The 103,662-nt window shown below is 32.6% G+C and overlaps 1 protein-coding gene across 1 annotated transcript; it reads left to right on the top strand.

Annotated features, from left to right (window-relative positions):
• Positions 1-19,672: 19,672 nt before the first annotated feature.
• On the top strand, positions 19,673-85,432 carry LOC126881242 (uncharacterized). The gene is made up of 2 exons (XM_050645394.1): positions 19,673-19,913; positions 85,073-85,432. The coding sequence occupies exons 1-2, from the start codon at positions 19,770-19,772 to the stop codon at positions 85,265-85,267; spliced, it is 339 nt and encodes a 112-aa protein (XP_050501351.1). The 5' UTR covers positions 19,673-19,769; the 3' UTR covers positions 85,268-85,432.
• Positions 85,433-103,662: the final 18,230 nt, after the last annotated feature.

Raw genomic sequence — 103,662 nt, 5'->3', positions numbered from 1 at the left:
ATTCTTCAAAAATAAGGCTATAACAAACTAAAAGAATCACTCAAATCGGATCAGTGGTTTAGAAAACTCGAGACATCAAACATGTCCCATTTTTAAAGCGTTCGGCTAATTTTGCCGGTGTGTGTATTTTTGCGAATTTGTTTAAAATCATTGTTTATCGCCAAACATCACTAAAATCATTCATTATTGTACTCATTTGCCCTCATTTTCGGCAGTAAAGTAACACTTTGTTGTATTGAAAGAAGAATGTTACTTTACCTGCCGCGATAATTAATCAAATTAACCGAGATTGAATGTAAGTGGTCAATGGCAGCAATCGATTATTTATTTGAGTGAAATTAAAATTTATTTACTTTAATTATTAAAAATATTGTACAAAATTTATCTTATTATTAATAAAATTTATGTCAAAAAGTAAAATTCTGTAGTGTTTCGCAATTATATTCATACAAAATAAATCAAAACTTTACAGATTTAGTAATTAGGTAGGTATACAATATTGATAACTATCGATTAAACATCAAATTCGGCCATCATGCAAAAGTCATTTGTGATTACTGTCATTACTGTCATACGAATTTTTTATTTCGTCTAAACTTAAAAAAATTTCCTCAAAGATGTAAGTAAGTGTTAATGTTTTTTAAGATTGAGGATACAATTTTGTACGCACCACCTCAATACTCTTTATCGAACGCGTCTGTTCCTCTGCTCGTAATATCAGACTCGTTCGATAAAGAGTCACTTTACTGACTGACTTTATTGAAATTGGTTAAACAATTTTTCGATTGCGGTACCGCGTGACACCCTGCGTATTTGTTATAAGGATTGTTATACGGATGTATTTCTTTAAGTAAGTTTGTGCAAAAAATCGAATCAGAATAATTTACCTAACGGGGGCGACGTTACAGACTATACTAATAAGTAGTTGAAACGGTCAAAACAAAGAAACGCAAAAGTAACTAGTTGGAGTCAACTTTAACTGAGAATCAACTTGAACTGTAACATATATACCTGGCCAAGCTGGGCCAAGATAATTGTGAAATTTGCTTAGCTGAATTTTTCCAAACTGAAAAATATAAGTTACGCTGCCATGGAGATTGTAAACGGTATTTTTGCATCAAATGTTCTAGTCTCAAGAAAACAACGGCAAAAGCTCTACTGGACCCAAAAAATTGTCATTTAAGATTCTTCTGTAAATTATGTGATTCGCCTAGCCTCAGATATTTAAATGAAAAAATAAACGATTTATCAAAAAATCAAATATCACAAGAGAATTTTGACGCCTTAATTAAAGTTACAAAAAAAGTCACTGATAATTTGCCAATTTTCATCGAGACATATGATTTATTAACCAAAAATGACGACAAATTAGACTATCTGACAAAAAAAATTGACGAGATCCATAACTTAAATAACCTGCTAAATCCCGAATATCTTTTAAAATCGATGAGGCAAATGGAACAAGATATCTTCAATATATCGTCAGTTTTTTTCGGCTGTTCTAATGACACAATTAAAGTCCAAGTCCAAGTTTCAAATTCATCTGAGATAAAATTGGGATTAGACAGGCTCTCCTCAGACATAAGTGAAATATCTAATCAAATGAGTAATCTTTCACACAACGAAGGAAGAGGTAGTGAAGAGAAACATAGTATATGCCACCTCAAGTACCCAAACTGAAGACACTCATTTCGAAGCTAGTCCAGTCAAAAAATCAAAAATTGCAGAAGATAAATGTCACTTTGTCATTATTAGCAACTTAACCCCAATTTACACCCCTATTCAAGTAGTTCACTACATTAAAGAGAAGCTAGGTATTAAGGAATATATTCGATGTTACGCCCTACTTCAAGACGCCAACACATCAACTGGTTCCTCATTCAAAATAGGCATAAAATCTAAAACGTCTATCGACTTATTATTTAATAAGGAAATTTGGCCACCTGGTGTCAACATTAAATGGTCCACAGAATCATCATACTCTGAACCAAAGACTTCATCTGAACAAAATATGAATCCGAAATACATCAGAAACCCGGTTAGCTTGGAAAATCCAATTACAATTCCAAGCAACAATAAAAATTAAGTTGAAAACACAAATATATTTACAGACCAGCAGGCCATCACAGTTTGCAAATCAAAAGAGCCTTTCCGTTCCCATATCAATTTTATTAAGAAAGATACTCTGGAACCATCCATAAATTTTGATCTTTTAACACCACCAAGAGTTAGGCTAACTAATAACTCGAACAGTCGATATCTTCTTGCAAGATTAAGGGAACCGGATATCTTAAAAGAAATTAAACTACATCTTGCTTTTCTACACGACAAGCCTTCTTCTGTATTTTATGATGGATACACCAACACCGATTTAACCATTTAAATCGGACTTACCCATATGCCTGAAAAGGAAAATCTTTGACCAGTGTGTATTGCCTGTACTCACTTATGGAGCGGAAACATTAACACTCACAAAAAAGGTCGTGAACAAGATTCGCATTACTCAAAGGGCTATGGAGCGCCAGATGTTGGGTGTCTCCCTGAGGGACCGAATCCCAAACGAAGAAATACGTCGTAGAACAAAAACAGCGGACGCCGTCGAAAGAATCGCGTCGCTTAAGTGGAATTGGGCAGGACACGTCGCCAGATTGTCAGACAACCGATGGACAAAACGTATTGTCGAGTGGAGGCCACGAGAAGAAGCACTACGGAGCAGAGGACGACCACCAACCAGATGGGCTGACGATCTGAAACGTATTGTCGGCAACTGGATGCAAGACGCACAAAACAGAGAAAGATGGAAAGAGCTGAGGGAGACCTATGTCCAGCAGTGGACGCGTACGGGTTGATGATGATGATGATGACACCAACACCAGCGTGAAACTCTTTTTGGCTTCCGAAGGAATACCTACTAATACCGAAGAAGTACGAAAATTTCTTCTAGAATTTAACCATGCCTACAGAATTGGTCCAGCTGAAGTGGAAGCTGATCTTGCCGCTTATAGGTCCTATCTCAGTTCGGAAAGAATTATACACCTACAAAAGTCAAGGGAATGTCACCGAAGTTATTATTCCACTGGCTCTTCAAAGCGAAATTTTTAAACAGCACGACGTGTTCTGAGGGACTAGAAACCTCAAATTATTTTAGTGATGACAACTTTGGCATGGTTCTGATTAATATTCGTTCTATAAGAAATAAAACTGATGAATTATTTTTGTTTCTGGAGGAATTAGGATTTCCCCCGATAGTTGCGGTTACAGAGCACTGGCTTGAAGTCAACGAGCCTTTTTTGTAGAAAAATATACCACAATTACCAGGTATGATCGTCCAAGTTCGGCTCATGGAGGCACCCTAATTCTCTCTAGAAATAATGATTTTTCTCTGGTAACAAAATATGACTTTTTGTTAAGTGAATCCGCCTTTGAGTTTTCCTTAGTTTATAATAAATATCTTAATGTTTACATTATTTGCATTTATAGATCACCTGACTCTACCGTGGAACTATTTTTTCAGAACCTGCTAAATTTAATTTAATTACTAAATGAGTAAGATTAAATAAATTATTAGAAGAATTTTTTTGCTTAGCAACAACACTTTTATTTATTTTAGTAATATTTTGTATTTTGACAACGGCACCCGATTTGGGCGTCGAAACGTTAATAAAATTATTTTTTCGTTTTAATTGTGGCTTATTTCCCATATAAATAATTAATCCTGCTAAATTTGTTAGATGACCTGCCTCATAAAAGCAGAAAAATTCTATGCGGTGACTTTAACATTAACTATGCTGCTGCTTGTGCTACCCAAATGTCCCTGGTCAATATATTTGAATCGTATGGTCTCTCAATGCATGTTAATTCTCCTACAAGGATTACAAAAACTACATCTACCATAATCGATTATATTGTCTCAGATTTCTTATCCCTTGATGTCTGCTCTACAGATATTAATGCGGGACTATCTGATCATGAAGCAGTGTATACGAAGTTTAACATCTTCAGCAAACCCTCCTCAAAAACCCGACGTTTAGGTAGGATTTCTTCCGCCCAGAATTTTCGTAAATTCCAACATTTATGCTTAACTTCTGAGTGGCAGTTTCCTTCTATAGATGATAGATGTGGACTATAATTTCAGTGTTTTTCTAGATAAGCTTCTCCGCATCTTCAATAAGGCATTTCCTTTAATTTCTATTAAGCCAAAACATCGGAAACCTTGGGTTACGAATGGTATCCGCATATCAGCCAAGAATATGCGTTCACTTCTATACATCAAGAAATTTACTACCAATGTTTCTGTCACTGAATATATCACGAAGTACTGGACAACATATCTAAAACTTGTCAAATTTGCTAAAAAAGCCTATTATCAAAATCGTCTGGGAAGTGTTGCAAAAGAAACCTGGTCTATAATAAACGATCTTCGAAATAAAACTCACACAGCTCAATCATTTTCCCTTCCAAATCCTGAAAGTCTAAACGATTACTTCGTTAATGTAAGTAAAAATATAACATCAACTATTTTGCCGCAACAAGATCCCATTTCCTATCTCCCTAATTCAAGAAAGGTCTCGAATTCATTATTTTTAAAACCAATCGATAACTCTGAACTGACCCAAACAATCAATAGTATTAAAAGCAAATCATCCTGTAGTACTGATGGACTATCTATAAAAATTTTCTATAATCTCACAGAAAATGTGTTGAAAATCCTCGTCTCACTAATTAATGATTACTTCGAAAAAGGTAAATTTCCAGAGTGCCTAAAGACAGCCATTATTATTCCTCTTCATAAGGGCGTTGAAAAATCTAATGCCTGCAACTATAGACCTATTGCCTTACTACCGGTACTCTCCAAAATTATTGAGAGACTCATTAAAACTCGACTTATGTCCTTTATAGTATAGAGGTTTATCAAGCACTAAACAATAATATTTATACTGCCACTGTTTTCTGTGACTATGCCAAAGCTTTTGATTGTGTAAATCACGACATCTTGATTAAAAAACTAAATTTCTATGGGATTAGAGGTATTTGTTTGAATTGGTTCCAATCCTACTTGAATAATAGGAAACAACTAGTTAGAGCAAATGATACTGACTCTAGTCTCAAAAACATTGTATGTGGACTACCGCAAGGTTCAGTATTGGGTCCTCTTCTCTTCCTTATCTTTATAAATGACATCACTAATTTAAAAATCGATGGGAAAATTTTTCTTTTTGCTGATGATACCAGTCACTTGGAGCAACTCAACTATTGCATCTCTTTATGAAATATAACTTCGGATCTACTGACGATAAAGACCTGGTCTGACTCTAATTTACTCTCTTTTAATATAGATAAAACAGTAGCATTATCCTATAAAGGAGCTCTTCAACATTTGCCTCTTAATAACAGCCAGATCAGTACCGTTGATTCTGTAAAATTTCTTGGTATTTTTTTAGACAGCAACCTCAAATGGTCCGTTCATATCGATTCGTTAAGTAAGAAACTTGCCTCAGCTTGCTATGTAATAAGATCTATCTCAAGGGAACTCAATTTAACATCTTCTAAAGTAACATATTTTTCGTTGTTCGAGTCTCATCTTCGATATGGTCTTCCTTTTTGGGGTTCTAGTACAGCCGCCCAATTTGATGTTATTTTTAAATTGCAAAAACGAGCAATAAGATATCTGTTTGGTCTCAGAAGATCTACACATTGCAGAAGTTACTTCAGAAATCACGGAATTTTAACACTTCCATCTTTATATATTCTAGAAACGGTTTGTTTAATTCGTAAACACCTTCATGTCTTTCCAGCAAGGCCCAATCATATTTACTTAACAAAAATTCAATCTTTGATATTTATTTACCGATCCCATCCATTGAGTTAGTAAAGAAATCTATATTATATTCCGCAAAAAAACTTTAAAACCATCTACCTTTACAACTTAAATCAGCAACATATTTCCCAAAGTTCCGTAAAATAACAAAAGCCTATCTATCTAAAAGACCATAATATTATTCAATAGAAGAATTTCTTAATGAATAACTAAGAAAATTGGGTTTCATACGCAGTAGCTTAAACTGTCAATTCCTAATGTTGTATTTTATTTGTTGTAAGTATGTTTAATTTGCAATTTATATAAATTTTGCAATTAATTGTTTTTGTCTTTGGTTTTATATCATATTTACTGTATATTGACGATTTATCTAATTTTAGTAAATTGTAGTTGTTATCTGTTATTTGTTGTTGATATTATTTTTCTTTTGACTGTAAATGTAAGCTTTGTCCATAAAATTGTAAAAATTTTCAGTGACAATAAAGCATATTTCTATTCTATCTATTCTAAGCCACAGATCTCGGGTGTAAAAACCCTTTACAATTAATAAAATCACATCTAAATTCCTTTTTATTTTTAAAAGACAATATGGCTGCGCTATACCATTGTGAAAGTGAACAGCTTGCTGTGGACTGTCATTAATTAAAATAGTATGAAATAAGCAAGATTAAAATCTTGTTGATGAGGCAAGTTATCGGAGGGGCCTTAAAATCAATATCTCAAAGTCAAAAAAGATGGCAATTGGAAAGATTGATATAAACTTACGTGCATAGAAATCGGCCCACTTAAAAAATTGGTCATTTTTGATGTCTCATATTTTCTAAACCTGTGGGCCGATTTAAGTGATCTTTTGAACATGTTATAGCCTGATTCTTTAACAATACCACTGTAATAATATTGTTGCTAAACAGGTAAATTTTCATTGTATACCTATAACGGGTGTACTAATCAAACTGTGATTTTTTTCTGAACGTTCGCATCACCCTGTGAATTATTCTAGTATTTATAAAATACTGAAATTAAAACCCAACTATAGCCTCAGGTTTTCTTAACATTCTGTTTTTTGATTCATTCATTTATGTTAGATAATAAAAAAGTCAGGTACTTTAACAACTAGACATGCTCTTCATCAATACACGGTATTTCTAAATAAGTGCGACAAACTTTAAGGGGTAATTCTGCATGAAAAAATAATGACAGTTGGCTTTATAAACGTATGTCCGCAAATGTTTCGTTTTAGAGATACGGGATGTTAAATTTTTTCTTAAAAACTGACGATTTATTTATTGCTTTAAAACCAGTTGAGATATGCAAATGAAATTTGGTAGGCTTTAAGAGATAGTTATTGCGGATTATTTGACTTAAAATTAAGAATTTAATATTCACCATGGGCCCACATGCGGGTAACATGATCGGTCATATTATCCGTAAGCGCGCCAATGGTGAATATTAAATTCTTAATTTTATGTCAAAAAATCCGCAATAACTCTCTTAAAACCTACCAAATTTTATTTGCATATCTCAACTGGAAAACATTCAACATCCCGTATCTCGGAAACGAAACATTTATGGGCAAACGTATATCAAGCCAACTATCATTATTTAAGCATGCAGAATTACCCCTTAAAGTTTGTCGCACTCATTTAGAAACACCGTGTATTGATGAAGAACATGTCTAGTTGTTAAAGTACCTAACTTTTTTATTATCCAACATAAATGAATGAATTAAAAAACAGAATGTTAAGAAAATCTTAGGCTATAGTTGGGTTTTAATTTCAGTATTTTATATATGCTAAAATATTCCACAGGGTGATGCGAACTTTGAGAAAAATACACAGTTTGATTGGTACCCCCAGTATACAATGAAAATTTACCTGTTTTCCAACACTATTATTACAGTGGTATTGTTATATAATCAGGCTATAACATATTCGAGAAATCACTAGAATCCGCCAACAGGTTTAGGAAATACGATTCATCAAAAATGACCAAATTTTTAATTGGGCCGATTTCTATGCACGTCAGTTTAGATCAAGGTCTGCTTTTTTCTTTATGGATAAGAGATAGAACGGGCAAACCATTTTAAATACCTTGGCAGCTGGTAAAATGTAAATTCTGACTCTGATGAGATAATAACCAAAATCGAAATATCACGTAAGGCTTTTATGACCTGGAAACCAGTTCTATGTAACAGCAAGTAAAATCACTTCTATGTAAATATTCGCAAAAAGGTTCTGAAATGTTATATGTTGTTTATCTTATTGTATGGTTGTGAGATATTGACGTTAAAAACTATAATGCGAAACAAATTATTCGAAGCATTCTAATTGTGGTGCTATCGACGAATCCAAAAGATAGCATGAGTTTTGCACACTTCCAATGAAGATGTTCTTCAATTGATGAATTCAGCACGTCTGCTCATTAAACATCATAAAGAGGAGAAAAACGAAATTCTTTGGCCTTATAATAATTAGAGGACCTAAATACCATCTACTTCGCCTTGTAATACAAGGAACTAACCTACATCAATCCGTTACGCTCATGCTGGAATCCCCAATCGCGATTTTCTTGAATCGAGCTACTAGCAGTTGACACATTTTTTAATCGGATCAGTAATGCGTAATGCGGAGCAAGCCGTGGCAAATGTAACTCGGCCGACTAGAGGCTATTTCGACCTCACTAATCCCTTAATTTTTATTATATCTTCAATGTTTTCTATATATATATATATATATATATATATATATATCTTTTTTTATAGGTAGGTACATCAACACAAAACATCAAGTAGCGTCAAATCTGGAGACTAAGGTGGTCAAACAATTTTAGAAACCTAATGTATAACTCTTCTATTAAAATGGTTTTCAAGGTATTTACTTACATCTAATTTACTACTATTACATAGTTAATATTTAAATGCATCGCATAGTTACAATGCAGACATTAACACATCGAAATGTTATTTAATGCTACTTAGATTTTTAACGATTTTTGTTTTGTGGAAACTTGCTTATCAGTTTTTATCGAAACGGAAGAGTTATCATATTTATAATAAATACAAATAAAGTTTGGTTTGGTATCGGCAATTTGAGAAAAGTTTGTAGATTTTTTTCAAATTAAAAGGATGTAACATAGTAAAACATAGTTTTTAATTCCAAACAACTTTTCATAATAACAATATTCGATATTGTGAAATGTAAAGGTACCTGCTTTACTCTTCAGCGAATCTCATATTCTAGAATATTTTTTTCGTAAAATTAAGAATACAAATTTTTCCCATATGGTTCCAACTTATGTGGACACACTGTATATAGATCCAAAATCTTTATCTCAAAAACAATTTAATAAGATCATAATATGTGTGCAGTATACAGTGATGAGCGCGATAATGACCGGCAAAATAACGGAAAAGATGGATAACACATTAAGTCATTAAGTTGTGAGATAAGAAAAAATGAAACTAGTGTAGGTGGGAGACTTAGCGATAAAAACCTATAAATTTACATTCTACTTATTGTTTCCCACCTTTAGACGTATCGGACGAGTTTGGCAACTGCCACTTTGACAGTGACAATTTTAGTTGACATATTCCTCTGATACGTCTAAAGGTAGTAAACAATAAATATAATGTAAGTTTATAGGTTTTTGTCACTAAATCTCCCACCTCTACTAGTTTCATTTCTTTTTATCTCACAACTTAATATGTTTTCCATCTTTTGCGTTATTTTGCCGGTTATTAGCGCGCTCATCACTGTATATCAAGTATCTAACGTAACAATCTAGTTTCCCCGAAATAAATTTTGTTTATTTCACATAATGCTCTTACTATTAGTATTTTTTTTCGGTAATATTATTCCATATTATATTACCAACCTTAATATCACAAGAGAGTGAAAATAAATTAACAATAATGCGACAATTTTTCGAAAACTTGTTGCCTGTTAATAAATAGACACGAGAGCCCGGAGTGCCCGAAGTGACTATTGCCAAATGGAAAAAAATTTGAGAAAAAAATTGGAGCATTATTTTCTTATTATTCACACTATCGTGTAATATTCGACAGGCTATTTTTAAATACTTACATACGAAATTCAAGTGTTTGTATAAAAACTTTGAGTGACATTTATCCCAATTAACGCGACACATATATACTTGTTAAAGTGAACAGCACAGTTTAGCAAATAGTCAGACAAAGATAATAATCAAATATTAGTTAAAATTATTTATAAATACCTACAGTTTTATTCATGAAATAATCTTACCGATGTACACTCGAGCGCTTAAAATTGCCGACTTGTCTTATCCTCGTGGCAATTAGACATTAGATGCAGAAATAAAAGTTTATTGTGCTTCATTTTCTTAAATGTGACAGTTGTTAAGACTAGGAAACTGCAATTAAACAGAAACAATCTACTTAAAATTACTCCCACTGTAAGGGAGCGTTCAAGTATTACGTAACGCGATTTTTGAAGATTTTTAACCCCCCTTCCCCAACTTGCGTTACGTAATACTTGAACGGTCCCTAATAATGAACAGTAGAATATTACCCCTGTAATAATAATCTGATTGGACAGAATTAAACACATGATGAACAAGCTGAAATTGCGAGCATTATCATAACGAAAACTTTGTATATTTACGTATTTTAATTCATAATATGGAAAATTTCTATTATGAAAAGTAGTTAAGTAATAAAGTAATAATTATGTTTTAATGTGCAATTATATCATTCTAATTTAAATGTTATGAACTATAAAGGTAGTTTACTCTTGATCGAAATTCATATTTTTTATATACCTCGTATAAAATTAATAAAATTTTATATATGATGGTTGCATCATAAATCTTAGAACATGAAGAGCTTTTTATGAAGAATAATTTTCTTCGTCAAATTAAAAAAAAAGAGTTATAAATGAAAATGTTGTTGGTATCCATAATTTGAGAAAAATCTTCAAATATTTTTTTCCATTAGAAGGATGTAATTGCACATATCAGACCATAATTTTTTATACCAAACAATATTATTTCATATACTGTCGGTTCGCTAAACTCAGACACAACTGGCTAGTGATTTTAGTCAATAATTTTGCCAATTCGACAAAAAAATTATTTCTAAATAGTTAATAATTACTAAATAATTAGTAATTTCATAGTTATAATTAGTAAATTCTCAAAAAACAAAAAATTACCTACTAAAATCACTAGCCAGTTGTGTCGAGTTTAGCGAACCGACTAGGTACATTTTAATTTCATAGCAAATGGAACAGTCCATTTATCATAAAGGGGAGGCCGTATACTGGTATAAACCTTTTTAAAACTGTTAATAAATTATTGCTTTTAAAATATTATACTCAAATTGTATTTTTGAACATCTTATTTATTTTATATAATAATTACATTCCCTATCAAATGTCATTGATGTTTTATTAATACTTAATTTAAAATTTAGTTTGACATTCACGAAGTGTCAAACTCAAATGTAAATAACCTATGCTTTGCTTAACAAATCGAGATTTAAAAAACTAGCCTACTTAATATACTACATTCGCTATCGCGATATTTTTTTTGACACATTCAGAATAGGATACATACAACACAAAAATTCCTACCTCACACTATTAACTGCTAAAATCAACTCAAATCAACTTAATCTTTCATTAAAAAAAGAAGAATTATTAGAAATAGTGGGAGTGTCTACTAATTTCATAAAATTTTGTGAAGTTTATTTCTACAAAATATTTTTATTTTGTACAATAAATATCTTTCTCATTTGTTATCAATACATTATAATGGTGTAAATAAATAATTATTGATTGGCGTAAGGTTTATGTTATTTTTATGTCTGTTTACTATTAATAATATTGGATATGAGTAGGTGCATTGGTTTTGTAGTAATTTTCAGTCATTTCTGACAACTGAACTTTTCAAAAAAGAAATTAATAATGTCAGTGTCAAACATGCCCCGCGCACTCTAATAAAAAAAATGTAATCGTATTTATTTTCCTTCCAATTTGTCAGAGGCGCTGATGTCGGCATCGTGATTGGTGGAACATGACTTTTGACAAATCTTGCGCTATCTGATTGGCTATCTGTGTTCAGTCATTATATGGCATATGGTCATGGTCGGTTATGTTTCATGTTTCATGTGTTTGTGTCACCATAAAAAGCTGATATTCAGTCGTGTTTTTTGATAGTTTCTGATTGTAGGTACTGTTTATCCAACAGTTTTAAAATACACATTTTATTTCGCGTTTTGTTGTTAGGTCTAATGGCTCCGATCAGGTGTTGTGTGCAGACGGTGGAAAAATTCAACAAGTAAACATATATTTAATCCAAATTAAATACTCATATTTCTATGTAAAATGTCCCATTATTGTATAAATAAATAATTAAGAAACAAAGTTGTTTGTGTTGTACCTTTATTATCCACTTGAATAAAATATTAAATATTGGAAGTACCGTATGGAGGCTATGATGTACCTAGCATGGAGGCTAGATTACGCCACTTTTCCTATCCAATCAACAACAAGAACCTTTAAAATTTCACACCTATCATGTCGGAGCTACAGACCACTTATGTGGAGGCCAGATTTGTAGTATCCTTCCAATTAACCAGGTGCTGAAATACGTGACATAGTTTTTGAAGAGTAAAGATCGCATTCTACCCAATCACACAATACTTTTTTCTATGGTGTCAAAGTGAATCTCGATAGAGCGAATTCAGTATAGCAACGATTTCAGCTGGACGTGTAGTGTGTCGGTAGAAAATAAACGGATTGTGACGTCACATTTAAGACTTTGAGGTCGATTATCTCGAAGACAGTTAGAAATATCGAAATGCCGTTTTCAGATTTGGATTCAGAAGAAAAAACTACATAACAATCCATCGATAAATCTGATCTGAATATTGCAGGAGCGGCAACGCAATAACACACACTTTTGCGAATTTATAAACGAAATGTATTCGTTGAAAATATTACTGTACGATTGGAAGTTAAAATCATTATAATCGTATATAATATCACCAGAGAGAAAATTTTGCCCGCAATATTTTCGACTGGTATGAAAGTTTGTTGCCTGGCAATTTTCGCGAATTAAATTTTGACTTAATTACCAAAAGGCAACGAACTTGAATGAAACCAGGAGAAAATTTTGCCGGAAATAATTTTCTCTCGAATGATATTCGACAAGACTATTTCACGAGACAATTAATGCACCATATCAACTAAATATAATCTTTATTTCTTTATTTATTTATTTATCTTTATTTATTATCTGTCATAATTTTGTCGCTGAGATTTCACGTCGTTAAGGAGTTTTGTCAGTAGGAAAAGAAGCGTTGCTATGCTAGGCCAGGGTAATAAGACAAAAATATACCCTGTTCGTGACACTCGAGCAGCCAGGGTACTGAAGCGTTTTTTCGACAAGTAATACCTATAGGAACAAATTGTAACTATTTCCTGCGTAGGATCTGGCGGCCATTTCTATTTATAAACAATTAACTGTCAAAAAATGGCATTTTTCCTTTTTTTTTTCAAATCAATGGAAAACAGTGAAACTTATGATTTTTTTAGTACAAATATCTTTGAGATTATGGAAAAAGCTTTAAAGTGTCATATTACAAAGTTTGATATACTCATTTATTGTTAATATAATTGCGAAAAAAGGTCGGAATTGCAAAAAAAATTATTTTCGCAATAACTGCTGTAAAAATTAGTGTACAGGTTAGAAATTTTTGTCAAATGAGGGTTCTTTGGTGCTTAATATATGATAAAAATTTCAAAGCGATTCATTCAATTGTTCAAATTTTATTCCAATTGTTTATCTCAGTGAGCATTTTTTTTGCACTAACATAAATCAGAAAAAAATGACGTTAGAACCATTCCACAGGTGTCAAATGGAAGAGCATGAACTATATTTTCAACTTGGTTTAAAAAAAGCGAATAAAAAATGCATTTATTAGTAATAAATAATTGTGCAAAAGTATCGTAAATCTTTCCTTATAAACTTTTTGAATAACTTTTTCCAAAAAAAATAACTTTTTTTACCCTGTTTTAAGTGCACAACTACCAAGTAATGTTATTTATAACATAATTGATAAAAAATTGTAATAAATATATATAATTTCTTATATAACAAAATAAAAAGTTTATAAGGAAAGATTTACGATACTTTTGCATAATTATTTATTACTAATAAATGCATTTTTTATTAGATTTTTTTAAACCAAGTTGAAAATATAGCTCATGCTCTTTCATTTGACACATGTGGAATGGTTCTAACGTCACTTTTTTCTGACTTATGTTCAGGGCCGTCTTAACCCGGGGTGCAAGGGGTGCGAGGCACCCGGGCGCCAAGTCCAAGGGGCGCAAGCCGAACATTTGCTAGGCTCAAACTTACGCTTTTTGTCCTTTTAAAATTCCCAAAAAAAAAACTACAAATAACAAAAATATACAAGTGCACTTTCGGCATTTTTTACAAAGGCTACCAATGCTTACTACACCTACGATATGCAAATGAAATATGAAACCTATTTAGATTATTCCTAAAATAATTTCAAGAAGGTGACGCGTAATTTTGACCAATGTTGAATGTCGAATTTCACACAAGAAACAACTTATATAACTATTGTTGTTAGATTCGTGTAACAAAGCTTGTCGAAGTTAGAGATAATTTTCTAGGTTTTTTACCTGTTACTGATACTACCGGACAAGGATTAGCAAATTATTTATTAGAAATATTTTTAAAATTAATAAATATTGATTTAGATCCTTTACGAGGCCAAGGGTATGATAATGGGGTAAGTATGAGAGCCAAAAATATTGGACTTCCAAAAAAATTTTAGACATGAATCCTAGTGCGTTTTATGTTCCTTGTGCGGCTCACAATCTTAATTTAGTGCTAAATGATGCTGCTAAATGCTCATTGGAAATAACCATTTTTTTTTCAATTGTTTAAGTTTATGTTTTTTGTTCGCATCAACATTACGGTGGAATGTCATAATGAATGAGATAACTTACCCACCTTTACATTAAAACTGCTTTCAAATACTCGATGGGAGAGTAGAATTGACCCATTAAAAATATACTTCTCTTTAATATGGGGAAAATTTACGATGCATTATACTCAATTTTTGACAACAAGTACGACAATGACACAAGAAACATCGCAAGCTCATTGATAACAAAATTAAAGAACTTAAGTTTATCTGCTCTGTCGTGGCTGGTAAAATATTTTAGCAAAGGTTAATATTGTCAGTAAAACTTTGCAAACGCGGGATATTATTATTTTAGCAGCTGTTAAGATGCTTGATCAAGTTAGTAAAGATGTAGCCAACAACCGCACTGACACTGCGTTTGTGCAGATATGAATTGACTCAGTACCAATTGTTAAAGAACTAGATTGCGAAACTAAATTTTCTAAAAAATTGTTCGTCCTCGTCCCCGAAAAACACATTTCAATTACGAGGCTGCAGGCGAGCCTCTGTTAGACCCAAAACAAAATTTAAAGTTAACCTCTATTATTATTTATTGGACATTGACATTAATTGAAAAATTGGCAAAATTAAGTAAAAGATTGGAAATGTTGAGGGAACATAATCATAATTTTTCGTTCTTGGAAAATATATTGAGTTGGAGAAACTCCGAAGAAAACTAAAAAACACACAATGTTTGAATGTACAAAAAGACTAGCGCATGGAAATAGATCTGATATAGGTAGATGATGAAGATCTATTCGGTGAGTTAGAATTGTTACCAATATTTTTTATAAATAAATGCACAACTCCACTCGATGTGAACTTAATAAAAACCATACGAAAGCACTAATTGCTAGACTTCAGGAGCGGAATGTAAGTTTACCGCTGAATATTTCACATCTACTAAGCTTCAATACCAAAACTATTAATGATATTATCATACAATTTCTTAAAGATTCTAAAATAAAAATTTAATATGACATCTTCAATCTTCAACTTTCAAATATCTGTGGCAAAAAGTTTATCTAATGCCATCCCCTCTTTGTGAACACACACACACCACTCGATGTTTTAAGTTATACAGGGTGTTTGGTAAAGAATGGGCCACAGGTTAACCTTAGATTCCTGAGCTTAAAATAGATCGATTTAAGCTAACGTACCTTAGTAGGTACGAAAGTTGATAATATCCAAAATACAGGGTGCAAACGGTTAAACTTTTATTTTATTTATTCTTGAATATTTCCTGACAAGCATGAGCTAACAAAACGAAATTTGGTAGGGCGGGGGTTTTTTGGGACGAAAAATCTAAATCCGCTACCAAAAATGATGTATTACCCAGAGGGCGCTACATACAGCTTTCAGCGCTCATTTAATATGTTTAATTTTTCTTATCCCCCACTCTATATACTTTTTGAATCAAATTTTTTATTCTCTTAATATTTTTACTTAAAAGGGTTATAATACATTTATCTCGCTATACTTAACCGTTTTCGAAATAAACACATTTTAAATCTGCAATGCAACATAATTCTTTCCATAATATTCATTGTAGTTACACCCGAAAAATAAACTTAAATACAGAATAATTTCCAAAAATATATCTCAAATTTTTTCTAATGGAATTTGCGATACAATAACATAAATATGAAAACTTGCACAATTATTATGGTTTTAAGTTTATTTTTCGGGTGTAACTATACAATGATAGTATGAAAAAAATTAAGTTGCATCGCAGATTTAAAATGTGTTTATTTCGAAAACGTTTAAGTTTAGCGAGATGAATGTAGGATATCGTTTTTAAGTACAAATATTAAGAGAATAAAAATTTTGATTCATAATGTAAGTAGAGTGGGGAATAAAAAAACTGAACGTATTTAATGAGCGCTGAAAGAATTATGTGGTGCCCTCTGGGTAATACATCATTTTTGGTGGCGAATTTAGATTTCTCGTCCCAAAAAACCACCGCTTACCAAATTTTGGGTTGTTATCTCATGCCTGTCAAGAAATATTCAAGAATAAATAAAATAAAAGTTTAACTTTGACACCCTGTATATCAACTTTCGTACTAAGGTAAGTTAGCTTACATCGACCTTTTTAAGTTCAGAAATCTAAAGTTAAGCTCAGTATTCTTTACCAAACACCCTGTATATATATAATGTTCTTGAACTCCTAAGTGGAGCATAGAGCTTCAGTGAAAACGCGCCATCGGGTTCTATTTTGCGCTAGGGCCTTCACCTCATTCCAAGACTTTCCTTGACTTCTTATCTCGTCCATGATGGATCTTCTCCAAGTTTGTGCTGGGCGACCTCTTTTTCTCTTTCCTTGGGGATTCCACTCTAGGGCATTTTTTGCAATACTGGAACTATCTTTTCGGAGTGTGTGACCTATCCACCCCCACTTTCTGTATTTTATTTCATTTTCTACCCTCTTTTGTTGGGTCAGGTGTAGCAGATCTTCGTTTCTGATGGTGTTTGGCCAGAAAATACGAACAATTCTTCGTAGACATTTGTTAACAAAGACCTGCAATTTGTCTGTAAGGTATTTTGTCACTTTCCAGGTTTCACATCCATAGAGTAGAACAGACATAACATTTGACTGGAATATTCGGATCTTTGTCCTTGTAGTATATTCTCCAGACCTCCAAACAGGGTTAAGAATGCTGAAAGCTTGTTGAGCTTTTCGTATCCTCATACGAATATCGTCTTCTGTACCTCCGCTTTCTGTTATGACACTTCCAAGGTACGTGAAGTTCTCCACATTTTCAATCTGCTTGTTGTCGATATTAAATAGCGTGTTGTTCCTTGCATTTATTCTCATCGACTTGGTTTTACCAATATTGATTTTTAAACCTATTTTATTGGCCTCAGTGGATAGTGTTTCCAATTGGTCGGCCACATCCTGGAACCTTTCTCCTAACAGGCAGATATCGTCGGCGTATTCCAGATCACTTAGGCGTGTGGTTAACGTCCATTGTATCCCTTTTGTGTCGAAGTCTAGTTTGGAGAGAACATAGTCCAGAGCTATGTTAAACAGAAACGGAGAAAGCACACATCCCTGTCTGACTCCAGTAAGTACGTCAAATTCGTCACTGTTGACCCCATTGTGTGTCACGCTGCACGTCGCCTCAGTGTACAGTGACTTTATAATGGAAATTATTTTATGAGGAATGTTTCTTAGCTCTAAAATTTTCCATATAGCAGCATGAGACAGGCTGTCAAAGGCACGTTCGAAATCGACAAAGACCATGTATAGAGGTGTGTTCCATTCAACCGATTGTTCCATTATTACCCTCACTGTATTAATGTGATCTATGCAGGAAGATTCTGGTCTAAAACCTGCTTGATTCGCTCGAAATTCAACCTTGTTTGTTAATCTTTTATGTATGATGATCGTAACCAAACACCCTGTACAATCTATTAATTTACTCTCAGTTTTCCCAAATATTTCTAGATCCAGTAGTAAAGATCTACTTCCAGCAACAGTAGCTGAAGGAGTAAGGTCTTTTTCTAAATTTAAATTAATCAAAAATTATCTGCGCTCAACAATGGACCAAGACAGATAAACAAACCTGGCTTTAATAAGTATAGAAAAGCAAGTAAAAATAGATATCACCGAAGAAATAAAAACTTTTGCCAACTTAAAAGCTAGAAAATTTGACTTTGCTATAGTATAGTGTTATAAGATTGATCTTTTTTGAATACTCAAACCATGTTTTTTAAAATATAAATAAAGAAAGCAAACATAATTATTTTTAATTTTTGAGTACCTATAACCTATATAATCTTCTGACAAGACAAAAGGGGGCGCAAAGATGAGTCTCGCACCCCGGCGCCGTGTATGCTTAAGACGGCCCTGCTTATGTTATTGCAAAAAATGCTCTCTGGGATAAACAATTTGAATAAAATTTAAACAATTGAATGAATCGCTTTGAAATTTTTATCACTTATTAAGCACCAAAGAACCCTTATATGACAAAAATTTCAAAGCTGTACACTAATTTTTACAATAGATATTGCGAAATTAATTTTTTTTGCAATTCCGACCTTTTTTCGCAATTATATTAACAATAAATGAGTATATCAAACTTTGTAGTACGTCATTTTAAAGCTTTTTCCATAATCTCAAAGATATTTGTACTAAAAAAACCATAAGTTTCACTGTTTTCCATTGATTTGAAAAAAAAGGGAAAAATTTTTTGACACTTAATTGTTTATAAATAAAAATGACCGCCAGATCCTACGTAGGAAATAGTTACAATTTGCTCTTATAGGTATTACCTGTCGAATAAACGCTTCAGTACGCTGGCTGCTCGAGTGTCATGGAAAAAACCTTATTACCCTGGACTATGCTGTTTTATCAGTTAAAATAGTCTACTGAAATAGTCGCTGTAATTTTTATTTCTGTAGCTTTATATTGGTCAGGATCTCTATGAATGAAATAATCAGTATAATAATGTAGGTAGATTATTCCCAGTATTATAATAATAATCTGATTGAACAGAATTAAAAACTTGATGAAAAATCTTACTACACGATTGGAATTAAAATCATTAAAAATACTTGGCACAGATCTGTAAATTATTATTATTTTTTTTGCAAAAATTCACCTGCAATAAAACTGATAACAAAATAAATATTATAACTGCATACAAATCTCCTGATTGTAATATACTAAATATTTTTACGATATAATTAAAAAGTTCATATATTAAATAAACCAAATCCCGCATAGTATTATTATCTACTGTAAACCAAACTGATATGAAAGTGTATCCCTAACCTACACCAATCCGTTACGCCCATGCCGGAATCCCCAATCGCGATTTTCTTGAATCGAGCTACTAGCAGTTGACTCATTTTTTAGTCGGATGTCGGATCAGTAATGCGGAGCAAGCCGTGGCAAATGTAACTCGGCCGACTCGAGGCTATTTCGACCTCACTCATTCCTTAATTTCAATGCTTTCTAGATTTTTCAATGAAAACTTGGTTTCAGTTGGTGTGTAGTGAACGGAAACTGAAAAATTTTGAAATGCGCCGAAATGTCAAAGTGCTCGTCGTTTTATCCGCGGCTTGGATGTTTGTTGTTGTTTTTTATCTACAAAATAATAGAGAATTAAAGGTGAGTTTAATCCGTTTTATTTTAATAATGAATAAATTCATTAGTCAGGCAAAGGATTTTGTTATGCAAAAAATAGTAGGTACCTATATAATTGAGGGTGTGTTTGTCTCAACAGCTGATTTTCGTCAGGGGGCGTCAGAGTTGTAGCGAAGGGATAATTGCAAGGGCAGAGTTTATGCAAGGGTTATTTGTATTAAGAATTTTTAACGTGTTTTACACACGTATTTAGCAATAGAATTAATTTCCTATTTTAGTTGGGAATAAGCCACAATTTTAGTTTGAAATTAAGTTAATTTGACGTTTCGATTTCTACTTAGGAAATTGTAATATAAAATACAAAACATTAATAAAACACGTAAATTTGTTTTTTTTGCTTGGTAAAAATTCTTCTAATACCTAATTTAATTTTATTTGACTTATTCATATTGAAAATTCGGACAAATAGATATTATATATTTTAAAGTAGATGCGCGTTTAAAAGTTTAAAACAATATAGCCAATATTTATGAATTGCGTTCCTGGGACGATTTTATTAAATGCTGGTTCATTCGATTACATGAAATCAACTTTAAATTAAAAATATCCGTCAGGAAAATCAGTGTAGTGATTTGTTTTTAAAAGACACCTACATTCAATATGACAGTAAAATTCTCGTGTTAGTGATCCCACAGTAAATCACGATACTATCCCCACATACCTAGGTATAGGTAAGTATTTGGTCTTACAATTAGTTTACTCTCAAAATTAACACCGAAGTCTGATTTTATATGTATGTTATTTTAAAAAATAAATGACGTAGGTATCCTCGAGATGCAGTTGACTTACTAATGCTAGGGCCGGCAGACTAAAGCACATAAGTCCAAAAAACCGATTTTTCTTTTTGTACATGCACATGTTCATATATTTTTTCTCCACCGACTGACTCAAGCACATAAGTCATACACGTTTATTTCACATTGATTTTAAGTAGCGTACTTTTTCAACCTTTCAATTCCTATAAATCTATAGACGTTATAAAGAATATAAGTTGACATGTGAAAAAGTACAACTGATATACTCAGTTTTGCTGATTTATAAGTATGACTTAAGTTGTTAGGTACCTCAAGTACTTGACGTTATGGGCTTACTTGTTTAAGAATATAGAGATATTTAACTTTAGGTACCTACTTAAAACATGGCTAAGAGAGAAGCGATATTCAATGAATATTGGCTAATGGGTACATATAAAAAATGGTCTGCTTACATGCCATCATTAATAGAGATTGAAGAAAAAGCTTTTCAAAGACAACGCGAAATAGACCCTCAAAAACAGAAATTTCATATGAAGACGTATACATATTTTGTTGTAATAGATGGACTACGTTAAGCTATTTGTAGAGGGTGGCAATGAAGAAACAGTATTCAGTAGGTGGTACAAAAATTTAATGATATGCGTGGAACAACTTACTGCACCTAAAAATAAAATATCCAATGACAAAAGGAAGGAAATAAAAAACCATATTTTGTCTCTTCCGTCGTAAGAAAGTCACTACACCAAAAAGAGTACATCAAAGAAGTATTTGCCTTCCCTTCTAACAATTACCAAAATATATCAACTATTTGTCTATCAAACCCCCTTCAATAAAAACTTACAGCCAAGAAATTAGGATAGTGTTTCAAAAACCCCACGTTGATACATGCTACATTGTGATAACGTAGACTTAGGCAAATATGCAAATAAAAAGGTATGAAATATGCGCATAAATATGCAGTATTTAAGCCAATAAAATGCAAGTTTATATAGAAAATATGCATGTAATAAAAATATATTTACATTTTTTTATTTACAAAAACATTTAAAATATCTTCACATGTTGTATTAATTAACAGGTGTATGTATTTTATAAACTAAGCTTATGTAATTAAATATTTAAGTATTTAAACAAATAAATGTATTATTTTGAATTGTGGTAACAACAAAATGATCAAATGCTGTTTTTTTTTCTAACAGAAACATATGGCTTCTATCTGAATACATAGAAAAACTTCTTTCGACATCAACTGATGTAACTGGGACATTTTTCAAATTCACCATAATAGTTGGCTCTAAATTAAGTGGTTCGGAAAATTTCCAAGCTACTACTTGAACCACTTCAGAAAGAACCTGGTAACCACTGTTTTTTTCCATGGTTGTTGGAAAATGGTTTCTTTCCAATATACAGGGTGTCCCAAAAGTAGGGGAACGGTCGAATATTTCGCGAACTAAACATCGGATCGAAAAATTGAAAAATATGTGTTCAATCATTTTCAAAAATCTATCCAATGACATCAAACATCAATCCCCACTACACCCCCTGGAGGTGGGGTGGAGGGTAACTTTAAAATATCAAATGGAAACCCCTAGTTTTTCTTGCAGATTTGGATTCGTTACGGAAAAGTAAGCAACTTTTATTTAAGACATTTTTTCGAACTGTGGATAGATGGCGCTATAATTGAGAAAAACCATTTATGCTGATACCATAGGTAAATTATAGAAACGGTCTAATATCTCGAGAAATACACTTCCAAATGAGAAACCAAAAAAAAAGTTTTTAATACCTTTCGAGAACCTATCGAATAACACTAAACATGACCCTCCAACCCACCCTCTGGAGGTGGGGTGGGGGGTAACTTTAAAATCTTAAATAGCAACCCCCACTTTTTATTACAGATTCGGATTCGTCATGAAAAATTAAGCAACATTTATTTGAAACATTTTTTAGAATTGTTGATAGATGGCGCTTTAATTGGAAAAATACGATTTATTAGCGCCATCTATCAACAATTTTAAAAAATATTTCGAATAAATGTTGCTTAATTTTTCATGACGAATTCGAATCTGGAATAGAAAGTGGGGGTTGCTATTTAAGATTTTAAATTTACTCCCCACCCCGTCTCCAGGGGGTGGGTTGGAGGGTCATTTTTTGTGTTTATCGATAGGTTTTCGAAAAATATTAAAAACCTGTTTTTTGGTTTCTCATTTGGAAGTGTATTTCTCGAGATATTAGACCGTTTCTATAATTTACCTATGCTATCAGGATAAATCGTTTTTCCCAATTATACCGCCATCTATCCACAGTTCGAAAAAATGTCTTGAATAAAAGTTGCTTACTTTTACGTAACGAATCCAAATCTGCAAGAAAAACTAGGGGTTTCCATTTGAGATTTTAAAGTTACCCCCCACCCCACCTCCAGGGGGTGTAGTGGGGGTTGGTGTTTGAAGTCATTGGATAGATTTTTGAAAATGAACACGTATTTTTCAGTTTTTCGATCCGATGTTTAGTTCGCGAAATATTCGACCGTTCCACTACTTTTGAGACACCCTATATATTACTTTTAACCTTTTGACACAATAATTCAAATTCTTTTATTAAAAATGTACTGTCTAACAATGATAATTTGGAGGAATCCAATTGGGTAATAGTTTTCTGAACGAAACTAGTTTGATTTTATGAATGATACTGAACACAGGTGTTCACGGCTTATTTTACAACAAAAGTGAAAAGGACCGTCAAACTAAAAATTTTTACCTAAATAAACTGGCCGATTTTGGAACCCTTGTATCAAGGACAAAACGTGACAAAATTATGTATAAGCCGCTATCTTTTATTAGTTCCGTTACCAAAAATTTGAATACCAAGAGATTATAAAACAAAATTAAACATTGAGATTTCCAAGCTATGTATTACATTGATATAAAAATATATATACAACCAAAATTTCAAATTATATGCACTTTATGCACATTTATATAAAAATATGCTAAATTGAATATTTTTGCATCTTTTATGCATAATATGCAAATTATGCAATTTGCATATTTGCCTAAGTCTAGATAAGTTTAAAATACAAACTCAACTTTGTCAAGATGAGCAAACCAAAACTGAAGTAACTTCGCAACATGATAATCATAAATTGACAGCAGATCAAGCTTACGAATCTAAAAAAAAACGACACACAGATGTATCAAAATGATAGTACCGTACAAGTGTATACATGTGATTTACAACAGTGTTTACCGACTCCATCATTGACTTCTTATGTAGCTTTTTATAAACGTCAGTTGTGGACGTTCAATTTGACCATACATGACAATAAGACTGGAAAAGCTGTATGATATGTGTGGTATGAATCTACTTTTGCTAGAGGAGCGAATCTGATTGCATGTTGTCTCTTTAAACATCTTCAAACAAACCTAACTAATAACACAAGAAGTGTAATATTTTACTCTGATACCTGTGGAAGTCAGAATAGAAATTCTCACGTGGGTTCTATGTTTACGTGGGCTGTACATAACTTACAGTTAGAAAGAATCGACCATCAATTTATGGTTCCTGGACATAGCCATTTAGAAATTGTACAGTTCATGGGATAATAGAAAAGAAGAAAAAGAAAACAGAAATCCAAATATATTATCCTCATGACTGGAGTCAACTTATTAGGCCAGCAGTAACAAATTTTAAGTTGTGGAAATACTGACTTTTTGGACTTTTGACTTTAATATTAAGAAATAAAGATGTAGATGGAAAGCAGTTTAAATGGTTGGACAAAATGTGGCTTCACTATGATACGGAATTTGGAATGGTATCCTACAAATGCACCTTACACATGGAATCAGAATTTCACACACGCGCAACTTTTATACATGTATGTATACACCGTTCTTAGGCGTCAACGCCCTTCGGTAGGGATCTATGGAGGAGTATCACCAAGCCGGAAGCCCTTATCCCTTCCCGTACCGCTCCTCCATAGGCCGATCAGACGCCAGTTTATTCCAGACCAAGCCGTAGACTCTATTGAGTTTTATACTACGGCGTTGGCCTTTTATAAATTTCATGACCTAGCTGAGGCTCGAACCAGCGACCGCAAATCGCAAATCCACTAAACTTGTCGATCGACTGAGCCCCAGCTAACTGGACCGTCAAGACCGACACTTTTATACATCATTGATTCAATTTCTATAATATTCTAAATATTTATTTTTCTTAATATTATGTATCCGAGTTGCTGTGAATATGATAGGTCTTATCCAACTTGGTGCCTATATCAAAGTTGAGCCTGAAGTTAGGCGTATTGATGACAGTTGATATTTTGGGCTGTACCCATCCTTTATACCTAGTAACATTCCAGTTGTATCACTATTGCCTTTACCTATATAAAAAGAAAAACATATGACTTAGTTTCTCTACTAACATTAATACCAAATTAATTGTTTCCATAAATTTTATATAGATTTGTCTAGTAAGGAAAATGTAGCTAATATGGATTGATAGAAGAAAATATTGTGTTGTAACAAACTAAAATACCTAGTTATGCTGTTAGACATAAGTCATATATGCTTGTGTACTTTTTAACATAAGTCAGGAAAAACAATTTTCCATACTTTTTTATACTGTCATACTTAGCTACTAGTAAATATGTTATACACACTCTCATAAAAGGCAACAAATGTTTTTAAGAAATATTGATTTATTTTTTTATACAGTTTTATTCGATTTCTGAAAATCTATAGCTTTTAACTTACGTGCTTTAGTCTACCGACCCTACAATTAATTTCCTATTTTAGTTGGGAATAAGCCACAATTTTAGTTTGAAATTAAGTTAATTTGACGTTTCGATTTCTACGTAGGAAATTGTAATATAAAATACAAAACATTAATAAAATACTCAAAATTTGTTTTTTTTGCTTGGTAAAAATTCTTCTAATACCTAATTTAATTTTATTTGACTTATTCATATTGATAATTCGGACATATAGATATTATATATTTTAAAGTAGATGCACGTTTAAAACAATATAGCCAATATTTATGAATTGCGTTCCTGGGACTACTTCATTGGATGATGGTTCATTCGATTACATGAAATTAACTTTAAATTAAAAATATCCGTCAGGAAAATCAGTGTAGTGATTTGTTTTTAAAAGACACCTACATTCAATATGACAGTAAAATTCTCGTGTTAGTGATCCCACAGTAAATCACGATACTATCTCCACATACCTAGGTATAGGTAAGTATTTGGTCTTACAATTAGTTTACTCTCAAAATTAACACCAAAATCTGATTTTATATGTATGTTATTTTAAAAAATAAATGACGTAGGTATCCTCGAGATGCAGTTGACTTACTAATCATGGTATTTTCTTTCTATTGATTTCCTCTTTTAATATGTGTAACTATATGAAGAGAAATTTGGAACACAATCAGTTTCATTTAACATAATTAAAGAGTCACTTCTTTGATTTTTCTCTTTTTAGTCTTTGATTCTTTCAGGGCTTTACTTGAGTCTTTGCACTGAAATCTATGTTCATTGGCCCATGCCTGTCATTTATTATAACGTTAAGATTGATGTTCAGTTAGTCAAAGCGGGCTCCACACTCTCGGCGAAGTTACTTCGCCAAAGTTGACCGAAGTACCTCTCTACACACTCGTTCTACTTCGCGAGGAATACATTCAAGCGGTGCGATACCGACAAAGATCCCTTTGACTCGGACGCGCCAGACCGACAGAGAACGGAAGTAGAACGAAGCGAGGCAAAGTTGCACAAGGTGGCCGTCTACACTCTCGTACTTGTTGAACCTCGATCGACTTCGGCGAGAGTGTGGAGCTCACATAACGTTTTAGTCCAGAGAAATAAGGTTTTTGTCGGGACACTTCAGCAGCCAGGTTGCAAATGGATTTTTAGGGTACTACATACCTAATATATTATAAATACAAAAATGCCCGTCACAGTTCGGACGAGAAACTTAGTTATTAACAAATAAGGGTCAAAATGGCAGTTTTTTTCGTTTAAATCTCCACAGGTACAAATAGGATATTTATATATATTATTTAGAGCAGCGTTTTTCAATCTGTGGCACATGTACCACTGGTGGTACATATCATCATTTGCGGTGGTACACAAAACACACAAAAATCAATATAGTAGTACATAGTGAGTCTTGCTAATACAATCTAAAAATATAGGTGGTACCAAAAATTTTAAAAAGAACTGTAGGTGGTACATGATTCAAAAAGTTTGAAAACCGCTGATTTAGAGTATTCGTATTTTAGTAGATCAGCCAATGTTTAAAATGGCACTTTTTGATTTTTGGTCCGATCATTTTTTGCTTCGGAAATTGCAATATAAGCCTAAAATTTCAAAAATAAAAAATATGCTATAACTTTTGCAAAAATGGCCTTAAGACTTTCATATTGCACGAAAAGTAGAGTCAAACATTCCATATAATGCACAAAAAATTTTAAGACGATTCGTCAAATAGTTTAAATTTTATTCAATTTGTTTATCGCAAAGAGCTTTTTTTTTCGCAATGTTATTGTTCAGAAAATAATAATCACATAGCAATTCTGTGGAAACCACATGCAAGAAGAATAGTTATAGTTTCAAAGTGTTCAAAAAAAATCGTTAAAAAGTCGTTTTTATCACTCCGAAAAAAGTTTAGATAGAGTCATTTTTGGCTTATAAATAATTTGAATAGCTTTGTTAATATTGACTAGAGAGTAAATCTACTTTAGGATTTCAAAAGCTGGTATTTTTACACGAATTTTCAGAAAAAACTTTTTGCCTAGATTAATTAGGCTCAAAGTTAGCCACTTTTATTATTTAATTCGCAGTTACTTCTATATACATCAAATTCTCCTGTAACAGTATTAGTTACCATACTACTCCGAAACGGCTTGGACCATTTTTATGAAATTTTACACGTATATCCTATAGGACGGAGAAGAGGTTTTAACCTATTTTTTATACCCATAAGTTATACGGGGAGCTGCCCCCCTGACATTTTTTTTTATTTTTTTGGACAAAATTATTTACCTTAATTTTATATGATGTAGAATTAAAAAATACGTTCAACCCTTAATTTTCACTCTTTTATCACCAACCCCTATTTGTTAATAGTAGTAATATAAAATTCTCATGTCACAGTGTTAGTTTCCATACTCCTCCGAGACCGCTTGACCGATTTTTATGAAATTATATATGTATATTCGGTAGGTATTAGAATCGGTCGTAATAATCTATTTTTCATATCCCTGAGTGATAAGGGGAGTTCCCCCTAACATTTTGTAATGTTAGGTGGGGATGTGTGTACATAACATACTCTATAAGACTACGAGTACATAAAAATTTAAAAAATTATGATCAAAATCCATCAACAAGCTCCGGCGATATTAATCGTAGCATATGTTTGCAGACTCAATTTCATTTTTTGAGTGCACGGATTTTATTAATTCCCCTCCACCGACCACGAATTAATTTCGTTTGGACGCCAGTTTTAAAATTTTATTAACCACTCTGTTGAGGTTCAAAGTTTACTCAAACTTTTACAAATAAACATATCTTCAACTTCAAAATAGCTCAAGTTAGGTTGCTTAATTGTTATAAACAAAGTAGCTGTCAATTAAATAAAAAAAGTGGCTAACTTTGACCGTAATTAACCTAGGCGAAAAGTTTTTTTTTAAATTCGTATAAAAATACCAGTTTTTCAAATCCCAGTGTAGTTTTAGCCTACAGTCAATATTAACAAAGTTATTCAAATTGTTTATAAGCCAAAAATGACTCTAATTTAGTAAAATATTTTCTGAGTGATAAAAATTACTTTTTAATAATTTTTTTTTAAATGCGTTGAAAATATGACTATCGTTCGTTCATATTGTTTTCACAGAATTGCTATATCATTATTATTTTCTGAACAATAACATTGCGAAAAGGACAAGGATTACAAAAACTACATCTACCATAATTGATTATATTGTCTCCGATTTCTCACCCATTGATGTCTGCTCTACAGTTATTAATGCGGAACTATCGGATCATGAAGCAGTATATACGAAATTTAACATCTTCAGCAAACCCTCCTCGAAAACCCGATTTTTTTGGAGAAGCTTGTCTGTATCTTCAATAAGGCATTTCCTTTAATTACGATTAAGCCAAAACGTCGCAAACCCTGGACTACCAAAGGTATCCGCATATCAGCAAAAAATATGTGTTCACTACTTTATATCAAGAAATTTACTACCAACGTCTCTGTCACTCAATATATCACCAATTACAGAGTCACATACCTAAAACTCATCAAATCAGCTAAAAAAGCCTACTATCAAAATCGTCTGGGAAGCTCCAAAACTGTTGCAAAAGAAACTTAGTCCATAATAAACGATCTTCGAAATAAAACCCACGCAGCTCAAACATTTGCCCTTCCAAACCCTGAAAATCTAAACGAATACTTCGTTAACGTGAGTAAAAATATAACATCAACCATTCAGTCTCAACAAGATCCCATTTCCTATCTCCCTAATTCAGAAATTGTCTCGAATTCATTCTTTATAAGACCAATCTATAAATCTGAATTGATCCAAACGATCAATAGTATCAAAAGCAAATCATCTTGTAGTACTGATGGACTATCCATAAAAATCTTCTCAAATCTCACAGATAATGTGTTAGAACTCCTCGTGTCACTAATTAATGATTCCTTTGAAAACGGTAAATTTCCAGAGTGCCTAAAGACAGCCATTATTATTCCTCTTCATAAGATAAAGGTGGCGAAAAATCTAATGCCTGCAACTATAGACCTATTGCCCTACTACCGGTACTCTCCAAAATTATTGAGAGGCTCATAAAAACCCGACTTATGTCCTTTCTCTTTGATAACAATATTTTATCACAAAATCAGTTCGGCTTCTTAACTAATAAATGTACAACTGATGCCATGTTTTCTGTACTTCACGAGGTTTACCAAGCACTAAACAATAATCTTTATACTGCCACTGTTTTCTGTGACTATTCCAAAGCTTTTGATTGTGTAAATCACAACATTTTGATTAAAAAACTTAATTTCTATGGAATTCGAGGTATTTCTTTAAATTGGTTCAAATCTTACTTAGATAATAGGAAACAACTGGTTAGATCAAATGATACTGACCCTAGTCTCAAAAACATTGTATGTGGAGTACCACAAGGTTCAGTATTGGGTCCTCTACTTTTCCTTATCTTTATAAATGACATCACTAATTTAAAAATCGATGGAAAAATTTTTCTTTTTGCTGATGATACCAGTATCACTTGGAGCAACTCAACTATTGCAACTCTTCATGCAACTATAACTTCTGATCTTCTTACGATAAAAACCTGGTCTGACTCTAATTTACTCTCCTTTAACGTGGATAAAACGGTAGCATTATCATATAAAGGTGCTCTTCAACCCCTGCTTGTGAATAGCAGCCAGATCTCTACCGTTGATTCTGTAAAATTTCTTGGTATTCTTTTAGACAGCAACCTCAAATGGTCCCTTCATATCGATTTGTTAAGTAAGAAACTCGCCTCAGCCTGCTATGCCATAAGATTTGTTTCGAAGGAACTCAATTTAGCATCTTCTAAAATAACATATTTTTCTTTATTCGAGTCTCATCTTCGATATGGTCTTCCTTTTTGGGGGTCTAGTACAGCTGCCCAATTTGATGTTATTTTCAAATTACAAAAAAGAGCAATAAGATATCTGTTTGGCCTCAGAAGAACAACCCATTGCAGAAGTTACTTTAAAGATCACGAAATTTTAACCCTTCCATCTTTGTATATTTTAGAAACTGTTTGCTTAATTCGTAAACACATGCATGTCTTTCCAGCAAGGCCTCATCATGACTACTCCACCAGAAATTCAACTTTGGATGTCTATTTACCGATCCCGTCTTCTGAGTTAGTAAAGAAATCTATACTATATTCCGCAAAAAAAACTATACAACCATCTCCCTTTACAACTCAAATCTGCAACATCCTTTCTCAAGTTCCGTAAAATGACAAAAGCTCATTTATCTAAAAGACCATAAATATTATTCAGTAGAAGAGTTTCTTAATGACTAACTAAGTAATCACAGTAATGTACAAGTAACTAAGTGTATTTATCTATATTTGGGTGTCACATACAGCAGCTTAAACTTATTAGTTCCTTTGTTTGTGTTTTATTATATTATGTTATATGTTCAATTTTGCAATTTATAGTAATTTTGCAATATATTGGTTTTTGTTTTTTACTTCACTTTTTTAACTTGTTTATTTTTTTTTATTGACGATTTATCTAATTTTATAAAATTGTATTTGTTATTGTTATGCATATCTTTTTCGTGACTCTATGTTAAGCTTTGTCCATAAAATTGTATAATTTTCAGTGACAATAAAGCATATTTCTATTCTATTCTATTCTATTCTAAAAAAAGATAAATCTCTTTGCGATAAACAAATTGAATAAAATTTAAACTAATTGACGAATCGTCTTAAAATTTTTTGTGCATTGTGTGGATTGTTTGATCAACTTTTCATGCAATATGAAAGTCTTAAATTCATTTTCGCAAAAGTTATAGCAAATTTTTTATTTTCGAAATTTTAGTTTTATTTTGCAATATCCGAAGCAACAAATTAATGATCGTACCAAAATTCAAAAAGCGCTATTTTAAACCTTGGCTCATCTACTAAAAGAAAAATATTATAAATAAGATATTTAAACACCCTATTTTTACCTGTAGCGATTTAAACGAAAAAACTCCCATTTTGACCCTTATTTGTTAATAACTAAATTTCTCGTCCAAACTGTGACGGGCATTTTTTGTATTTATAATGTATTAGGTATATAGTACCCAAAAAAACTCATTTGCAACCTGGCTGCTCAAGTGTCCCAAACATGGTATATTTTTGTCTTATTTCCCTGGTGTATTTAATGATCTTGATGTTTCACCTAAATAAATATTTACTATGGGATTAGTAACATGAGAATTTTACTGTCATCATTGCATGTGGTTGTTTTTTTAAAGACAAATCATTTGCTATGATTTTTGATGATAAGTTAAAGCTGATTTCATGTAATCGAATGAACTATCTTCCAATAAAGTCGTCCCAGGAACGCAACTCATAAATATTGGCAATCTATCATTTTAAAGTAATCTACTTGAAAATGCATAATATGTGTCCGAATTGTCAATATAAATGTCAGATAAGATTAAATAATTAGAAGAATTTTTTACCAAGCAACAAAAACAAAATTTGTTTAATTTATAAATGTTGTGTATTTTGATAATGATTTCCGAAGTTGAAATCGAAACATCAAATAAATTTAATTTTAAGCTAAATTCCCAACTAAAATAGTAACTTGTATAATAGGTCAGGGTAACAAGGAAAAAATATACCCTGTTCGTGACACTTACAACAGCCAGGGTACTGAAGCGATTTTTCGACAGGTAATACCTATAAGAACAAATTGTAATTATTTCCTGCGTAGGATCTGCTGCCATTTTTATTTATAAAAAATTTAGTGTCAAAAACGGCCTTTTTTCCTTTTTTTTTCAAATTAATGGAAAACAGTAAGTAGTAAGACTTATGCTTTTTTTAGTATAGACATCTTCGATAGAATGGAAATAGCTTTAAAACTGCTTATCACAAAGTTTAATACACTCATTTTTGGTTAATGTAATTGCGGAAAACTATTGTAAAAATAAGTGTACCGCTTTGAAATTTTTGTCAATTGAGGGTTCTTTGGTGCTTAATATGTGACAAAAATTTCAAAGCGATTCATTCAATTGTTTAAATTTCATTCAAATTGTTTATCCCAGAAAGCTTCTTTTTGCAATAACATGTCAGAAAAAAATAATGTTCGAACCATTCTACAGGTGTCAGATGAAAGAGCGTGAACTAAATTTTCATATTGGTTTAAAAAAGTGAATAAAAATGCATTTATTAGTAATAAATAATTATGCAAAAGTATCGCCAGGTTTTCCTTATAAACTTTTTGAATAACTTTTTTCAAAAAAATCTATTTTTTTACCGTTTTTTAGGTGCACAACTACCAAGTAATGTTATGTAAATGATAATTGATGAAAAATTGTAATAAATATCCTAATTTATTATATAAAAAAAATAAAAAGTTTATAAGGAGAAATTAAACATACTTGTGCATAATTATTTATTACTAATAAATGCATTTTTATTCACTATTTTTAAACCAATTTGAAAGTTTAGCTCATGCTATTTCATTTGACATCCGTAGATTGGTTCTAACATTATTTTTTTCTGACTTTGTTATTGCAAAAAAAAAGCTCTCTGGGATAAACAATATGAATAAAGACGAAGTAGTTTTCAATCCTAATAGTAAATTATTACTATTGAAAATATTAAAAATATTACTAAAAGATTTTTAAATTGAAAACTTATTGGTACACTTTCCTGGTGACACCTCCAAGACTTCTACAATTTGCAAGTCAAATGGATGCTGCAGTGAAGACGAGAGGGAAGGAATTCTACACTATGCAATTCACATCCCCCGTCTGCAGCTGGTAAAGTTCCAACGGAAAAATGCACCTAGTTACTCTACGGAGTAATACGACTATAAAATAAAAATGTATACCATTTTTATTCAGTTGCAATGCGAAGCAAAACAATCTTACTTTTCAATTAGAATACGGAGTGCAGCCCAGTCCCTTGAATCGCGATTTTCGGCTCTTATTGGAGCCACCTACTATCATCACTTCAGTTGCAATGGGTGGGAAAACCTCTCGATACGAATCAGTTAAAATATGGAGAACAGTGCCTACGTTCCTTCCGATGAAGGCTCCAATAAGAGCCGAAAATCGCGATTCAAGGGACTGGACTGCACTCCGTATTCTAATTGAAAAGTAAGATTGGTTTGCCTTCGCATTGCAACTGAATAAAAATGGTATACATTTTTATTTTATAGTCGTATTACTCCGTAGAGTAACTAGGTGCATTTTTCCGTTGGAACTTTACCAGCTGCAGACGGGGGATGTGAATTGCATAGTGTAGAATTCCTTCCCTCTCGTCCTCACTGCAGCGTCCATTTGACTTGCAAATTGTAGAAGTCTTGGAGGTGTCACCAGGAAAGTGTACCAATAAGTTTTCAATTTAAAAATCTTTTAGTAATATTTTTAATATTTTCAATAGTAATAATTTACTATTAGGATTGAAAACTACTTCGTCTTTCAATGCCAGATGGCGCTAGCCACCTACTATCATCACTTCAGTTGCAATGGGTGGGAAAACCTCTCGATACGAATCAGTTAAAATATGGAGAACAGTGCCTACGTTCCTTCCGATGAAGGCTCCAATAAGAGCCGAAAATCGCGATTCAAGGGACTGGACTGCACTCCGTATTCTAATTGAAAAGTAAGATTGTTTTGCCTTCGCATTGCAACTGAATAAAAATGGTATACATTTTTAATTTATAATATGAATAAAATTTAAACAATTGAATGAATCGCTTTGAAATTTTTGTCACATATTAAGCACCAAAGAACCCTCATTCGACAAAAATTTCAAGGCTATACACTTATTTTTACAAAAGTTATTGTCAAATTATTTTTTTTGAAATTTCGACCTTTTTTCGCATTTATATTAACAATAAATGAGTGTATTAAACTTTGTAATTCGCCATTTTAAAGCTTTTTCCATTCTCTCGAAGATGTTTGTACTAAGAAAACCATAAGTCTTACTGTTTTCCATTAATTTGACAAAAAAGGAAAAAAAGACCGTTTTTGACACTAAATTGTTTATAAATAAAAATGGCCGCCAGATCCTACGCAGGAAATAGTTACAATTTGTTCTTATAGGTAGATATTACCTGTCGAAAAAACGCTTCAGTACCCTGGCTGTTGAAATGTCATGGAGAAAACCTTATTACCCTGGACTATAAGATATCACAAGAAAATATCTCCAGAACAATTATTAATACCAGAATTAATTTTTGAAATAAAAAATTGAAGGTTGTCTATTTCACTGTTGTTTTCCATAATAATTATAGGTATAATTTTTTATGATCAAATTACATTTTCTGCTACTATATATTTATTTAAATATTAACTCAATTCTTTGTTGAAGTATTTTGTATTATTTCTATACTTTCGTTAGTTTTAATAGTATCATTACTCATTACTACATCATCTATTAACACTTCCCGGTTTCTAATATGATTTTCAATTACTTAAAAATAATATTTAGATTGTATTAAATATTTTTTTCTAAATATAGTAGAACCCCGATTATCCGTGCCTCTACACTCTACGGGACCGGACGTGGCACGGATAATTGAAATGCACAGATAATCCGAACATTTATTTCTTAGATATGATTCATATTATTATACCTACATATTACATACCTACCATACAAAGATAACAGAAAAAGTAAATCTAACAAGTTCAAACCAGGACCGTAAGTAAGATGTTGGGAGCCCCGGGGCCAACGTAATCTGGGGGCCCCCTACTGGGGAGTCTGGGTAGTTTACCTCCCAGCGGAAGGGGGGCCAGAAAAATGCTAGATATTTAACTCCATAAAACATATTTTAGTTGGCCAACACAAAAAAAATTTTGAAATTACCTTATTTCATGCTAAATAATTTTGAAAGTACCATCAATATAACATCTTTTCTGTTGTCATAAAAAATATAATAGAATGTTAATTACATTTTCGGCGACAATGTACATGTACAGTCCCTGGCCAAATTATTAGACGCACTATAAGATTTTATAAAAAATGTTAATTATGAGGCGACACTACGTAGGTTTTTTGTATGTGCCAGACACAATGTATGTTGTTTGGTTGTCCATTTATTTGTCTATATTTTATCACAAATAAAACAACATTATTATTGAACAAATATGTATTTATTGACTTTTGAAGGAAAACAAAAATAACGACAATTAAATGTTATTTTGTTGAGCCGCCTTTAGCCACATTAGAGCTTTAATTCTACAGGTATCGTAGTACAGGTTTGCAGTGATAGTATGCCGCGCATAATTAAAGCTCTAATAGTGGCTAAAGGTGGCTCAACAAAACAAAATATTTCACATTTAATTGTCGTTATTTTTGTTTTTTTTCAAGAGTCAATAAATACATATTTGTTAATAATAATGCTGATTAGTTTGTGATAAAAACTAGACAATTAAATGGACAACAAAATAACAGATATACATTGTGTCTGGTACATACAAAAAACCTATTTAGTATCACCTCATAATTACTTTTTTTTATAAAATCTTTTAGTGCGTCTCATAATATGGCCAGGGACTGTAGGTTTGTACGCGTTATATTGTCTATAGGCAGTATACCACGATTACAAACACGTTATATTGCCTACATGCAATACAAACAAAAAAAAGCGATTACAAACCTACAGTGTAGTCGAACAATGTAAAAGGCAATTTGCCTTTCACGAAATCACAACAAGAAGAGAATAAATTATGAACAAAAAGAAAAGGCTTTATAGAGACAAACAAGTCAAATACAAGCAATGAAAGAAGAAAATAAACGGTTTTATTACGCCGAAATAACTAATTTCCTAGGTAATAATTTAAATTTTAATGTTAAGGTCTTGAGGGCCTTAGCTTAGCTTAGGCCTCAGGGCCCCTATTCTGTTCCAATTGCATTTTAGTCGAAAAGACTAGTTTCCCCAGTGAAAAATTAAAACTTTATGTTGAGGTCTAGGGTGCCCCTGTAAGGTCTTTTTAAAATTGTGTCATTTCAAAATATTTCGTTGGGATCGGCTTTTAAAATACATATTTTTATTTTTCTCGTTAAAATCTATGCAGGGGACAATCAAACAGGGACCCCTGCGGGGCCCCGGGACACTGCCCTGGTTGCCCCAACGGTAGTTACGGCCCTGGTTCAAAGTAACTTTTAAATTGCATACAAAGATACATAAAAAGGACAAACACATATTTCTTCATAAACTTTTACACTAAATAAGAAAAATAAAAACTACGTAGGTATGTAGAATAACTTGCATTTACATAAATCGGTTATATATTTCTATGCTTTAAAAATAAATCAGTCACTTTGGTCTGTATTAAAAGTCGATGTCTTTTTTTATCTTATGAAGTATTCTGCGCAAGTTTAAAATACCTAGTCTAGTAGAATACTGGCAGCTTCCTCAGCATCCTGATTAGTTGTTACTCTTTTGATTGATACCGTGACATCATTTTCTTTGTCTTCACTTTCATTTTTAAATGAGTCAGCTTGGAATTTACGGGTTACCTGGTTACCTGGACACTCTGTCCACGTTTCAACCTAGCTTTCTTATTAGTGGTAGTTATTAATGGTTCCACTGTAAAAAATGCATCTTTTAAATAAAAACTATTTATTTTTATGCTAAAAATGGTAGCATAAACACATCATTTAAGATTAAAAAACATAAAGGATTGTGAGTAGATAGTTTTCTTTCCATATCATTTAGATGAACTCATATAGGCAACTATTTTATCACTTCATCAGATGAACTTCATCCAACAAGTTCATAATAAATTCCCTTTACGGAGACGTACAGACGTTTAGACGTGTTAAGACGTTTTATTGTCTCAATAACACCTCGATCCATTGGTTGAGCAATTGATGTAACATTGACTGAAAAAAAAAACTAACAAAGAAATTTCCATCGACAAAACTAAAGGCTGTCTTTATATGGATGAGCATCAGCATCATCCATTAGAAGAAGAAGAAGAGTCTTTTGTGGCAACGTTTCCTTCTTCAAATAATGCTTTATTTGAGGAATAAACTTTATACGGAATTAATCTTCGAAGGCGTCTGAAGTTTTTCAGATAGCTTGCTTCTTATAATAGTGACTGGAAGATTCTGCGACTTCATGTAGCGCGACGATTATTTTCTCTCCATTCACAATCAGCTTCAGTATATGGCTGCGAGACCATAAGAACAACACAACATTGTTATTCAGTTTTTCACCTTTTTATACCCCAATACACTCATCTATTGCACCTTTTTTTTATACCATAATGCACACCCAAAATTGTCATCGTTGAGGGATCTTTGACTTCGTGTTTCTTCATTTAAAATTTTCTTTTAGTTTAAAGTCCCTTACTGTTTTTGTTCCTATCAATCTGAATAAAAACATATATTGTACTGATTTGGTTATCTTGATAACATCAGCTGCAGTGATAAAAAATGTATTTTTATATATCCTCATTTATTCTCTAAATGATTTGTCCAGTATTTCCTTACTTCAAACACAAGGATAAATGATTTGAAACTATTTTTATTTCCAGTTTAACATGAGTAACATCAAATTCTAAACACTGACTGTCGCTGACTTACAAATATGTTTAATAACGTCATTTATATACCATTAAATGTTTGCCTTTAAGGAATAATAAAGGTTTAAACGTTTAACATTCTTTGAAATCAATGCAGGAAAACAAATCGCAATAATTTTTTAGTAGGTATCTTTAATAGTTATTTATGATATAAGTGTTAAAAGTACACGTTTAAGGCACGCATGTGAAAGTTTGCAGAATGGTCGAAGCGAGTTCTGCAATTCACATGAGTACCTTAAAAATTTACTTTTTAACACGCATATCATACAATATTTTTTCTACAAACGTAATTACAGGACAATATCTACAAAAACTTTTACTTGAACTTGACTGACATTCCATTTTTATATTTTTTTGACATTACATCAAAATTGCCTATACGCTGTGAGCTCGTACGTAGAGGGGATATTTACAAATTCGCGAGCGCCAGTAGTGACAAGTCTGTAAACCTTTACCGAAAATTTGACATAAATGTCAAAGTGATTAATTTAAAATTAAAATTAAAAACATTAATTATAAAAAATATTAGTTGGTCAAAGCTGTGGTATATATTTTTAACTTAAATATACTTACGTTTTAAATACTGAATTTAAGTTTTTTTAATGTTCCGTAATATGTAATTATAAATCAATCTATCAATCTTAGCACCATCTACACGATAATTGTGAAAGTATCCGAAGTAAGAAATTCATATTTTATCAATAGAACGTCAAAATGATTAGCAAAATCTTAAAAAAATCGATTACAATTTAATTAATTTTTTGCGTTGTAAATATTAAGCGATAACAATTAAATAATAAATTTAAAAATTACCGGTGAAAGTTGAATTAGTAACCGCTAGGAGCGACACCAGCGAAGCTCAGAGCGTATACGGTCAATACGAACTGCAGTGCCATAAAATTTTTAAAGCACTAGTGCCTTAAAGTAGCATTTTTAACGCTCGTATGGAGTGCTAAAAATTGCATTTTTAACACGGTTGTAGAAAATAGTTATTTATGATATAAGTGTTAAAAGTACAATTATTTTAACACGCATGTGAAAGTTTGCAGAATGAGCGAAGAGATTTCTGCAATTTACTATTTAATTCACTATTTAATGCACATTAGTGCATTAAAAATGTACTTTATCTACTCTATGTCATATTATACATAAATTTTTAGTTTGTGAAAACTGTCATTATAGATAGCAGTGCGTGAAGGATTAAAAGTGTGCGTGAAGTAACAATTTATTTTAAAAGGGATTTACTTTTTCGCACTGTTTTAACTTTCGCATTGTCATGGTGACGATCCTTAACTTTCGCGTTGTCATGGTGATGACAATATGAGTAATGAATTACAACAAAAATTTTGACAGTTTTGTGGTTTGAAAGTAGTTAGAATTTTTAAATGTCAAAGTTCTAAAAATTGTAGAATAGAAATGAATTCCAGTGACGAAGAGTTACAGCTTTTTTTAGTTGTTTATCGTAGATAAAATATTGTATGAAACTGTGCGTGAAGTACTTTTTTCGAACTTACGCGATTTATAGCACTCTCTCCGTTGTCGCTCGTGCTTTAAAAAATGCGTGCGTTCGCAAAAAGCATACTTCACGATAACTATTTTAACACGTATATCATACAACATTTTTTCTACAAACGTTATAAATTTATAAAATACAATATTTTTGTTAATTGCTGAAACCATGAAACCTATGACCCGTAAAAGGTAGAACTGGTTGTCTACACTCGAGGGGCATGTCTAAAAATTCTTAGCGAAAATATTATACCGTTACATAAACTTGTTTTTTCTACAAACGTCTTAAAAATGCAATAATACAGTTTAAATTAAATTTTAAAAAACCTTTTAAACCACCTTTTTCAAATTGCGCAAGTTGTACTAATAATATTAATGTTAATAAATGAAATATAAATATTTTGACGTTTCACAATTTGACAATTCACTTTTAACTGCAGTGCCTTAAAAATTTTAAAGCACTAGACTAGTGCTTCAAAGTAGCCTTTTTAACGCTCCTATGGAGTGCTAAAAAATGCATTTGTAACACGGTTGTAGAAAAATTTATTTTATAGTCATAAAGTCATAATGGATTTTATAAATAATTTTTTTGCTATTAAAATGTGATGATGAGTAGACCCGTCAGTAATAAATCTTTTAAGTGCTTAGGCACAAAATTTCGCGTCAATGTGTTTTATTAAATGCATTCCCTCCCTCTGTGGCTCAGTGGTAAGAGCACTGGTAGCAGAAGTAGGCACCTTTGGATCGAAAGGTCCGAATGGTCGTGAGTTCGAATCTCACCTGGGAAGAGAATTTTTCGATTATTATAAATTAATGGATGAAAATAGTTTCTGTCCTTGTAGGATCGGTACTCATCAGAGGGACCGCAGACGTTCGGATATAATTAGCGTCTCTTTGCAAAGACAATGACGTCGACTTTGCAAAGTAACAAGACACTTACTCAACACACACACTACCTACACATTACACTAGGTACCTAATTGGAAAATTCCACTGTACCATGCCAATGGCCATTAGTTGTCGAATTATTAGCTAAAATAAAAAAATAAAATGCATTAATTTTTTTCGAATCCTGAGAAAATTAATAAGTATTTTTGAACAATTTAAACGCAGAATGAAAGGTACATTATTACTGAGGGCCGAAATTCCTTCAGAATAACCAAAAACTTTCTTTTGAATGAGATATTTGAAATTAAAAATCACACTAAATTCTCTCGTTTTTTTTTCAACCCTGTAACTTATTAAAATAAACATTACATACGTTTTCAAGGACTTTCTGGCCACGGTAATAATTTAATCTTTCATTCTGCGTTTAATTTTTTCAAAAATATTTATTAATTTTATCAGGATTCGACAAAAATGAATGCATTTGAAACACATTACCGTGAAATTTTGCGCCTACACCCTTAATAGTGTATTACATAACAAGAACCAGAAAAATATATAACACAAAATCTATTACACATCTGTAAAGTTACAAGTTACCTTGTATTGATTCTATTAAAAAAAAATTGGCATAAGAACTACTGATTCCGTGATTTTTTCCTTCATGCCACTTGGAGTTTAGTTAGTTTTCACGATTGTTTGAACCGGAGTACTTGTTTAAATACTTGGAGGTATTCACAGGTTGATAATTGGATACTTGGCGCCCATACAGAGTATTATTTATTGGTTAGTGGATTTATTTTAAACCTCTGAAGAAAGAAACAAATTCCCTAAGAGAATAAATACTTCCCTTGGATCCGCAATAAAATTAATACCCCAGGCTGTGGGTGAAAAAACGTGATATAATTCAGGAATTTTTGAAACCTATCAGGTGTTGTAAAGGACGATGCCAGGAATAACTTCTACTAAAATGTAACCAAAAATATTGTGCGCTTTTTTTTTAATTGCGATTTTCATTTGTTAAATTTGCAATTTTTATTGATTTTTAATTTTGTAGCTTAGGATATTGATTTTAGAGAAAAACTTTTAAATAGAAAGTTGTAGCAAATTAAAAAACCTACAATTTGAGCTATGGTAAGTTTAATTTCGTTAATTGGTTATTGCAAAACAGCCTGCGAAAGGTACAAAATGGCCGTTTTTTACAATTGCATTATTTATTGTACAAATAATTTTTTTTATTTTTTAAAGCTTTAAAATGAAGATCTTTCAATTCCAAACATAAAAAAAATTGTAAAGCCAGATTAACGAATTTGTTGCTTAGATATTATAAATTGTTTATCCCAAGAGGTAAAATGTCGAACGCTATAACTTTTTGAAAAAAAATCGTAGAAAGTTGGTGAAACATCCAATCTCCTTCTAAAGAGTTATGTTTTGATATTCTGATGTAAATAAATGCGTAAAACATTTTTAAACCTCTAATTTTTGGATTTGAAAATAAGGGGGCAAATTCCGTTATAAACATTTAGAGCTGAAGCGGCCCTGTACATCCTATGAGTTTTTAACTTACATATTATTGTTGCTGAAGATGAAACGAAGGTTTATAAAAAAATAAAAAATTTCTACGACCAACTGAAGCCGAGATAATTTTTGGGTTTGCAAATAAGGGGGCAAATTTCATTATAAATATTTAGAGCTGAAGCGGCCCTGTATATCCTATGAGTTTCTAACTTACAGATTATTGTTGCTAAAGACGAAACGAAGATTTATAAAAAAAATAAAATTTTCTACAACCAACTGAAGCCGAGATAATTGTTTTTTTTTTCTTAAATCATAGTGCCTTTATTTATAACAATTAAGAAATTATTTTACAGTCATTGACTTATATTATCTTAAAATAAAAATTATTATAAAATATTATATTTAATTATTAAAAATGATTTTTTAAATCGGTGCTTTTGCAAGCGGCCGAATTTTGCAACTCGCCCGGCTCGCTTCAAATCCGCGCGCTCGGAAAATTTTTACGTAACTTGTATTAAATGACAGAAAACAATTTAATAATATTACCATTATAATATACAGTCTATTTACCACTGTATTCGTTTTTCTTTATAAACTTTTATATGTGAAATCCAAAAAGAATAGTCACTACAAGAAGAAAAAGTTTTATGTATATTATAGTAAGAAGTAACATTATTATTATTATATTTATATAACAATGAAAAAATTAAAAATATAGTTATATATTTCATATATATGTATCATTTTTGTAATATTATTTCTTCAGAAATGAAATTTCACATGTAAAAGTTTATCAAGAAAAACAAATACAGTGGTAAATAGATTGTATATTATAACGGTAATATTATTAAATTGTTTTCTGTCAAAATTTAATAAAAGTTACGTGAAAATTTTCCGACCGCGCGGATTTGAAGCGAGCCGGGCGATTTGCAAAATTCGGCCGCTCGCAAAAGCACCGATTTTAAAAATAATTTTTAATAATTAAATGTAATTATATTTTATAATAATTTTTATTTTAAGATAATATAAGTCTTTCTTTAGTCAATGACTGTAAAATAATTTCTTAATTGTTATAAATAAAGGCACTACGACTTAAGAAAAAAAAAAACAATTATCTCGGCTTCAGTTGGTTGTAGAAAATTTTTATTTTTTTATAAATCTTTGTTTTGTCTTCAGCAACAATAATCTGTAAGTTAGAAACTCCTAGGATGTACAGGGCCGCTACAGCTCTAAATGTTTATAACGAAATTTGCCCCCTTATTTGCAAACCCAAAAATTATCTCGGCTTCAGTTGGTCGTAGAAATTTTTAATTTTTTTTTAAATCTTTGTTTCATCTTTAGCAACAATAATCTGTAAGTTAAAAACTCATAGGATGTACAGGGCCGCTTCAGCTCTAAATGTTTATAACGAAATTTGCCCCCTTATTTTCAAACCCAAAAATTAGAGGTTTAAAAATGTTTTACGCATTTATTTACATCAAAATATGAAAATATAAATCTTTCGAAGGAGATTGGATGTTTCACTAACTTTCTACGATTTTTTTTCAAAAAGTTATAGCCTTCGACATTTGACCTCTTGTGATAAACAATTTATAATATCTAAGCAACAAATTCGTTAATCTGGCTTTACAATTTTTTTTTTGTGTTTGGAATTGAAAGATCTTCATTTTAAAGCTTTAAAAAATAAAAAAATTATTTGTACAATAAATAATGCAATTGCAAAAAACGGCCATTTTGGACTTTTCGCAGGCTGTTTTGCAATAACCAATTAACGAAATTAAACTTACCATAGCTAAAATTGTAGGTTTTTTAATTTACTACAACTTTCTACTAAAAAGTTTTTCTCTAAAATCAATGTCCTAAGCTACAAAATTAAAAATCAATAAAAATTGCAAATTTAACAAATGAAAATCGCAATTAAAAAAAAGCGCACAATATTTTTGGTTACATTTCAGTAGAAGTTATTCCTGGCTTCGTCTTTACAACACCTGATAGGTTTCAAAAATTCCTGAATTATATCCTGAAATCGACCTATTTTTCACCCACAGCCTGGGGTATAATTTTTATTAACCGGAGTGTTGAAGTTGGGTAGAGTTCTGATTTCTTCCTAACAATTTCTGGTAAAGTTTTTTCTATTGTAATACAGTTTCTTAACAAAACAATAACAATATTCACACAATGTTGTTATACCCATGTTCATTAGTTTCTCGAAAACTAGATTTAAATTGACCTTGTAATAATCACCTGAAATATCAGTAAATGTGGTACATAAATAATTTATTATTATTTAAGTAAGATAACTGAATATAACTTCTTAACTGCGAATGGCAGCAATTCCCAAATACCTCAAGGGCGGATCCAGGATCGATTTTCGGGAGGGGCCATGAACTTTTTTGGGGAGGGGTATCGGGGGTCTGAGGGTAATTTTTAAAAATTAGGGTTACAATGATGAGTTTTAAGGCACTTTACACGCACTTTTGAGTGCCATAAAGACATTCAAAATTTATCCTTAATAAAGTATTAATAAAGTCAGTACCGATTCCTACACATTTCTTCGAATCCAAGCCAACTGCAGTTCTATCAACAAGTTTAATACTTGTTTTTCCCAATGCTTCTCCTGTAAGGCCTTGTTCTTCCCCCCTTTATTGATTTTCACTAATTATTTTTATATTCTCATAAGCGTCAATCAATTTGACAAAGTCTTCACGAATGTTGTTATTGTGTATGTATCTCAAATTTATAGAAAGCTGTTCCACGTGGAATACGTCGGTCGTTTCTTTAAATATGACAGAGTAATAATTTGCACTTTGAACCCGATTCATTATTTGTTCAATTATTTCTTCATCACAACATGTTATTAATAATAATTGATTTTGACTGGTGCCACTAATTTATGTTGCTCGGGAAGATACTGTGGATAGGTGTTGTTTAATTCTTATCTTTTTTATGCGACTTTAAACCTGAACAGTTCCCCTCATTACTAGTTCCAGCATCTTCGTCCAGAAGCAGAAGGTCATCATCACGATGGCCTCTTAGACGAATATTTTATCGAACTAAAGAACACTATAGATTCTACTATTTGTCGTTCTTTATCTATTTTCTTGTATCTGTTTAGACCTCTGAGAGTCTATCTGGTTACTGACTGACTTTTGCGGGTTGCGATAACTTTGTAGAAAATCCAGCCCAACCTGAACGCACTCCTTGTGATATGATGTTTTTTCATGGGTGTGTATGGCTCCGTCTTTCCCCATAATTTTGGCGAAAGATGCTAAAGGTTTCGTGACAAGGCTTTGGGCTGTTATCCCTTTATTCTGACCATATTTTTCATTAGAAAAATAAAACGCAGTACTTGCAGAACAATCCCTTTTGAATGTGCGAAAGTACCAACCAACTCCTTTGTTCCAAGTGCTTGTGATCCAAGTAACGCTTCATTTCTTTTTTATCCTTTGTGTGTACAGAATATGGAAATTGATACGATTTTGATGGCTGTCCAAGTCGTTATAACATTTTGATTGACAAAACATCCTATGCCACTCTTCTGCAAATAATTAAATTTATATTTTTTTAAATTCTCGGAGGGGGCCATGGCCCCCATGTCCCCCTCCCTGGATCCGCCCTTGCAATACCTCTGTAAGCCATACTGAGATCTGGATATTACTGTTTTCAAACCACCTTCCTGATCTACTTTTCATAATACGATCAAATATTTTTAGTAAGCAGTGTATGAGAGAACAAATGTTTGAGCAGAACGATCCTTTTAAGGTTGAGACCAAGTGCAACGACGCGTTAAAGACTTTCGAAAAAAAAAAGATTGATGACGCGCTGATTAACACAACGTAGTTAGACCACTACATAGTAAAATTACCATGGCACTGATCGTATCATCTCCCTAACTCAGTCGAAAGAGGGACGTTTCAACATCTCTATGTTAAATCTCTTAGAACTGTGTCATTTTTCATTTTACCGACAATTCATCGAAAAAAGATCCATGCTCCCCAGGACAATAAAAATATGGTAACGAGGCAATAAATTAGGCTTTGGTATTAGCTTAGGGATCATAAAATACAAATTTTGAAAGAAATTTCGCTATTTCACATTGCGTTGAATCTATTTCACGTTGTGTTGAATCTCATCTTCAGTTTTTATCTTTCTCTGTTACATTTTTATATTTCAGTCAGAATGCTGCGCCACGTTCCGTCGGAGTTCTTCTTTACGTGTAGGTATATCCAGTCATTGTTTAAGAGAATAACAATTCTCGGATTCTCGCCTATCGACCAACGAACTTACTAGTACCTATGTGTCTAATTTCTAATCTTTAATATCTAACATTTTATTCTGTAATATCTAATAATTTCTAATATCTAACTTAGTTTATGTCTAATCTCTTATCGCTTATATCTTCACATACGTGCCAAACCCTTTTCTTTTTTTAAAAGGTTGCCCTTTAAAAGAATATTTTTAATGGTTTTTCATTAGTGTCAAAAGATTTTTATAGGTACTTTTAGTTAAAGTCTTACTTTACTAATGCTGGAAATTATTGCTCTATAAAACATAGTTATAGTGCGAATGAAGTGTAAAATAGATCAAAGAGAGGAGGAAAAAGCACGTAAATGAGGGTAGTAAAATTTAAAAACAGTATTTAGGTATATAGGTATTATCTATAGTTTGTCTAATGTATGGGTTGCGCTATTTTATAGTATTTTAAATAATGTTTCAAATAAAAAGCTTTAAAAAATAGAGGTTATATGTAGTAGCTTCTACAGCAATCCATTTAATATCCAGAGTTTTTAGAAATGCGTAGTTATACAGGGTGAGTCATGAGGAACTGTACATACTCCTACCTCGTGTAGAGGCTCCTATGGGGAATAACAAATGACCATTAAAAAGTGTCTGCTCCCATTGTTTAATAATATACAGGGCGAGTTTCGCATTTTGACAGAAATTTGTATTCGTCATAATTTTTGAACGGTCAGATCGACGTGTCTCTTATTTTGGTCAATCGTTATACTATTACCACCTAATCAACTGATTTATTCAAACTAGAAAAAATCAGGTCCGGCTTCAAAAAAATTAGTTCGTTTGGGTCTTAGAAAAAATTTCACCCTGTATACGCTTTTTGAAAACTATAATATGAATTTTACAAATTAGACAAATAGACAATTAAAATGACATATTTATTTTTTCCCCACACGATTACTTAATTTTTTATAAAAAAATGTAATTTGAGTATGAATTAAAAGTTTGGTAAAGTGAACCATAGATTAAAAAAAAATAACTTTTATTACAAAAATTATTTTTTTTTTGAACAAATATATAACTTATGTTACCACCCAATCAACTGATTTATACAAACTAGAAAAAAATCTGGCCCGGATTTAAAAAATTAGTTCGTTTTGGTCTTAGAAAAAATTTCACCCGCAAAAATTTTATCGCTCAAGATAAAGAACAATTTGCTGTAGTTATAGCCAACCTTCAGTAATGGAGAAGGCACCTTAAGAAGAAGATAGAAAATAATTCAAAATGTTAGCAAACAGCAGTTATTTGTAAAATTATTAATATTGCTAAAATTATTATATTATAAATAATTAGTATTGTAGTTAATTGTTAAAATTAAATACCATTTGTTTCATTTGGAGGCAAAAAAAACTAAAAAAGCCGAGTTGAAACGACATTATAAGTAAAAGAACAAGCAAAATAATATGAACTCTATTAGTACCTAATAGGCTATGGTACTGAAAAATAAAAATTAATGCCTGGTTGCACCAAGAAATCTTAAGCTCCAGCTTAACCCAGCTCACCTTATAGATAGGGCCGATTTAAGTGTCACATACGTTGCACCATAATTTTCAATTCTTATTAATGCAATCCACATGACAATCCATTGTGGCAAGCTGAAAATTGATCTAAGACGCAATGGTGCAACGCATATGTTTCGTTAATGCACCCCTTTAGCTTAAGATCTGTTGGTGCAACCAGGCATAAGAATACAACAAATAAACTTCTAGATCGTTCAATTCATTAGTCATTATTATCTTATAATAAATATCATATCTAAACTCTAAAAACTCACTTTCTAGCTATTTTGGCTGCAAAATCTATAATAACATTTTTAAAGTCTTAAGGCTTGAAAAAGCTCAGGATTTGAAACAAAACTGGCCGAACTAGACAATCTAGAATCTTCGTCAGAAGCCGAGTTACTCAAGTAGTTTTTGATTCATTTCAACACGTTGAATGATCTTTCTCCAGATGCATTAGATGTCATTATGCAGAATGCGCAAAGCCGTGTCCATATTCGGAAATAATGTTGTTAACTGTTTTTCAAGAATGATTTTCAGATACTCCAAAAGTGTATTTCTCGGAGGCTTGGTAATCTTATTGTCATGAAGTTTTCTTTCTTCATCAAATATACCTTCAACAAAGCCTTTGAACTGTACACACTCTTCTCCAAAGTTGCCTTCTATGTCGATTCGATAGTTTTTAGTCAAAATAGAAACGTTTACCCCGATTTCTTCATTGGAAATTGATGATAAGTCGTTTTAAATCCAAATTCTTCATTAAGACTGAAATAAACTTCGGACCTTTCATTCAATTCTGAATAAAGCGTATCAATTACAACATTGAATCTTTAAGTTTTCTTTGCCATTAAAGTGGGGTTCAGTGGATTTATCTTCTTTGTCTTAGCCAGGGAGAGCTTTTCTTTTCGGGCGTGTTTTTATTTCAAGAATATAGGTTTCATTTTTAGACAACTCTTTTCCTCTTTTTTCATAGGAATCAAAGTTGTCTCTCAGACTCAATGCATACTCCTTTAGAGATTTGTATGTTGCAAGTCACATTCAAGTCTGTAGCAGTTAATGTTTTGCTACTTTTGTCAAAAAATTGTAAAATACCGTACCACGTGTTTAGTAGAATAATAGCCATTCTCTCATTCAAAAAATTGTTTACCGATTTCAATTCAGTTAGTATAATTTTTTTACCAAAAAAGTTTTTTTTTACAAAACGCTGCGGCCCCCTTTTGCTTGCGGCCCTAGGCCGCGGCCTAGTCGGCCTAGTGGTAAATCCGGCACTGTGCATGTGAATGAAAAACGCTATAGGTAAAGCTGCGGTGTGAGGAAGAAAGCAGGTATATCGGTAGCTGTTTGCGCCCTCGATCGCAGCGATTCCATGCGCTCGAGAAAAGTCATATGACGATAGTGTGGAAATATTTTTCCAAAGTATCTGTTGTTATTGTTTTTGTATGTACAAATTCGTTAACTAGTTTTTAGCTCACCTGATATCATCTATTGAGTTCCGTACAAGTCATGTTCCATATTTGTAGAGTATTTCTCCCAGACTGTCTTTTGATGTTTATCTATGTCTCACAGTTTTATGATTATCGTAGGTTATTGTCTGACCTCTTTGCTGCAGGTAAGCTTTTATTTTCTCTGCTGTGAACGTTTTAATATCTTCGTTAATTCATGGTTTAATGTTTTGCTTTCCATTTTTGGCCACTTTTAGTTTACCCAGTGCTTAATCTGAGGTTATCTTTATATTACTATTGGGACCGTGCAAGTTCGTAAAAGCGACACCTGGTTTCATATCTAGCTCGGCAACATTTTTCGCACTTTTAATTATACTGGCCAATTATATTAGTCCTGTTGCTGGATAATTGTCAAGGCCATAGCAAAAAAAATTATAAGAAGAAAAAGTAAGATGTAGGTTATGTTATTAAAAGGTAAACAATTGTATGTAGTAAATAAAATTAATTATTAAAATGCAGTACTGCAAGCAAAATACAATTAATTAAATATAATTTTATATAATAATTGCATATCATAACAATATTGTGAGCAACATATAATTTTTCTTATTCAATGACAGTAGGTATGAAATATACGTTAATTTGACAGGTTCAATTGACGATACGAATTATTTAAGAAAGTTACAAGATTTCTCCGCTATTCGCGCACGATACTTTCTCGTATCCCCTCCAAGTACTTGCACATCGCGAATAAGTTTTATCTACGCCAGTGGTGCTCAGACTTATACTGTGTAGGATCTACTACACAAACTGCAAACGTCAAGCGATCGACTGCTAGTAAAAAAAACAATGAAAATATATGTAGTTATTTTCCTAACTAGTGCGGAAAGTGATACTTTCACGCACGAGACTGCCGTTTACCCGAACGACGCGATAGCGGAGTTCGGGCAAGCAGTCGAGTGCGGGGAAGACACTTTCCGCATGAGTTAGGAACAATATTTTTTCTAGGGCCGTACGTTTGAAAAAAAGCCACAAAAAATAGAGGCATATCAATTTTTATTTAGAAGTGAAAATACACAAATTAATTCTTTGACAAGGTTGTCAAAACTAAACTTTCAATATAATGGGTTACCACAACGACGATATTGGTTTCCATGACGACGATTCAAAACCATTGTAATTATCTACTGATCTGACTTTTAAATATTATGTCAAAATAATTTTATTTCATCCAATTATCAGTAGTAATTGCACAAGAGCTCTAAAATTATTGAATTTTTGCCGAGTGACACTTTAACAGTCTTAATTTCACGAGCCAAAGGCGAGTGAAATTATGTCAAAGTGTCACGAGGGCAAAAATTCTATATTAATTTTAGAGTTCGAGTGCAATTTGTTGCGATTATTTCATGAATAAAACTGTTCAAAACCAAAATTTTATTGTAATTTATTTATGTAAGTACAAATTAGTACAATTAAACGTTTTTATAAATATTTAATGACTGAAAGTCATCACTTTTATAATTTTTAAAACATTAATTGTCATTAATGTCACTGAATGTATTTTTTCGTAGCAACGAAGGGCATCTGACGTAATATACTTAACGACGGGCAATTATCAAAAATTATCGATTTAATTCAGATTTCTGCAGCTTTCTCTTGGTCAGAATCTCCTATGAATGAAATAATCGCGCTAATTTAATTAAAACATGAACACAATAAGATAAATTTGAAATAAATTAGTAAATAATATCTAAATATTAGTTTATTGCATGTATTATAATATATTATAATGCCATATTACAAGGTATTTTACTTTCCCGCACGCCGTGCGGGAAAATTTACTTTCACGCACGCCGTGCGGGAAAGTGCAACTTTCGGAAACGAAATGCGTGCGTGAAAGTGGCTCTTTTAGTACGGCCGTAAAAAAAACTTTATTGCACATTTCTATTTGATAAGAAGTTGTAACTACGGAGAGTTGTAATTAAAGTCATGTTTCATCTTAATTTTATTTGAATGTTGATGCATGGTACGTAATTACCGATGGTCAAAAGCAAGCATGATGAGAGATGTTCGTCAATTAGCCGATTACGATAATTTGATTTCACGACCATCATTTGGGAAAATGCAGACTCACACAATTACATTGATCCAAAGAATACTGTGAGCTGCAGAGCTACCTGCATCAAAGACAGATCTTTGTCAGACGATATCAAAGACCAAAATTTCGTATCGGTTGCTCTGGATTTAAGGTGTAAATCCGAAATTATTTTCAGTACCTCATTTTGAACGGAAATAATCTCCATATTGAAAGTAATGGATATTTCAGTAGCAATTTTTACATCTCTTCATAAGAAAATGGATTATACATGAATGTTACAATATCTGTCAGTTTTTTAAAATCAGCTAAACGTCTTGCAAACTCGCTATGAACTGCCTGTAGCTCCATCTCCTAATAAATTTAATTCAAGTTAGTGGTTACACTTTTTTTCAACGATGGAAAGTGGTTTAACTCCTTTCTGTTCATTGGATTAATCAATATTTTCAATTTTCTTGTTGACAAAAGAATGTACTGCGCTCATCATATCGATAATTGTTTTATTCGTATCCTGTAGTTCCAAATTAAGGAGATCCAAATGATTTGCTAAATCTGATACGAAAGCCAGATCACTGAGTCATTTTTCGTTTTGAAGTAAATTAGCATCGTCCCCTCGTTCTTCTAGAAAAGAAATTATTTCCGTAAGTAACTCCTGGAAACTATCTGAAAATTTTCCACGGCTCAACCACCTCACATCTGTATGCAGAAGTAAATCGGTGTGTTCCGCAGAGTCGCCAGCTTCCAATTGCCCTTTAAGAAGACGTCGTTCCAAGCTTCACGCTCTGATTGAATTCACAATTGTTTTTGTGATCTTCATGACGTCGTTCATATTTAAAATTTTGGAACACAAAACATGGTGGTGAATGCTGCAATGAAATGAAAAAAAAGATGGAAAGTCATCGTTTACTCGACATAATGCAAGAAATCCATTGTTAAGGCCAGTCATGGATGGTGCACCATATGTTGTAATACACACTAGCTTGTAAATCGGCAGCTCGTATTGTTTTACAAAATTTAAAAAAACGTTGTTATCTTCTCCGCGAGTTTTTTCTTTCAGAGACAGCATTGTTAATTAACAATGATTCTTCTTTAGCCAACATATCAGAAAATACCATCCGAATGAAAATACACAAATGGGCGGTATTGGCATATCGGTTGCAAATTGCAAAGAAACGTAATATAAACTTCATGATATCACGGTTAACTTTGCTTTCCAAATCTTTGCCCATGACTTCGATACGTCTAGTAACCATTGGACGTTACAACCGGACTTCTTTGGTAGCAGATATAATACCTTTTCCATTTTTATTTTTTTCGCGAATCGCGATCGACTTCAAAAACTTTGGCGATCGACCGGTCGATCGCGATCGACCCTTTGAGCACCGCTGATCTACGCAGTCTCTACATCGTCTTTCCTCAGAATTATGTTCTTACTAATTCTCGGTAATTAAATTTATTATAAATTTATTACGAATGACCAACTTGAGACAAACAACTCCCCACTCCTCAATCTAACCAGTTCGATATTTTAAAGTGCAGACTGCAAACACATAGTAAAATACATAACTTGAGAAAGGCACTCTGTCGAAACAGCTGTAGTCACATTAATTTATAATAAATTTTATTGCCAACCGTCACTACAGTCATTCATTATTGTACTCATTTGCCCTCATTTGCGTCAGTAAAGTAACACTTTATTGTACTGAAAGAAGAATTTTACTTTACCTGCCGCGATTAATCAAATTAAAATTAACCCAGATTGAATGTAAGTGGTCGATGGCAGTAATCGAATGGCGAGAATTTGAGTGAACTTAAAATTTATTTACTTTAATTATTAAAAATATTGTACACAATTTGCGTTATATCAATTAAATTTATGTCAAAAAGTGAAATTCTGTAGTATTTTGTAAATATATTCATATAAAATAAATTAAAACTTTACCGATTTAGTAATTATTCAATATTGATAACTATCGATTAAAAATCGAAAGCGGCCATCTTGCAAAAGTTATCTGTCATCACTGTCATGAAATTATTATGACGTCTAAAATTTAAAAAGTTCTTAAATTGTAAATTGCAAGTAAGTGTTAAAACCAATATCTAATTATTGTAGAAAGTGAAATTGTAGATAAAATATATTTTGGCATTAACCAAGCCGTCCAGTTTTCAGTATTTCATTTTCCAGTTTTTCATTCAGGGATTATTAAAGTTAAAGATAATTAATTTTATGAAATAATGAAGATAATCAAATTAAAAAAATTGTGTAGTGTTATAATGAGATTTTAAAGAAGTTAAATAAATGACAGATTTTTATTCAATTTATTTTATAAATTTTATATTATTTTTAAATAATTACAGAGTCCAAACGTAGTCAACTTTAAGGTGCGAATCATCGGAATTCAAATTCCAAGTTGATTTTCAATCAAATTATATTGGCGATAAAATTTTGTATGCACCACGTCAGTTAAGACTCTTTATCGAACTCGTCTGTTACTCGCCTCGCTCGCTACGCCCGCTCTTCTCGTAATATCAAGACTCGTTCGATAAAGAGTCACTTTACTGACTTGGTACATAAATAACTATTGTGGAAGTGTTGAAAACAAAGTTTTTACTGTTTTATTGTTAGATATGTATATGTTACAGTTCAAGTTGATTATCCAGTTGGAGTTGACTCCAACTAGTTGGAGTCAACTCTAACGGCTGGTTTCAGTAAAAGTTGATTATAAATATAAAATGAAGATTTATATTCAACATTTACTAGTAAAAGTAGACTCCAACTAGGAAAAGTATACTCTTCCCAATGCCATTTAGTAAAAGTTGATTCTGATTCACACAAACAGCCGATTCTAGAAATTAAATGTTACTGAATATGTTCAAATTAGTCTAGCCTGTATCGTCGCCCGCGTTAGGTAAATTACTCCGATTCGAATTTTTTGCACAAACTTACTCAAAAAGAGGTCCTTATAACAAATCTACTGGGTGCCAGGCAGTACCTTGATCGATAAATTGTTTAAACATTTTTTTTAGACAAATTCACAAAAATAATTTTTTCACTTCACAAAATAATTTTCCTAACAAGTGCAGAAAGTCATACTTTTCCGCACGCGACTGCAGTTTGCCGAAAGACGCGGAGTTCAGCAAGCAGTCGAGTGCGGAAAAGAGACTTTCTGCAAGCGTTAGGAACAATATTTTTTCTACGAGTCTTTAAAAAATGACCAAATCTTAATTAATTAATTTAATTAATATGAAAATACATACACAAATTAATTCTTTGACAAGGTTGTCAAAACCAAACTTTCAGCATAATTGGTTAGCATGACGACAATCTTGGTTTCCATGACGACGATTCAAAACCACTGTTATTGTCTACTGATTTGACTTTCTAATATTATGTCAAAATTATTTTATTTCATCGAATTCTCGCGTTAATTTCATTAAAACATGAACACAATAAGATATATTTGAAATAAATTAGTAAATAATATCTAAATATTAGTTTATTGTATGTATTATAATTACTTTAAGGCCATATTAACATATCTAAATTAACACGCGTGCGGTAAAGTAAAACGCGTGCGGAAAAGTAAAACGCGTGCGGAAAAGTAACACGCGTGCGGAAAAGTAACACGCGTGCGGAAAAGTAAAACTTTCTAAACTAAAACGCGTTCGCGAAAGTAGACATTTTTGCACGCTCGTAGAAAAAAGGTATTTTGTGATTTTTCTCTAAAATTGATTGTTGTCGAGTTATACGCGATTTAAAATTTGAAAAATGCAAAAATAGCAATTTTCAAGGCTTAATAGCTCGGTTAAAATCCATTATTATGAAAGTCAGAAAGTGACCAAGTTTATAGCCCCCTCTACAAGATCGAGCAGAAATTTTTGTCACTATTTTATTACTAAGCTTTATCTTTAATTATTAACAATGAGCGCTAAGTGCGTATTAGGCGACCGTCAATGGTGAGTGCTAAAGAGATGCACCATTCCAGCCGTCCAATGGTGAATCTCACTCGCACTCACATTGACGGCCGCCTCAATACACGGTTAGCGCTCATTGTTGATAATTAAAAATAATATCTTATTAATGAAATAATGACAAAAACTTCTTCAGGATCTTATAGAGATAGCTTTAATCTTTGATTTTTTTTTAGTTTCTGACTTTCATAATATATAATATCGTATGGCATTTTTGCCTTTCGGACAGTTCCGGCGCCAATTACACCTTTAACCCTGTTTCAAGTAACTAGTGTCGATGTACACTAGCCCAGGGGGACCTACGGCTTAACGTGCTCTCCGAGGCACGGTGAGACGGCTCGTGTCATTATTGGAAATGAAAATGGTTTGTCTTTGGCAGGGCTCGAACCCACGTGCACTGGTGTATGAGGCCAGCGATTATGCCGTTACTCCACGGCCGCTCGCTCGACTTTCACAATAATTATCTTTAACCGAGTTATTAAACATTGAAAATGGTTATTTTGGCGATTTTCAAATTTTAAGTCGCTAATAACTCGACAACAGTCAATTTTAGAGAAAAAAAGGTCCAAAGGATCTAAAAAAAATTTGTACGAAGTGAAAAAATTATTTTTGCGAATTTGTTTAAAATCATTCTTTATCGCCAAACGTCACTAAAATCATTCATTATTGTACTCATTTGCCCCCATTTTCGGCAGTAAAGTATCACTTTGTTGTATTGAAAGAAGAATGTTACTTTACCTGCCGCGATTATTAATCAAATTAACCGAGATTGAATGTAAGTGGTCAATGGCAGCAATCGATTATTTATTTGAGTGAAATTAAAATTTATTTACTTTAATTATTAAAAATATTGTACAAAATTTATCTTATTATTAATAAAATTTATGTCAAAAAGTAAAATTCTGTAGTGTTTCGCAATTATATTCATACAAAATAAATCAAAACTTTACAGATTTAGTAATTAGGTAGGTATACAATATTGATAACTATCGATTAAACATCAAAACCGGTCATCGTGCAAAAGTCATCTGTCATTACTGTCATACGAATTTTTTATTTCGTCTAAAATTAAAAAAAATTCCTCAAAGTTGTAAGTAAGTGTTAATGTTTTTTATGATTGACGATACAATTTTGTACGCACCACCTCAATACTCTTTATCGAACGCGTCTGTTGCTCGCTTCGCTTCCTCTGCTCGTAATATCAGACTCGTTCGATAAAGAGCCACTTTACTGACTTGGTACATAAATAACTATTAAACAATTTTTCGACCACGGTACTGCCTAGTAGCATCTGTCCGACAGCGAGTATAACTCCTCGTTAAATATAACAGGTAGAATGACAAATGAGGTGTCAAAGGAAAGATTAATATCCAAGGATGGTACTAAAGGTGACAAATTTAACCTAGGCTGTCTATCCGTCCGTCCGCGAATATAACTCCTCCGTCATTATAACAGGTAGAATGACAAATCTTCTTCTTCTTCTTTTTGTGTAGACATTAGTTTGTCTGTTTTTTCAATGTGCCTCTAGTAAGCTGTCGTTCCATCGTTTTCGTGGTCTTCCCACTGAACGTCCTCCTATTAGAAAGAACCGTCTTTCGCTGTCCTGACTACATTCTATTCTATTCTTCTGTTTCTTACCCAGTTATTAATGTTATCCACCTTGCATCTCCGTCGTATATCTGTACTTCTAGCTCTGTCCCATAGAGTCTTACTATCGATTTTTCGAAGGGTTTTCATCTCGGCTGTTTCGAGCAATATTTTTGTTCTCTCTGTGTCGGGTTGTGTTTCTGCCGCGTATGTCATTATTGGTCTGATGACTGATTTGTAAATTCTGCCTTTCATTTCTTCTCCGATACGACAAATGATGTTTCAAATGAAAGCTTATAATCCAAGGATGGTAATATTAATTTTCTTCTTTCATCCATTAAATCCAATATTTCCTCTGTCATCCATCTTTGCTTCCGTGGTCGCTGTTTTTTGAGCATTTCAGTTGCCGTTGCAAGGGCGTGTCTGATTTCCTCCTGAAGGCGAAAGTTAAGGATGTTTAATTATATGACAGTGTGCTAAAAAACAGTGCGAAAAAGTAAAACCCATTTAAAATACATTGTTAATTCAGACACACTTTAAACCCTTCATGTACTGCTATCTATATTTACAATTTTCACACAATAAAACATTTACATCAGCGGTTCTTAATCTTTATGAGTCATGTACCATCTGAAGTTTATTTTATTGTATTTCTATATTTTTAGATTGTATAATCAAGATTTACTATGTACTACTATTTTAAGTTTTTGTGTGTTTTGTGTACCACCGCAAATAATTATATGTACCGTAAAACGGGGCTACTTTGCACTGAGCAGGGTAACTTTGCACCGAACGTGTAAAAGTATATTTTGTGTAAATCTACGCTCAATTTTCTTTAGATATTTGTACTACCTTTAGAACACATAGGCAATATCGCAATACATCAGTAAGACGCGCGCGATTGTCCCTGCGGTCGCCAGTTATTCATCAGCAACGATTCGAATATCAACCTTAAAAATTTATTATTTTCTGGCTTTGCAAAATCATACAGTACAGACAGTCACAGCGGTCACAAATTGGTAAGTACACATCTAATGATATATACCATAACCGATTGCGATTTTTAGTTGTTAAAATAACGGTTTTAAACCAGGATAGCAATAACAAAAAAAACATTGTTGACATGTGCACTTAGACGTGAAATTGGGTATACTTTGCACCGCCAACTTGCAAGTGGTGCAAAGTATCCCCAGGAGTAAAAGTTAAATAGAAAAATTGTTTCAGGAAATGCCCAGACATTATGAAAGGAAGCTGGGATCTCGCAAATATGCAGACTACACAGAAGAAGATCTGAAGGCATGTTTGTCAGCCATAAAAGATGGCATGAGCACAAGAGTTGCAGCTGAAACCTTTAAACTATATTTTATAAATTAAAAGGAGTACACGCTGGAAAACCAGGATACCCAACAATATTCTCGTACGAAGAGGAAAGGTGCTTCGTACAATGTATTCAGAGCCTTAGTGATGCTGGTTTTCCTGTTACTGGGATGGAATTGCGGCAAATAATAAAGAGCTATTTAAATCGCCAAGGAAAAAATATTACTCGCTTTAAGGATAATACTCCAGGTATCGATTGGGTCAAATCATTTTTAAGTCGTCATAAGGACCTTACTGCAAGGATAGCCTCAAACATTAAACGAAGCAGAGCAGCGCTCAATGCAGACCAAATGACTGAATACATTGAAAATTTAAGACAAACTATAACTGGTGTGGAGCCACATGCTATTTTTAATTATGATGAGACTAACTTAACAGATGATCCCGGAAAAAACAAGGTATTAACTAAACGTGGGGTTAAATATCCTGAACGAATTTGTAACTCTTCAAAAAGTAGCATTTCTCTTATGATGTGTGGAAATGCAGCTAGTAAGCTACTACCTCCTTATGTGGTGTACAAATCCAAGCATTTGTGGGACACCTGGACTGAAAATGGCCCCCCTGGTACACGTTATGCAAATACTGCCTCTGGTTGGTTCGAATCACAGACATTTGCAAATTGGGTTAACACTATTCTATTGCCCAGGCTTAAAAAAATTCAGGGAAAGAAGGTCGTTTTAGGAGACAATTTGTCTTCTCATATTAATGTTGAAGTCCTGGATTTGTGTCGAAAACACGACATTCATTTTATATGTTTGCCTCCGAATAGCACCCCCGTTATACAACCGTTAGATGTTGCATTCTTTGCTCCAATGAAAAAGGCCTGGAGGGAAATTTTATCTCAATATAAGGAAACTCATGTAGGCAGTAGATCAAATGTACTTGAGAAGCAACATTTTCCAACGCTTTTACGGTCATTAATCGAAAAAATACAAAAGAATGGCGATCAGATATTAAAGTCCGGATTTAAGAAACGTGGTATCGTTCCTTGTGATGTAACACCGCTCTTGGAGCGGTTAAAAACAACTAAGCGATCTAATGTGATAACTGATAGTGATCCAACAAATAATAAATCAAGTTCGTCGGATATCGAAAACACTTTCATTCAGTATTTAGAAGATAAAAGAAAGGAAGCCACAAAGTTTAAGACACGTGGGAAGAAAAAGAAAATAACTGCTCCGGCAAGACAAAGTATTGCCCATTCATAAAGCTGTTGAGCCAGAAATCGTAGATGATTCAGAGGAGGACAATGTTTTGGACGACCACTTTCCACTAGGCAGGGATTCATCAGACGATGAAATAAATGAGGTGCAAGAGATGGAAGAAGAAAGCGAATTTAATGAAAAACTCGCCTCTGGTTCTCTTGGAAGAAATATTCCTGAAAAAGTTAAAAACTCTGAATTAGATGTTGTTAAAAAAATATTGGTGAGTACGTTTTATTTTTCTATGAAGATCATGTTTACCCCGGCGTAATAACAGCAATAGAAAATGATGGAGCGATGATCAATGCCATGGCAAAATCGTTAAAGTCTTGGAAATGGCCAGAAAGGCGCGACGAAATATGGTATTCGTGGGACAATGTCATTGATGCCATAAAACCTCCCAAAAAAATTTCTAGACGAGGATTGTAGATTGTTCCAGAATACGACAAATTGTGGTGGGATTAGTTTCAAACTTTGTATTTTCACTATTGTAGTTATAATAAAGTTTATTCATTTAAAATGTAGCAATGTTTTTCCTTTTATGTTTCTTTTATAAATGTAGGTAGGTTTAAATTCAAAAAATTGGCCAATAAACATTTTTTTGCATTTAATTGGTGCAAAGTTTAAAACCCTGTAGGATTACTATGCACCAGCAAGCATCTTGCAGCCAAATATTATTAAAATATCGAATGGTGCAAAGTATGACTCTTCTAGGGTATACTTTGCACCACAAAATAAAACTAGGTTTTTCTTTTAATTATGCAATATACCTAAAAAATAGCTAAAATAAAAGCTATATTACGACCTGTTCAATAGATGTATATAATAAAAAGTTCAGATCTTCTTTCAAGTAGCTTTATATCCACTCTAAGAAAAAAAAATAATAATAAATGGTGCAAAGTAACCCCGCTTTACGGTACCACCAGTGGTACATGTACCACAGATTGAGAACCGCTGCTTTACATAATATGAGATAGAGTAGATAAAAATTATTTTTGTGAATTTGGTTAATAAAAATTGGTTAAACAATTTTTCGACCACGGTACCGCGTGACACCCTGTGTATTTGTTATAAGGATTGTTATACGGATGTACATATTTCTTTGAGTAAGTTTGTGCAAAAAATCGAATCAATAATTTACCTAACGGTGGCGACGTTACAGACTATACTAATAAGTAGTTGAAACGGTCAAAACAAAGAAACGCACACTCATCAAAAATGCACTTGAGATTCTCGTATAATCAACATTTACTGAATCGATCCAGGAAGAGTCAACTCCAACTAGTAAAAGTTGATTTAAATTTTTAAAATAAACTTTTACTGCTCGTTTCAGTTGGAGTTGACTCCAACTAGTTGGAGTCAACTCTAACTGAGAATCAACTTGAACTGTAACATATGTTATGTTTATCGAGGTATAGTCGCTGATGGACTGTGTGAGTTTGGTTAAATTAAAATTAATTCTTTTATTAAAATATAAAACGGATATAGTATTACCAAATATGATTCTGGTTTCTATTTTGGCTTTGACAATCGTAGCGTCGTAATGAGATTAATTAACAAATGAATGAAGTTCAGCAATAAATAGCACAGCGTAAATTTGACAATGAAACATACTTAACGAACCGAAAAATAAAAATTATACGAATGTTAACCATAATAGCTCTTAAATTTTCTGCTGTGATTACATCATGTATGTATAACTTGAATATTTTTTAAACACATTTGTGTGTTTGTTAGTACACGATTCAACATTCTCTATTTTCTTACTGTTAAGAGTAAATTCTTCACAACTACCTAATTCTTCATTTATCGTTTACTTTGATTTTATTATAGGAGGGGAGGCAAGGATGTGAACAATGTAATCTGTGAAGATTAGGTCCTAAAACCAAAAAGAGTTAAGTTAAGTTTTCCATTTTAGTGGGGACTTCCATTTTTTTAATACGTGTATTTTTCAGTTTTTCGATCTGATGTTCATTTCGCGATATATTATTGCGGGGTTCCTATTTAAAATTTAAAATTTACCCCTTACCCCTCTCTGTGGGAGGTCGTGTTTGGTATCATTCGATAGATTTTTGAAAAATATTGAACACGTATTTTTTAGTTTTTCGATCTGACGTTTTTTGTGAAACTTTGTGACTCGCTCATTTCCTTACGCCCTGCTTGAATCGTCAGATTCTTGAATTATACGTTGTTTTGCATGCACTTAACTTATCTTATTCTGACTATTTCGAGTATTTCTAAAGATAGATTTTTTTTCGGATCCCCTTAACGAACTCCTCTGTATTAACAGCCAATATATGGATATATGGTAGGGATACATTTACAGTGTGTACAAAGTTTCTTCCCATGTGATTTTGTGGCGCACTCGAGTAACTTCAAAAATTCCTGCTTGGGCTCCTTAACTATTAGATTGTTCTCAGTCTGATTACTTTTTACTTTTTAATTAGATTTAATAAGAATTCTTGTAATACTTATCTTCCGTTTGCTATATGAGATAGTATGATTTATTTTTATTGTTATATTATTTATTTTTCCCTTGTAATGTCTCCAAAGGCCAAAGTTAAAAGTTTCAATGAAATCGAACCTTCTTGTTTGACTTCACTTTGTGGTTTTATTTTTTCCGAGTTTTCTTATGTGATTACGTGCTATGTTTAGTTATCTTATATATTATAATAGGTCTGGATCCCGCGTATGAAAAAAAAGTTTATTAATAGCAAGCTGAAAATTTGTTAATAGCTTAAGGGTGTCTAGTCGGATAAACTTTGATATATGGGAACACTCGAACAGGGGCAGTTTTAATTGTGGAACAGGTTAAAAATTTGGAACGGTCACACCACGAAAACGGCACATTTATTTTGTCCGACAGAACAGACTTAAACTCTCCGAACAGAGATTAAACTCTCATGCAAAAATCAGACTGCTATTTATCACCTGTCATAATTCCTGTCATTTGACATATTCTACATGTTCCACTCATTAAAACGCCCATTTGGTGATAAATACCAGTCTGATTTTTGCATGAGAGTTTAATCTCTGTTCGAAGATTTAAGTCTGTTCTGTCGGACAAAATACATGTGCCGTTTTCGTGGTCTGACCGTTCCAAATTTTTAACCTGTTTCACAATTAAAACTTCCCCTGTTCCAGTGTTCCCATATATCAAAGTTTGTCCGACTAGACACCCTTAAGCTATTAACAAATTTTCAGCTTGCTATTAATCAACTTTTTTTTCATACGCGGGATCCAGACCTATAAGGTACATATATAAGGTATTAATTAAGTTTTGGGTATTGATTATATCAAACATCCAACCCAACATGTTGTTGCTTGAAGCATTGAGAATTGTCCATATTTCTACAGAGTCAAATGATTTTCTGGATTTTGCTTATTTTGGGATATCCATCTAGTTTGTTAAATTCAATATAATTTCTTCACAAACAGCTTATAAAGAACGGATGCATCTGTTTTTAAAAATTAATGTTATAAGATCATTGAAACAAGCTGACGGCACTATTATGTGTTATGTCAGCCGAAACTTCTAAACTACAAAAAAACATCACAATATGTAACACTATTGTTAATCAGAACCTACAGCAAAGTTCTCATTTTTGAAGATCATTAAAAATTATGGAACCAACAAAAATCTTTAGTAATAGACATAGATGCTAAAAGACATCCTTAAAAAACTATAATTTTTATAACTGAAAGGCATTATTATAATGAATAGCTTTGAACTACCAGCGTCATAAAATTCTGCCGCCTGAGACTTCAACCAGGTGTTCAACGCCATTCCTTAGCTCTGCATAGTCATCAAAGGGCTGCGTTGCACGCCAGATCTTCATTGCTCGAAACAGGTACCTAGTAGTCGCTAGGTGCAAGATCCGGACTATACGGCAGATGAGGAAACACCTCCCACTTGAGTTGAAGAGACAAGTTCATCAGTCAGAATGCTTGGCCGTCCACTTCTTTCTTCATCGTCCCATTCATCGACCATTTTTGAATTTAATGCACCATTGACCCATTGCCTTTGAAATGTGGTTGCACAGACGTACACTAAAAATACCATGGACTATGTGGTAGTGGTGGTGTCGGCTGTGCTGACAAGTGTGGCAGTCCTTAAGAGAGCAAATGCTACTCGCGAGCTGCTTGATAATATCAATTGTATAAAGATGGCCTATTTTGGACACGTAGTAAGGGGAGACCGATATAATATTCTTCAACTTATTATGATGGGTAAAATTGAAGGCCGCAGAGGAATTGGTAGAAAATAGGCCTCTTGGTTGAATAATACCATGCAGGGAGTGGACAGGCCTAAAGAAAGCAGAGCAACTATTAATAATAGCTTGAGACAGAGACAGTTTCGCCATGTTAATCGCCAACGTCAAGGGGACTTAATAGGGCACGTTACGAAGAAGAAGCACCATTGACGCACTCCACCTTCAGTGATCACATTGTTCCCATTAACAGCACAAATTTCGCGATAAATTTTAATTGGTTTGTTGTTTTTAGCCAACAAGAACCGTATTATCGCACCTCACAACTGGCGAGGTTTTTGATCGCGGTACACATATCAATCGCGGCACATAAATGGAATCATCATTAACAATATTAGATATGCCGGTGACACCGTAGTATTAGCGGAAACAGAATACCAACTAAAAATATTGATGAACATATTATGAGAAGAATGTCACAGGCTGGGCTTGGACATTAACTTTTCCAAAACCAAAATCATGTTATTCCACAAGAACCCCCATGAACGAATTACATCAAACACACATAAATGGTATCCACCCTTCAGAGTTCCCAAAGTTTCATATACCTGGGCAGAGAGTTAAACAGTCAACTAGACCACTCAAAAGAAATTAGAAGACGCATTGAAATACCAAGGTCTGGTTTTATGAACATGCGTAAAATGCTCTGAACCCCAAGCTATCAGTCCCAATAAGATTGAGAACACTAAAGTGTTATGTGTGGTCTCTACTCGTATTACTAAATATGGCTATGAGACCTGGACATTAAAACAGTATGACGTCACCAACTGAATTCATTCGAAATGTGGATGTACCGCCGAATGCCAAGAATAAGCTTGACCAGCAGAATTATGAATGAAGAAGTATTGGAAATAAGGAACTCACGTCCTCATCTGGTCAATACAATTAAAATTAGAAAGACGTCATATCTCGGACACAATGCGCCATAGAGAATTTGACCAGCTCCAGGTAATATTAGAAGCCAAAATCAAAGGTAAAAGGAGTATAGGAAGAAAGAAAAAATCCTGGCTTCGAAACATCACAGATTGGACCCACACAACAGGGAACGACTTAATTCATCAAGCCCAGAACAGAAAGAAATTTGCCATATTGATCGCCAACCTCAATAGAGAAGGCACTTAGGAGGAGAACACATTTCAAACAGCTGTTGTAAAATGAAGAGAAGAGACTGTGACTTCGCGCTAGCACTGCAGGGCCTCGATTTTTGACCCTTCGCTTCGTTATCGAACGTATTCGTTTCGTATCTGTTTAGTATACGAAGCGAATACGTTCGATAACGAAGCGAAGGTCAAAAATCGAGGCCCTGGACCGCTACTGAACGGAGGAACGCCACGATGCTAAGATGACCGCGCTAGCCCCGCCCCCTAGCGGCTACAGATCAAAATGTAACGAAATTTCTGGATAGCCCTCGTACATCTTCTTTTTTGCTTGGTCATGTCGGTCTTCGATGGTAATCCATAAATATTATATTATACTAATACGTCGCTAATAATAGTCTCCCGTTTTATACCGCACGCGGCTTTGGGAGTATAGCAGGGTAGTCTGCTATATCTAGGGCCTACGGTATACAAGGAAGGTAACAGGGTCAGTGCTACGCTTCAACTGCCTATTATTTATTACCCTTGGTTTTACCCAAGGTACTCATTTTATTCAGGCTGAGTCGACCCTAATACGTCGCTAAACAGTTCTAAAAACAACTGATTTTTATATAAAAGCAGACTAAAAATGTAAGAATTAAATGAATATCGCAGAAACACGAAAAACCACCGATATCATTTAATTAACCTATGAAATGCCAAACAAGCGGCATTAAGGCGCGGTAAATTTGAATTACTCCTCCTGGTTTAAAAACAGGGCATAGTTATTTATAATTTTATAAAATCTTTAGACCTTATATGTATATTCTGTTTTTCATTCATGTTATAAACTTCATTATGAAGTTATAAATGCTAATTTTTATGCATTATTTAATCTGAGGTAACAAACACTAATTTTTGCAAAATTATTTGTATGTGATTAGAGAGTTAATTTATTCATAAACTTATAATTTATTCTTTAATATAATATAAATATACGCTATAGGATTTAAAACTAAATTAAAATTGCATTTGCCAGTCACCTACTTTTACCGACGTATTTATCTGATGAGTTAATATGCAAAATTGGTGAAATTAAGTTCAAGATCACCGGAATATTAAAAAAGTGATACTGTTATCGAATATTTAATAAACCAGTCACTGCCCGGTGCATTAGCATAAATAATTGTATCGTGACATTTGTGAAATAGTATTTTCAGAAATAAACATACCATTGACGTACTTTATATTTACTAAGTACTTTTACTGCGAATAAGCCACAATATTACTTGAAAATAAGTTTTCCACCTACCTCTACCGAAAGTATACTTTCCGGACCTGATTGTAGGGAGCAAAGTTGTACTTTTCCTCCCAAGGGAGGAAAAGTAAAAGTGACGTCAATCATGAAATATAACTTATTGACGCCCTGTACAATATCTATTTTCTATTACGTAAGTATCTATACATTTTAACGTTTATTTATAAAACACCCAGTATTATGCAGAATGGTAAAAATCAGTAAATTGTTATTTTGATTTAACAATGTTAACATTAATAATTTGACTTATATTTGACAGTTGACAGTTATATTGTACCTACTTGTTAGTTTTAGTTTTAATAAATTTTGTTGGTTAGTTACATAAATAAATTAAGTAAAAATTAAAAATGACTTGTTATTAATTTGAGGAAGGTGGAAAAACCATATGTATAACATGGGAGTAAAGTGCCTTTTCCACCCTTGAATGATTACTGCAACTTCATTCTCGGGAGGAAAAGTAGCACTTTCCTCCCTTGTTAAACAAATAGCTATTATTTAAATATAATGTACGCAGAATAGAACTAGAGGGAGAGCTAGAGCCGGAAAATCATCGTCATAAGTAATATGGAGTTTTTCCTGTGAAATGTGTCTATTGTGTATTAACAATTATGACCCCTTTCAGGCTGACACCTCAATGGATACAGGAAGTAGCAATAAGGGATGAAAGGGGAAAGTTAGTGCAGTCATTAAAGGTTTTCACCTCCTATTTTGTTAAACCTTCATCGATTTTCATGAAAATTGGTGACTAGTTGGAGCATACCTCAAGAAATAAAACTGATTTGGTGCCAACTTGCACATTTACTCTGGGGGGTAAAAGTACAAGTTGGCACCTAGGGGATACTACTCCTTCTCGGGGGTGAAAACTATTTTATTAAAAATAACCCCACAAATCGATAGAGGGACAAATTATAAGTAAAATTTGTTATATCATGTTATTAAAATAAATCAATACTTTTTGAGTTATTAAAGATCAAAGATTTGTCTATTTAAGAGCATATGCGTGAAGTTACGGATGATAAAATGAACATATTAATTAACTGTATGTTAGTAAAATATTATTTTTATATTATTTCCATATTTAATTGAATTTTTTCTATCAAGGTAAACTGAATATGTCCAGAAACTGGGGGCGTCCAATAATGGGTACATTTGACATATTCGAATACACTTTTGCTAAATTTATAATATCGAAATAATATTAAAATAATATTTTAGGAACCTACCTACAATTAATTACTATGTTCTTTTTATCATCCGTAACTTCACGCATGTGCTCTTAAACAGACGAATCTTAGATATTTAATAACTCAACAAGTATTGATTTATTTTAATAACATGATATAACAAATTTTACTTATAATTTGTCCCTCTATCGATCTGTGGGGTTATTTTTAATAAAATAGTTTTCACCCCCCGAGAAGGGGTGGTATCCACCCCCAGGGTAAAAGTGCAAGTTGGCACCAAATTATTTTTATTTCTTGGGGTATGCTCTAACTAGTCACCAATTTTCATGCAAATGGATGGAGGTTTAACAAAATAGGAAGTGAAAACCTTTAAAGACTACACTAACTTTCCCCTTTCATCCCTTATTGCTACTTCCTGTATCCACTAAGGTGTCAGCCTGAAAGGGGTCATTATTATCAATATACAATAGACACATTTCACATGCCAAACTCCATATTACTTATGACGATAATTTTTCGGCTCTAGCTCTTAGACTAAACGATGTCCGAAGTGCGAATCGGAATTTCCAGCACTGGCGAAGCGTCCATGTAACCACTGTTACCATTGGTAACAGTTAAAAATCTTGCAAATAAATATGTATTTTATGACGATGAATAATTCCATTTATTATTTTATTTTAGTTTTACCAATAGAAATATATTATTATATTATGTGTTAATAGTACCTAATTCAGTAAATAGCCAGACACACGAAAATATTGGCGAGTTTATGTGACTCGGTTGCACTTTATTATATTCTGTTACCAGTCTCATTTGTGGTGACAATGAATGGTTATCTCGCTGTCGCTCGGGCGGCTCTGGACCGGCTAGTGAAAATTTTGAAGGAGCGATGGGCGTAAGCGCGCTGTGTTTATCAGTAGGGCTGTTACCAGATTTAAATTTGCTAACAGTACCTATAATAAAAATTGTGCGTGCAGTTCACCATGGATGAGTGTCGCTGCGTAATCGATCAACTACTTGAAAAGTAATTCTGATTGAAAAATAAAATGAGATTATTGAAAATGAAAGACCTATTTTAAACAATTTAAAAAAGGAATTTAAAAGATTAGCTCGATATTTTAAATTTAGTTGGTACAGTGAAAATCCTTGGTTATGTGGTTGCAAGAAAAATAGACTGTATTGTTGGCCATGTCTTCTGGTTTTTACAGAAAAATGGGTGGACCAGATTCACGATTTAAATAGTTTTAGAGTTTTAAAAAAGAGACATGAAATTTCTCCGTTACCTACGTGTAAGATGTATACCCAATTTGATTCAGTTTGGCAAAACAAGAATCAAAAGTTCTCTTAACCAAGCATTTAAAGCAAATATTGCTAAACATAATGAGTTTGTTAAAAAAATAGATAGGTACTCGTATATCCTTAGCTCACTTATAATAGATATGTACCGTATGTTTTTTGGCCGAACAAGAATTAGCGTTTCGTGGTCATTTTGAGGGCGACGGCTCTGACATTCGAGGCAATTACAGGGAATTGTTAACATTAATTGCCAAAAAAGATCAAAAATTTTGCCAACATCTAGAAACATCAACTGTTTTTTCGAGAGTTTCAAGTGATATACAAAATGATATTATTGGAGCTATATGTATATACATTTAGCCATATCTTCATTTTTTTAAATAAGATTTTTTGCATCTGGTTTTGGTAACACTTTAGAAAAAGTCACGCGTCGCCACTGATGTCCAGTAAACTTATTTTAAAGTAAAGTAATGCCTTATTCCCAATAAAGATCATCTTCATCATCACGGTGCTTCTTCTTCTTCTTCTTCTTCTTCAGCTGCCGTGTCCGTATTCAGACTTTGGTCGTCATCATGTTTACAAGTTCCCGGTCCGAAGCCTTTCTCTATCGGCTGCTGCGCGAAATAATTCATTTAGTACCGTGGAACCAGACCATTGTCTAATATTACGCAACCATGAAAGTTTATTTCGACCAATCCATCTCCTTCCCTCCACTTTTCCTTGTATTATATGGCGAATTAGATGGTATTTAGGATGTATAATTTCATTTATTAACAGATTTCAGCAATATGTTACTAATCGCTACCTATTAAAATTGATTTTATATTTTTTTAAAAAATAAAATTTTAACGTGAAGTAAATCACTCCCTGGTGTAGTTGGTATATTTTAATAAAATTTTTAAATTTTTTTATAAATCCAGAAGGATTACGTTCAAAACGTTTTCGGACTTATCAGTCCATCATCAGTCAATGCCCTGTCCTTGCAAAATAGCCACAATAGTCCTGTCGCCAGGGGGGTACAACGGCCTCCTTTATTCAAATGGACTTACCCAAGTTTTTTTCATGTATTTTGACCCGTAGAATACGAATTTTTTGGGTAACAGTTGATCCGGATGTCGATAAGATTGTTATTGACCAAGAACTTGAGGAATTACATAACAGAGATTTCTCGCAAACAAAACATTTTTTTTGTATTTTTTGGTCATTCTAAGTAAAAAATGTTCTAACAAGTTTTCCCGTAGGATGCTCAGTGTTCGAGATAAACGCGGTTGAACTTTCAAAAAATCGAAAAACTGCAATTTTTAAACCCAAATAACTTTTGATTAAAAAATAAAATAGCAATTCTGCTTAGCGCTTTTGAAAGTTCAAGTCAAATTATATCGGTTTTGATTATTTGCCTTATTGCATTGCTAAAAATTTATTGTGTTATTGTTAAACAAAGCTACAAACACCTAGTGCGTGAGTGATGTTTTCTATGATTTCTCATTTAAAATCGAACGAGTAGGTAGAATAGGTAGGTACTAGTGCAATCGAGGCTATTTCTACGTAGCATGCGTTAAAACGCATGTAAAGGCACGGGAAACACTATGTGTTTATAGCTTTGTTAAACAATAAAAAAATAAATTTTTAGCAATGCAAATAACTAAAACCGATATAATTTGACTTAAAGTTTCAAATGCGGTAAGCAGACTGGCTATTTTATTTTTTAATCAAAAGTTATTCGGGTTCAAAAATTGCAATTTTTCGATTTTTTGAAAGTTCAGCCGCGGTTATCTCAAAAACTAGCCATCCTACGAAAAAAATTGTAGAAACATGTTTTGCTTAGAATGACCCAAAAAATACCAAAAAATGTTTTGTTTTGCGAGAGATCGCGGTTATGTAATTCCTCAAGTTCTTGGTCAATAACAATCTTATCGACATCCGGATCCACTGTTACCCAAAAAATTCGTATTCTACGGGTCAAAATACATGAAAAAAACTTGGGTAAGTCCATCTAAATAAAGGAGGCCGTTGTACCCCCCCTGGCGACAGGACTACAATGCCAAACACTGGTTAAATTATATGTTCCAACTACATAGTAAAAAGTATAACATAGTTTGGCTTAAAGTGGATGCAATGGATTACTTCCAGCAACATGATGCTCCAGTAGAGCATGACTACCAGCAACTACTTCCAGCAACATGATGCTCTACTTGAGCATCATATTGCTGGAAGTAATCCATTGGCATCCACTTTAAGCCAAACTATTTTATACCTTTTACTATGTAGTTGGAACATATATGTAATTTAACCAGTGTTTGGCATTGTGGCTATTTTGCAAGGACAGGGAGTTCACTGATGATGGACTGATAAGTCCGAAAACGTTCTGAACGTAATCCTTTTGGATTTTTAAAAAAAATTTAAAATTTTTATTAAATATACCAACTACACCAGGGAGTGTTTTACTTCACGTTAAATTTTATTTAACTAGATGGTATACAGCCAACCTTCGGGAATTATCCCGTTTTATTTTATTATGTTTTGTTGCATGCAAATTAGGCCATATTTATGGCTCCCTAAAAAATTCCTCCATTTATATGGCCGAAGTATTTTGTTTTTCTCCTCCTTATGATGTTTATGAGCAGACGTTCTGAATTCATCATTTGGAGAACATCTTCATTGGAAGTGTGCTACGGTGCTTCATCACGGTGCTACATCCCTTAAAACCCTTGCAGGACCAACCTTTTATTAGAAACAGCAAGGACCAAGGGGGGTAAATAAATGTTATCCTCCCCAAACAATAAAAACCACACATAAATGAATCAAAAACGTGCTTGTTTATTTAAGCTAATTTAAAAATAACACTTTTACAAATAAAAAAATATTCCTAGACATGGATTTGTTTTTTTTTTATTAATTTGATGGCTTTAGTAGGGACCAATTAGCCAGACAATTTTTCTTTAACTATAATAATTCTTTCTGTGTGTGTGTGTGTGAAAAAATTGCTTGGATGCGAGTCCGTTAGCCACAGATTTTTATTTTATTTTTACCTCAATTTATTAGTTTTGTTTTTTTTTTTGGTTTGGCATCATAATAAAATACAGAAACATTTGACTTCTTGCTGTGCATACATGCATAGGTACAGTTCAGTCTTTCAAACAATACATTGCAGAAGATTTTATACGCAGATGCTAGCAGAGTAAGTAATGCCTCTATAGTTCTTACAATCCAGTTGGTCACCTTTTTATGCAACTGCCATATTATTCCCTTTAGCCACTCTTCTGGTACCAGTTCATTCTGCCATATAAGTACTACTATAAGTAATATTATAATGTATTTAATATTAAAAAAAATTGACCTTTTAAATGTTGCATTTTTTGGTCATCAATGTATTACCCACTTCTGTAGTTTATCCAGCACAATTTTGTACAAAAAGCATCAATTAAATGGGTGACATAATTAAAATCAGAAAATCTTAATCCACAACAATCTGGATCTAAAATTTAATTCGTACAAAAATACATATAATTAAAATTTCTTGAATTATACATATAAAAAACAGAAGAGTTATACTAGAAAAGAGATGCATTTTTATTCTTTTTAGAACTAGTTTTGGCTTTCAAATAAGTTTTAATCCTTTAAAAACTATTTTCCATTTCATAATCACCTTTACAGGATATCCACGAACACGTTTCACAAAAGAAAACCACAAATTCTGGAACTCATTTTACGAGGATTTGACGTAAATCATCTTATCTAAAAATGTTCCCTAAGGGAGCTAGAGATCTTTAAAGATAGCGCCCTAACATCGGTTTAATAATATCTTCAAAACAATTTTCTTTTAAGTGATAGCATTGTGTAGGTATATTCATTTAGTGGAATGTACCCAATCCTTTGATGTGAATATGTTTTTTTAATTGCAGTCATAAGCGGTTCGTTTGGGAGGGGTATTTGACATTTTTGCTCACAACTTTATGGTCTCTTCAAATTTTAATTTTGATATAACATTGAACAAATTTTGATATTATTATAAAAATATAATTTTCTTATCGCAGGCCCCTATGAGACACCATTTTCAAGAAAAATCGATTTTTACTATTCATGTAATTTTTTTTTTTTTGTAAGCATTTATTAACAATCAGAATTACATATTCTATAAGCTAATTTGATAACAAGTACAATAACATATATCAATGTATTATTGTACACTAAAATGGCGTTATGAGGTACATCACCCAGCGGTTTCACCTCAGTTTCAGCGAAGATCTATGGGCCATAATCTTCGCAATCTTCTGTTGTTTAGTGGCTGCAGTAATGGTAATATTAATTGGTTGGGGTGCTCTTCCAATTTCTCGTGATGTCTGTTGGCTCTTTCTTGAATTACTGTGTTGACTAATGGGATGTTTAGGTCTGTATGAAGAGTTTGGTTGGAAATGTACCACGGGGCATTTGCGATGGTGCGTAGAATTTTTGATTGAGTTCTTTGGATAATTTTTGTGTTTGATTTGCTGGCACAACTATTCATGTAAATAAAAATTTTTTTCGCTCCGTACGCGTCGCCATGGTGAGAATACACGAAACTATACCAGCGTCCGTAGTGGTGAAATATGACAATTTTGGCGAATTTTTGTAGTGTCAGTGTCATTATGTTCGTTCGCGGACCCTGTCCGTGACTTTTAGTCCACGATAACGCATGCTCTTTTTAATTCCATATTATATTATTATTTAATGTATTATCGTTTATTGATAAATATACCAGTATATTAATAATTTGTAATTAATTAATAATACCGGGTGTCCACTTATATTTTCCCCCATTTTAACTGCCTATAACTTCTAAACGGCTCAAGATAGGAATATACGGTTTTCGCTGAAATATTTTATTTTAGTAAAAGTTTTGTCTGAATGGATTGAATTTTTTATATCAACTTTCATAAATCGAAAATAAAAATGGCGGATTTTTGAAAAAAACGTTGTTGACTTTTTTCTTAATGGAACACCCAGTATATTATTTTATAAATTGAAAGAAATGTCATTCACCTATCCAGCGATATAAAGTTTTTCAAAATCGGTTGTCAAATCACTGAGTAATTAATTTTTAAAATGAGAGGTGCAACGTGGATATCACATACCTAAATACCATAACGAAGCAAATTGATATTATGTTATGTGATTTCCACATTGCATCTCTCATTTTAAAAATTAATTGCTCTGTCATTTGACAACCGATTTTAAAAATTTTTATATCGCTGGATAGGTAAATGACCGTTTTTTTTTTCAAGTTACAAAAAAATATACTGGGTGTTCAACCGGGTGTAATAAAAAAATTCAACAACGTTTTTTTTAAACCCGACATTTTTTATTTAAAATCGATATAAAAGAAATGGTCATTTACCTAAAAACTTGAAAAAACGGTCATTTACCTATCCAGCGATATAAAATTTTTTAAAATCGGTTGTCAAATGACTGAGCCATTAATTTTTAAAACGAGAGATGCAATGTGGAAATCACATAACAATATCAATTTGCTTAGTAGTCCTGTCGCCAGTAGGGGTACAACGGCCTCCTTAATTCAGATGGACTTACCCAAGTTTTCTTTATGTATTTTGACCCGTAGAACACGAATTTGTTGGGTAACAGTCGATCCGGATGTCGATAAGATTGTTATAAACAAAGAACTTGAGGAATCACATAACAGCGATTTTTTGCAAAACAAAACATTTTTTTGTATTTTTTGGGTCATTCTAAGCAAAAAATGTTTTTACAAGTTTTTTCGTAGGATCCATAGTTTTCGAGATAAACGCGGTTAAACTTTCAAAAATTCGAAAAATTGCAATTTTTGAACCGGAATAACTTTTGACTGAAAAATAAAATAGCAATTCTTTTTATCGCATTTGAAAGTTCAAGTCAAATTCTATCGGTTTTTATTATTTTCATTGCCAAAAATGAATTTTTTATTGTTAAACAAAGCTATAAACACATAGTGATTGAATGATGTTTTCAATGCATTTCTAATTTGAAATCGAGCGAGTAGGCGCGCATACAGAATTTCTACGTATATTACGTACATTAAAACGCATGCATTGGGCACGGGAAACACTCTGTGTTTATAGCTTTGTTTAACAAATAAAAACTTAATTTTTAGCAATGCAAATAATCAAAACCGATAGAATTTGACTTGAACTTTCAAATGCAGTAAGCAGAATTGCTATTTTATTTTTTAATCAAAAGTTATTCTGGTTCAAAAATTGCACTTTTTTGATTTTTTGGAAGTTCAACCGCGTTTATCTCGAAAACTGTGCATCCTACGAAAAAACTTGTAAGATCATTTTTTGCTGAGAATCATCCAAAAAATACAAAAAAATGTTTTGTTTTGCCAAAAATCGCTGCTATGTAATTCCTCAAGTTCTTTGTTTATAACAATCTTATCGACATCCGGATCAACTGTTACCCAAAAAAATCGTGTTCTACGGGTCAAAATACATAAAAAAACTTGGGTAAATCCATCTGAATTAAGGAGGCCGTTTACCCCCCTGGCGACAGGACTATAGTTATGTTATTTAGGTATGTGATATCCACGTTGCACCTCTCATTTTAAAAATTAATTACTCAGTGATTTGACAACCGATCTTGAAAAACTTTATATCCCTGGATAGGTGAATGACCTTTCTTTCAATTTATAAAAAATATACTGGATGTTCCATTAAAAAAAGTCAACAACGTTTTTTTTTCAAAAATCCGCCATTTTTATTTTCGTATTTAAAAGCGATATAAAAAATTCAATCCATTCAGACAAAACTTTTACTAAAATAAAACATTTCAGCGAAAACCGCATATTTCTATCTTGAGTCGTTTAGAAGTTATAGGCAGTTAAAATGGGGGAAAATATAAGTGGACACCCGGTATTAACTAACAGTACCTAAATATACAAACAAGCATACATTTGGGAAATGTACCGATAGAAAGGGTTGATAAATACAAATACCTAGGAACCTGGATTTCAGAGAAAAATGATCAAACAACAGAAATAAGGAGTAGGATAGAAGTAGCAAGAAATGCGTTTGTAAAAATGAAAACAGTTCTCTGCAACAAAGACCTTAGCTTAGAACTGAGAGTAAGAGCTTTGAGATGCTACGTGATCTCGATACTACAATATGGACTTGAAAGCTGATCATTAAAGCAAGAACACATAAATAAGCTACAGTCATTTGAAATGTGGTGTTACAGAAGGATGATTAGAATACTAAGGACACAGAAGAAAACGAACACGGAAGTATTGCGAGAAATGGGTAAAGAATGCGAAATAATAAACACAATAAAAATAAGAAAGTTACAATATCTGGGACACGTAATGAGGGGACCGCGATATGAAATGATAAGACTGATAATTCAGGGAAAGATAAGAGACGGAAGGAGTATAGGAAGAAGGAGAGTGTCATGGTTGAAAAATTTAAGGGACTGGTTTAAATGCAGTTCTATAGAACTTTTTAGAGCAGCGGTAGATAGAGTAAAGATAGTGATGATGATATCCAATCTCCGATTAGGAGACGGCACTTGAAGAAGAAGAACCTAAATATACGTTGTATATTTATCTAATATCAACGGTATCATTTATATTATTTTAAAGTCCGCATGATCCACTTGTCGTGGACTAATCCCTGACTGTCTCCACGAACAGACTTATTGTTTTTATAATAAATATAATCAAAAATGGCAAATAAATATTACATATTAACGTTAAATATGTCATATGTGTATCATATGCTTAATGTCAAATGGTCGCCAAAATGTCAGGCGACTACGCTAGGTGTCGCGTCATCGCGTCAGTTATGCACGGAGCGAATAGTGTTTCATCTTTCATAACTAGAAATAAATTTGGTAGTCAATATCAACTAAATCTTTCAAATGTTACGTGAAAATAATCAAATTTCGAATGACAAAAAATATATGAAAAAGATGAATAATGGTTGATTTAGACTAAAAGACAAGTCACAGTCAAATACGATACAGTCAAGATCGCCTCTGTGTTTTTCCGATGAAGTAATTCCCAAGCGAGAGCACGGTACACTGCTCGTCCGATCGATCAGCCAGCGATCAACACTGTGACTTGATCGTCACTGGACTGGACTGCCTACTGTCAGTAACATGTTTTCAGTTGATGTACTCAATCTGTTTCGTCAATTTGTTAACAATGGAGGACGAAAAATTAATTGGATTTGTTCGCGAATAAAAATTATTCTACGAATTATCGCATTCATTGTGCTCTGATTTATCAGCGAAAATTAAAAACATAACAGGAAACTTCGATTTATTCACATGGCACAAAGAAATTATGTTCTACTGTAGAAGGGACTGTACATATTCAGGACTATAATATATTATAAAGTATTTTTGAATGTTTCTTAAAATACCAAACAGAATACAAAAATAAGTGCCTACGTATTTCCATCCGACCAAATGAAAGTTATTGTAGATTTTAATCCTATAAAAGACATAATTACCATTCACATATTGTCATTATATGGTTCGTTCTAATTATCCCAGAAGTATGCAATAATGGAGCTCATTCATTGCAATACCTACTAAAAACTCACTAAAGACTCGGTAATCTTGATCGACTTAAATGCTGACAGACTGGTGGGGATCTGCCCGCACTGTGTGTGAATGGATCGCCCCTTGACTTGACGGCGATTTGACTGTTATCTGATCGTATCGTGACTGTTGGTCTGATTCAACCTTAAATATGTTACTCCGGTCAACTTACGCATCCGAGGCTACAAAAATTACCATCAAGCTGAAAATTGGCAGGATTGTTCAAAATACCATCATAAATGAAATCTAAAAAGTCCTCATAAATCCGACCCGTGCTAAAAATTTTACGCGGGGTTAAAGGTCACCAAATATGGTTTTTAGCGATTTTCAGCGAAACGGTAAGTTTTATCGTAAAATTAGTTATAATAAAAACTGTAGATTAGATAATTATCTATAAAAAATGTCTTATTACTTTATTTCCTGAGAGCCACCGTTTTTGAGATATAACGATTCAAAAAGTGGTAATCGTAATAATATGCGCACACGTTTCTACACCAACTTTGAGGTAGTGTACTTAGCGCGTTTTTTAACGTGGGTTCCCCAGTAGGCCTATTCCACGGATCTGTTATGATTCTGTTTAATTTAAAGCTATTTAATAATTGATATTGACTAGGGTTAAAAATGATAAAAGTTATATAAAGCGGTATAAATTAAAAAAAAGGGAAATTTATCAAACTGGTTCATAATTTTCTAATACTTCTGCTTCCCTTGTTCTTCTTCTCATTGTTCTTCTTCCTCTTCTTCATCTTATAGTTCTTCTTCTTCTTCTTCTTCTTGTTCCTCTTCTTCTTCTTCTTGTTCATCCTGGGTGCAAGTAAATTGTCCCAATAATGACACATCGCATGGCTCCTCAATAGAATCAAATGAATCCTCAATTGTTGGTGATTCAACATTGGAGCACGACCGGTTTTGACAATTAGTACATGCTACAGAACAAAATAGTTTAACTTTTTTGCAACCACATTTAGCGCTACGTCCCTTTTTACCGTTGCAAACAATTGTGTTCAGGAGTTTTTCCGGCGCAGGGGGGAGTAAAGTTTGAATTGGTTCTAATGAACTGTCGACTAATTTCCATCCCCAGTCTTTTGGATCTAGATGATAACCAAACCACACTTGAACTTGGTAATATACCCGAAAAAGATGTTGATGAGCAGCCGCTGAGGTTGGAGGAAGACAAGATAACTGCACTTGTTTTTTGTTTCGAGTACTTTTAAAAAAACATGCATATCGAAACTTATTTAAGCACGTAGTTTTCTTAGGCGCTCCATACATAGAGAGAAGAAAGCTAATTCTGTTGAAAATAACTTCTTGTGGAGTTAAATTAGTTTTTTAAAAACTTCAGCACATTCAAGTAAATCTTGTTTTTCAACCATTTTAAAAACAGTCGTTTAACCCCTCCTGAAAATGCAGATGTCTTATCACAGCCAGTTATTGCGTGTAAAAATAGTATATGATTTTGACATTTTGCAAAAGTAGATAAACTTTTCGATGAATATATTTCCGATTGGTGTTGAGCTTTTCCAGGCTTTAAAAAAAAGATAGTTTTTTCGATTGGAGTTCTACCAGTGAGTAATACGAGCAAGTCTACATCTTCACCTACAACAATAGTTGTATTTGTTAAATTGAATTGCTCTATGGCTGTTTCAATTATTATTACGTCAGCATTATTATTAGCTTGTTTTACCGATATATTTTCAGCAATAAACTTATCTTTCAGCATTGAAATGAACCGAGATTTGTTGTGAGTATTTGCAAGACATTTCTGTTGAGTAGTAGATACTGTCATAGATTGATCAAATAAAATATTAGAAGATGAAGATGTTGCTGAAGTTCTACGACGTTGTTCTGCAGCTTTAATATTTCTCGTAAAATCATTATAGCCATCAAATACGACAGTAACTCTGGGACCAAAATGACACCGTACATATCAATTTACTATTTTTGTTGGGATTAAGCCGTAAAATTCAAATAATTCTTATTATTTTCGCGTTACATTAACTTTGTAAAGATTTTTTTGTTGGCACTGTAATATAATACAGCTTATACATTGAATCCCTTGGTAGACCGCAAGCTGTATAGTAGAAACATTATCATATTTATAATCTTATATTATTATGTGTAATATAAGTTAAGTTGACCGATAGAATATTATGTTTACTTGTATTACAGCTTCAGTGATATATAAATGTATGTATATACCTGGTGTACTAGTACATACAATAATATATTATGACGATTAGAAGTCTTTCAACTCTTTGAATCGTTGTATCTCAAAAACAGTGGCTCTTAGGAAAAAAACTATGAAGATATTTTTTATAGATAATTATCTAACCTACATTTTTTGTTAGAGCTAATTTTACGATAAAACTTACCGTTTCGCTGAAAATCGCTAAAGACCATATTTGGTGACCTTTGACCCCGCGTAAATTTTTTAGCAAGGGTCGGATTTATGAGGACTTTTTAGATTTCATTTATGATGGTATTTTGAAAAATCCTGCCAATTTTCAGCTTGGTGGTAATTATTGTAGCCTCACTCCTATTTTTGAGTCTAACTAGACCGGTCTATGTCCTATATCCCTCCTAAACGAGTCGCTTATGGTTGCAACTAAAAACCGTACTTAGGCTAAACCCTTGGATACATTCCACTAGGTAATCTAGAGAATTTTATCATTTAACAGGCAACCGTTTGAAAGATATTTGCATTAAACCGTTGTTAGAGAGCCATTTTTAAAGAGCTCCAGCTCCCTTAGCAAGCATTTTTCGATAAGGTGACTAACGTCAAATCGACATAATAGGCCAGGAACCGAAGCTTTTCACCTCGCAATTTTTACAGAATATATCGATTTGCTTGAAAATTTGAGAATAAGTAGTGGATAGTCCAAGGATCAAAATCTATATGATTCCGAAAGGCGCTTTTTCTATGGGGGTGGTTGCCACCCCATCTTGGGGGTGGAAATTTTTTATTATATTTTGACGGCAAAAGTTAATAAAAACATTCATTCTAAGCAAAAAATGTCCTATACATTTTTTTGATAAAATTAACAGTTTTCGATTTATTCGCTATCGAAAGTGTTAGTTTTGTATAGAAAAAATCAATGTTTTTCGATATACTTAATCATTTACGATTCACTCAATTTTTGCCGTAGCAAAAGTTTTTTTAAACCAAGTTCTTGGGAATTAAATAAACTACAATTGTATATTAAACATTTTTTCGTATCTCTGATGCTAATCTTTCTATTCTGAAGAAAATGGCATTTTTACCAAACTACAAAAATTCGTTATTCGCTTTTAACTTCAATTCTGTAAAAACTAATCATTCTAAGCCAGCCAAACTTCTCTAGAATCTATTAATAATACATAAATAAAAAATAATGAGCAAGGCCAATGACTAAAAATACCGCTAACTTACATTATTATGCTTCCAATTGGATTTCTCCTTTTTTTTTAATATATTGATTTTTTAACCGTAACTTTTTTATTTTTTATCTTAGAAAGTTTGTTAAAAAATAATTTTGTAGGATTTTACAAGATCTATAAGCCTATTAGTATTAAATCTTTTTAAAATCCTCAGTCGCAAAAAGAGGTGATATTGAAAGGGTTGGTAAAGGTGGTTTTTGCATGTTATTACAAGTTTTAATTGTCAATAGCTCACTCAATTTTTACCGTAGAAAAAATGTTTGCAAACCAAGTTCTTAGAAATTAAATAAGCTACAATTTCATATTTAAACATTTTTTTGTATCTCTGATGCTAATCTTGCTATTCTGAAGAAAAGGCCATTTTTTCCAAACTACAAAAATTCGTTATTCATTTTAACTCCATTTTTTTTAAAACTAATCATTCTAAGCCGGTCAAACTGCCAGAACCTATTAATAATACATAAATATAAAAGACAAAATAAGGTCAATGACTAATTTTAATTAGGATGGTGATTAGGGGGTTGCTTGCGATCACTTTTTTGCTGAAAAAAATAGGGACTGACATTCTTTTTCACTTAATTTTTGAGCTAGAGACTTTTTTATTTCTGGAGATAGATATTTTTAAGTACTTTAAATTAGTTTAAACAAGTTGTCCTCGAAAAATGCATAGTTTTCCCGTCTTTTGACATTGAAACTACAATATTTAGCATTTGACGTAGAAGAGCCAACATATTATAGCTCGATTACTAATTACTATTGGTCTTAAAGAAAATAAAAAAAAAAACGGTTTAGTTTATTTTTTTAAAAGGTACGTTTTTGTTTAGTAAAGTTGTTTTGATAAAACGAAAACATTTGGAGTTATTAGCAAAAAACTTATTAAAAACATTGATTTTTTCGATATAAAACTAATACTTTCGATAGTGAACAAATCGAAAACTATCAATTTTATCAAAAAAATGTATGAAACGTTTTTTGGTTAGAATGAACGTTTTTACCAATCTTTGCGGTCAAAATATAATAAAAAATGTCCACCCCCGAGATGGGGTGGCAACCACCCCCATGGTAAAAGCGCCTTTTGGCATGATATAGATTTTGATCCTTGGACTACCCACTACTCATTCTTAAATGTTCAAGCAAATCGATCCATTCTGTAAAAATTGCGAGGTTTTTTCCTATTTTAAGCTTCATTACTTGGACTATAAAGTGAGTTTCAGATGTTAGTTTGTAGTTTTCTGTTATGAAGAGCGTTTATGGACGTAAAGGATTTGTAATGTGCCAGTATCTAAATTCGTTAATCTTAAATTTAATTTTTTTCAAGTGAGCTTGTCAGTGGTCATGTTGCAGGAAATGGTTTGTGGTTGCAGGTAGTAGTATAATCCACTATGCCGTTGCCATGAATTCCCATGTACTTATAATATACAGTGTGTCAATTTGAAAAGTTGCCACTCCCTATAAGAAAATCTATATGTCCCTATAGAAAATCTAAAAATATGCAAAAACACGTCAAATTTATTTGTGAGGGGGACATTTTGTAGACCAGTTTTCAACTAAATTACATCAACCCTCTAGCGGCGGAGGACACAACCCCCAAAATCTTTAATGGAAAGGACGGTTGAGTGATACCTCATTTTGAAGGTCATTCAATTACCTTTTCAAAAATACCGCATACCTACCTGATATTTCTGTTTAGTACTTTTGAAAAAATCTTGGACTCAATACTATAAAAAATTTTGGAGTTCTGAACTCGATACTTAATATCCTTACGGTTCTACTTGATTTTTCCAAAAATACTTCAAAAAAATTATCTAAATACTCCAACACTCAAAAAAAATTCAATTTGGAGCTAAATATTCCAAAAAAAGTTTTGGAGTTCTGAATCGATACTTAATATCTGTACGGTTTCACTTGATTTTTCCAAAAGTACTGAATGGAAATATAACGTATGTGGTATTTTTGAAAAGGTAATCGAACGATCTTTAAAATGAGGTATCACTCAACCCCCCTCTCCGTTAAAGATTGGGGGGGTTGTGTCCGCCCCCGCTAGAGGGTGTACATTTTTTTTACAAAAATGTCCAAAAAAAGAATTTTTTGGACATCCTGTATAAATAATTATGATAATGTTTATATTACTGAATAGAGAATTGAATACCCTTTCAAATGAGCTACCACACGACCCCTATTCCCTATTTTAAAATAAGGGGTGGGGGAAGTGGAAGGAAGGGGGTTGACAAATGACAGATGTATGTATCGTAAAAATGTGTCCCCCTTAGAACAAAAATCGACCTGTTTCGGCATTTCCTTAAAATCAAATAACTACTGCTAAATATCGAGGTGGACTCTTTTCTTTGGCCCACCCTGTATATTAGAAAATCATCAAAGCAAATATTTTAATATTGTTCTGCAATTTTAATAGCAACATTATATATAAATTACGGTGTTTATGCTGCCAGGGATGTTATATTGGACAAACCAGTTTGATTTGCAAACGTAAAAATATTAGGCGCCACTAACGGTACTGCGGCGTCGTTCGATAGAATCGTCGATGATATCAACTCTGCAGTATGTACCTACTGCAGCAGACAGGCCAGTCTCTCTGTGGTAAAATTGTAAAGATTTTGTTGGAAGCACGGTAACACACGATCAAAATTTTTGTCAATTAGTCGAATTCGACATAATTGAACGACGCCGCAGTATCGTGAGAGGCCGGCTTTAGAATCATTAACAAATTTTAAAAATAGACTGTTTTTCGAGATGGTGTCATATCAATCGAAACAAGAACGCTATTAATTTGTAATATTACAATGTTCCATCTCCTTTCTATAATTTATCCTATTGACTTCTTTTGTGTTTTACATCTGTAATATAGATTTTCTCTTTATTTTGTTTCTTTGACATTTGAGTTAATTTTCGTTTCAAGCCTTTTCGTTTTAGCTTACATTTCATTCTGTAGTCTTTCCTTCCAAATTAAGTCCCCATTCGCTATTCAAAAGTTAAATTCAGAACTTCAATTGTTCTAGCTCCTGCCTTGTTCCTCTAAAGTACTTCAAATAATAATTTTATCCACCGTCAAATAAATTCGTTAGTACTAGTTTTTCTCCAATATGTTAACCACTAAAAAAAAGTGCCTTCATATAATTTGTTCTCTTCCGAATAAAACTTGAAACAAGTAAAACATATGAAATAATATCAACAACAAGAAGTTTTTCTTAACTTATTTGGGGTGAGTATTTTCTTAATTATAATTATTTACCTTACGCTTTTCGGCTAATATTTTAGTGAGCGATACTTAGCAATGCTTGAGTTTTTTTTATTTATTATTATCTTTATTTCTTTACGCTTATTGCTATCATTAATTTTTATTCAGTTTTTAATTACAATTTTCATCTTCGTTGGGCAAGGAAATTATGTTCAGTAGTATGAGTTGGGACCGTTTAACTTTAGTAAGACGTTCTACTTATACGCGAACTGGGTCTCCTTGCCAAACGTAGATCTCATCAGTGGCGGCTCGTCAGATGAGGCAAGGGAGGCTCAGCCTCCCCATAAATTTTTTACACACTCTATACTGTTTTGTTTATCATGAATCGCGAAAACAACAATTACTCTCACTATTATACAACGTGTAAATTCCATATTATCACTAATTATCCATACGTACGGAGCATTAGCATTCGCATGATCGCGTCTCAGTTTTATTACATATTATTGTAGGCAGGACCCTGGGTTATCCCGAGATGCACGAACGGAGCCGAGAAGCCCAGCTTTCTCCGTTGCTAATGCTCCGTGCAGCGCAGCAGGCGTTTAAGGAGACCCGGTCTCCTAACAGTGGCATCTACGGCGCCATCACACGTTGCCCGGAGATATACCAAGGGAGGCAGTGTAGCTTCTCAGCTCCGTTGGGTGGTTGGGTGCGTCTCGGGACAACGAATTTTAGGGTCCTGACTAAATATAATGAAAAATTTAAAAGTGCGAATTTTGTTATGAAATTTGGTATGTGGGGTTATAATAATATTTGGAACAACTTGCTCAAATAACTGTTTCCGATATCTCTAACTCAAAGCAAAATATCGGTAATTTATCGTGTTTTTGAATTCGCAGTAGGCCGCGTTTAGAATTAAAAAAATTCAGTTGAGTATCTTAAAAATTTGAAGCTTCATTATGTATGGACTGCAAGACTTCAAATCTGTATTTATTTTGATATGCATAGGTATCTATTTACAAATAGATGGAATTGTTAACAAATAAACGACACAAACTTTGGTATTAAACTTTTACTATTAGACTAACTATTTTTAAAATGATGATATCATGAAATTATGAATTAGGATGATATTATGAAATGTAAATAAAAAATGGTCAAAAGATGGGGCCTTAAATTACATTTTTTGGCGCATTTTTTTGCTAGTGCAAATTTGTCTAGATATTTTACAGTTAGGTATAGCCTCCCCTATTGTAAAAATCACGAGCCGCCACTGGATCTCATGTGCTATTATACCCATAGTAATATGCACTGTTTTTTTCTTAGTCGCTGGGGATAGCCTATTCCCATGCTGTATGCATAAAGTACAATCTAGCCGCCGTTCTGCACCGGTGCCGACGCAACTACAATAAGGTCCTGCGTCCGAACACCTCCAGTCAACAGAGGCTACGTGGAGCCGAAGTCCCTCCAAGACCTGAGGACGGCAACGGAGATCCCTCGACGGACGCAAAAGATAAGTAGCCCTCTTGCAGTCAGGCGTTAGCAAAGTGCTACTGAACAAATTAGTTTCCTTGACAATAAATCTCTTTTGTTAATAATCTTCAATTTCCTTTCTTCAGTATATTACATAGCAATAATGTGTATCTGATTGATTTACCAGGGTCAATAAATGAATATGTGAAGTTACTTTTGAATTTTATTGATTAACCTCCTTTAGAACCTTGGAAAAATCATTTATTGTTGCACAGCACAGGACCTACGCCAGGCTGAGCTAGCCAATAACCTTTGTAAGGGTTACACTATAACACAGACACTAGTTACGTTAGTAATAGGATACTCAACATTTTAAACACTTCATATTCATAATAATAATGTCAAAAATCACATAACCTCTCTATAAAATTTAGTCTTTAAAATCTACGAAAAGAGTTAATGTTTTCCAAAATGCATCCTGTAATTTGTTGGCCTATATTTTAATGATTCCACTCTGTGAGTTCTTATTTTTGTTTGTAAGTATTTTGTAATTATTAATTATTGTTAAAAAAAATTAGTGCACTTCTAAAGAAGTTTAGGCTACCTTTTAAATATATTTGGGGCTAGATCTGCCCGATGACCTGCTTACCAGATGACCAGAGCTTGACAATCAATACCTGAAATTAATTCAGAGCCGCGTTTTACACGAAAAGGGGTGACTTTATGGGGTTAGCACGATTATACGACTATACGTGCTGTTTGTTCTCTTTTGCTGTTCGTGGGAAAATTTTCCACCTATCATCGTTGTGAATAATTATTTTTGATCTAAAATAATATTTTAATATCATAAATTCTACATTTTGAAATGAGGAATAATATTGATATTTAATTTTTTTGTGTTTTGACGGTTGTGTTATTTTACTATTACACAATCATTTATAGGGCAGTCAATGAGGGTATTGGACTCCGAATTCCATCCTACTACATCGATTTACTTGATATTGTCACAGAAAGTAGGTAATAGCTCAACAAACAAAGTATACTCTATATACTATGGCGCGTCTATTTTAAGGGGGTGGAAAATTTTTTGGTCACAATAATTACAGAAGTGGATAGAGAATCTAATTCTAAGCAAAACTTGTTCTATAATTTCTTTTAAACTCAATACTTTTTGACTTAGTGGTGGTTGAAAATTGGCCATTTTCATTGAAAAATGACACCTTGTCGGACGATTTTGAACAATAGCTTATGAAAAATAAAAGAGATTTGTTCCTTCATAAATCTTCTAGTTATAATACAAAAAGAGATATGGTAGGTGAAAAGAGTTTGTTTTTTTCTGGTGCATGTTCAAATCGGTGCATTCAACTTGAAATAACAGAGAAATGTTTGATATTAGATGTATAATGCTAATAATTAAGTAGTTTTTATGTGTATAATATTAAATGTCCATTACATTTAAACTAAGCGAGGTATGCTGCAAAATAATTGATGACTAATGTATTTAAAGAAAAGATGAGAAGTACATTTAACCCATCTCCACCAGAATTTAAATGCATCGTCTTCTTTCTATAATATCTTTTACTATAGTGTTATTTCTATGTTCAAAAAGTTAAGGCGGGTTCTCACTTGTCAGTTTCGCTGACGCAGTCTGGCTGATTCATTAATAATGAAAAATAAAAAGCGACCATTGCATTCACACGTTTCTTGTTTTGCTCCATTCAGTCCTCAGCTAGTCCAAACCTTCTTTAACTTGGTAATGAAAATGGTTAAAAAAAATTAAACCAGTTATTCGGGAAGTATGTTTACAATGATTAGTAAATGAATTACAGAATATTCCAGTGAATCGAAAGAAAAGAAAACGTCGTAGATGTTGGGGCAGGTCCTGAATATTTCGCAGAAATATACATATAGGGTGCTAGTGCAACTATGTATATTGAAAGAATTAGATTTGGAAGATTGTGATTCATATACAAACCACTTAAGAACGAAGACAAATTTCAAGAGATTCTTCAAAAAATTGCTCCAAAATTTCTCTCAAAACTTGCCACATTGAACAAATCACGAAAATGTATGTTTTCGCGCTTCAGTTTCTATTCATTATGCGACCATGATCAGTCAATAATGATAAAAAGTAGAACTGGCTTTTACTTAACTGAAAGTATAAATGTAAATCATACTCATTTCAAATGAAAAGGTGTTCTCATGTTCATTATTTGTTCAGGATCACTGAATCAGTTAGACTGCGTCAGCGAGACTGACAGGTGAGAACCCGTCATTAGACGGGTTTAAAGTGAATCATTTTTGAAAAAAAAGATGTTCAGATCAAATTATAGAGCGCATTTTTAAATTTTCTTAAAAATCTCCTTTTTCTCCGTGTAACTAGAAAAGAGATGCGAAAAAAAGATACCGTACAAAAATGTAGGGTTTTTTTAGGTAAAAACTTTGTTTTATTTTTCATTACTGCATCTCTTATCATTTTTAAGTTACATGGAAAGAAAGAAAGATTTTTAAGACAATTTAAAAATTCGCTCTATAATGTGATTTTATTTTTTTCAAAAACAATTTAATTTAAACCCATCCAACTTTTTAAGCATATAAATAACACTAAAATAACCGCAGACGTTCGGATACAATTAGCGTCTCTTTGCAAAGACAATGACGTCGACTTTGCAAAGTAACAAGACACTTGCTCAACATACACACTACACATGACACCAATACTCATGTTGTGACTGGCTGAATGACATAAAGTCCATGCCATTAAAAAGAACACTATAATAAAAGGTATTGTAGAAGAAAAACGATGCATTTAAATTCTGGTGGATGAGGGCTTAAATTCACTTCTCATACGTTAGCCATCCATTTTTTTATATCTCGCTTAGTTTAAATGTAATAGACATTTTATATTTTTTCATTTTAAAGATCTTTTCAAGCACAACAAAAGGTATTGGTAGCATTATACACCTAAAATCGACCGTTTTTCTATTATTTCAAGTTGAATACACCGATTTGAGCATGCACAAAAAAAAACAAACTCTTTTCACCTACCATACCTCTTTTTGTAGTATAACTAGATGATTTATGAAGGAACGAATCTCTTTGTTTTTTTATAAGTTACAAAAATATTTTATACAGTTTTTTTAGTTAGATGCATAGTTTTTAAGGTATTCGCAAAAAACCGTTCGAGAAGGTGTTACGTTTCAATGAAAATGGCCAATTTTTAACCACGAATGACTAAAAAAGTGTCGAGTTTAAAAAAAATTATAGAACAGTTTTTGCTTAGAATTAGGTTCCCTAGCCACTTCCGTGGTTATTTTAACCAAAAAATTTTGAGTGGGAACCGCCCCCAAGATAAAAGCGCCGTAGTATATAGGGTAGACTTTGAACTAGTAGAGGCTATTCCCAAAAGTTCATTAAAATCCATGTAGTTGGATAGAATTTTTTCTTTAATAATCTACGAATTATACTGAATATGCTTGGTCAATTTAAAAATAAAATAATTCTACCATACTTTCAAAAAAAATGTGCTTGAAATATTGATTTCAACCCTTACGCCCCCCTCTTAAGGATAGCTATGACACGATTTTGATAGGCAACCCATGTAAGTCGTATTTGTCTATGTATGAAATTTAATAAAAAAAATGTTTATCCGGAATGCAGATGGGTGCAGGTCGACCTATATTCGGATCCCGTACTATAATTACTTTCAGCCAGTTTTCTTAGGGCCGGTTGTTCGAAAGCTAATCAACAATGATCATTATCAAATATTTAATTACTGTCGCCAACTGTCAATGTCAAGTTTGTTTGGGTTGCTGAAAACATAATATGAAATTACTTAATCAATTATGTTAATAATTGTAATGTTAATTGATTAACTAATCTCATAATTTTAATCCATTGTGTTTTCAGCAACCCAATAAAAGTTGACATTGACAGTTTTGGTGATAGTAATTAAATATTTGATAGTGATCATTGTTGATTAGCGTTCGAACAACCGGCCCTTAGTGGTTCGTTTCTGGTAGTGACTATTTGTCTTGTGTTATGACAATCGTATTTTTATGTGAAAGATTTCTCCAACGTAACTTCGAGGTTTTGTCTGTGTGTCGTATAGGACATCGCACCTATGAGGCATGTAGTTCTCTTCTTGCATTTCGTGTATTTAGGTGGAAGGCGCTTACTTGCGTTTTGAAAGATTCGGCTGAAGGTAGTGTACTTTGTAATATATTGTTAAGAACAGCTTTGAGATTTCTCTGGATATCTTCGAAGGTATTCGAATATACTGCAATAGCCAGATCATCGGCATATAACTAACACGTGTCTTGTGTTTTCCGTTATTGGCTGGTCATTTGTGTCTATATTGAAGAGAGCTGGGACAAACAGACTTCATTGGTGCAGGTCCTTTTTTTCACGCTATATCGGCTCTTATTTTCGTGTAGCACACCTTAGAATCTCCAGTTCTACAGAATGACTCTATAACTTTCATTAGATTCGGTTTTCAGTATATTATATACTTTATCTAGCAAATTTTTATGGTTTACGGTATCGTAGTAGGCCGCTCTTATCCCAACCAGTACAACACCAGTTATCTGTCTATTTTCGAAACCCTCTATAAACTCTGTGTATTTGTGTACTTTTCAGATCTAAATCGAGTGTTTGGCAATTAGTTTAGAATCGACTGACTCTCGAATAAGGTGTAGGATCATCATTTCATATTGTTTATGTAAGTTGCACAAAAGTGAGATTGGTCGAGAGTTTTTTGGTACATCAGAATCTTTTCCTGGTTTTAGCAGAACTAACACTTTTAATTTGTAGTTTTGGAATGTTGTACAACTTGACGTCACGCAATTTAAGATAAAGAAGCTTTAGGTAAGGGAACTTAATATTTATCATTTATTATAAATATTCATCTTTTGCATCAGCACCATGCGATCAATGGGAGTTATGAATTATGGAGCTATCGTGTATCGTGGACCTATTATCTTCTACTGTAGGCCTGGATCCCGCGTACCAAAAAAAAAGTTGATTAATAGCAAGCTGAAAATTGGCTAATAGCTTAACGGTGTCTAGTCGGACACACGTTGATGTACGGGAAAACTGGAACAGGGGAACTTTTAATTGTGGAACAGTTGAGAAATTTGGAACGCCAGATTACGAAAACGTCCCATGTATTTTGTCGGACAGAACATTTAATTGATTTGTTACCCATTCAATAAACTCTCATGCAAAAATCAGACTGCTATTACTAAGTTTTGCATATCTGATTTAGTTAACACTATTAAGCATCGAGTTAAAAATCAGTAAAGTCAATCATGGCGAGATCTTTGTAAACAATCCAAATCTCAGTATTCACTGATTTAACCTTCTGTTCCAAATATATATTGGTTTAAAAATTATGTAGTACCTCGAAGATATATAACAACATTAATCAAAATGAAGTTTGGATATGCATGTTACCCTCTACATCTAGCAAGAATTAAAGTTTTTGATTCAAAGCTTTGTACTGAATGTCAGAAGGTGGGTGATTTGAATCACACTTTCTTTGAGTGCACAAAATACATTCCATACACCTATAATTTAATCAAAGATTGAATAAAATGTAATGTTTTTCCACCTTTCAATGTATCCTATATATTGTCTCTGAACAGCAAAAATATTTATGATTGTTTAATGACATTTATCTGTGAAACTAAAATTAACCTCATTTATTAATCCTGATAATTTGATATATTATGTACATATGAAAAAGAAGAAGAAGAAGATGTATAATGGAAAAATGTGGTGAGCAACTTGGATAGTCCATAGCGGCTAACTGCAGCTTTTGAACTGAGTAGAGAGCCGTGGAAGAGTTTGCTATGGAACTCTAAGGACCTCGTTGCCTTCTTTATCTATGAATAGAAAACAAAAAGTTGTGACTGACTAATTGACACCCAAGTCTATGCCATAAAAAAACCAACATGATTCCTGTCATTTGACATGTTCTTCGTGTTCCACTCATTAAAATGCCCAGTTGGTGATAAACACTAGTCTGATTTTTGCACGAGAGTTTAATGAAATGGTAACAAATCAATTGGAAATTCTGTCCTGCACAATACATTTAACGTTTTCGTAGTCTGACGTTCCAAATTTTTAACCTGTTCCACAATTGAAACTTTCCCTTTTCCAGTATTCCCATAGATCAAAGTTTGTCCGACTAGACGCCGTTAAGCTATTAACAAATTTTGAGCTTGCTATTAATCAACTTTTTTTGTGACGCGGGATCCAGGTCTACTGGTCTTGACTGTATTATGATGTTATTATTGTTTGTAATAATTATCAAAAAATTGTAGTGGAATAGAATACTATAACAGAAATATAAATTTACCAATATTTTTTGAACACAAACAAGGTTTCTTGCATTATGGAGTTTATAAGTAATTACACCAAAATTTAATATAAAATATACATGGTAGTTTTATTCATAATATGTACTACATACATACATCAGGTTGTAACTACATAGTTACTGTTTTTTTATAAAGAAAATATTTAGTATTCTGAGGTTAAGGTTGTCATTCAACAAGAATGTTAAATAGCTTCTGTTCTATACGACAGAAATGTCCACCTTCATTATATATTCGATCGCATTACATCAACTATATCTATGAATGTAGAAAAAGCTTTCAATTTTTGTATAACTTTTATTATTCCGTATTGTTTCATGTATAGGCAGTAATATTGGCAAACGATGAATACTTTACAAATTTATTTGGTATTACAAAAACATTGTAAAAATAATTTTTTATTTATTGTGATTTTCTTTATTTATTTGTACATACTAGACTATGTTATACTAGGATTACTCTTAATATCTCATCTTATCATCCAGGCTTAAAAGTCCACTGCTGAACATGGACCTCCTCATCTTGCTGCCAACCTCGTCTATCCCGCGCCGTTGTCATCCAGTTCTTATATTTAGCCTTATTATCATCAGTTCATCGTGTTGGTGGTCGCCCGACGCTTCTCTTATCTTCCCTTGGTCTTCATTCTAATAACCTCTTTGTTCATCGCCCATCTGTCACTCTGGCTATGTGTTTTCTTAATCTAGGCTACAAATCTTATTTAAAGTCAACGTATTACCACGTTATGCACTGTATATAGGGTGAGGCAGATAAATGGACTATTAGAAATATCTCGAGAACTAAAGGTAACTGAATTATGAAAATTGGAATAATGTGGTTTTGAAGACTGATCTATTTAAAGAAAATATTTTCATCTACTTGGTACTTCCGGTTATACCGGAAGTTGCTTATAACTTTGGTTTTTAAATGGGACACCCTGTATATTTTGACATTTTTGGTTTCTCCTCGATTTCTTCTTTCTTAAAATATAATGTTTTCTAACATTATACAGGGTAGGTTAAAAGATAATTACGTTTTCTTATTAATTTCGTAGCAATATTCACACCCTGTAGGATTGTAGTAATTTGACATAATAAACTCTATTTATGTTCAAATGATTTTTAATATAGTCTACTATTGTTAACAATTATTAGTATAGCTAAATTTTTAATTTTAGTATACAGGGTGGGTCTAAACTCGAAATGAGTTTTTTATGAGTTTTCTTAAATGTGACACCCTATATTTTAGTATTGTAAGGAAATGATATTTCATGGTACTTTTTTATTTCTTAAGCATTCCCTATACCTAAGTGCTTTAATTTGTGCTTAATTGTTAATCGCACCAACAATCTTAACTTCGATGGTATTTTGACAGTTCAACCATTATTGGCAATTTTAAGTATCAGTCTAGATTAATATGTATTTATTTCCAAAAAATTATTTGCGATTGAATATTTTCACGGCCAACCTAATACAATTTCACATATTTTGTGTTGCAATTAATGTTTTGCTTGAATCACCAATAACTCACAAATTAAAGCAGTTAGGTATAGGGAGTGCTTAAGTAATTAAAATGTACCATAAAACAACATTTCATTACAATACTAAAATACAGGGTGTTCCATTTAAGAAAACTCAGAAAATATGATTCCGAGTTTCGACCAACCCTGTATACTAAAACGAAAAATTTAACCATACCAATAATTCCTAACAATAGTAGACTATATTAAAAATCATTTGAACATAAATTGAGTTTATTATGTCAAACTACTACAAGCCTACAGGGTGTGAATATTGCTACGAAATTAATAAGAAAACGTTACTATCTTTTAACCTACCCTGTATAATATTGCAAAACCTGATAATTAAAGAACGAAGAAATCGAGGAGAATCCAAAAATGTAAAAATATACAGGGTGTCCCATTTAAAAAAACGAAGTTACAATCAACTTCCGGTATAACCGGAAGTAGCAAAGAGACCAAAATATTTTCATTAAATAGTTCACACCTCAAAACCCCTATATAACAATTTTCATGATTTTCTTACCTTTAGTTCTCGAGATATTTCTAATAGGCCCTTTATCTGCCTCACCCTGTATATTTTGTACCACATCCAAAATTTAAATGTAGACAATAAAAATATATTCTTTTCCCTTATTAGAATTTAGAATCCACATGCTCTGCAAACTTGTTTATGACTTTTATTACGTTCCTGACAAATGACTATCTTGTGTGTGGTATCAATATTTATAATATTAATATCCATGTTAAGGCGAAATACAAAGTTTTTAAGACTTTCATGTCGGAAGCGTTTGCCAAACTCGTGTTACCAAGTACCAAGAGCTTCTGGTAGTATTTTTTTTTAATAATTAAAAATCCAAATGGGTCCTAACTATTTCCCATTTCGTATTTAATTATTTTAAATATACCAGATACACATATACCCACATCAACAGGTATTTAAATTTCCACTCAAGTCACAATGTAAACATTAAAAAAGGAATCATCAAATTATTATACGACAGAGCATTAAATACCTGTTCCAATGAAAAGGCATTTTAAGAGAAAAAACCTGCGTTGTAACAAAATATGACTGTCCAATGTCAGTTATAAACGAGGAATTCCACAACATAGAAGAAAGGAAACAACAAAACAATACAAGCAATCTAGCTACACCCAAAAAAGAGGTAAAGAGGTTATCACAAAAATTACGTAGGATAGTGAATAAATACAACATAACAACATTTCAAACAACCAACACCCTCAGATCTATCCTATCCAAAATCAAACCGAACAACACACAAGAGAGGTCAAATAACTGCATCTACAAAAAATGCAACAATTTCTACGTGGGAAAAACTGCAAGACTACTAAGCGTCAGGATTAACGAACATGGGAACTTAACTATATCAAAACTAGGGATTTCGACAACGCTGTGTCTAACGTGTACGCAAATAAAAAAGTTAGGTACACGCTAAACGTCATCAAGACAGTGACGTCACTATTTAGCGTACAATGTTATGTTATTTACTGGTTTTACGCATACACGCTAACTTGAGCCGCGTGTATGCTGTGGTAAGTACCGTGAGTGTCGAATGAGGTAAGAATAATTTGTCTAATCGCGTTGTGTTTACACTTTAATATTGATTAGTAAAGAGATTTCTTATTTTTTATTTGTTTATTGTTTGTTCTTAAATTAACTATGGAGTGTGAACAATTATTTAGTTCTTTTAAAAAGTTTAACAACTTCTAAAACAGTATGAAAAAGATAAGAGACTATAAATTAATATATATTTTTTAGTTATAAGTGAAATAGTATTACCGCCCAAAATTAAAATAAAAGGAAGACCTAAAGCTTTCACAATAATAATTAACTTACGTATAAAAATTATTTTAACAATATTTTTTACATGTCATGTCAACTAAATACATATTTATTTTGCTAACCTGAATATATACTTTTATATACACATTGATTTATTACAATTAAGTTTGAAACATCTGAATAGTTCTGCTTCCCTTCCCCTTTCCTTAATAACAAATATTTTTCTATCAAACAAACACTTAAGTACGCCCGATTTCATAATAAAGTTAAAGCAGACTTTAAATTCAAATTAAAGAAGGCTTTAATCAATACATAATCAATTATTTAAAGTCTCCTTTAACTTTATTGGGAAATCGGGCGTAAACATATCAAAATAGCGTGTACCAAAATAATGACGTCACTGACTTGAAGTTTACCTCGCGTATACCTAACTTTTTTATTTGCATACACGTTAGCGTGTAGCTAGACACAGCGTTTCGACAATCGTAGCTGTGCAAACATGCCTGGGATAATAAACACAGTGAAAAGATGCATCAATAATCATGAAGGATACACATATGAAGGAGAGAAAAATCAAAGAATTAGCCCTCATCCTACTAAATAAATAATAACGATGTGTAGCAAATACATTAGCAGAATGCAGCAGACTTTGGTTGACAATACTTAAAGAAGACGTAAACAACAAATACATACCAACAATAGAGGACCGAGAAACGTGAAGCACATATCTCTAACATACACTACACATATGGAACACACAATTCATAAAACTTAACTTACAACTTTTTACGCCAAAAACTCATTAGGTATTACAAACAACCCCAACCATAGAATCACATAAAAGAGAATTATTGCATAATTACACAGAATAATCAGAATTTGATGTATGCCAGAGCATCAGTGGCGAAGCGTGACTTTTTCTAAAGTGTTACCAAAACTAGATGTAAAAAAATCTTATTGAAAAATAGTTATTTATGAAACAGTTCGTGAAGTATGTTTTTTGCGAACGCACGCGATATTTAGAGCACGAGCGACAACGGAGCGAGTGCTATACATCGCGTAAGTTCGCAAAAAGTACTTCACGCACAGTTTCATACAATATTTTATCTACGATAAACAAATAAAAAAACTGTAACTCTTCGTCACTGGAATTCATTTCTATTCTACAATTTTTAGAACTTTGACATTTAAAAATCCTAACTACTTTCAAACCACAAAACTGTCAAAAATTTTGTTGTAAGTTAGGGTGACCAGATCATAAACTTGAAAAAACGGGACACATCCAAGGAGCAGTAGCGTAGAATTTTTCTCTAGGGAGGGGGGTTGGCGTATTTTTTTGTTTTGTTTGTGAAAGACAAGTTACATTTTCCTACTTTTCTTTATATATTTTTCATATGCCCTGGGGAAAGGGGGTTTAACCCTCAAGTCCCCTCTTCGGGTACGCCACTGCCAAGGAGGGTTTGGGGCGATATCCAAATAGGCAGGATGAAACATGGTCTTTTAGCTAATTTGGGACCTACAAATTCTTTTCAATTTACCTTTGAATATGTAATTTTCGTACGATCAAGACTGCGAAACAAAGTAAAAAACTCAGCCAGAATATCATGGATTAACACTCCGTCAGAACAAAACAGTTGTTAACTGAACAGTAAATAAAGCAATTTTACAAAAAAGTCAGAGCAACAAAAAATAATCCCAGCATTACAATACCCAGCAAAACAAGAGGACTAAAAAACCAGAAAGGAGAAACCGTATTTGAAGAGAAACACATCAGCAAAATATGGGAAGAATATTACGAAAAATGCTATTCACTATGAAGAAGGAAGCACACTGCGATGCAGAAATAAAACCGTAGAAGATAACGACGAAGTCGAAATTTTCACAGCAGAAGAAGTACAAAAACAAATATTAAAAACCTAGGAAACGGAAAAGCAGCAGGAGAAGATGAAAAAGTAGTGGAATTAAAAAAATACGGAGGAAGAGAATTACATAAAGAAATAAACCAACTAATACAACAAATTATGGACAAAACTGACTACCAGACGATTGGAACACAAGTATTATAGTACATATAATATATGAAAAAAAAAGGAGATCGGGAGGAGTGCCAGAAATAAAGAGCAATAACTTTATTAAACACCACATATAACATTCTAGCAAACATACTAAACATGAGACTTAAATAATGCGCTGAACGAATATTAGGAGAATACCAGAATGGATTCAGACCAAGGAGGTCGATGATTAATTTCACAATTTCACACATACAGTGAAACAAATAATTCAAAAATCTAGAGAATACAATAGAGAAATTCCACGAATATTCATAGATTTTAAAAGCGCTTTTGATATAATCAATCGGACAAAAATGATGGAGGAGATAGAGAATGTTGGAATCCCAGAAATATTAAGACAAACTATGCTAACAGTAAGCCTAAAGAACACCAAAGCAAGGATCAGTTTCAACGAACAACTTCTAAGGAGATAAATGTAAATAAATGAGTGAAATAAGGTGACTCTGTCTCCCCGACACTATTATTTAATCTGATATTGAAAGTAAGCATAAGGAGGACAAACTTGTATCCACCTTTAGCTACTTGGGAGTAACAATATGGAAAACCGGAAAAGAGAGAACAGAGGAAAGAATTCTGAAAGGCAGAAAAACATATGGAATGATTAGAAATCTGTTGAGAAACAAGACAAGTATAATATGAAATAATATAATACCTTAATAAGACCTGTTGATACATATGGGATGGAAACAACGACGATTAATAAGAAAGAGGAACATAGCATTCCGAAATTTGAACGAACAATATTGAGAACAATACTAGACCACAATGTAATAAGAGAGGGAGAAATAATAACGAAAACAAATGCCGAAATTGAAGAAACAATTGAATTTGAAGAAAAAATACGAGACATTTAGGCGTCCCGAGAGACTTTTTCGGGACACCGCGACAAATCGTTAAAAAACGGGAAAATATCATTTTTTCGGGACGTTCGGCTACCCTATTGTAAGTCATTGCTCATATTGTCATAAATATGACAACGCGAAAGTTAAGGATACTTGATTATATGAAAGTGTGCCAAAAAACCCATTGAAAGTGTGCGAAAAAATAAATCCCATTTAAAATACATTGTTACTTCACGCACACTTTAAACCCTTCACGCACTGCTGTCTATAATGACAATTTTCACAAACTAAAAACTTATACATAATATGACATAAAAAGTAGATAACAATTATTTTGAACCTCCCAAATATAAGTTTTTGTAATTATGTATACATGTATTATATGCATGTAATAGGTATAACAATAAATAATAAACAAACTAAACAGATTATTGTACAATAAAATTAACATCAAAAATAAACAAGTAGGGAACAGAACATATTTTGAAAACTAGTGATTATATATTTTAAATCTTCTATTTTCAATAATTTCATTTTTTTCTTCAAAATTATATATAAAAAAAATATACAAGGATAATGACTTCTCAAGTAGTTGATCGATTACGCAGCAACATTCTTCCATGTTCAAATTCAAATGCACAAATAGCTACTAAACTAACTATTGTAGTAAATAATATTGTAAAATGGTGACAATACTGATATACACAGCGTGCCCGGGCCGTCTCTGGAGCCGTCATTCCTTCAAAATTTTCAGTCTCGACCGATAGCGAGAATCATCTTTCGTTACCAGAACTAGAAGTGGTAACGGAATATAATAACGTGCAACCCTGCAACGGATTCAAATGTATTCACATGTAATCTCGCCAATATTTTCGTGCGTCTAATTGGCTATTTACTGAATTTGGTAGGTACTACGTATTAACAAATATTTCTGTTGGTAAAAAATATAAATGGAATTATTTCATAGTAGTCGTAAAATATTTATTTGCAAGATTTTTAACTGTTACCAATGGTAACAGTGGTTACATGGACGCTTCGCCAGTGCAGAGCATAAAAATATCCACCCTCATATATCTTTTTAGCCATAGCGGGCTGTTGCCTACAATCATCATAGGCAAAGTACAATTTTTTGTTGACTGGGATGTCATCCTGTCTTTTAGTAATATAATACACTAAGCATTGCTATAATTGGAAAATTGAGGTGATTAAAAATCTAATCACTCTTAGTATTTGGAAAAATCAGAATACAGCTACAAAGAAACAGGGAAGAAGACCATGTTAATGTGAGACAAGAATAAAGGTAGAACAGCTGCGAGACTTATCAACACGAGTTCTGTACCAGAGAAGACTGCAAAAAGTACTGAATGAAAACTACATAATATCGGATGAAGACATATAAGAAAGTTGGAGGAAGATTAGACATAATATCAAAATGGCAGCAACGGAAGCACTTGGAGAATGTAAGATAAGTAAACATACGAAAGATACGAAAGAAAAGGAGAACACCATGGTTCTGTGAAGAAATAAAAATAAAATGCCAAGAAAAAAAGAAAATCTACATAGAATACAAGTCCAAAAGAACGAGACAAACATAATATGATCAATATAAAAGAGTACGAAATGAATTAATCTCAATAGTAAGAAGGAAGAAAACAGAACATTGGGAAGCATTTTCAAAATATATGGAGCCCGACTTCTATGGGATGCAAAAGGAAATGTGGAAAATGATAAGAGGTCAAAGATCAGAGATGACGGGATTGATAGAAGTAAAACATATTGATACAATTACATGGACAGCTTACCTAAAAACTGTAAAATCAAATAGCTAATCACGAAGAACTGGAAACACCAGAATTAGTATCAGATGAGCAAACAGAAATTAAAGAGGAAGATATAAAGAACGCCTTAAAAAGATGAAAAATCGAAAAGCTCCTGGGAACGATGGAATAGCTAATGAACTTTTAAAATACCGAGGAGATAGACTCCACAAAGAACTGAATATCGTTAAAAGTAAAATAATAAATACAGGGAAAATTCCAGAAGAATGGAGAACCACTCAAATGATAGCGTTATTTAAAAAAGGTGATAGGGCAGACCCCAGTAACTATAGGGGGATAAATTTACTGAGCACTATACTGAAACTCACGACAAAAATACTGATGGAGTAAATAACGGCGTGCATAAATATATCGAATGAACTACAAAGATTTAGAAGTGGAAGATCATGTAACGATGCAGTTTTTGTGATAAAGCAAATAGCCGAGAAATCATTAGAACATAACGAACCAGCCTTTTTTTGTTTCACAGACCTAGAGAAAGCGTTTGATAGAATACAGTTAAAAGATTTGATACACCTACTATATGACAAAAATTTACCACTGGATATTATAAAACTGATAGAAAACATATGTAAGACCCCTATGTAAGAAATAAAATAGAAATGAAAGTCAATGGAATAATAACAGAAGCCATAGAAGCAAACACAGGAATCAGGCAAGGAGATTCACTAAGCCCTCTACTGTTTAACATAATGTTGGATGCAATAATAAAACAAGTGAAGAAAAAAGAGGGTACAAAATGGGCGATAGAGAGATAAAAATACTATGTTACGCTGATGACACCATGTTAGTAGCATAGTGCGAAGACGACCTACAAAGATTGCTGCACGAATTCAACATTAACGCAAAAGAAATGAATATGAAAATATCAGCCCAAAAAACAAAAAGCTTAGTAATGGCCAAAGAACCAATAAGATGCAAATTGGAGTTAGACAATTAAATTATACAACAAGTAATGACTTTCAAATACCTGGGAATTAATCTTTCAGCCAATAACAATTTCGAAGAAGAGATAAAAGACCAAAAAATTAAAACCAGTAGAACGGCCGGATGCCTAAACGACAAAATTTGAAAAAAGAAACACAAAAGATTGAAAACAAAGGCCCAAATATATAAGTCAGTTATTAAGCCAGTTATGGCTTACACGGCCGAAACAAGACCAGATACAAGCAAAAACAAGAAGATACCTGGATACCAATGAAATGAAGATCTTAAGGAGGATTGCTGGAAAAGGATTACAGGACAGGGTAAGAAGTGAGGAAATCAGACATATATGTGGGGTAGACAATATAAATACCTGGGTAAAGAACAGAAAAGAAGAGTGGAATCAACACATAAGGAGGATGTCTGAATCAAGCATAGTAAGAATAGCCAGGGATAAGTCCCCTTTAGGCAGAAGCAGTATATGACGCCCAAGGAAAAGATGGAATAACAATTTAGGGGCAGAATGAAGGGCACCGTTGAAGAAAAACAGACAGTGCTGCCTATATAAAAGAAGAAGAAGAAGAAGAAAAATCTAATCAAATATCGATAAATTCGTAATAATTAGCATTGATTTTATGCTGACTGAAAACTACACAACAACAAATAATCTCTTAGTCTAATTGGATTTCTCAGTTAATTCTTTTTGAAATATATAACAATTTGGAAGTTAGAGTACATTGAAACTGTTTTGCTCATGTGATTAAATGGAAGTGCAGAACTAATTCGAGTACATTCAGATCAAAGCTAGTTTACATGAAATAATTTATTGCTAGCAAATTTGATCGTTCAGTTGGATACCATTTATCAAAGTCAGTTTATGTACTGAAACACAAATTTTGTATTATTCGAGTTTAGAAACAGAACTGGTTTGCACTCCACTTACACAATACAATTACAATAATTAGATATTTATATAATTATACATACAGTGTATCTGCGTAACCTGGAATCATATGGGAAACTTTTTTATCATCGATTTTACGAAAAAAGTTGTTATTCTTCATAAACTGCTCTGCATAGTCTAAAACCTAAGATACAATCATCAGATATCAAATTTAATCAAGAGTATACGAGGTATGTCAAAGAATATGAATTTCGCTTAACAGTAAAGTACCTGTATATTTCACAATATAGAAAATTATTATGAAAAGTTATTTGAAATTAAAAATTATGTTGTAATATACAATTACATTATTTTTTTTCTGAAAAAATGGCTTTGGCAGAGCCAACTAGCCAGACTTGATTGTGATTGATTGCAGATTCACAGATTCTTCTAATAAAAAACAAAAATTGAAATTTTTTCTCAAATTATGGATACCCAACATCATTTTTATTCATGATACCTCCATTATTAGTAACTTTACGAAAAAAGTTATTCTTAATAAAAAGGTCTGCATGGTTTAAAAGCTAAGATACAATCATAATATATCAAATTTTATTAATTTTATACGAGGTATGACAAAAAAATATGAATTTCTCTCAAGAGTAAAGTACCTTTATTTTTCACAATATTGAAAATTGTTATTATAAAAAGTTGTTTGGAATTAAAAGCTAGTTTGAGTAAGCAATTACATACATCCTTTTAATAGAAATATTGTGAACTGTAAAAGTACTTTACTCTTGAGAGAAATTCATATTTTTTGACATGCCTCGATGTTCATCTTATTTGTTTTAACTTTTTTTTCGTAAAATTAATAATAACGGAATTATTATTAATTTTAAGATGACCATAATTGCTATATACAGTATGGTTCAAATGAATGGAATAAATTCGTTATTTCGTAAGCCGCTGACTTAAGGAGAAATACTAAAACAGGTCGATTTTGATTTTTAAATTATGAATTATTTTAAATTTATTTACGTAAAAAAATTTTACGAAAAAAATTTTTTTTAATTAAAAAAATGATACAAAACGAAAAATGTATGTAATTTATTTAATTCGAAATTTTACTACTATCAGAAAACAGAAGATTTATTTTATGAAGAAACATTGCTTTTCGCTTAAATTCAATGTTCAAACTGCCAAGAGGCAAGTGGGTGGAAGCTTGTATATGGAATTTAAGCGAAACGCAATGTTTATTTGCCAAATAAACGTTTTTTCTGTTTTGTAACAGCAGTAAAATGTATTTTAAACAAATTAATTACATACTTCTTCTTTTTGTGTCAATTAATTTAATCCAAAATATATTTTTGGATACCCTGTATAAATTATTATGTTATTGTTTATATTACTAAATAGAGAATTGAATACTCTTTCAAATGAGCTGGCACACGACTATATTCTCGTTAAAAGAAATCATCGATTACGTCATCACGACCAGATGGATGAAGTCACTAATATGTCATATTTGTCAAAAAATCATAATTTAAAAATAAAAATCGACCTGTTTTAAGATTTTTTCTTAAGGTCACCGGCTTACGAAATAACTAATTAATTCTTTTCATTTACACCGTATTGTATATATTGGACATTACGTCATTAGTGTCGACGTATGTAAGACGTAATCGATAATTTTTTTTAAATACAAACTGAGGTCACGGGACACTTTCCTTAAAAGGTCTCCTGATCTGCTTTGCAACGATGTATCATTCGAATATTTATTTCTACGGGATTATCCAAAATTATGTATGTAAAATGGAATTTTTATAAATACTCATTCACTAAAATGTTTCGAACAAGATAACTTCTACTTTCGACTAATTTCTTTTCTTGTTCTACTCCTTACTATTGCCAGGGTTCGATGTAAAACAAATTAAATTAGGTTAGCTGCAACTAAAATATTGGGCATTCAATCAAAATTCAATTTAATTTTTTGGACAAATTCTTAACATTTTTTTTTTTTTGACAACCAGACTTTTTTACTTTTCTACTCACAGTTACCATCCTATAGTAAGAAAAAAAGTCTGGTTCTCAAAAAAGCAATAAAAAGTTAAGAATTTATCCAAAGAACGAAGTTTGATTGATTTCCAATATTTTAGTTGCAGCTAACCTAATTTAATTGGT

The sequence above is a fragment of the Diabrotica virgifera genome, chromosome 3, assembly GCF_917563875.1.
Source record: "Diabrotica virgifera virgifera chromosome 3, PGI_DIABVI_V3a".
NCBI classification, from domain to species: Eukaryota; Metazoa; Arthropoda; class Insecta; order Coleoptera; family Chrysomelidae; genus Diabrotica; species Diabrotica virgifera.
This window is presented reverse-complemented; position numbering and strand designations above follow the sequence as displayed.

Bases quoted from the DNA above. Each gene is read 5' to 3' on its own strand.
- LOC126881242 (XM_050645394.1), top strand. From the start codon at position 19,770: ATGAAAACTTGGTTTCAGTTGGTGTGTAGTGAACGGAAACTGAAAAAT. The intron at 19,914-85,072 runs GTGAGTTTAATC...TTTTTTTCTTAG, and splicing joins AAAATAATAGAGAATTAAAG to TCGCTGGGGATAGCCTATTC.